This window comes from Garra rufa, chromosome 1 (genome assembly GCF_049309525.1).
Source record: "Garra rufa chromosome 1, GarRuf1.0, whole genome shotgun sequence".
Classification (NCBI taxonomy): Eukaryota; Metazoa; Chordata; class Actinopteri; order Cypriniformes; family Cyprinidae; genus Garra; species Garra rufa.
Window position 1 is genome coordinate 46,383,375 of NC_133361.1, and position 110,068 is coordinate 46,493,442.

At 36.0% G+C, this 110,068-nt stretch overlaps 3 protein-coding genes across 3 annotated transcripts; 2 read left to right on the top strand and 1 right to left on the bottom strand.

Moving 5' to 3' along the window:
* The first annotated feature begins 2,677 nt into the window (after window positions 1-2,677).
* Window positions 2,678-18,156, top strand: eftud2 (elongation factor Tu GTP binding domain containing 2). Its single transcript, XM_073833305.1, has 28 exons — window positions 2,678-2,934; window positions 3,440-3,552; window positions 4,947-5,118; window positions 5,551-5,629; window positions 5,720-5,795; window positions 5,935-6,000; window positions 6,096-6,131; window positions 6,220-6,310; window positions 6,474-6,556; window positions 6,713-6,879; window positions 7,086-7,210; window positions 7,305-7,368; window positions 7,467-7,557; window positions 7,642-7,777; window positions 7,870-7,997; window positions 9,406-9,599; window positions 10,385-10,496; window positions 10,589-10,729; window positions 10,938-11,039; window positions 11,131-11,213; window positions 11,350-11,436; window positions 11,718-11,844; window positions 12,225-12,312; window positions 14,143-14,261; window positions 14,503-14,597; window positions 14,775-14,928; window positions 17,512-17,619; window positions 17,726-18,156. The coding sequence occupies exons 2-28, from the start codon at window positions 3,451-3,453 to the stop codon at window positions 17,819-17,821; spliced, it is 2,922 nt and encodes a 973-aa protein (XP_073689406.1). The 5' UTR covers window positions 2,678-2,934; window positions 3,440-3,450; the 3' UTR covers window positions 17,822-18,156.
* Window positions 18,157-29,428: 11,272 nt separating this feature from the next.
* Window positions 29,429-72,439, top strand: gjc1 (gap junction protein gamma 1). Its single transcript, XM_073841571.1, has 2 exons — window positions 29,429-29,918; window positions 67,154-72,439. The coding sequence occupies exon 2, from the start codon at window positions 67,208-67,210 to the stop codon at window positions 68,642-68,644; it is 1,437 nt and encodes a 478-aa protein (XP_073697672.1). The 5' UTR covers window positions 29,429-29,918; window positions 67,154-67,207; the 3' UTR covers window positions 68,645-72,439.
* Window positions 72,440-77,285: 4,846 nt separating this feature from the next.
* st8sia6 (ST8 alpha-N-acetyl-neuraminide alpha-2,8-sialyltransferase 6) lies at window positions 77,286-90,634 on the bottom strand. Its single transcript, XM_073841579.1, has 7 exons — window positions 89,935-90,634; window positions 85,492-85,563; window positions 84,801-84,881; window positions 84,345-84,489; window positions 84,148-84,260; window positions 83,909-84,001; window positions 77,286-78,472 (listed from the first exon to the last, which is right to left on the bottom strand). The coding sequence occupies exons 1-7, from the start codon at window positions 90,027-90,029 to the stop codon at window positions 77,995-77,997; spliced, it is 1,077 nt and encodes a 358-aa protein (XP_073697680.1). The 5' UTR covers window positions 90,030-90,634; the 3' UTR covers window positions 77,286-77,994.
* Window positions 90,635-110,068: the final 19,434 nt, after the last annotated feature.

The following is a 110,068-nucleotide window of genomic DNA, read 5'->3' on the forward strand; positions in this document are numbered from 1 at the left end:
ATCAACTTTTCAATAGCAAAAAGCTGCACACAATGCAATATAAAGCATTACACAGCTACTTTGTCTTATCAGATTTGATACGTCACGTTTACTGTTATGTTCGATGACAAAAAGCGGAACAGTTTTAACATGATTTTATTGTAAATGTACATGTCTTGAATATTTAACATAACACTACCAGTCAAACATGATTTAAAGAAGTCTCTTCTGCTCACCAAGTCTGCATTTATTTGATCCAAGGACAGCAAAAACACAATTTGCTAATATTTTTAAATAAAATGTTTTAGAATATTTATTTACTATTTAAAATAAGTGTTTTCTATATGAACGTATTTTAAACTGTTCTAATATGCTGATTTGCTGTTCAAAAAAACATTTCTTATTATTGAAATGAGCTGAGTGGAATTTTTTCATGTTTCTTTGATGAATAGAAAGTTCAGAAGAACAGCATTTATCTGAAAAAGAAACCTTTTGTTATAATATGAATGTCTTTATCGTCACTTTTAATCAATTTAAAGCATCCTTGCTAAATAAAAGTATTCATTTCTAGAATTAAATCTCTAAAATCAGAAATAAACCTTTGATTACAGAAATAAATTTCTTTTTAAAATATTTTCAAAATAGAAAGCAGTTATTTTAAATAGTACAAATATTTCACAATATTACTGCTTTTGCTGTATTTTGGATCAATTCTTTAAAAAGAAACCGTTTATTTTAAATGAAATGTATTCCTGTGATGCAAAGCTTTTTTTTTTTTTTTTTGAACATTTATTATTAATATGTTTACAGCCTGGTTAAGAACCTAATACTTTTGTGAAAACTGTTAGATTTTTCCAAGAATCATTGATGAATAAAACATTTAAAAGAACAGCATTTATTTAAAATCTTTAGTGACATTATAAATGAAAATCTTTTATAAACTGAAAATCATTATGAATGTCTTTACTGTATGTTTTGGTCAATTTATTGCATCTGTGCTGAATAAAAGTGTAAGTTTCTTTTGGGAAAAAATATCCTCCTATGCCCAAATTTTAAAATGCAATAAATTTTATATGGTATATAATTGTGTATATTTTAATTTATGTAATAATTCATACATTTTGCTGTCCATATGTAATTTTACAGAAAAAGTTCTATGCATTGTCATTAAATCTGTTCTTATATTTTCTGAAAAGTAGGGCTTAACTGTTCACTAGTATTTATGGTAAGATTTTAATGAAATGAAAAAATGAAAATTCTGTCATTAATTGCTCACCCTCATGTCGCTCCAAACCTCATAAGACCTTTGTTCATCTTCAGAACACAAATTAAGATATTTTTTGATAAAATCTGAGTGCTCAAAATCATTGAATAAAGTTTCTTTGCACATAAAAAGTATTCTCGTAGCTTCATAAAATTATGATTGATCCACTGGCGTCACATGGACTATTTTATTGATGTCCTTACTACCTTTCTGGGACTTGAACGTGTCAGTTGTGTTGCTGTCTATGCAGAGTCAGAAGGCTCTTTGATTTAATCAAAAACATCTTAATTTGTGTTACAAAGATGAATAAAGGTCTTACGGTTTTGGAACAACATAAAGGTGAGTAATTAATGACAGAATTTAAATTTTTAGTTGACTAACCCTTTTAAAATTCTCTCATTCCTCTTCTTAATTGTCTTATTAATTAATTAAATTATACTCTGTTGATACACTGTTTCTCTCAGCAATCGTTTCCCTCACAGCATCATGTTTGACTTCCCTTATGTTCTTTTTTCCACTATGTTCTACTTGGTTTTATTATACACACATAAGATCACAATCAATTTTCTTTTAAGGTAAGAGTGTCCTTAGCGTCTGTTGATATTACATTTGGACTGATAAATAAAATCCCTTCTTCAAAGCGTTTTTGAGACAACCTTTCTCAAAGCACAGGAAATTGTGTATGTTATGTAAGCTGCAGGCTATGTAAATGTTTGTGTCAGTGTGCAAATTGTACATATGCATTCCTCGTCATCTTGTCAGAGCTTTGAATACAATGTTAGCAGTGTGAATATAACATTATTGTACATTTCAGTTGGGCATTAACGTGTACCTGTATTTAAAACCCTGGTTTGTTTTTTACAGTTGGAAAGTCACAGTGGATGTTGACCTCTGCAGCCGTGCCAATGTTAAAGTGCCATATGAGATCCCTGTATCAACAAATGGAGCATGAGTCATACGTGGACATTGTAAACTATGTAGGACTGAAAATATTAGAGATGCCCAATGAGTGAAACCTTAAGAGGAACTAGAAATTCTGTTCATACATGACCACATAAGTGTTATGGTGCCATCTTCTGTCAGGACATTTTATTATTTGACCTGTTGAATAATCTTGAGAGGATATATCTGATTAATTGTGGAAAGAAGTATGCGTCACAAAAACTACATTACAAATATTTTACGTATTGATGGCTGTATTTACTCTAATGGCGTACTGTACAGTTCGGGTTTCTATTAGTAAGCCTATTTTAGCAAACATGTGAAGTGTTTAATGTTTAGCCAAAAATTTAATGCAATTATTAATTAAAATGTATTAATAATATTCCTTAATAATAATGATGAAGATCATCTGAATTCTATAAGTAAATTTTGCGGTGAATATTGAACACTAAATGTTCTCGTTAATTGCTCTATTTTACGCCAGTATGTAACAACAGCGAACGTAATGCTAAAATAAATGTATAGATTTAAAGCCGTTTCAGATTTTACTTACAACTTATTCAAAATCCTTTTGTACCCTGAATTTGTTTTTCAGACGGGCAATGTGCGTGGCGACTGGTGATGACGTCACCAACGTACGACATACGTTGCTCTGAGTGAGGACCTCGCGCTGCATGGTTTGGAAACATTACGCGGAATAACTTTAAAACAACAATAAAATCACCTCAGGCATAAAGGGTCGCATACAGGTATCCCACTATTATACACGGTGCATTTGCATGCGATAAACAGAAATGAAAGATTATTTAAATGAGTCGTTCATTCATTCATTTATATTCTGTCTTACGTTTGTTGAGCGCACAGATGTGTTTACCGCTTGAAGCTTTTCTAAATTTCCACTTTAGTATGTATTGTAATTGACAGTGAATTAATAAATTGTTTATAATCTAGCATATCCATATTCTCTGTGTGTAGTATTAGTGTTTACTGGGCTCTTAAAGATTAACTCATGGAGCTGCTTAACGTTACATAGATAGCATTGTGCAAAATAAACTTAAAGGAGTAACAGTAACATTATCATATGAAACAGCTTGAATCATGAGAATGAAAATAAAACTGTGTTGCACTTAAACTTTTTTTTTTAAGTAGTCAGCTTTGCACATTCTTCATGAGCTGCATTGAACTAAATCGCATGCATGTTAGATACTTTTTGTAGTAGGAAAAATGTCATTCCAGTCTGTTTGGTCCCATCAGAGCTCATCAGCATGGAGACGGATCTTTATGATGAGTTTGGAAACTATATTGGACCGGAGCTAGACTCTGATGAAGATGAGGAAGTAGATGCAGATGACCGGGACGCTGATGAGGTGCGTCTTTATGACCTTAGTTCATTTGTGTATATTACAGTAGAAACCTGTAAATTACAAAAATGGCATTGAAACTGCTCAAAAACTATGTTTTTGTGCAAGTTGCAGTGTATGGGCCATTGTACAGAATTGGTGCAAACTGGTGTCCCACAACCAAAAAACACATTTAAAAAGTATCTTCGATGTTTATTAAGATAATTGTATTATCTATTGAAACCCACAATGAAATTTTAAAATATTAGTAAGCTAAATATATATATATATATATATATATATATATATATATAATCATCATTTATTAGGTACTTTCAATTGCAAGGTAATTATTTTGAAATAATTTTAGCATTTTATTTCATTGCTGTTTTTAAAAATATCTTTTAGATTTAAAAAAAAAAAAAAGTTAAAGTTAAAAAAAATAATTGTAAATTATGAAACTAAAAAAACAAATGTGTCCCACATTTTCATGTCACTACTGAAACAGTGTATGTTTTATTTCACTGGCTGAGACTGATTTTAACTACACCCCTACATTTATGATCAGGAAATATTTATTCATCGCTCTCTCTCATAGCATCATAGTGAATAGATAGGCCCCATCATTTTGATGTAAATGTGTTAAAAATCTGAAAAATGTGGTTGTAGCTTTACAGAATGTCACTACCGAACAGCATTTTTCTATAATTATACACACTTTTTTGGGAGTTATTCCAAAACATTTAGTTTTTATATGTGTACAACTGTTCAGAACAGTTGTTGATTGATTAGCATCTTTGAGCTAGGTTTAAAAGTATCTGATGTGGTCGCTACCAAAACATTACTGTCACTACCAAAAATGTGCTGTCACTACTGAAACATGGCACGTTTTGTCCAAAATAAAGTTATCTATTTAGTTAAATTATCAACCAAGATGTTATGGTAATGATTGGTTCAATGCATCTTCAAACTAAAGAATCATTAAGTTTGAAATCAGTGTCAACTGATATCAACTTTATCTTTTATAAAGAAAAAGTGGATATAAAATACAGCAAATCCCATAAATCACACTTAAAATATTGTTTATTATAATTGTTATTGACTTACCTTTGAAAACTTTAATAAAATAAAAACATATATTTACAGTGTAGCTGTAAGCAAAATCTTAATTCAGTAGTCAATATAACCCTTCTTATTAAATTGTATATTACTGTGTTTCGGTAGTGACAAAAATTCCTGAAAATACAATATGAAAATTTACTGCACAATTACTAGAAATGTGTACCTTGGATATTATACAATTTGCAGACATACAAAATTTGTGGAAAAAGACACGTTTTCTGCAAGACTCTGATTTTGAACCAATTCTGTAGAATGGCCCATATATGAGTGGAAAATGAGTGCAGTTCTACTTATTACAGGCGGATGAGGAGGAGGAGGATGATGACCAGGCTGAGGCTGATGAGGAGGAGGGTGGTGGTGGTATGGAGGTGGTTCTGCATGAGGATAAAAAGTATTATCCCACAGCTGAGGAAGTTTATGGTCCTGAAGTGGAGACTATCGTCCAAGAAGAAGATACACAACCATTGACAGGTAACAGACATGTTGGTGGAACACTAGTTTATGCGCTACATGCACACCCAGTGCAAAATCAAATGTGACCCTGGACCAAAAAGAAACTTTATTTTTTAACATTGACATTTATAAATAAGCTGAATAAATAATCTTTCAGATAGGATAGGATAAAACAACATTTGGCTGTGATACAACTATTTGAAAATCTGAGGTTTAAAAAAAAATCAAAATATTGAAAAAATGTTAAAGAGTTCCAAATGTTCTTTGCAATGCATATTACTAATGAAAAATTAAGTTTTGATATACTTACTGTAAGAAATTAGGAAAACATGATTTTTACTTAATATCCTAATTTTGACCCATACAATGTATTTTTGGCTACAAATATACCCATCCTGCTTAAGTTGTGGTCCAGGGTCACTAATGTATCTCACTTTATTTCCTCCTCAGAGCCCATCATAAAACCTGTAAAGATGAAGCGGTTTACTCTGATGGAGCAAGAGCTTCCCGCCACAGTCTATGACATGGAGTGAGTTCACTGTTGTGTTGTTTCTCTCTCTCTCTCTCTCTCTCCATGTTTGTTTGAATTGCATATTGTTACATGCATGTCTGTGTGCAGGTTTCTTGCCGATCTGATGGACAGCTCAGAGCTGATCAGAAATGTCACCTTGTGTGGACACTTACACCACGGCAAGGTAAATGACATGGTCGTGCTTGTTCAATTTTTCAGCATTGTCTGATAAATGAAGATGTGTTATATGGTGGTTTACTGTTATTCGTTGAGTTTAATTTAATTGATTTTTGAAATGAATATGCATTTATTCATCCCCACAGACATGCTTTGTGGATTGCCTCATTGAACAGACACATCCTGAAATCCGCAAGAGAGATGACATGGATGTAAGTATATATCTGTTTTGTTTATATTCAGAATATTAATCAAATATACACTTTATGTATATTTGTTACAATATTGATCTTTTACTTTTTCACAGCTGCGATACACAGATATCCTCTTCACAGAGCAAGAGGTAAGAAAGTACCTAAATTGTCAGATCACAAGCGAGGCTGTGTATTCCATGCATTTTTTTGTCATGTATGTTTTGTGTTTTCTTGCAGAGGGGAGTTGGCATCAAAAGTACACCTGTGACCATGGTGCTGCCTGACTCCCGGGGGAAATCCTACCTCTTCAACATCATGGACACACCAGGTACTTCCTGCTCTCTTTCCCTCTTCCCTGTGCTCTTCTAACACATTAAAAAGTACCTGACATGTCAGTTTAAAATATCACTTAGAAAAATACTATCCAAGTACACACTGATAGCTCACTGCGGTGCAAAAGTGGGAAATTTATCTCTTGAACTCTTCCTCAGGTCATGTGAATTTCTCTGATGAGGTGACATCAGCAGTCAGACTGTCTGACGGCATAGTGCTTTTTATCGATGCTGCTGAGGGGGTGAGTTCACACATCCACAGTCTACTGCTAATGTCAGGCTTTGGGCTGTTGTTGTCATAATACACTGTTTTATATTTTTTTTTTTCTAAGCTTATGTTGTATTTGTCAAATTAAATTCGCTATGTAATGAAGGTATAAACTTTTGAATGTGTTCAGGTGATGCTAAACACTGAGCGACTGATCAAGCATGCAGTGCAGGAGAAGTTGGCCATCACTATCTGTATTAATAAAGTGGATCGTCTCATTGTGGAGCTCAAGCTGCCTCCTACTGATGCCTACTACAAACTGCGCCACATTGTGGATGAAGTCAACGGCTTGTTGAGGTACCCCACATGTTTAAAGGAAAAAGTTTTAGTAGAGTAATAGATGCAACATGCTATTGTCTTTCACTTGCTCATATTTTAGCTTATTGATAAATGTTACTTCATAAATGTAATTGTTTTTAGTGAACAGTTTTGTCTGAAATTTTACAGAATAAATCTCTTTTTTTTTTTTTTTTTTTTTTTTTTTTTCCCCCCCCCTCTTGTAGCACATACTCAACCGATGAGTCTTTGATTGTCTCTCCACTCTTGGGAAACGTGTGTTTCGCTTCCTCACAATACAGCATCTGCTTCACTCTTGGCTCCTTTGCCAAAATCTATTCAGACACCTACGGTGAGACATACACACACAAAAATACCATTCAAATGCATCCTCAGTGCTTTTGTCTAAAAAAAAATCTATCTTGTTTTGCTCACTTGTTTTTCAGGTGACATCCACTACATGGAGTTTGCTAAAAGACTGTGGGGAGACATTTACTTCAACCCTAAAACGTGAGAATCTCAAGCTAATTTTATTTCACTGACAATTTGCAGACTGGCAGCGTGTTTTTGGTTTTTGACTGTAACTGGTCATGATCTGTGCCTGTCAGGAGGAAATTCACAAAGAAAGCCCCCAACAGCAATTCTCAGCGCAGCTTTGTTGAGTTCGTACTGGAGCCGCTGTACAAGATTCTCTCACAGGTGAGAAATACACTCACATTCCTTTTGTTTGGGTAAAGTTTATTCACATTTAGGCAGATGCACACTAATGTACATTTTGTGTAGGTGGTAGGGGATGTGGATACGTCTCTGCCTCGTGTCTTGGATGAGCTGGGCATTCATCTGACTAAAGAGGAGTTGAAGCTTAACATCAGACCTCTGCTGCGCCTTGTCTGTAACCGCTTTTTTGGAGAGTTTACAGGTGAGTGTTATTTCTTTTGTGCTGATGTGCTGTAATAATTCTTACTTACATGTAGGGTTTGTTTGGTCTAATAATATGTGCTAATTCAACAGGCTTTGTGGACATGTGCGTGCAACACATACCATCTCCTCAGGGGGGTGCCAAAGCCAAGATAGAGCACAGCTACACAGGTGGACTGGACTCAGACCTCGGAGAAACAATGTCTGAATGTGACCCTGATGTAAGTGTGGGATCTGCAGAGAATGATTTCAGTGACATTCAGGTTGTGTGAGCTTCCCTCCATTCAAAAGTACAAAACTATCCCTTTATACACTGCTGTACAAAAGTTTGGGGTTGTAAGATTTTAAAATTCCAGAAGGAAAATTTCTTGTTTTTTTTTTTTTTCACTCCCATGTTATCCAAGATGTTTTTGTGTTTTTCTTTCTTCAGTCGAAAAGAAATTAGGTTTTTGGAGGAAAACATTCCAGAATTTTTCTACATATAGTAGAGTCCAAATTGAAGTTTCAGTGCAGCTTCAAAGGGTGATATCCCAGACAAATGTGAATGAATTTTTCGGCCTACCCTACCTTTTTTAACCAAAGTACACAGACGAAAAACTAACCACGCGTGACCTTTCTAACGTGATTACACAGTGCATGAAGACGCACAATGCTCACCACAGAGCTAGGGCAAGACGAGCATTTTTTTTTTTATTATTATTTAAAAAGTATAGAAATTTTTATTTTTATTTTTTAAGAAAATGACTGATTGTTTCGCTAGATAAGACTCTTATTTCTTGGCTGGGATCGTGTAGAGCCCTTGACAGCTGTGTTGAAACTGCAATTTAGACCTTTAAACTGTTGATCTCCATTGAAGTCTGCTATATGAAAAAAAAATCCTGGAATGTTTTCCTCCAAAAAATGGAATGTTTTTAATGTCTTTCACATCTTGGATTACATGCGGGTAAGTAAATTATAAGGAAATTTTAGTTGTGGAGGTGAACTTCTCCTTTAATATTCATTCATTCACTCTAGAAGTTTAAATGGTAGTGTAAATGTGATTATAGTCATGGCACAAAATAAAAATGGAGGTTGTTGCCTTTGGGGAAGTCACTGTTTTAGATGTAACGATTCATTGAACTTACATACTGATTTCACAACACGGTTTTCTCAAAAAATAAGATTTAAGACAAATTATAAATTAAAAGGTGTCCTTTTATTATTTCTCAGACAAAATGCTGCATGTGAAATTGAAATATATATATATTAAAAATACTTTTTTTATTAGATAAATAATAAAAATTTGCAATGAAGAGCAAACAGACAAAACGCTGTGGCAGATGCTTTATGTCTGGGAGTGACAGTGTGTCAGACAGTTATGTGAGTAGCCAGTTATTTTGATGACAGGCTCTGACTTCAGCATTTCAGAATGACCAAAGCAAAATCTTATATTAGTGAATTGTTGCATCATATGACTTTAGGCAAAGTAACTTAACTGTTTGTTTGGAGTGGGTTTTAGAACTCAACTACTAAATCTAGTTTACCAAAGAAAAATGTTTCCATCTCTTACAAGCCTAAAAGTTAAAATATCTCAATGATGCATAATCAAGCTCTTTTTTCTTTTTCCACAACATTTTTTTGCTTTCTAAGGGTCCACTGATGTGCCACACTACTAAGATGTACAGCACAGATGACGGCGTGCAGTTCCACGCATTCGGTCGAGTTCTGAGCGGAACCCTGCAGGCGGGACAGCCGGTGAAGGTTCTGGGAGAGAACTACAGCCTGGAGGATGAGGAGGACTCACAGATCTGCACTATCGGACGTCTGTGGATTTCTGTTGCTAGGTGACCGTCACACTCTGTCATTCTGATTGGCTTTTATTTTGCTAGCTTTATTAATCTATGGTCCCCATGTTTTTCTAGATGTTAAGGATTCAGGAAAAGGGATCTTTAACCCCATGAAAAAATGTAGAGCTTGGCATAACTAGCAAAAAATTATATTCATTGTGAAAGTGCCAATGTTAGTAATATGATTTTATTAATTTGGTTCTAGAAGTCACACTTTAAAAATGAATGTTTGTCAAGACTGTTACTATTATTATTATTTTAATGCTCATTTTGTTTTATTCTATATCGTTTTTTTGGCAGATTATTGGTGTAAACATTAGGGCTGTCAGTTGATTAAAATAAGCACGTTAACTGTTTTAAAATATTTTTTCATAACTAATTAATTAACACGTTAAACTGACAGCCCTAGTAAAAAAGGGTTTTTGTGAGATCATTTTTTTAATGCTTGTTTTATTTAAAATAATGCTATCAATGTTATGCTATCATTAGGCCTAAAGTTTAAAAAAATTGGTTAAGTGGAGTAAAACATATTAATAAAGTTAAAATGTAAAAAAAAATACTTATTTTATTTCTAATGCTATCTTAAGGCCCAAAGATAAAAATAAAACAGATTATTAGAGTATGTTTTACAAGAAAATACTATTTTAGTCAAAGACAATGTTATGTTTTGTAAAAATGTACTATTTCTGAGTGAAACTTTTTTTTTTAAGTAAATCAATCATCAGTAGTATTTTTTTTCACTGTAGTGTTTGTAAATGTTATGTTTAATGTGTTTATTCAAGGTATCAGATTGAAGTGAATCGCGTTCCTGCTGGTAACTGGGTGTTGATCGAAGGATGCGACCAGCCTATTGTTAAAACGGCCACAATCACAGAGCCTCGTGGAAATGAAGAGGTGGGAAAGAGAGACATCTATCTATTTGAAACAAAGCTGTGTTAATTTATGAGACTTCAGAAGTTGAATGTGATTTGTATTGGTGTGAATAGGCGCAGATCTTCAGACCATTGAAGTTTAACACAGCGTCAGTGATAAAAATCGCTGTGGAGCCGGTCAATCCCTCAGAACTGCCCAAGATGTTGGATGGACTAAGAAAAGTCAACAAGAGTTATCCATCACTCACAACAAAGGTAAGACTCAGGAACAACCCATGCTCTCTATATGGATTTAAAACTGCATTTCTGTCATGTTTTAAGCCTCTGAACCAAACTAGATACTGCATATATTTGCAGTGGCAATCACTTTATGAAAAGTTTTTTTAGTGTTTCATAACTGATGTATTGCAGTCTTTTTGTTGACTTGTTTCTGATTAATCTGTGTTGGTTTATGTGTGTTCAGGTGGAGGAGTCAGGTGAACACGTGATTCTTGGTACAGGTGAGCTGTACCTGGACTGTGTAATGCACGACCTGCGGAAGATGTACTCTGAGATCGATATCAAGGTGCTCTTTTGCTGTCATACTAATTTCTTTCCTCACTTTTTGCTCTATGCTTTTTATTTTAATGTGATTTCTCTCTGATCTCATTCAATAGGTAGCTGATCCAGTGGTGACTTTCTGTGAGACTGTAGTAGAGACATCCTCCCTTAAGTGTTTTGCTGAAACGCCCAATAAAAAGTAAGGAACAAACTTTCTGTGTCTTAACACCAGCATTTAGAACTCTAGTTAAAGTCTTGACAGGATCAGCCTTGACATGCGTCAGTGTTTGTATATGTATGTGTGATTTGTAACTCTCTGTGTGTTTGATTGGCAGGAATAAGATTACAATGATTGCCGAGCCGTTGGAGAAGGGTCTAGCTGAAGACATTGAGAACGAGGTGGTGCAGATCACATGGAACAGGTAAAATAACGTGTCAGAACCGTAAAGATCATATGGGTTATTTGTAGCACAAAGATGTATTTTCTTAATGTTAAATATTAAGATGCATAACTGTTTTCAACACTGTTAATAATACATGTTACCTAAGCATCAAAACTAAAATATTTTACAGACAACCTTTAAGTGGTATTCTATGTGGTGCAGTGCAACTGACAAGATCTACTGTTTCACCTATAATCTGTAAACTAAATAGCAACATGTTATATTTACTTTAATAAATGTATCTCTTTTCCTTTCTATAGAAAAAAATTGGGAGAATTTTTCCAGACAAAGTATGACTGGGATTTGCTAGCAGCTCGTTCCATTTGGGCTTTTGGACCTGACACAACTGGGCCCAACATTTTGGTAGACGACACTTTGCCCTCTGAGGTAATTTACATATCAGCTGGCATTAATCATGCTCTGCAAGGTTCATTTATATTCATTGTAATTTTTTTCCCCTTAATATAATTCAGCTGTAATTTGGTAGCAAATGAATAAAATGTATTACTTCATTCATCTGACTGTATTAACATAAAAATAGAAATAGTGCCATTGTGAATGTAGAAATGTGTGTTAAAATCTTTTTGCATGGATGAAATGGTGTGTCATTGTTTGGTGTGTTTTGCCAGGCAATCAGAGGTGTGAAAAATATTGCATGTGACACGGTCTGTCTGTTTTTGTGAGAGTTTGTGCACTGGGGTACTTAACTTGTTGACAGCCAAGTGACTCAATAAATGATCTGTTTTCTTTCTCTGTGTGTGTTGTAGGTAGACAAAGCTCTTCTCGGCTCAGTGAAGGACAGCATTGTACAGGGCTTCCAGTGGGGCACACGCGAGGGTCCTTTGTGTGATGAACGTAAGACATTGCATTACATTTCAATAATACAATGTTTTTAGGGTAACTATACTTATTTAAATTTGGATTGCTCTATGTATACACTGCCACTCAAAAGTTTGGGATTAGTAAGATTTTTAATGTTTTTTTTTTTTTTAAGTGTCTAAAGTTCTGTTTATTTGATCAAAAATACAAGAAAAAAACTTACTATGAAATATTTTTTTTTATCTTAATATACTTTAAAAAATTATTTATTTATGTGACGCAAAGCTGAATTTTCATCAGCCATTACTCCAGTCTTCAGTGTCACATGATCCTTCAGAAATCATTCTAATATGCTGATTTATTACTTTTATTATCGATGTTGGAAACAGTTGTGCTGCTTAATATTTTTTTGGAACCTGTGAGAGTTTTTTAGGATTCTTTAATGAATAAAAGGTTAAAAAGATATTTTCTAACAAAAGTCTTTTCTATCACCTTTTGTCAATTTAACACATCCTTGCTGAATAGAAGTATTAAAGAAAAAACAAATGTACTGACCCCAAACTTTGAACAAAGTGTTTGTTACAAAAAAATATATATTTTAAATAAAAGCTGTTCTTTTTAATGTTTTACTTATCAAAGAATCCTGAAAAAAGTATCACAGGTTCCAAAAAATATATTAAGCAGCACAACTGTTTCCAACACTGATAATAAATCGTATTAGAATGATTTCTGTAGGATCATGTGACACTGAATACTGGAGTAATGATGCTGAAAATTCAGCTTTGTATTACAGGAATAAATCAGCCTCGATGAGCAGAAAAGTCTCCTTTTAAAAAGCATTAACTGCATGATTTAGTCTATTAAAATACATTTAGAATTCCCCCCAAAATTCAAGATAAGGAGGCATATGAGTTTCCCCGTATGAGTTTTATATGTTTTTTTATATTTATATCATCTGATTTAGTTCATATTACAAGATTACAGTTTGTTTGTTTTTTTTTCTCCAAAAAATTCAGTTTTTGCTCTCTTTTGTCAACGAAAATAGTTTCAAACAAAGCCACAGCAGAACTGTTTAGCGTCTCTGAGCAAAACAAGATAATGTTTCTTTAATAAATCATTCAGCTCTTTGAACAAATCGGTTAAATGAATTACTCAATGACTCGTGGTGATTTTTTCCCCCTTTTTTCCCCCCAAATCATTCTACCATTCTAGTATTCAACCTTTTTTTTTTTAAACATTCATGTTCTGCATTAAACAGTTGGTGTGAATGCATCTATTCTGTGCCACCTCTGCATTGCAATCACTCATTTTGTTGATGCTGATTTCATTTGATTGGTAACAGCCATAAAATGTCCTACTATTTAAATGTATTGATTAAATTTAAGAGTTTGGCACAAAAGATAATACATACATGCCTTATAAAGGTAAAAATGCCCATAAAAAAGTTTTGTTACTCCTGCATACTAACCACTGTACAGAATATGAAGAATATTATAAGCTTTGGGAGTCAGCTGTCCACAGCAATCCTAAACCTGGCAAACACAATAACAACCTCAGCAAAATGTCATCTAATTATCGTTATCAACAACATTCCAGAAAATATCGAGATATCGTTTTTTTTTTTTTTTTTTTTTTTTTTTTTCATTTAAATGTCATGGATCTCAATTCTTTTTGAACACTCACATTGTTGCAGCATTCAATTTTCGTACCCTTTTTATCTTTCATTTCTGTTTTCCATCCTCATTTTGACCCTTGCTACTTGTACCTTTAAGTTTTCACAATGTAAACAACCCCTTTGTAAATGGCTACAATTAGGTGTTTCTGTTTGTACTAAACAACAAATGTATCTCCTTTCCCTGCATTCAGCAATCCGCAACGTGAAGTTTAAGATCCTAGATGCGGTGATCGCACAGGAGCCGCTGCATAGAGGAGGAGGACAGGTCATCCCTACAGCTCGCAGAGTCGTCTACTCTGCCTTCCTGATGGTAATCTATCCTTCAATAGGTCTATTTAGCCACCTCTCTTCTTTCCCCCAGCTTCCTCGGTTTCCTTTCTCTGCCTAATCATTGTTTCCATTAGTCTTATTAGACTGTTTCATTCAATTACGTGATCCATTAACTCAGTTCAGTAGATTAAGTTGATTATCGTAATTGGTTTCTTACTCATTCCTTGCTCACCCTCTCTTTTTTTTTGTTCCCTCGCTTTGTGATTGGTTGATTTCTGTAGGCCACGCCCAGGCTGATGGAGCCCTATTACTTTGTGGAGGTTCAGGCCCCTGCTGACTGTGTTTCTGCTGTGTACACAGTGCTGGCACGCAGGAGGTACAACACACACTAACAGAATGAGGACACTGCTGACTCCTCTTCTATTAGCACACATACACACACTCACATTAAGCAGATTGTTGCTCAAGGCAGCGAAAGTCAGCAAGTGTCTAATAAAGACAGTCTCCTTTTAGAACGAGCCTCTGACTGATCCCTTGTCTCTGTGTCCCGTAGAGGTCATGTGACGCAGGATGCGCCAATCCCTGGCTCTCCTCTCTACACCATCAAGGCTTTCATTCCCGCTATCGACTCCTTTGGCTTTGAAACTGATCTTCGCACACACACACAGGGCCAGGCCTTCGCGCTCAGTGTGTTCCACCACTGGCAGGTACAAACACTTTTTTTTTTTTTTTATTCCTTTCTTATGTGTGTATGTGTTTAAATGAGTGTAAAGAGTATTAAGTGTAAGTGAATTTCACAAAACCTGTGGAAAAACACACCAGGTCACATTTCTTTTGGAAAAATATGATTTCTAAATTTTTTACATTGTTTTTGTTACATATGACATTAATAACAGCAGTGTGAGGATTTATATATGAGGAAATTAAGTTAACATTATTATTATTATTATTATTATTATTATTATTATTATTACAATTATATAATTAAATAAAATTATTATTAATTCATATAATAATTTTATTAATATTATAAAATTATTACTGTTTGCTGATATAAAAAAAATGTACTCCAGTATTTATATTGTGAAACAATGAGATTCACATTTAGAAATTAAACATTACATTGAAGCCTATTAATTCATATTATATTAATTTTATTATATTGTAAATTATTAATATAATTATTACTACCTTAATTTAGGAATTTTATTACAGTATTTTTACTCTAAGAAACTGAGATTTGACATTTCAACATTAATAATAGAAAATAAAAAAGGACTGAGTTAATCAGTGTAATACAAGATAGTATTCATATAATTTATAAATTAGTTGTATTAATATTATAACATTTTTACTGTTTGCTGATAGCCTGGCTATCACCAGACCACGTTATGACTTCATGATTCGTGGTCTGGGAACCAGATGTTCATTTTCTCGTATTTGAGGCGTGGTTTACGAATGCCCAGAGCCGTTTATTGGGCGATACGAATGTCTATCAAATGCGCCTGTGCGTAGCTCATAGCCAATCGTTTCAATTATACCGGATGATGTATGTAGAGCGAACGCCAAAAGTTGCTCTTTTTTCAAAATAAACTTGCGTTCTAATGTCATTTGTCGCGTCGGGTCGCGCCGCTCGCGTCCAGTGTAGACACGAAAGATAACTTTGCGTCTGCTGCCATGCTGGATCCTTCGGTGAGTCGCATAGAAGGCGTCAACGTCTTGCTGCTCCCTCCCCGTTCTGTGATTGGTTCCCTATCTTAGGTGAAAATTAGGTCCATGGTTTCCAGACTGACTAGAAGCGTGAATAAAATCGCGCTGCGCAAGGCAGTATGGGGACACCCAGGCTAGTTTGCTGATAAAATATTTCAGTATTTATAAGGCTATTAATTATGGAATAATTAATTATATCATATTAATTTAATTTGTTCATATTTCAACATTAATAATAGAAAATGACAAAAAAAGGTCTGAGTTGATCAATTTACCATAATATATTAATTTATATAGTTAATGAATTGGTTTTATTAATATTCTAAAAAAGTTTACTGTTTGCTGATTTAAAATATGTACTCCAGTATTTACAAGGCTATTAATTATTAAAACATTAATTAATTATATAATATTATTAATTTCTTAATTTGTTAACATTTCAACATTAATATTAGAAAATGACAAAAAAGGTCTGAGTTGATCAATTTAATATAATATATTAATTCATATAATTTATAAATTGGTTTTATTATTATTATAAAATGTTTACTGTATGCTAATTTTTAAAAAATGTACTCCAGTATTTACAAGGCTATTAATTATTAAATGATTAATTAATTATATAATATTATTAATTTGTTAATTTGTTAACATTTCAACATTAATAATAGACAATGACAAAAAAAGGTTATTTTTAGAGTTAATTAATATAATATAATAATTCACATAATTTGTAAATTATTTTTATTAATATTATAACATTTTTACTGTTTGCTGATTTAAAAATTAATATAATTTATTGCTATTATTACAAATTTAATTGAGGAATTATTGAATTAAAACCTTTAATTACGGTATTTTTTTAATTTATTATTAATTATATCACAGTATATAAATGTTATTAATTTGTAAATTATTAATAAAATGAATTGCTATTATTACTAATTTAATTTATTACAGTATTTTTACTTTAAGAAGCTAATGATATTTAACATATCGACATTAATAATAGAACATGACAAAAAAGTCTGAATTGATCAATTCATATCATTTATAAGTTAGTTTTATTAATATTATACAACTATTACTCGTTGACGATTTTTTTTTATTATTATTATTATTGTACTCCAGTATTTATATTGTAAAATAAAAAATAATTTATATATATATATATATATATATATATATATATATATATATATATATATATATATATATATATATATATATATATACTTTTAAGCGTCTTGAAAAATTGCTAATGAGAATTTTCACAGAGATAATGTAAAAATGCAAGTAATATTAATTAAAAATAGGCTTTGTTTAATTTATACAAAATATATTCTGTCTTTTTAGTTTTGGGGAAAATGTGACTTGCGTAAGATTCACCCGTGTGTGTGCGTGCGTGCGGATTTGTTCTGATGTGTTTGATGTTGAGTAGCAGAAAATTGAGTCAGCAGCAGCTTATCTTAGACTCCCTTGCCTTTAACACTGTTTTTGTGTGTGTGTATGTTTGTGTCAGATGGTATTAGATTTTCGCCTCTGTCCTGAGTAATTATTGTCTCTGCCCCTCACTCTAGATCGTTCCCGGTGATCCTCTGGATAAGAGCATTGTGATTCGTCCTCTAGAGCCTCAGCCGGCCCCTCATCTGGCCAGAGAGTTTATGATCAAAACCCGCAGGCGCAAAGTAAGACACGTTTGACGTCTCTGAAGTGTCAATCAACTTTATTAGTTTGAATAAGCATCATATCTCATCATATATCATCATCATAATCATCTCTCTCCTCCTCCAGGGCTTGAGCGAGGACGTCAGTATCAGCAAGTTCTTCGATGACCCTATGTTGTTGGAGCTGGCCAAACAAGACGTGGTGCTCAACTACCCGATGTGATGCGACAAATGAATTTAACTCGTCCCAGCATTCCCCTTCAGCTTCACCAGGCTTGCCCTCTACTACAAATCAATTCAGTTTTGTATGATGGAATTAAAAAAAGGACTTTTTTTTATATGTAAAGTGCTAGAAACATCGACACATCCACAGACTTTCCTAAATTAACATGTGACCTGCTCCCTTATCATTGTGTTCTTTTGTTTATTTTTATATCTGACAAGTGTTTTGTAGTATATGATGATGTGAATGACAGGCAAGTCTTTTTGAAACATGTCTAAAATCTCTTTAAAATCTTACATCATTTTGTAAGTGTGATTAAAAGGATTTGGCCTGTGGATCTGTTTGAGGTCATTTTGGATCTATTCTTTATGATATTCCTGAAGGTGATAGCCATTGTACTTGTCAAGGCTTGAGGACTCTTTGATTTGATGGAAAAGGTGGTTTTGATATGCAGCATGAAAGTATTGTCAAAAGTTTGGAAGAGAATATTCAACACCGTGGAAACTTCGAGAACGTTCGCTGAATACAGAATAAAACTGAAGTACATGCAAAGGGCAGGAAGCGCGCATCTGCATACGTTCAGGTAAAAGCAGATCCGTCTAATAAACTAGAACTAAGGAAGGTTGACATGAGTGAAGGCCATTCAGCAGACACAGGTCTGACATTTAAGTGAATGTCACAGATGTCTGTCTTTGTTGCTGTGCCCTTTTCTTAAAAAATCTCTCTCTCTCTCTCTCTCTCTCTATATATATATATATATATATGTATGTATATTATAGCAAATGGCAATACTAAAATAAAAAGAGTACTGGAATAATTTAAAATTTATTAAAAATATTAATAGGTTAGTTCACCCAAACAAACATAGTCATTAATTACTCACCCTCATGTAGTTCTGAACTCGTAAGATGTTTGCAAAGAAAACTAAAAATATAGCTACAAGCAGTGATTATTGGGGTTCAAGTGCTTTAAGGCATTTAAGCATGTAGGAAAAAATACATTATTTAGCAAGCCTGTAACCACCTAAATCAATGACTTAAAGCTTTTTTTTTTTTTTTTGCAAATCCAGGTAATTTACCATAGAAATATTATGTTTTTTAATGTTATAGTGGTCCAATCTCTTTAAATCTTTGCATGCTTGTTTAGAATCACTTGTTGCATGTGCTCAGCAGGTTTCGTGAAATTGAGTTTTCCATTAGGGTTTATAGGCTATATGGGTATAATTGGACAGGCCCCTTTTCTAAACGACCCTGTTACAGCTTCCCAAAGGGTACATTTCAACATTTTTTTAATAATTATTGGGTTGTTTTTACCATATTTGAGGGAAAAACCAAGGACAGGTTTGCAAAATAGGCAAATAAGCTCAATTTGCTGGCTTTAGCTAGCTTGTAGTCTCAATATGTGTATGTGTATATATATATATCACATTGAGTAAAGATTTACCAGATTTACCTCTTCACTCACTTTCTTCCAAGCAAGATCCTTTTTATTCCTGTTCGTATAAAAGTACGAAGATGTGTCATACAGCTCCGAGTATCCACATACAGCGATAATGATTTTGTCCTCCATTGTTGTTTTGGATTTCTGCCTCCGTCACTACTAGAGCAAGCTACTGATTGGTTAACGTGGCGCGAATATTCGCCAAAGTTCAGATTTTTTTAACTTGCGCGATTCGTGCGAATCACGCGCCGCCTTATTCACACGAATCGCACCGCAGGGAGCTCTATCGTGTCTTTGCATTGACTTAACATGTAAATCACTCACGCGTCATTAAAGGACCTGCTGAGATCATTTCAGTAATCGTCTTGTTAACTCAGGTGAGAATGTTGACCAGCACAAGGCTGGAGATCATTATGTCAGGCTGATTGGGTTAGAATGGCAGACTTGACATGTTAAAAGGAGGGTGATGCTTGAAATCATTGTTCTTCCATTGTTAACCATGGTGACCTGCAAAGAAATGCGTGCAGCCATCATTGCATTGCATAAAAATGGCTTCACAGGCAAGGATATTGTGGCTACTAAGATTGCACCTAAATCAACAATTTATAGGATCATCAAGAACTTCAAGGAAAGAGGTTCAATTCTTGTTAAGAAGGCTTCAGGGCGTCCAAGAAAGTCCAGCAAGCGCCAGGATCGTCTCCTAAAGAGGATTCAGTTGCGGGATCGGAGTGCCACCAGTGCAGAGCTTGCACAGGAATGGCAGCAGGCAGGTGGAGCGCATCTGCACGCACAGTGAGGCCAAGACTTTTGGAAGATGGCCTGGTGTCAAGAAGGGCAGCAAAGAAGACACTTCTCTCCAAAAAAAACATCAGGGACAGATTGATCTTCTGCAAAAAAGTATGGCGAATGGACTGCTGAGGACTGGGGCAAAGTCATATTCTCCGATGAAGCCTCTTTCCGATTGTTTGGGGCATCTGGAAAAAGGCTTGTCCGGAGAAGAAAAGATGAGCGCTACCATCAGTCCTGTGTCATGCCAACAGTAAAGCATCCTGAGACCATTCATGTGTGGGGTTGCTTCTCATCCAAGGGAGTGGGCTCACTCACAATTTTGCCCAAAAACACAGCCATGAATAAAGAATGGTACCAAAACACCCTCCAACAGCAACTTCTTCCAACAATCCAACAACAGTTTGGTGAAGAACAATGCATTTTCCAGCACGATGGAGCACCGTGCCATAAGGCAAAAGTGATAACTAAGTGGCTCGGGGACCAAAACGTTGAAATTTTGGGTCCATGGCCTGGAAACTCCCCAGATCTTAATCCCATTGAGAACTTGTGGTCAATCCTCAAGAGGCGGGTGGACAAACAAAACCCCACTAATTCTGACAAACTCCATGAAGTGATTATGAAAGAATGGGTTGCTATCAGTCAGGATTTGGCCCAGAAGTTGATTGAGAGCATGCCCAGTCGAATTGCAGAGGTCCTGAAAAAGAAGGGGCAACACTGCAAATACTGACTCTTTGCATAAATGTCATGTAATTGTCGATAAAAGCCTTGTCGATAAACGTATGAAATGTTTTCTAATTATATTTCAGTACATCACAGAAACAACTGAAACAAAGATCTAAAAGCAGTTTAGCAGCAAACTTTGTGAAAACTAATATTTCTGTCATTCTCAAAACTTTAGGCCACAACTGTAGATGTTGTAAGTACTACCATCCCTCTAAATTTCAAGTCTCTACAACTTACGGTTTGGTCTGCCTTATAAGTTTTTATGTGGAGATTGCTGATCCTTGGCCATTCTAACAATTACATTAGGGTTTCAGTGCTACCCCAGATAGCACACATACATCTACAAGATGTCTGCCGTGTAGAAACATCTGACAGACGTCTGTAAGATGTCAGTTTTATATACAATCTAAATCATAAACATCTTAAAGACATCTTATAGACGTCTTTTTGACATCTCATAAGAAACGTCCTATAGACGTATTGCAGATAACCAAACACTCTGAAAAAGTCTTCCACATTTAAACACAGTTGTCAAACAGACACCTCCGAGATGTACATGTGCTATCAAGGACGTGCTTGAACCCCTAATAGCGACTTCTGCATCAGCAGCATCACACATATGTCATAGTACTCTTGTCGAAGATTGTTGAATCAAATCATTATTTTAGTTTTCTTTGTGCACAAAAAGTGTTCTTATAGCTTCATAACATTACGGTTGAACCACTGATGTCAAATGGACTATTTTAACGATGTCCTTACTACCAACTTTCTGGGCCTTGAACGTGTCAGTTGTGTTGCTGTCTATGCAGGGTCAAAAGCTCTTGTTTTTCATCAAAAATATCTGTGTTCTAAAGATAAACGAAGGTCTTACGGGCTTGGAACAACATGAGAGTGAGTAATAATGATAGAACGTTAATTTTTGAGGTAAAAGTTTAAAGTAGGTAAACCATGCAAAATATGTTTGTATAATTCTGAACTTGACATTGATTATATTTTCTGACATTTATCTAAGCAAAGTCTGACTGAAGTTTGTGTGTGTCATAGGGAATCATAATTTTAATGCAGAGACGGGGTGTTTGTACGCATGTGTCTGTGGGTAAAATGGTGATGAATAATCAGTTCGGACTACAACTGCATTCCCTGCATGAATGATGTGTGTGTTTGTGTGTGTGTGATGTAAATATGTGAGATGGTTGTGGCAGCATGAGTGACAGGCTTTTTAAGTGGTGCTCTCATGCCCAGCACATACCACTTGCATAATACAATATATCTGTCAACACTTAAAGCCTTATAGTTGCTAGAAACGTGTTTGAAAACACAGTGTCTTCTTTTTAAGCAAGTTTTTCTTAAAGCGATAGTTCACCTAAAAATGAAAATTCTGTCATTAATTACTCACCCTCGTGTTGTTCCAAACCCACAAGACCTTCCTTCAAGGGCAATAGAGGTAGTAAGGACATCGATAAATCGATCAGTGGTTCAACTGTAATGTTACGAAGCTACGAGAATACTTTTTGTGCGCAAAAAACAACACAAAAGTAACTTTATTGAACAATTTCTTAATTCATGAAAGATGAACCAGTACTGTCACATGGACTATTTTAACAATGTCTTTACTACCTTTCTGGGTTTTGAACATGTCAGTTGCGTTGCTATCTGTGCAGGGTCAGAAAGCTTCGTTTTTCATCAAAAATATCTTAATTTGTGTTCTGAAGATGAATGAAGGTCTTTTGGGTTTGGAACAACATGAGGGTGAGAAATTAATGACAGAATTTTTATTTTTGGGTGAACTATTCCTTTAATCTCACCACACAGAACTACATAATGCTCCCGTGGAAAGTACTTTGCTACTCAGCTGAGATCAGGCAGCTCCAATCTCTGAGGTGGTCTCATTATTGAAAACCTAACCTGCCTGTCAAGGGAGAAAAGATAATGAGAGAAAGGGGAGGAAGGATTGAACACCAGGGTCACTATCTAGCAGGATGAATGGTGAAATGATATTCTGAGTGAAAGTCTTCTCCCAAGGTCTTGGCTTACTGGTGTGTTTTTTCTATATTTAGTAGCGATTTTCAAATTGTGCTCAGAGGTTGTGTGAAAGTGTGTGTTAGTGTGTGCTTCGGCGTGTTTCACATTCGCTGCCATCAGACCAGATGCCGTGGGCTTCACAGAGTCACACTGCATCTACATACATATCCTGCCTCAGAGTCAGAAAACTGTCATAATACAATCGCATTATAAGTCAGAAATCTTGTAATACACACTCCGTGATGCATGCAGCTTATTTCCAAGTTCTAAGCCAACTATTTTATAGACATTAACCTTGATACCATAATAAGATTTTGCATTTGAGCATGTTTTACTAGCCAGCCACATTTATCTCTGGCAACTTGCCTCGGATCTCTAGATGTTTTCTTTCATCCAATGAAATGTCATTTGGCTGTTGTCTTGTACAGTTATTGGCTACTCAAATGTCACCTCTGCTCTATCCCAACGAATCAAAAATGACCTCTTTTGAGCATGTTGTTGGCCAGCTGGTATAGTTTCGGTCTACTGCTTAGACAAGGCTTTGGTTCAAATGTTCATGAATGAACATTTCTAGGTATTAGACTTTCATAGTATCTTCCTAAAGGAACACTTAAACTAAAAGTAACAATTATGTCATTGTTCACTCTGGTTCTAAACCTGTATGACTTGCTGCAGAATAGTGATGTGCCACTGTTATATAGCTACATTGATTTGATTTTTGTAATTTTTGGAGCTTGATGACAACTGGTTTGAATTCAGCTTTATTGAATTGGGGAAAAGCTGTATTATGCAGGCCAGACCAGAAGTTAACATCAGCCTGGTTCCCTCAGCAAAAACCCAATACGATTTCCCATTGGCTTTTGGAATATTGCAGAAAATCAGTCAAGGTTTATGATTCTGACACATTTTGTTCATCATGATCAAATTTATAAATGAACACAATTTCAAAGCCTAAATAAATAATCTTACCAGAAGTAAAAAGCTAAACATAGGTTATGTAAGGGATAATGTACAGGCAGCCGGTAGTTATCGCAGAAATAAGCCCCGACAGTGTGATCAGGACCCGACGCAAAGCGGAGGGTCTTGTATCACACTGAAGGGGCTTATTTCTGCGATAACTACCGGCTGCCTGTACATTATCCCGCTTATTACACGGCTACTTGCCACATAAGGAAAAAACTGGACATGAATATGAATTTGAAACCTTTTATTGGCATATTTGTTTTAAATTAACATTTTCATCCTTCCGCGAAACGATATAGTACCACGTGACTAACCTTCAAACTATGTACGTTAGTAAGACAATTTAAATAGATTAATGTCTAAATTTTCCATTGTTAATTGTGGTTGTTCAGTGTTTGTCACAAGATGGCGCCAAACGGTAATCTTTGTTGGCACGGAGGGATTTTAAACATACAAGTAGTACCGGCTATGCGTTATTACTTTGGAGCGGTGATTATTTGAAAAGAAGGAACCTGCAAATGTCTCAACTGACCAATCAGAATCAAGCATTCTAAAGAGCCGTGTAATAAATGATTATATGATATACGTTATATGATTCATGTGAACATAGAGGCATTTAGGTAGATCGCCGGGCACATTCCCTTCAAAAACGAAAGTAATCCTCTGCGTTTTCAGCGGCTCAGATGTCCAGTCGTAAATGACAACTGCTATGTTTATTATTACACCCAAAAACAGAACACCTCAATCGCTTAGGAGGCATTTTGTCTACTCCACTGTAGCGTCGAAACAATGGTGAACAGCTTACAACTCACTCGGGGTGGGTCTACGCTAAAGCTCCAGTGTCCTCGTTGGGCCTGTGCCAAGACAAAAATCTAAGAATTGGCTTGATCTGAGAAAGGGGTTATGATTTATAGGGATTTAAAAAAAAAAAAAAAGAACACTGGTTGGACTTTTATCATTATAGGGTGGATTTATGCACACACTGCCAACACACATTTATGTTCAAGCAACATTTAAATTTTGCATCCGATGAACCCTTAAGGAAAAAAAAATCCCTGTAATTTTGAGTTGCGATATTTTAAGCAATAGTAAAAAGCTGACTATGTGTAGATGAGTTTACCTGTTTGGTGTTTAATGGATCCCGAAGTGCTAAAATGTTAACTCATTTACATGTTTTGGCCCAGAGAAATACATCATACTCTTTTCCCCTATATATTCTGCACTCAAACTATAACCTCCTCATGACCCTCTGTCATAAGAACAGCAAAGAACCAGGTCATGACACCACATGAGGGCAGCGTTTCTCACAGCAGTAAGACACCTAAACAACATGGGCTTTGTTTGGAATGCGACATATTGTTTACTGCATGCTGCACTGTATACACTATATGGGACCCTGGACCACAAAACCAGTCTTAAGTAGCATGGGTATTTTTGTAGCAATAGCCAAAAATACATTGTATGGGTCAAAATTATAGATTTTTATATTATGCCAAAAATCATTAGGATATTAAGTAAAGATCACATTTCTTTGAAGATATTTTGTACATATCCTACGGTAAATATATCAAAACTTAATTTTTGATTAGTAAAAATGCATTGCTAAGAACTGCGATTTTCTGAATGTTTGAGTTTTCTTGCACTCTCAGATTCTAGGCTTAGAAGTAGTTGTATCTTGGGCCAAATATTGTCCTATCCTAATAAACCATACATCAATGGAAATCTTATTTAACTTTCAGATGATGTATAAATCTCAGTTTTGTAGTCCAGGGTCACATGTACTGCCTACTATTTTAAAAATACAGAATGCAGCAATAAATGCTTAAACTAGTAGCTTGTTGTACTTATGAAACCTTATAATGTTGCATGTTCAATTCATCATATCAATAACAAAAAAATGTTAATAAAATATTCTAGTAGCTTCATAAAATTTCGGTTGAACCACTGATGTCATGGACTATTTTAACAATGTTCTTACTATCTTTCTGGAATGTGCTAGTTGTGTTGCTGTCTATGTAGGGTCAGAAAGCACTCAGATATAATAAAAAAAATCTTAATTTGTGTTCAGAAGATGAACAAAGGTCTTAAAGGTTTGGAACGACACGGGGGGTGAGTAATTAATGACAGAATTTTCATTTTTTGAGTGGACCAGCCCTTTAAGTTTGCTCATTTGTGACTCTGGACCACAAAAGCAGTCTTAAGTCGCTGGGGTATATTTGTAGCAATAGCCAAAAATACATAGTATGGGTCAAAATTATTGATTTTTCTTTTATGCCAAAAATCATTAGGAAATTAAGTAAAGATTATGTTCCATGAAGATTTTTTGTAAAATTCCTACTATAAATATATCAATATGTAATTTTTGATTAGTAATATGCATTGTTAAGAACTTAATTTGGACAACTTTAAAGGTGATTTTCTCAATATTTTGATTTTTTTGCAACCTCAGATTTCAAATTTTCAAATAGTTGTATCTCGGCCAAATATTGTCCTATCCTAACAAACCATACATCAATAGAAAGCTTATTTATTGAGCTTTCATATGATGTATATATCTCAGTTTTGTAAAAGTTAACCTTATGACTGGTTTTGTGGTCCAGGGTCACATTTGTCCAAAAAAAGGCCAGTAATCCAATTAAAAAAGCCTCTTGAAGTCAGACCAGCTTTTCTTGGCCAGTAGCAGTCAATGTAAGAGACACTAGTGTGTAACAGAGGTGATGGAAAAAGTGGAAAGGAAGTGCTTTGTACATTTTTGTGACACTCTTTTAGGTATTAAAAGAAAAAGGTTCTAGGTCTTAACTCTGGCATTTTGCATCCACAATGGTAAAAAAGTTTCTTCTAATGAGTTGTGGCTGTCCAATGATTTGTTCAGTCACACTGGCTGACTGATTAATGGACTGATTTGATGTGGCATTGTCACCATCTCGATCCGACAGCTCAGTGTTGCCTTTCTACTTATTACTCTTCTCCTTTCCCACAAGTTGGAGCGAGAGATTCGGGTTAAGCAGAACACCAGGGATTTTCTGGCAGACACCACGAGATGATTTGACAAAGTATTGGAGCACTTTGTGTCACTTCAGGCTGTTTTTGAGCACCATATGCCGAAAACCCTGCTCTACAACAAAACCACCCAGAGTGTGCAAACTTTGGGAGCCTGATTTCACTTTACCTCCCAGTCACAACTCATGCCCATGCCATCCATAGCAAGCATAATTATTTCATGCTTCTGGACTCTAACCAATGCCATCATTTGACAAGGGAGAAAGACAGAACAAAGAAAGCAGAGGGAGAGAGAGAGATGCCTCTGGTTAGGAGGAAACCCCATTTCCAATGTCACTGTCTGTGTAAGATGTCAGCCTGTGCACCTGAACCAGTCAGCCTGTCAAACTTCCTGTCAGAGTGCCTGAATGTCAGAGTTGAAAGCAGATGGAGAGGTTACAATGGCTCGTTCAGACTTTAGACTGATGGAACACGGTTTCAGGGTAAGAACGATCAACTCACATTTTGGATGAGGGTATAGGGCTGAGCAGGTATTAGAAGTCTTGCTTAATTATGTTGAATGGGCGATGTGAATAAGACCTCAGCTTTAATAAACAGCAGGTTCTCTAATACCTGAGTGTAGGAAGCTATGATAAAACAAAACTGAGGGTTTTTTCTGTTTAAAAGTGAATTCCAGTGGTCCATGCTTTGCTTTATTTTTTCTTTAAAGAAGTTCAAAAAATATTAAAATGGTCTATTTCTTGACATATGTGACCCTGGACCACAAAACCTAAGGGTCATGGGTCAATTTTTTAAATTGAGATTTTAACATTCAGCTGAAAGCTTAATAAATAGGCTTTCCATTGATGTATGGTTTGTTAGGATATGAGTATACTTGGCTGAGATACAACTATTTGAAAATCTGGAATCTGAGGGTACAAAAAAATCTAAATATTGAGAAAATCACCTTTAAAGTTGTCCAAAAGAAGTTCTTAGCAATGCATATTACTAATCAAAAGTTTTGATATATTCTAGGAAATTTAGGAATTATCTTCATGGAACATGATCTTAATATCCTAATCATTTTTGGCATGTAAGTCGGTAATTTTGACCCATACAATGCTACTTGCTACAACGTGCCACTTATGACTGGTTTTGTGGTCCAGTGTTACATATCCTCCAGAAAAAAAAACGTTTAGTATTTTTCATCATTACATTGTCTTGAGCATAAAATTGAAACATCAAATTTTTTGAAAAATTATATTGTATTCATATCTTATGATATGTCCTCGGTAGAGGACACTAGGACTTTAAAAAATCCTGTTTTTAAAAAATAAAGAAATAAAAAGACGAGAATAGACATGAAAAGGCAAAAATGTGGGATTTTTTTTAATCGCCAATCAATTTTAATTTTTCAAACCAAACTTGATGATGGCTAAAAGATATAACAGAATGATTTGATATACCATTTTCTCAATGCAAAATGTGTTTAAAATGGCAATAAACAGGACAGGTTTTCCCTTTATATACAATGTATCAATACTGCATATTAATGTGTTTTTGGGACAACATGTATTGAAAAAGAAGTGTAATAATGGGAGTAATAATTAGTAAGATTTTTATAATAATATCTAATATTTCATAGGAATAATGATATATAATTTATTTCCCTATTTACTTGTTGCGTCCCAAAATGTGTAACTAAATTAATGTCAGCCATTTTTAAAGACTATAAGGAGAGGGTCAGGGATGAAACTTCCGAACATTTGGTATCTCTGAAAAGCCTTGAATATACTCTTTACAGGACATTCAGACTTAAAATTGTGAAATATGTGACCCTGGACCACAAAACCAGTTATAAGTAGCACGGGTATATTTGTAGCAATAGCCAACAATACATTGTATGGGTCAAAATTATTTCTTTTTCTTTTATGTCAAAAATCATTAGGAAATTGAGTAAAGATCATGCTCCATGAAGATATTTTGTAAATTTATTACTGTAAATATATCAAAACTTTTTTTATTAGTAACATGCATTGTTCAGAACTTCATTTGGACAACTTTAAAGGAGATTTTCCCAATATTTAGATTTTATTGCACCCTCAGATTCCAGATTTTCAAACAGTTGTATCTCAACCAAATATTGTCCTATCCTAACAAACCATACATCAGTGTAAAGCATATTTAGTCCGTTTTTTGGTGATAAATCTCAATTTAAAAAAATAATAATGTACAATTTAAATAAATAATGTACCCCTATGACTGGTTTTTGGGTCCAGGGTCACATAAGGAGAAAATCGCTAAAAAACAGTGTCCTCTAAAGAGGACAAAACTCCATGGCTGATAGTCATTCATTTTATATCTAAAATAAGTTTTAAGATATCGAAATGCCTAAAATAGCTTAACATTAGGTTAGAACAACGGCTTTTATGTCCAAAGAAAACCATGCATGAGTGAGCTCGCGCGCGCATCGTGCTCGCGCCCAAGTCAATCATCCTTCGCCTTTTGTGAACGTCAGAAATTCCTCTCGTCAGTGTGCAGCCATCCGTCAGGCTTCCCCTTCAGTGTTAATACGCTGTAGCATCCCTCAGACAAGGTCGTGCACTTTCGCCTTTCCCCCACGATAAACAAGCAAAAAAGTCGCTTGGGTGAGCCGTGGAAGCAGTCATTGTGTCCCAACCTCCCCACGAGGAAGGAGACGAGACCCGGGCTCAGCTTGAAATCGAAGTCATTTATTGTTGACATTTTGTAAGATGGCTAGTCCGCACGTGTTCACTGTAATGGGTGACTTTAGGCGCGCGATTGAAAGTGACACTGGAAGCGCGCGAGAATATTTCGCCAGGTAAATACGGGCACGAGGCGAGCTCGCGCCAGACGCGCGAAAATGAATTCAACGGCGAGCGAGTAACGGCAGTGGTTTCTTCGTAATGACTGAATTTACCCAGCTGAGAGCGACAGATTGCAAGCCAACATTAACAACACTCGCAATAAAATAGCATTTGTTACCAAACATTATGTTGAAATTGGACAATTTCGGTTGTGAAGTCTTCCACGGTGACAAGACAGCAGCGGAGGTGAGTCCGACAACAGAGGACTTGGGAAGCGATTAAAATTCTGGGACCTTCCGTCATTTGACCGGTTATCCTTCTCCTTAAAATAATCATCACAGACTCGCAGAGCGGTAAGAGTCATTTTTGTGTTTTACTAACTAAATATTTACTGTGGAGAAACAGCACTGAATGACACAACTGGAGCGCCTTACCATATTTCGGCGAGGTTGTGATTAGTATCAATCAATGATGTACTTGCTACTTAAATAAAAGACAATTACATGTAGTTTTGTGTAAAAAGCCGCACATTGATAGCGTGGATATAAGTGTAAAACGTTAGCGCGCTCAGGAGCGCAAGTAATGACACTTTTATCCAGGCGTTTGGTTCAGCGTTTTTTTGCTGACAGAAACAAAATGTCATTACAGACTGGACATTTTCTGCTTGCATTGCTTTTGCACGGTCTTAACAAGGCAAAGCTGAAATTGAGGTTTAGATTAGATTTTAGATTTTAGCTTTTTTTGGTTCCGTTGTGGAAGCGAAGACTTCGCGTTTCGGACGCGTTTCGGACGCGTTTCTTGCTCTTGCTCTTCACTTTGTGTTGCATTCACGTTTTATGTATTGATCACTAATCTCAAAGTAGTCGAGCTCTTTTACTCAGTAGTTAATAAGACACTTTTCCTCATACTTTTCTCTTTTTTCTCGTCCTTTCTCTTCTTCGTTCTTTCTGTTCCGTATTATTCCTATAATGGATAAGCATAAACACAGCTGAAAAAAGTTATGATTGAGAGCAGAAGATACTTGTTAAAGTCGCCCTCAATAAAGCAGAGGTCTTCAGGAAAGTCCCTCCCTCACTATTGTCAGATTTCTACACAGGGATCAGATAATGTCCATGAAAGCATCTTTGTTTTAGAGAATTGTTCTTGCAGTTGTTTTGGGGATGGCAATTAAATTTATTTTTTCTTTTTCCATTTTTTTCATACTGTTGGTGTCCTGCTAGTTTTGTTCAGTGTTTGGTCTGGTCTGTTTAATGTCCGCCAAGCGGACGCAGTGTTTTCCAGTTTAATGTACACTGTACTACTGCTGTTCCGCTCATTGCTCCACAGCAACAAGCCTTGCAGGTATTTTTCACAGCTATGCACCAAAACATCTGATTAAAGCAATTAGCTGATATTAGAGCGTAAAGTATTTCATTAGCAGAGGTGTGGTGGTGCGTAAAGGCACACAATACCTCTTGTGTGTTTTTACTATTATTTTCTAGCATTTGTGTAGTATTTTCTGCACTGTAATTTTTAATTGTTAACAGCATTTAGTTCAACTGTTTGTCAATTTTAATGAAAATTAATATCAGGCAGATCGTAAAGTGTCATAGACAGTCAAGAAAACGGCAACCCAATCAGTCATCTTAAAAACATCAAAAACATTCCCAGAACAATCCAGGTGTTTTGACATGTCTTTAAGCTGGAGAGTGATACTGAAGTAGTCCAATGTAAGCCGTAGATGGTTTTTCATTTTTCAATCATACATGCACTCCAACATTGCCTATGCCTTCATTCTGCGTTCTCTCTCTCTCCCTTTTCGAACTTGCTATGTAGGTGCCATATATGTCTTGATTTTTCAAGATTCTCATCTTATTTGAAATTGCAATGATATATATATATATATATATATATATATATATGAAATAATCATGAAAACCTAGACAGGTTGATTTGCCCAGTGATGGATTTATAGCTTTGTTGGGCTTGCAAACTTTAATAACACCACACTCTAAAAAAATCTGAGTTAAAAACAACCCAGCGCTAGGTGAAATATAAACAACCCCAGTGATTGGTAGGATATGGGTAGTTTTATTTAACTCAACTATTTTTTAAAAATGACTATATGGCTGGGGAAAAATTAACCCAAAATTAAAAATCAGACACATTATAACGGCGTCAGCAATAATCAAAAGGTGAAGTTTTATTAATAAGCAATTAAAAAAATGTTTATTATTTAATTATTATTTATTCAACTTATTAATAAATGATCATTTATTGAACATATTAATATATGTTAATTTCCAACCTGTTTTGAGTTAATTTTAAACAAATAAAAATAGTAATTTTAAGCAATAGTTGAGTTAATAAAACTACCCAGAAGACTGGGTTAAACATTAACATTTAACCCAACCGCTAGGTCAACCCAATTGCTGGGTTTGTCCATATTTCACCCAGCGCTAGGTTATTTTTAACCTAGCATTTTTTGGAGTGAATGTTAAACGTGTCAGTGAGTTAAAAAAATATAATATCCAAAAATAATTTATTAGTGTAATAGTATTTTTATAAAGTTTTTTATGTACATACAGAAATGTATGTGTGTGTGTGTGTGTATATATATATATATATATATTATTCATATAAAAGGATTATTTTTAGGGCATGCCATAATAATTTATTTTCAAATATCCTTTGTTATAACCATTTTGTTTTAACCTTGTACCTGACCAGTAAAAAGATTGCAAATTGCAATCTTAATTGCAGGTTTAAAAGTGATGAAACAAACAAAAAAATACAATAAATAATATATGTAGGGTATGTGAATATTTACTACTGTGTGAAAAACTAACTGTTAAATGTGTAAAAGAAACTTTTTTTAAAGAAACACCTGTTTATTCAATTTATTTTGGATTATCATTAATATATTAATCATATTTAAGATTAGCATTTAAAGAATTTTACTCAATCTAGTATGAATATAAATAATTATATATAATGTAAAATATAAGTATTTATATTTTATAGTATATACTGTCAAACCAAAAATTATTCAGAAAACAGATATAATTTTTGATATTTTTTTACTACTGGATGCAGGACACTATAGTTCATTTATGTACGTGAGGATAACAAAATAAAGTCAAATGTGACATACCAGAAATTATTCAGACACTTTGACCTGTGTTTTTTCTTTAATTGCTAATGCGACCTTTTTACACCTCAGACTGAACTAAATTAAGCATTGCTTGGTAACTGGTCAACAAAGTATAGATAGTTGTGTAAATATTGTCATACTAACAGTTGTCTGAATTTTTGGTTGATCCATTACAGATCTTTCTACCAAAATGATTTGACATTATCAAGATGAATTTGTTCTGACACAATTAAACTGTGAGTTCTTGTCATATTTTAGTACCATTTTCTAAACTATAGTGAATAAACTGTGACAGTGTGAGAAATGTTGAAGGTGTCTGAATACATTTTGGTTTGACTGTATATGTTATATGCATACACAGCAAAAAAATATTTTTGTGTTGTTTCTAGTCTAAAAATTCTTAAATTAAAATGCATTAACTAGACTCATTTACTAGGGGGAAAAAGCTAAATTAAGTGGATTTTGCTTAAAATAAGTAAAAATATCTGCCAGTGAAGGTCAGAAAAATCTTGTTTTAAGAGTATTATTTCCCCCCCAGTATTACATTTCCCCCCCAGGAAACAAGACTAAATATCTTACATCAATTTGCTTATCTAGTAAATGCATCTTGATTTAAGAATTTTTTTGATATTTTGACTAAAAACAAGACAAAAATACTAAGCAAGATAAGCCTCTTTTTTTGCCGTGTACAGACACAATAGCATGTCAGGACACCGTCTTTCACGCACAAACCCATCCTATTTTCTCTTCTTCGTTTTCTATTAGAACTTTAATCTCAAGGCAGATCTGTGTGTGATACGACAATGTTTCTAAGTGACTTATTACATGCATACTCACAGTAGAAATTGGGACTTTACGGCAGAAAGCAAATAGTAAAGAAAGGGATGGAAATTGCGCTTCGCCTGGGTGAAAGAGCGATGAGGAGCACATTCTGTCTGGCATGCAATTACACACACGCTCATGCACTCTAAAGTCCAGGAGCCTGATCTGAGGAACCTGGCCTGTGTACAGCTTTCTAATGTGAACATACACACACACACACACACGTACACACATAAAGAGACAAAACAGACTGCTTCGTTCCGGCTGGTCAAGGCCAGTTTTGACCACCCAGATCGAGGCAGCATCAGATAAGTGGGGAGGCTCTGAAGCCTCTCGGTAAGTCTGTTAGAAAGTCTGTCAGTCTGTTATCCATATGGAGATTCAGATGAATGGTGGCAAACATTGAATGATAGATTTTTAACATTTGGCAACCACAGTCTGCAATGATGTGTTATGGGAGTTTTTGTGTGTGTGCTTGTGTGTTTTCTACAAAGGAGTGCTGTCCTTATCATCATGATGATTCATAATGACTCCATCATTCTGTGTGATGCACACACACCATAGACACAGCGTGTTTGTATGTGTGTGTGTAGTTATAGATCCTCAGTGACATTCCCAGTGGGAAGGAGTCTCATGTAATTCTTTTCTTCCACACAGCTCCAGTGCTGAAGTGAACCTTTGCCATCCAAACGCACACAGACACACACACACACACACACACACACACACACACACACACACACACACGTGAGTGTGCATTCTCAGCTTCTGTGGCTGAGTGAGTAAATCTGCAGTCAGTATTAATGCTTTGTGACAGCGAGGGATGACTGCAAAGACAGGTCACACTGAGACAACAGAGGCCACATAAAACACACACACAAACACAAGCCATCCTGATTTACAGCCTTCCCTCCCATGGCCTGCCCAACATCATCTTTTTCAAAACTTTCTCTTTCTCGTGCACAAGTCTCTGTGTTGACACATAACCTGTGTCAAAGACAAGTACATGGGGCTCTGTTGACCCAGCCAGGTCTGGGTCCTGTCAGAGACAGACAGAGGAAAACAGGCTAAGAAATACTGAGGAAATCTATTAGGTTGCAGACTCTGGTCTCTATTTCTTCCTTGCTGGCTGTCTTGCTTGGGAGTGTAGAGCAGAGACGTAGATCTCATGCCCAGTTGGAGGCACAACAAACAGGACATTTTGCAATACTGATAGTTAAAGTGACAATTTGTTTTTCCCTAGTATCTGCAGGCCTGGCTGTGAGTAACTTAAACAGACTCCATCTGAAGTGTCTGCAGCGCTGCACAATCTAAGTGCTATAATCGGGTCCCCAGTGCATCTACCAATCCAGAAAATGTGAAAAAGGACAACCCAGTAACTTTGTTTTGGCAAGCCTTTTTCTGCAAGTGTATAAAAAAACAAGCTGATCTGATTTCACTCCCCCCTTGATGTAGACAGGGGATCTTATTATAATACTACCACCCCGTAATCTGCACGTTTCCACCCATGGCGCCGTCATTTTGTTTTCGCAAGTGACAATGGTGTACCAGTTCTAACACCATGGCAAAAGTTAGGGCAAAGCATGCTAACTGTTCAGTCGCAGCCTCAGAGGAGACAAGAGAGCAGTGGATTTATTGCTTTATTTACTGTTTATTATGCTTTTGCCACACAGATCTAATGTTTAAGATTCATTTTTGCCTTTATTGTGATAGGACAGATCAGATATGACAGAAAGCAAAGTGGGAAAGAGATAGGGGGCGGGATCGGGAAAGGTCCTCGAGTCAGGATTCGAACGCAGGATGCCCAGAGTGCAATGGCACTGTATGTCGGCGCGCTGCCCACAAGGCTATCGGCGCAGACTCACAGTTCTAATATAAATGTGATTTTCTTTCCCAGCTGTTTACCTTCACAGACATAACTGACTGTTTTTGCAACTGCTTTATGGTTTTAACTAGGGCTGGGACACGATTAATCGCGATTAATCGCATCCAAAATAAAAGTTTATGTTAACATACTAAATGTGTGTTTACTGTGTATATTTATTATGTATATATAAATACACACACAAACATGTATATTAAAGAAAACTGAAAATAAAAATTAAATTAAAATAAATAAAATATTTATAATTCTATATATAATCTAAATTAAATACAAATATAACTATCCACACATATAAGTATTTGTGTGTATTTATATATACATAATAAATATACACAGTAAACACACATTTAGTATGTTAACATAAACTTTTATTTTGGATGCGATTAATCGCGATTAATCGTGTCCCAGCCCTAGTTTTAACATAAAATTGTGTGTTTCTAACAGTTTAAGCACAATAAGACATGATAGAGAACTTTTGTTTAGTATTCACATGCTGTGTGACAACTGTTTTCTGTACACATGCTTCAAATGTGTGCACTCAAAAAACCCTGCAGGGGTATATTTCTAACAATAGCCAAAATACATTGTATGGGTCAAAATTATAGATTTTTCTTTTATGCCAAAAATCATTCGGATATTAAGTAAAGATCATGTTCCATGAACATATTTTGTCAATTTCCTACTGTAAATATATCAAAACTTAATTTTTGATTTGTAATATGCTTTGCTAGGAACTTCATTTGGTCAATTCAATGCAAAGCTTATTTACTAAGCTTTCAGATGATGTATCTCAATTTCAGAAAATTTGTGACTGGTTTTGTGGTCCAGGGTCACATATTAGAATTTTAAAGTAATATGGCTTAAAATGCATGATTTCAGTGCGACAGACAGGATAATCAAAACCAAACAGATGTTTTTTAGCAGAGTATCTGAGATATAGTATGAGCTGGAAAAAGGGGCAGGGAGCAGCAACTCATTTGCTTTTAAAGAGACATGCAAGAAAACAGCGTGTTTCTGCTTCCACTCAAAATGGGCATTTTCAAAATGATATATAAATGTGTTTTAAGCTGAAACTTCACATACACATTCTGGTGACAAATGTTAAAATAAAACTATAAATGCTAAATAAAATGTTGCATTCTTATCTTAAATTTGACATTTAAATTGATAAATATGTATATTTCTTTATACTGAGGCCAGTGGAAAGATGTCTGGGCAATTGTAAATCTGAATTACTGGTCGTAGAAGAAAATCCAGTTTTTTTTCTATTTTAAAAAATCCATAAAATACTGTTATGCTCTGAAAAAGACAGTAAATAGACATTAAATGTCTTTTTGTTGAGTTGTCTTTGTTAACTGCAAGCCAAAAAAAAAAAAGTTAACATGACCAAATGTAGACCAATGTCATAAATAAATGACTTTATTGCTTTAGTCTTGTTGCTCAGATAAGAAGTCTCAGACAGTCATCGATTTGAATCAGATCATTAACAGATTACTTATTGAATCTGTCATTCATTTAATTAACATATGAGTGGATATTTATGACAACATGTTAAAGTGAACATCGGATGCCTATTTTCCCCAAGTTGGTATGATTCCTTATGAAATGTCTGCAAAACACTTTGGTTCAAATTCCTCAGTGGTCATGTAAAACAAAACATTTTTTACCTTGTCAAAACAGCTCTGTTCACAACGAGCCATTTCTGTGCATGTCTCTTTAAATGATAATGAGCTTCTGATCACCCCACCCTCTCTTCCATTTTTGGGTATTTGATGGTGCGTTACCATCAAAAAAAACCAAAACCAAACTCAGTGGTTTTGGTGTCAGGAGAAAATAAGGACACTTACGTTCACTTTTAGATCCAACTACAAAACACCTGCATTGCTTACGAGACGTTGTTGATACAGCTGCTCGAGTGGTGAAAATGGCGGGGCTGAGGGCAGAAATATGCAAATATGGGACAGTCCGTCAGCAGTTGTGGGTGGGACCTGAGCAGTATGACATCATATTGTTTAGAATATGCTTGATAATTGAGACTGTGTAGTTTTTTTGGGGATTAAAAAAATGGATTTTTGAGGGGGAATGGATTTTTATCATTGTAGGGAGTTTGTGTCCACCCACTGCTAGAACACGTTTATAACACGCCATGTAAAAGTGAATTTTGCATCTGATATCCCCTTTAAAGATAAACATTTATTTTAATTTTATAAAATAATCAAAAACAAAACATTATGTCTAAAAGAAAAGTATTGTTTTGTTTAGTGTGTGCCTCACTGGGGCAGTTTCTTCTAGCTCAGCATTTCCTTTGACAATAGAGGTAGTTATGCTTTTAATTTACAGCAAGAGTAAATAAACAAAAAGCACAAGAAAGAAGTCAGAGAAACAAGCTGTTCTTGCACTTTTTCATTTCCGTGTGATCTGTTTCTCCTTTCCGTTCACCTCTAACTCTCCCTCAGTGATCCTGCCATGAGCGCAGTGACAGACCCCTTGGTTACATCATCAACACGAAACATGAGTCCTCCAACACAGGTCAGAAAGTGTTAGACTGAATGTGTGAGTGTGAGAGAGAGGGAGATGTCCTTGTTTCCTGTCTTTTCCCCAAGTCATGTTCAGAGGGGGTATCGTTCACCCATGGCTGGGTTTCCATGGCCACAAGGACCGAGCCAATCAGAGCGCAGGGCCACCATGTGCTCCAGACGAGGAAAAAGCCCAGCGGCGACACATATGCTAGCGTGCTAGCGCTAACCCAGCATCTTTGCGTCTGCTCCGCGGCTCTTCCTCTCTGGCCTTCTCTCTCATTTCGATCCCCTCCGTCCTTGAACCTTAAATCTCTCTTTAGTTTTCTCCCCCTTATGTTGTCACTTTTTTTTCTTCTTGGTTTCTTCCTAAGGCAAGACATGAATAATGAGGGAAAAGGAAAGATGGACAGAAGTAGAGGAAGCAGGACAAGTGCCCCTCAGACAAACAACCTTTAACTCAGCCTTTAAAAATAGAAAATGAGGTGAGAGGTATGCCGTGGAGTTTCTCCTTCTTACAAACATTGTTGATATATATTGTCTGACAGAATGTTTATACCGTCAGAGTGTGTACGGTAAAGAGGAAGGAGAGAAAAAAGAAAGAGAGAAATCATTTGCCAGAGGATTTTAGAGCAATTCCTGTAAATATTCTGCTTCAGGCCAACAACTGAGTTTTCCTGTGGTTTAATGCGCTCTAAACTGTAATGGAATTGCATTGTTTCCCTTTAGGAATGATTGTGTCCGTGGAAATGGAATTCCATTGTTCGAGTCTAATCTTGGTTTTTATTCAGACATGGTTTTCATTTACGGTGGAATCATCTGCAGGTATGGCATTGTGAGTCGGCAGTGGAGGAACACACAGCTGCTGCGCTTGCTCTCTCAAAAGCGCACACAGACACACTTTCTCGCACATACCTTGATCAAAGGCTTAAAGCTCAGATTTTGGAGAAATCCCTTCTTTGGCAAGTCATCGTTTCCATGGAGACTAAAATATTTCTTCTATACTCATTCTAAGCTGTTTCTCACCTCATGGTACTATTATGTGTTTCTTCTTTTCTCTTCCTCCTTTTACTGCAAAAATTATTTTCTTATTCAGCAATTTTGTCTTGTTTTGTAGTACAAATATCTAAATTAAGTATCTTAAATGCACTTACGTTCACTTGAGATGTGAACCTTAAGAAAAGTCTTCTTAAATTAACTGACACTATGCTAAGAAACAATGATTTGTGCCATATGAGGTGCAGGAAAAAGAAAAAAGCTTATTTGCCATCAAATAAGTATTTTTCTTACCTCACTGGCAGATTTTTTTTTCTTATTTTAAAAGGATAGTTCACCCAAAAATGAATATTACCCTCAAGCCATTCTAAGTGTATATGATTTCCTTTATTCAAACAAATACAGTCAGCGTTATATTAAAAAATGTCCTGGCTCTTCCAAGGTTGTTGAGATTTTGAAGCAAAATAAAGTGCAGATACAGATTATTACAGATCAAGTAGACCGATAACTGATATTTGAACCAATATATGTCATGTCAAAAATAAGAATAACAAGGGCTCTGACAAAAACCTTCTTCATTTGAATTATTTTATCGGCAAATCGATTTTGAAACTGACCGATACCGACCATAAAAATGCTTAATATCAGCGCCGATTTATAATGGCAGTGAATGGCTGTTGAGATTTTGAGGCAAAAAAAAGTGCTCCAAATGGCTCCGGGGTAGGGGTCAACCGATATGTGTTTTTCAGGGCCGATGCCGATACAGATAATTACAGGGGAAGTAAACTGATAACTGATATTTTGAACCGATATATGCCAGGTGTAAAATTGAAAATTCATGTCAAAATTAAGAAAAACAAAGGCTCTGACAAAAAATTTCTGTAAATGCTTTTAAATGATTTTATCGGCCAATCGATTTTGAAAATGACTGCTTCCGATAACCATAAAAATGCTTAATATCGGTGCTGATAATCGGTCGGCCCCTACTCCAGTGGGTTAATAAAGGCCTTCTGAAGTGAATTGATGCGTTCATGTAAGAAAAAAATCCATATTTAAAACTTTATGAACCGCAATCTCTAGTTTCCGCTAACTGTTGTACATGCATTCATGAGAGAGAGTGTCTTTCCTGGGGATAATGTAGGACATAGGCATCAGGGTTGGCAGGCTTTCACAACAAAACCTGCCCAATTGTTACTCAAAACATGCCCACACTGTTAGACATTTCAAAGGGTTTTACAGTAACTTACTGGAAACACTGTTACCAGTAAGTTACTATAATTAAGATTAACAGTATCCAACTGTATTCAGTTTTACAGTAACTATATGGTACTGTAATCATGTGATACAGTACAATTACTGTAAAAATCTGATTAATCAGTAAACTACTGTAATTCATTTATTTGAATAAAAGAGTGTTTGTTTGTTTTTTGGTATGTTTTATCATAAAGGCTAGATGGTATACACATGTACTGTACAATAATTACTGTTTTGAAGATACATTCACTTGAATACATTAACACGTGAAATGACTTAAGAAAAAAAGTCTTGTTTTCTGAAAAAAAAAAATTCAATGACACTATGCTAAGAAACAATGAGTTGTGCCATATGAGATACTGGAAAAAAGTTTGGTTTTTGCCTTTGAATTAAGTCAATTTTCCTTACCTCACTGGTAGATGTCGTTTCTTCTTTTAAAGGAATAGTTTACCCAAAATTGAAAATTACCCCAAGATTAACTTGTCCTCAAGCCATCTTAGATTTATATTTGTACAGTGGAGTGAAAAAAATTTTGTCCCCCTTCCTGATTTTTTATTTTTTTGCATGTTTGTCACACTTTAATGTTTCAGATCATCAAACAAATTTAAATATAAATCAAAAATAACACAAGTAAACAAAACATGCAGTTTTTGAATTAAGTTTTTTATTATGAAGGGAAAACAAAATCTGAACCCACATGGCCCTGTGTGAAAAAGTGTAACTGGATAGGCCACCCTTAGCAGCAACAACTGCAATCAAGCGTTTGCGATAAATTGCAGTGAGTCTGTTACAGCGCTGTGCAGGAATTTTGGCCACTCATCTTGGCAAAATTGTTGTAATTCAGCCACATTGGAGGGTTTTTCGAGCATGAACCACCTTTTTAAGGTCATGCCACATCATCTCAATAGGATTCAGGTCAGGACTTTGACTAGGCCACTCCAAAGTCTTCATTTTGTTTTTCTTCAGCCATTCAGAGGTGGATTTGCTGGTGTGTTTTGGATCATTGTCCTGCTGCAGAACCCAGGTTCGCTTCAGCTTGAGGTCACGAATAGATGGCCGGACATTGTCCTTCAGGATTTTTTGGTAGACAGCAGAATTCATGGTTCCATTGATCACAGCAAGTCTTCCAGGTCCAGAAGCAGCAAAACAGCCCCAGACCATCACACTACCACCACCATATTTAACTGTTGGGATGATTTTTCTGAAATGCTGTGTTACTTTTACACCAGATGTAATGGGACACACACCTTCCAAAAAGTTAAACTTTTGTCTCGTCAGTCCACAGAGTATTTTCCCAAAAGTCTTGGGGATCATCATTATGTTCTTTTTGCTCAGCAGCAGTTTTCGTCTTGAAACTCTGCCATGCAGGCCATTTCTGCCCAGTCTCTTTCTTATGGTGCAAAAACACTTTTTTTACACCACTGTATATGACTTCAGTATATGAAGTATATGACTTGAGACGAATACTGTCGGAGTCCGGGGTAGGGGTATGTATTTTTCAGGGCCAATGCCGGTACAGATTATTACAGATCAAGTAGGCTGATATTTTTACCCAATATATATGTCTGGTGTAAAAATGAAAAACCAGTCTTCTCTTGGGTTGTATCAAAATCCTCCAATATTTTTCTTTACAAATCCTTGATTTGTACTTCTAATTCGTGACCAGTGTTTCGTTTTGCTCTCTCCTCTGCGCTCCCATGTTCGTCACTTCTCACCAGAGCTTACCGGTAAACTATACCTTTAAGTATGAAGTATAAAGTCATTTTTTTGGGGGGGATTTACTTCGAAACAATTTAACATTTTTTTAAATAGATTGAAATAGTAATAGTCAAATAGTAGGTTTGTGTTTTTATTTACAACTTTGAAAAATCATTTTTACAGTGTATGATTAATTATTTTTTAAGTTTGTACTCGAAAATGCTCAGAAAATCTTTTTTTGCAGTGTTCTTGGAACCTTTTCACCTTAAAAGATTTTACAATGTTTGCATTCATTTAACAAAGCATAAAAATGGATTCATGCAAGCTGAATATCAAACACCTGTGCCAGATATTTTAGCATAAGAAGCTTTAGCGCAACCATCAGCTTTAAGACACAGTTATGGAGGTTGAGAGGAAGATACGGTAGAGCACGTGCAGAAGCGTTAATATGTCGCATAACAAGCAGACGCTGCACTCTAATATATGCTTCAGCTGTGGATTAGCTTTAGCAGTCAAGGTGCAGGATGGCACACTAAGTTTATACATAATTCATGTTATTAAGTGTTAAATCTGTGGAGTCTACGGATTTGGGATTTTATATGCTCCATATCATTTACCTCACAAAAACTGTTAGAGACCTGACTTGTAGGTGCTATTTTAGGTGGAAAGTATCTGTAAATATTATTGTCCTACTTCAGCGGCTCTCATTAAGTGTTCATGGCTTTGTGTTGAGGGGCTTTCCTGCAGTACCTACAAGAAGATGATGTCACCAATAATGTTTTAGAGCAGTGACTACAGCTTGTGGTCAATGCAACAGCCATGTGTAGCTCTACTGTTTACATCTGTGTGAAAGATGTTTTAGAGCCAAGCTGTGTATATATTAGTGTTGACATGCAAGGGCAAATATTTCCAACAATGTGTTTGGAATATCAGGGTTTTTGGCCACAATTATGCACGAAGTCCATTGGAGAATTGTGTTTTTTTTTTCAATCTGCAGGGCAGAATATATTGTCAAACATCGTGCGGTCTTGCTGAATTTGCCTTCAAAGCAAACTCCATCGTGACATGGCGAACACAACCCTGTTTAAAGCTTTAGTGCCACCTCCAGCATAGCATGCAATGTAATCATTGCTCAGAAACATAGGCATTTTTAAGCGTAAATCAAATCGGTTTTAGCTGACCACTTGTGACAGGTATAGAAAGACTGGAATGAAGAAAATGAATACGAAGGCCAAATAACAAAAGCACTGGTGATATGTAGAAGAGAGAGAGTCCATGAGTATGAAAAAGAGAGATAATGATGTGAGCTAAGGTAATATTCACAGTTCCCCTGAGTCAATTCATTCCCTCTGTGTGTTGATTAATTATGTGTGTGTATACAGCATCGTTTCCGGCATCGCTGTTCAGCGACTGTGCTGCTCCACGACAAAGGGAAAAACATATTACCCAGTTTGTGTGCTTGCAGTCTAAGTAAAATGTGATAGGATTTTTTTTATTTTAAGAATAGCTCAAGAAAATAATATGAAGATGATAAGAAACACGTCTTTTCTGGCAGCATGCAAAAATGCTCAAACACAGTCTGATTCATAAACATATGACTGAATCAGTACTGAATCAGTACAAAAAGAGCTATAGTTATTGGTTTGAATCTGTCTGATGAATTACTCATTGGATTTGTTCAAATGTTTAGATCAGTAATATTTTTAAATGTTTTTTTAAGTCTCTTATGCTGACCAAAGCTGAATTGATTTGATAAAAAATACAGTAAAACAGTAATATTGTGAAATAATATTGCAATTTATAAAATAACTCTTTTCTAGTTTAATTTATTTTAAAACATAATTTATTTATTTGATGGCAAAGCTGAATTTCAGCATCCTTACTCCAGTCTTTAGAGTCACGTGATCCTTCATAAATCATTCTAACATGCCGATTTGCTGCTCAAAAAAACATTTAATATTAGCAGTGTTGAAAAGTTGTGCTGTTTTAGATTTTTATGGAAATGTGATTCATGTTTTTAGAATTCTTAGATGATTAGAAAAATAAAAAAAGAACAGCATTTATTTTGTCACTTTTACTGTCACTGTCCTTGCTGAAGAAAACCTTTATTTTTACTGACCCCAAATTTTTTAATAGAGAAAGTGTAGTTAAAGATAGACGTTCACAAAGAATATTTGTTGTATTTTAAAATTAAAATTGAGCTAGATCATACTGCTGTTCGTGCATGTTTTTATTGCCACATTTTATAGCTTGTTGATTGACTACAGCAACCATTTTTTCTCCGTTCTGTCTCATCAGACTCGTTGGTCAAACATTCATGGGGTGACAGAAATGGCTTCTCAGGTCAGTAGCCATTGTACAGTGTAGTTCATAATCATCTCATTAACCCTCGCAAATTAAAAGCTCAATTAGTTTTTATGGATCATTTAAATAATGTCTGTTTACGTCATTCTGTATGCATAATATAAAGCCATGATGTTGCATTCAGAAAAAAATGATATCATTTGGACAGAACGCTCAGCTGTAGGTGTTTAATCCTGTGGGCTCTGAACCCAGATACATGGGCAGTATTGTAAGCAATTTAAACTAAATCTGTAATTAGGAGATGATGGATCATAAACCTCATGTCAAATGCTTGCATGTGTATCATTACAAGAGGATTATATTGTATTAATTATTATATTTACTATATTAATACTTTCAAACATTGTGGGCTTTCCAAATTCGAGTCACCAGCCTGCGTAGCAGTGTGTGTATTGAAGTGCGGTAACGATTATCGCTTTGATTCTCCTCAATTTACCAGCAGTCTAATAAAGACAAAAGCTTCAGAAATGACAGCAATCAATACCATAATCTCTGTAAGTGTTTGTGTGTGTAGTTCTTGATCCTTGCATCATGAGCTGCTGTGTTTGTGTATATGCAGTATACTGTACATACATGTATTAAAATTATTATTAGATCCTACCCACAATTAACCCACACTATGTATGAGGCTCCAAGACACACACAAATGCTCTATATATTCATGAACTGTTTTTCCTGGTATGTCTAAAGTGGCTGAATAATGATCAGAGAGGCAGAATGGAGGTCAGGGGGGAGCAGCAGATGATAATGGACGTCTAGGGTGAGATAGAATGATGAAGGTAAAGGACGTGAGCAGGGTCCGAAATGAACACATCCTAAGTGCCAAATGCAAGTAAAAACTGTCTTTGGCAAGGACAAACAACAGAGTGACTTTTCACTTTTTTGAAAAAATATTAAGCAGCCACCTGGTTTTAATTTTGGTCATACTAATGAATGTTTCCTGAGCAGCAAATCAGCATATTAGAATGATTGCTAAAGAATCATGTGACACTGAAGACTGGATAAATGCTAAAAATTCAGCTTTCCATGCCATCACAGGAAAATATATTATAATAGAAAATTGGTGTTTAAAAACAGTTGAGGTCAAAAGTTTACACCCCTCCTTTTAGAATCTGCTAAATGTTATTTTACCAAAATAAGATTGATCATACAAAAGATATTTCACAAATGTTTACATACAGTCCACAAGTGAAATAATAGTTTAATTTATAAAAATGACCCTGTTCAAAAGTTTACACCCCCTTGATTCTTAATACTGTGTTATTACCTGAATGATCCACAGTTTTTCTTTTTAGTGATAGTTGTTCTTGAGTCCCTTGTTTGTCCTGAACAGTTAAACTGCCTGCTGTTCTTCAGAAAAATCCTTCAGGTCCCACAAAAATTTGATTTTCCAGCATTTTTGTGTATTTAAACCTTTTCCAGCAATGACTGTTTGATTTTGAGATCCATCTTTTCACACTGAGGACAACTGAGGGACTCATATGCAACTATTACAGAAGGTTCAAACACTCACTGATGCTCCAGTAGGAAAAACGATGCATTAAGAGCCGGGGGTGAAAACTTTTGAACAGAATGGAGAATGTACATTTTTCTAATTTTGCCTAAATATCATATTTTTTCATTTAGCACTGCCCTATAATTAACATTTTGCAGATTCTGAAAGGGGGATGTAAAATTTTGACTTCAACTGTATTATATTTTACAATCATACTGTCTTTACTGTATTTTTATCAAATAAAATGCAGAGAGACCTCTTTTAAAAACATTAAAATATCCCAAGATCTAGGGCCCTATGATTTCCGTGATGTGGAAAACACAGACGGAATCTGAGAATCCATTCAAAAATTAAATTTACTGTATAACGTGAAATTAATAATCACAGAATTTGCCTAATTTTGGATGAATAAATCAAAAGTAGGTCACTACACTTAAAAAAAAAAAACAATATGGACTAGTGTCTGTGAATATTAAGACAATTTAAATATTAATCCTGCATGTTCTGGGTGTCTCTGTGTTTATAAATGGTGCAGATGCGCGGTTTTGTTTACTACACATACTGTGCACGTGACTTTTGCAGTGTTTTCAGTCTCTGCTGCCTCAATATATGAGTACATGAACACAAACATAATCTCTAGAACTGATCTACTACTACTGAGTCACTTCTTGAGCACTTTTTTTTTTTTTTGAGAAAAACTGTTGACATATCATATACACGCACAGAATCTTCACAGAAACCCATCAAAATACAAGTCTGTTGTAATGATAGTACTACTACTATTAATACAATTATTATTAAAACATAATTTTTAAGAAATATTTACCAGGAAAAATATTTACCAGAATATATTAACCAGAAAAATGTAAATACACAATGAAGTATTTCTGAAAAAATAAGAAATAAATTATATATATATATATATATATATATATATATATATATATATATATTTTAATAAAAAAATACTTAGAGATGCTTTTGATTATTAAATTGTAATAAAACCCAACAAAATAGAATTAAAAAAATTAATGGAAAACACAGAATTAGGTAAATATAAAAACTGAATTTGATAAGAAATAAAACATTTCGTAGGGTCCTAAAAAAATATTTTTTTTTTACTTTTAATAAATTGCTGATAAATTGTGTTTCATGATTTCAAATGATTTTGTCTTTTGATTAATAAAACTTAATTTAACTATTAGACTATGTAAGAGATATAATTTTGAGTGGCTTTTATCTGAGCTTTTATTTTGTTGCAAACTTTTTTCTTACTCATTTCATTCATCAGTTCATATTTTTTGCTGAACTGCACACTTTTGAGATTGCTTACACTGGTCATTCACTGTATCATCAATAGATGCCTGTCATGAAGCAGTAGGAAACTGGACTTGAAAAGTGGGTGACGGGCTCATAATCGCAGGGTTTTGGAGAAAGTGTAGTGTCTATAATTTGATTTACACAGTTCAGTTGAGAAGCTAGCAATCCAGCAAACATGCTTTGCATAACCCCCAAAAATCCTGTTTGATGGAAAAGATGGTGAAGGCGGGAGGAAGAGGATGGATGAAGTTAACAGTGACACACAGGCGCAGATGAACAGATGAATAAGGGAAGGGGAAGAGGGAGAGCCGAGAGAAAGAAGGGATTGGGGGAAGGGCTGCTGGGGAGATTAATCCCGTTCACCCTTTTACATGGACACATACGTACTCAGCCTGTGATCCATTTCTCAACAGTTTTCTGTTTTAAGATCTGTATGTGTTTGAGGATTGTAGATGTGAAATACTGGTCTTTTGTGTGTGCTGTGCATGAATGTGAGCAGTATTGTGTATGTAAATGTCTGTGTAGCGTGTGTGTATTCAGAGCAGTCTGTCTCTCTTCCCTCAAGTCATTTACAATTTCTGCACGGTTTGATGAATATGCTCCAGTATTTGTGTGTATGTGTGTGTTTATATAGATACATGAGAGAGCGAGAGCGAGGTTTGCTTTGACCTCCCTGTTTTAAATATACACTGCTATCTTTGCCCATGCTCTGTCCTCTCCGTGTTTAAAAATGACATCTCTGCAGGCCGCTTGCTTTTTTTTCATCAGAGTACATTACCATTCATAGAAATGCTGGGCAACATTATTATTGCATTCATTTATAAAAATGCTCCTCTGGAGTGCCTGTGCTGGCATTCTCCTCTTGCCTCTGGATTGCCTCTGTCACCTCACTGCTGTCTTACAAATGGACTAAGCAGCTGTATGACAGAGTTTTAAAAAACTGCCTGCATGCATGGTGTGTGTGTGTGTGTGTGTGTGTGTGTGTGTGTGTGTGTGTGTGTGTGTGTGTGTGTGTGTGTGTGTGTGTGTGTGTGTGTGTGTGTGTGTGTGTGTGTGTGTGTGTGTGTGTGTGTGTGTGTGTGTTTTGTGTTAAATAATGTGAATTATGCCATTTAAATTTTCTGCCTGAAGGAGCACACTGCCTTAGCTGGGTTTTCCAAAAACATGTACACACACTTCCAAGTGTAAAGATTGTGAAGCTAGTTATTTTGAAACACAAGTGCACTAATGCTCTTGCAGATTTTTCGTAACAATTTATGCATTTTTTTACTGTCACGGTTTAAATTTAATGAATCCTTCCTGAAACTTTTGAATAGTGGTGCACATTAAATCAAAGAAATGCTTTGAATTACTAAACAATAAAATATATATTTTTTGCAAATAATAGTATTGGTTAAATTAAAGTTGATTAACACAGAAAGAAGAGAATACAGATTTTTAATTACTTTTTGAAAGAAATATTAATAGTCGTTGACTCATTTTAAGTCAGAAATAATATCATGTGCGCTAAATTAGTTGTTAAAGAGTTAGTTCAACAAAAAAATGAAAATTCTCTCATTAATTACTCACCCTCATGTCGTTTTAAACCTGTAAGCCCTTCGTTCATCCTCAGAACACACATTAAGATACAGTTGAAGTCAAAAGTTTACATACACCTGGCAGAATCTGCAAAATGTTAATTATTTTACCAAAATAAGAGGGATCATACAAAATGCATGTTATTTTTTGTTTAGTACTGACCTGAATAAGAAATTTTACATAAAATACGTTTACTTAAAGTCCACAAGAGAAAATAATAGTTGAATTTATAAAATGACCCTGTTCAATAGTCTTGATTCTTAAATACTGTGTTGTTACCTAAATGATCCACAGCTGTGCTTTTTTGCTTTATTTATTTTTTTTTTTATTTTTTTTTGTGATAGTTGTTTTTGAGTCCTTTGTTTGTCCTGAAGAGTTAAACTGCCTGCTGTTTTTCAGACGAATCCTTCAGGTCCCACAAATTCTCTGGTTTTTCAGCATTTTTGTGTATTTGAACCCTTTCAAACAATGACTGTATGATTTTGAGATCCATCTTTTCACACTGAGGACAACTGAGGGACTCATATGCAACTATTACAGAAGTTTCAAACGCTCACTGATGCTTCAGAAGGAAACACGATTATGCACTATGAACTGGGGCGTGTAAACTTTTGAACAAAATGAATATGTGTACATTTTTCTTAATTAATAATTAATTATTTTGCCTAAATATCATATTTTTTTTCAATTAGTTCTTCCCTTCAGAAGCTACAGAAAATACTTACATGTTTCCTAAAAGACAAAATAAGTTAAATTTACCCTGATCTTCAATAAAAAAAAAAATCATAGTTCAAATACACAAGAATGCAAAAAAAAAAAAAAAACAGCGGGCAGATTAACTGTTCAGGACAAACAATGGACCAACTATCACTAAAAAAAGCCAAAAAACAAACAAACAAAAAAACAGCTGTGGATTATTCAGGTAACAACAAGAATCAAGTGTATGTAAACTTTTGAACGGGGTCATATATTTGTGGACTATTTGTAAACATCTTTTATGTGAAATATCACAAAACAAACAAAAATACAAAAATAACCACTTTATTCAATATTCAGTTCTGACATCGAATGTCTATCTCTCTTAGTATATCGTCTGTATATTCTGGTTCAAATAAATAAGGCTGATTAAAAAATTGCTAGTCATCCTCTCTGTTGAAATTTTCAAACATGTTTATGAAGACTGTTTTATGCACAGCATATGTCCAGCTCCTGTGTCAGCAGCACCACACAAATGCATCGTGGTACACTCGCAAACACGCGGCAGCAAGAAATTGTTGAATAAGATAGTTATTTTTGTTTTCTTTGCACCCAAAAAGTAGTCTTGTAGCTTCATAAAATTACGGTTGAACCACTGATGTCAAATGGATGATGTCTATTTTAACAAACCTTTCTGGGCCTTGAATGTGTCAGTTGTGTTGCTGTCTATGCAGGGTCAGAAAGCTCTCGGATTTCATCAAAAATATCCTAATTTGTCTTCTGAAGATGAACAAAGGTCATACAGGTTTGGAACGACAGATTAATGACAGAATTTTCATTTTTTGGTGAACTATCCCTTTAACTGACTGAGCTGATTCAGTCTGACTGACCAGGGAAACTCATGAGTTTAAATCAGACAGATTTGTGAACCAAGTTCATTAAAAAGAACTGGCCTCAGAATCATGTTTGTTTGTCATACACTTAGCCAGAACATTGTGAAAGACAGTTGTGTTGATTTCTTTTTATTACTTTGCGACGCCGTCTTTCTCTGATGGCACAAACAGTCTCTGCGAGTTCTCAACACAGTTTTATGCCCTGCGTGTGATTTGCATCCAGCAGCTCTTTCCAGGTAACGCCACTCCATTCACATAGTTGTGCAATGATACATTGTACACTTGCAGCTTCCCCCAGAGCTTCAGCAGGACATGCCAGTCTGTCTGTTTAATTAACAGTGTCTCTTAGGGGATTCAGCATATTAGACATACAGCAGTGGAACACAAAAAGCACCAGACATGTTTAAACGCTGGTGTGTGTGTGTGTGTGTGTGTGTGTGTGTGTGTGTGTGTGTGTGTGTGACTTTGCAAAACTCCCGTAGGGGATTACTAATCACTTTACCCCAACATTAGGCAGATGTTCCAACACAAAAAGATCTTGAATTATCCTTAATGAGAACTTCCACTGCAACACCTCTCACTTCTTATCTGCGGCCCTCACTTAACCCTAGTGCTATACTGAGAAACCTATAGCTAATTTGGTGTTCCTGGTCAAAAATGACTGGCCTTTTAAAATTCACCCAGTCTTGGATTCAGTCCAATTTTGTCAGCTTGTTTTCTTAAACACAGTTTTTTTTTCATGGCCCTATGATTTCCGTAATGCAGGAAAACGCAGACTGAATCGCAGAATCCAGTCATAAAAATGGAATTTACTATATAATGTGAAATGTCACAGAATTTGCCAAATTTTGGATAAATAAATCAAAAGTAGGTCAGTACACCTAAACCAAAACGCGATATAGACTAGTGTCTGTGAATATTAAGCCGCAAAAATACTATTTAAATATGAATTCTGCATGTTCTGTATGTCTCTGTGTGAATGAATGCCGCAGACACATGGTTTCATTTACTACACACACACTGAAGTGCGTGTGATGTTTTGCCTTTTAAGAAATATTTACTAGAAAATATTCACCAGAATATATTTACCAGAGAAATGTAAGTACAAAACACAATATTTCCAGGGGGGAAATAAATAAAATTAATAGTTCATTCACTTTTTTAATAAAATCGGTTAATCAGAGAAAACATTCAAATGGAATCCAGAAAATTAATGGAAAACACAGAATTTGGAAAAAATAAAACTGAATTTGACAAGAAATAAAACATTGAATAAAGCCTTAAAAATTAAATTTATGTTAAACTTTTACAAAATTGGTGTTTAATTTTACAAGTTTCATGATTTCAATTAATTAGACATGCTTTTTGAGTATAATATTTTTTTAATTTAACCAATAAAACAGAGTCTGGAAAAATTTAAACAGGGAAAAATGGAATCCAGAAAAGTTTACAAACAGAATTTGGAGGAAAAAAAATGATTTCATAGTGCCCTAGTTTTGTATTGCTTTTTTGGAACTGATTGATCATAGACTTATGTACCTTAGTTTTTGAGTGAAAAAACATTATTTGTGGATAATTTCACTCAAAAACTAAGGTGCATAGGCTCAGATCAATAAGGCCTATGATCAGTCAGTTCCAATATTTGGGAATAATATTGCATAATATTCTGGTACTAAAACAAGCTTCCATAGACAAGTCACTAAATTTCAAGGTATATTTGCTAAAAGTGGGACTCTAAATGTGGACCACACAGCTTCAAGCATCAGAGAATTTCTATCCTCTTTAACACATGTTCTTCTCTTCATCTTTGTTCTTTTCGTTTTGTGCTTTGTACCCTCCTGCCAGTCTTTCCAGCATGCCTACCCCTCCCTTTCACACTTGTGCGCAATATATCTCTTCTTTCATTCTCTCACTCCTTCTCCCTTTAACACGTTTATAATTTCATCTCCTATATGTATATTTTTTGCCTAAAAGCCTCTGTAATCAAGGCTGTCAGGCTGTCAGTATGAAAAACAGTCTTTCTTGAAGAAAAATGCATTTAGCTGACTCAAGCATTGCCATTTATAAGGTATTTTCATGATGCAATCAACAGCTATGTTTCCCCTGAAGGTGTTTTGATTAATCTTCTAGTTTGAGTGCGGAGGTGCCTGCTATACTCAACATGTTCCTAATATCTCACCTCATTTTATAGTGTTGAAGTATAAAGAATGTCTTCTGTGCAGGGTTACTATTTCGTTTTTTTTTTTTTTTTTTTTTTAAGTCATCAATAAAAGTTGAGATGACATCTTTGGCTTTCTAAACGTCATTTTTTGATGTATTTCTAAAAGTTTGAAACTGACTGTGGTATATGACAAAAATTATTGTTCGCACACATCTGTGAGTTAGAGAAAAAGGAGAGAGAGACAGCGTGTGTGATTATAAAGCCCTCAATATACTTAAGGCGAAATCCATTAATGAAAGCGTTGATGTCATTTGGAAATAAATCTGGCCAAAAAGCTAATTTGGTGTTTTTGAGCAAATCTTTAGGACAAATTAATGCATAATGCAGTGCTTTTGGGTAGAATTTGCATTGGGTGGGACACTTAAAGGGATAACTTAAACTCACCCTCATCCAAACATCTTCAGTTCTACTTAAGAAATAGAAGTTACCTACATCTTTATTTATTTTGTTTATAATAGAATTTGCCTCTTACATAAAGATCAATTCTGTGTTTGCAAACAGTGTTGATTTTTTTGGTGGGTGGTGTCTGAAAATGACATTTTTCAAGTAGCATTCTATGAAAGCCATGGACTAAAAGAATAAAAAAGGCAAATTTGAATTATGACTTTATTCTTGCAAATTCCGAGATTATATCTCACAATTTTGATAAGAAAAATCAACTAGTCATTCTTTCTTTTCCCTCAGGTCAGAATCAGAGTTTATATCCCACACTCAAATCAAGTTATAAAGTCCGAACTAGGAGATATGAACATGGGTATATTTGTAGCAGTAGCCAACAATACATTGTATGGGTCAAAATTGTTGATTTTTCTTTTATGCCAAAAATCATTAGGATATTAAGTAAAGATCATGTTCCATGAAGATATTTTGTAAATTTCCTACTGTAATTATATGAAAACGTAAATTTTGATTAGTAGTATGCATTGCTAATGGTGCGTTCACACCGCACACTTTGTCTGCGTCAGGCAACGCACCTAACGCATCTAGTTTGACGCATGTACGTTGAAGCTGGCAACGCTTGCTTTTTGGTGCGTTCACACCGCACACGTCAGGCAACGCTCCCAACGTATCTAGTTTTCTGCACACTTCCCCTGAATAAACCATGGCAAACTATTGGGACTGGACATTTTGGAATCCTCTCATGAACATGTTTCGCTAGCTAACGAAATGGGAAATAATTACGTTGAGAAAAGATTTGACAACCCGATCTCTTCAGCGATCTTCATCCAAGCAAGTTCCTTTAGATTCCTGTCTTTATACAACAACGAGAACGGATCATACAATTCTCTGCGATTGCAGACGGCTAGAATAAGTTTGTAGCCGTCTTCAATCGCAGAGAATTGTATGTTGTTGTTTTTTCTGCTCCCGCTTCATTCAAAATACGTGTGGTGACGTCGCTACAGTGAGACGCTCTGATTGGTTGACGCACTGCGTCAAGTGCGTTAAGTCCGTCAAAAGTTCAACTAGCTGAACTTCTGCGTTGCTTACGTTGGCTGCGTTGACGCTTGAAACGCAGGTAACGCTTGAAAAGTTGACGGATCCAACGGACACAACGCAACGCAGAGCCTCTGACGGACCTCTGACGGACTCAACCATTGACTTTACATGTAATCTTGCCGCAACTGACGCATGACGGTTTGGGCGGTGTGAACGCAGCATAAGAACTTCATTTGGACAACTTTAAAGGCGATTTTCTCAATATTTAGATTTTTTTGCCCCCTCAGATTTCAGATTTTCAAATAGTTGTATCTCTGCCAAATATTGTCCTATCCTAACAAACCATACATAAACGGAAAGCTCACGAGAGAGTGGCATTTCAATGCATTTCTGATGATCCTAGTCTGGTTTTCGCGAGACTAGGATCATCAGAGATTATGCTACGGCTACATTCTACATCATTTGCTGGAATCTGCATACAACAATTAGTGGAAGCTAGAGACTGCAGTTTCAATTCACTTCAGAAGGTCTTTTTTAACACCGGAGCTGTGTGGAGCACTTTTTATGATGGATGGATGCATTTTTATTGGAAGGAAAAATCTTAAACCCCATTCACTATTATTATAAAGCTTGGAAGAGCCAGGACATTTTTATTTTTTAATATAACTCCAATTGTATTCGTCTGAAAAAAGAAAATCATATGCACCCAGGATAAGGATAAGTAAATCATTGGGTAATGTTAATTTTTGGGTGAACTAACCCTTTAATGTTTTAATTTATCATTAAATTAATATCTGATAATTGAATACCCTGATGATCTATAATTAGACACCGAAGTTTTAACATCCTGCCTCTAATTTAGCTGCAAGACGCTTTATATGATTAACCGCTGTTTGCTGTGGGTTTTATCAGGGATTATAGACATAATAGGTGGTGCATGGTAATGAGCTCTAGCAGTAAACTCCAGCTGTTTTTTTATGTGTTTAATAAGCACACCATGCTAGTGAGCAACCACACCAAATGCTGGTAAATATGCTTGTTTTGTTTGCAATTCCCCCCCAAACATATAGAAATAATCTGTGTGCATGGGTTTGCTTCTTTAGGTTAGATGAGTTTTACATTAAAGATATGACAATTTTGTTGAGCCTCTGTAGGAAGAATATAAGATTAATTTCATGATACAACCGCAAAATAGATGCCGCATTTATCTCATATCGTAACAGCAAACATTTTAATCCTACACACCTCCCAATTTGTTCTTCACAGCACTGTCAGCCTTCTTAACACTAATTAAATATCTGCCCTCCCACCACTAATTAAAAAGTGTTAGGTACACAGGCGGGTGCTGGGACGCCTGGGGAGTTAGAGGTATGACAACCTTTTTCTCTCTCTCTCTTAGTTATGTATTTAGCAGGGTTTGCGTGTGAGTAACTGCGTATTCATGACACTTACAAATGCCTCAAGCTGTGCTCCAACACATTATGTTTCCAGTCCAGTGCACCTCCCTATACATACATAATTGTATGTAATGTATTTCACTCTGATAAGCATGCATTATATATTCAAGACTAATCTAAACCACAACGGTCGTCATCTATCAAAATAACATATATGCTAAAGGTTCACCTTGGACGATTGAACACAAAATGAAGGCTTTTACATTGTTCTCAAGTGCATAGTAGGCTGTAGAATTAAATTTACAGCTGACTCAAACTGCTGCACATCAGATACATATTTCTAGGCAATTGGTCTCAACTGCCTGCATACAAATGCACTATAGTACCTTACTTGCAGTGTGAAGAAATAAAGTCTGTGTATTGCTATATGTTACAAAGACTGTGATCTATGTAGTACTGAATTGTGGAGTTAGACTCTTAAAGAGTTTTTCACCATTTTTGTGTTGAGGATTTTTCGGGGCAGCTTGAAATCATGTCTTGATGGTGCACTGAAGCCACTGAGCTTGGGCCCGTCCCCTAACACTATAATAACTAGAGCGCATTAGTATCAGTGGTTCACCCGCTCAGTCCTGAGTTACTGTCATTACCGTTATTTACAACAGCATACAGTTTGCTAGCTAGCTATGCCTTCGTCAAGTAAATGGATAGTACCTGGTTTTGACAATTTACAAAACAGCTCAGTCTCTTATTTCAATTTACTTGTATTTGACAGTTGAGAGAAGTGAAGGGTAAACTCCTGGAAATGAGAATAGTGACTTACTGTATATCCAAATGCCAGTAAATGATTCTTTTCAGCGATTGAATCATGATCATAATTCAGGATTTTTTTCTGTCATTATTTCATATTACTTTGGTTGTCTGACAACAGAAACAAATTGAATCGATTGACAGCCCTAGTAAAAACATTTGGATTTTATATTTAAAAATTACCTCAAGTTAGCATCAGGTAGCTAGTTAGCTAACATCATCTAATAAATGTTTCAAATAGGCTATAACCAACACGTCTCACTCCCAAGTCGTCACATATTGACGTTTGGTCAGGACCCTTTGGCGTCACATTTTGACACACAGGGTACCCCTTCAGCGTAGTTTTTGGACGGGCAGGGTCCTCCACTGCTTTAAATAAGAAACCCTTGGCGTCAATAAGCTGACGCGAAAGGCACTGTGAATTTTATCGTCATGATTAAATGATATATTGGGTAATAATATTGCCATTATTGCATATGTATTGGGGTGTGATTTTTCAATGCAAACAGTCACAACAGTTTTATTTATATTACACTATTTACACATTTACGAGCACGTAACCCAACCCCTGCCCCTAAACCTAACCATTTGTCAATAAAACACAGATATAACAGGCAGATACAACTACAGTCACAATTTATTTTAAAAATATGAATATTCCAAGTCTTCCGAGGCAAAACGATTGATTTGTGAGAGGAACAGACGCGATCGCCGTCTCCGTCCGCTGTAAAGCTCATCCTGTTTTGCCGCAGTCCGTGCGCGAATTCAAAAAATGCCGCCAGACAGCAGAAGCATTACGTCAGCCTTGGTTGTGAAATTCTATTGGCTCTTGTGTGTCTTGTGACCGATTACGTGGACTTTCGCTCCGCCTCCCTCACATCCCTGCACCAGTAGGAAAGTCCACAACACCAACCCCCTGACACTGATTGGTTGGAACACTGTTTGTTTTTCTGTGGAAAGGTTGGTAGCACCGATTGGTTTTTTGGCATATCTCGGACCCTAGGCTGACCAGAGAGACGCGTTTTTTTTACAGTTGATTTATGGGGCAGGCAGCGAGCGGATCGTGAAGAAAGGTCAGCTGAATTTGACACTTTATGTTTCAGGCTTGAAATCGCTGATACAACCTTTAAGCGTCAAAATGCGACGCCAAGGGCTCCTGACCAAATGTCAATATGTGATGACTTGGGAGTGAGACCGTGTTGCTATAACGCCCCCCTTGGTACCAGGGTTGGGGTCAATTCAGGAATGAACTCAACAATTCCAATTCAAAGAAGGAAATGGAATTGGAATTGGAATTCAACAACAATTACAGGAAACAGAGTTGGAATTGAATTGGAATTACAGGAAGTGGAATTCAATTCAGGGAAATTCCACTGAATTCCGTTTATTGCTGTTTCTGAGCATTTATTTGTGATTACATTTAGAGACATAAATTTTAACTTTATTTATGATGCTTTACAAATACCATGTATTAAATAGAGTTGATCATATGCAAGTAAATAAAAATGAGAACTGTACATTATGAATTAATAATTGAATGACAGTGGTGATAAGTTTGTGGATGTACTATACATTCAATATATGATTACCACATATATTATGTCTCAACTCACAAAAAAAATGAGTCATGTTCATTCATGTATTTCATTCACTTTTTATTGCATCGAATTATCATCATTTCCTGAAATGTGGCATGTGAAATGATCACGCTTAACATACTAAACATACAGTACTTTGTATTTCTTTTATATGTTTGTTTATGTGATTTACAATATTTAATGTACTATAAACTATTAAGCAAATCAAGTCAAATTATTTTATTTAGCAACTCAAGTGGAATTTAGTGGAATTTATTTGAATTCAATTCTGTTTCCTGGCATTCCAATTCAATTCCAATTCCATTTCCTGTCAGCTGCATGCAATTCCAATTCCAATTCCATTCCAGGAAGTGAATTGGAATTTACCATTCATTCTCAATTCAATTCATGAATGGCCCCAACCCTGCTTGGTACAAATTTCATTTTTGTTAAAAATCTAATAACATGAAAACTCTGGGCATTTTTCATACTTTGTTTATAATTTATGTCATTGTCACTAAAACTATGATAACTTTTCTGAACACATATAACTTTTTTTCACAGAAAAAAAATTGCACAGTCCTTAAAGGATTAGTTCACTTTCATAACAACAATTTACAGATAATGTACTCGCCCCCTTGTCGTCCAAGATGTTCATGTCTTTCTTTCCCCAGTCCTAAAGAAATTATGTTCTTAAATGCTCGTCTTATCTCGTCTCTGCAATGCGCAAAGTCGAAAAACTCCCATCTCGTTTTCTTCCCTAACTTCAAAATCGCCCTACATCGCTGCAAAAGTACAGACACAGTGCTTACAAAGTAAAAATACAAAGAAGCTCAAATGCCCTTTACAAAAAAAGGTAAAACAGCATTGTAGGATGATTTTGATGTTGAAGACATAAACGAAATGGGAGTTTTTCGACATCCCCTAACTGTATTGACCCGGATCACAGACTACGCCTGCGCATCGCAGACACGAGACAAGACGAGCATTTGCGGTTAAAAAGTATATAAATTGTCAATTTGTTTTGAAATTAACTGATCGTTTCACTAGATAAGATGCTTCTTCCTCGGCTGGGATCGTTTAGAGCCTTTTGAAGCTGCATTTAAACTGCATTTTGTAAGTTCAAACTTCGGGGCGCCATACATATCCATTATAAAGAGAGAAATCCTGAAATGTTTTCCTCAAAAAAAAAAAAAACAATTTATTTACGACTGAGGAAAGAAAGACATGAACATCTTGGATGACAAGGGGGTGAGTACATTGTCTGTAAATTGTTGTTATGAAAATGAACAGTAATTCAGTGGCGCCACAATACTGCTATTTAATCTACAGTGCAACTAGTGTGGTAGTTCGGTTACAGAATGAATGACTTGTTATCGAATCAAAAACTTGTGTAGTGTAGTGAAGTTTCTGGCACAAATGATACTACTGAGTCTTTTTTTTTGTAATGAATTGGACACAGACTGTGGCAAATGCATTCTAATTACAGAGTTTGACAATAATTTTTTTTTTGGTAACACTTTACAATAAGATTCATTATTCAACATTAGTTCACTACTTAGTTAAGATGAACTAAGATACTTCTACAGCAGTTATTAATCTTAGTTCTTTCACAGTTGTGTACTGTTCCTCATAGTTGTCATGGACTTTTAGTTTGTTTTCCCTGACCTGGTTTCTGTCTCCTCTTGTTTGTGTTATTTGATTCACCTGTGTCTTATTAATTATACTCATTTGCCCTTGTATTTAAGTTCTAGTCTGTTCACTGTTTCTTGGTCTGGTATTATACGTCCATTGTTTACATGTCACCAGCGTGTCAGCCTGGGGAAATACCTTTATGTAGTCTAATTAAAGACTGTTTGACCACATCATCTTCTTTGTGTGTGTTTGCTAGACACCATTACGTGACAAGTTCATGTTAATTTACTAATGCATTATTAAAATCAAAATTTGTGCGTTATGATTTTGTTAATTATAAAACAATGTGTAGTTCAGATGTATTTTATTTTTTGTCAGTAGTATTTGTGACCCTGAACCGCAAAAGACAGTCATAAGGGTAAATTTTTAAAAATTGAGATTTATACATCAAAGCTGAATAAATTATACATTATACAAGCTATAATAAGCTTTCCATTGATGCATGGTTTGTTAGGATAGGACAATATTTGGTTGAGATACAACTATTTCAAAATCTGGAATCTGAGGGTGCAAAAAATCTAAATTTTGAGACAAAAGTTTTTAGCAATGCATTAATCAAAAATTAAGTTTTCATATATTTATGGTAGGAAATTTACTAAATGTTATCATGGAACATCTTTACTTAATGGATCTTTACTTAATATCCTTATGATTTTTGGCATAAAAGAAAATTTTGACCCATACAATGTATTGTTGGCTATTGCTAAAAATATACCCGTGCTACTCAAGACTGGTTTTGTGGTCACATTTTATAAATACAAATGAATTAAATGTTACCATATTTTAGTTTTCTATTTATTTTTATTTATTTTTGGACTAAATTGGTTGTGTTCTATCTACTTGTCTGTCTGTGCAAGAGTTGTTGTAAGTTAACTTTAATTTTTAACTCTTTTAATTTTCAAATTTAAAGTCTTTTTGCATTGGCTTATTTTCTGAGCTTCCGATTTAAGAGATAGTTCACCCAAAGAGTTACAAAGGGACTGTGATAGAGCAAAACCTAAGATCTTTATTGTGCATGATAAAATGAAGATGCGGCAGGCCATTATCAGATTCTGTCACAAATTAATTAATCACATTTCACGTTGACTTAACTGAGAAATCTTTCGCATCGATTCCCGAGCCATAATCTACAACAAACGTCTTCCGTAACAACTCATAATTATTGGGAAAATGTTTTCTTTGCACATTCCAGCATAGGAACGCCCCCCTCTCTTTCACTCTACAAACTAATGTAGTCACATTAAACGATTGTTTCCTTATCGCAGTTGGGGAATGTGTGTCGAATTCTAATGAGATTTTTCCCACTAACTGTCTGTGGAAGTAGCTGTGAAATCCTGCGATCGTAATCTGGCCTCACTCTTTACTGTGAGAGAAGCACATAAAGACAGAGTGGGGAGAGATAAGAACGAGGGGGAAAACAGGGTATGGATAAGAATGTGAGCGCTGGAGATCGCTGGAAGCTCTCATTTAAGCCATGACCAAAGATGGGCAGATGAATACAAGAGCAAGCATTAAGAAGTTCCCTTCCTTCCAGCAGTGTGCCGTGAAAGTGCTGGAGAGAGAGAGGCTTTAGAGAGGAAGTGGAGGGGGTAGGCGATAAGGTTATGGGAGAGATATTGTTTACTCACTTATCTGTGACAAGTGTGCATGTCTTTGTGTTTGAGCAAGTGTGTGTGTGTGTGTGTAGAGGAAGGAGGATGTGGAAATCTTCTGGTTTCTTGTTACAGGCTGAACATCACCCGTGATTTTTGGCTTTGCTCTCTTGTTCTCCCCTCATCATTGTCTGTTCCCCTGCCGTCAGGGATATTAACCCACCCAGCCTCCCACATCAAAACCATAACACTCCCCCCCTCAAACCACAACCCTCTCTGACCCAGTTTTTTGGGGTAAAAGGCTATTGTGCGCTTTTCCGAGAGTCTCCCCCTCGCGCATTCTTCATGGCGACACACGCGTTACAGTATGTGTGTGTAGGTCTCTGCTGTTGCCGTAAGGTCAGTGGTCTCTGATCTCTTCAAAAGAGAAGAAAGGAGGAGGATGCAGAAATGAGAAGAGGGAAAGCAGACAGGGAAAGACAGAATGTCGAGTATGTGTGAGTACAACTTTCACGGCATGTGCTTGTGTGACTTAGCAGGCGTTTACGTCAGTGCTGTTTGACCTGACTTGACTTCAAGTATGTCTGTGAACTGATGGGACTTTTGCCTTATGTGTCTCAGTATATATGGCATGTTATGTTATGTGACACTGTTTACTGTAAACCAGTGAATCACAGGCAGGGGATTCATTTAGCTTTTCCAAAGCTATAAAACAGTATTATTGAAATTAGTGTTTGAAAAATATTAGGGCTGTCAAAGGATACATATATACTTTTCTCTCTCTCTTTTTTTTGTTTACTTGTTTGTAAAACACTACTACTAATGAAAACTGAATAAAAAATGTATTTATTTATTTTGTATAAGACTTTTTTTTTTAATAAAATTTTTTTTATTAGTTTGTTTGTTTGTGAACTATTCATATAATAATAATGAAAATGCTAAATGATATCCACTATAATATGAGGTGAAGGAGCACCTTTCTAGTTTAATATTTGGGATTTATTTTGCTTTTTCAAACCTGTAAAACAATATTATTAAAATTAGAGTTTCATTAATATTATGGCCGTCAAAGGATATATTTTCATATACTTTTTTCTTTTTCTTTCTTTCTTTCTTTCTTTCTTTCTTTCTTTCTTTCTTTCTTTCTTTCTTTCTTTCTTTCTTTCCTTCTTTTTTGTTTACTTGTTTGTAAACTGTTCCTGTGATAATACTGAAAACGCTTTATAAATGTATTTATTTGTTTGTTTGTTGTTTTGTAAAATTAGTTTGATTAATATTAGGGCTGTCAAATGATATATTTTTCTTTCATTTTCTTTTTTCTTTCTTTCTTTGTTTACTTGTTTGTAAACTATTCCTGTAATAATACGATAACGCTTTAAAAAAAACAATTAATTTATTTAAGTTGTTTAATTAGTTTGTTATTTTGTAAAATTTGAATTTTAATAATATTAGGGCTATCAAAGGATATATTTTCTTTTTTTATTCCTTTTTTATTTTATTCCTTTCTTTCCTTTTCTTTTTTCTTTCTTTGTTTACTTGTTTGATAATTGATAATACTACTTAAAACACTTTTAAAAATGATTTATTTATTTGTTTGTTTGTTTGTTGCTTTGTAAAATTTGAGTTTAATAATATTAGGGACATCAAAGGACATATTTTCATATACTTCTCTCTCTCTCTCTCTTTCTTTCTTTCTTTCTTTGTTTACTTGTTTGTAAACTATATAACTAAAACACTTTTAAAAATGATTTATTTATTTATTTATTTATTTATTTGTTAGTTTGTTTGTTGTTTTGTAAAATTAGAGTTTATTAATATTAGGGCCGTCAAAGGATACATTTTCATGTACTTCTTTTCTTTCTTTCTTTCTTTCTTTCTTTCTTTCTTTACTTGTTTGTAAACTAGTCCTGTGATAATACTACCAATAACACTTAAAAAAAAAATGTTTATTTATTTAAATTGTTTAATTTTTTGCTGGTTGTTTTGTAAAATTGGAGTTTTAATAATATTCGGGCTATCAATAGATATATTTTTCTTTCCTTCCTTCTTTCTTTCTTTTTCTTTTTTCTTTCTTTCTTTACTTGTTTAAAAAACGATTTGTTTGTTTGTTGTTTTGTACAATTAGTTTTTAATAATATTAGGGCTGTCAAAATGTTTTCTTTCTTTCTTTCTTTACTTGTTTGTAAACTATTCTTGTGATAATACTAATGAAAATGCTTAAAAAACTGTTTGTGAACTATTCATATAATAATAGTAATAATAATGAAAATGCTAAAAAAAAATATCATTACATTATTAGGTAGAAGGAGCCCATTTCTGGTTTAATGTTTGAGATTTATTTTGCTTTTCCAAACCTGTAAAACAATATTATTAAAATTAGAGTTTTAATAACTTCTCTGTAATACTTCTTTCTTTCTTTCTTTCTTTCTTTCTTTCTTTCTTTCTTTCTTTCTTTCTTTCTTTACTTGTTTGTAAACTATTTCTGTGATCATTGTAATGAAAACGGCAAAAAAGTGTTTTTATATAACTATTTATGTTTATTTATTTATTTATTTTTAAAGTTTGTTTGTGAACTATTCATATAATAAAAATCATAAAAATGCTAAATGATATCCGCTATATTATGAGGTAGAAGGAACACTTTTCTGATTTAATTTTTGGGCTTCATCGAACATTAAACCAGAATCAACAGACAAACCTTTATATTATTATAAAATGTACAGTTTTAATAATATTGGGGCAGTCAAAGTATATATGAATTTGTTTTCGTTTGTTTGTTTGAAGTAATCCTGTAATAATACTAATGAAACACTAAATGATATTCACTGTATTATGTAATGAATTGAGCACATTTCTGGTTGATTATTTGTGAAGGGGCTTACTAATGGGGCTCTTGGAAACATAAACCAAAAAGGTTGCGACACACTGCTGTAAACAAATGAGATGGCAGACTGAGAGAGTGGGAGTGTGGATGGATGGATGGATGGATGGATGAAGGGTATAGATTGGCTTTGACATGGTCACAGGGGCATTTTGCTGAATCTGTACACTGTCTGTCCCTGCCAGTGGGCAGGGCATGAGAACTGAGCCTGTGTGTGTGGATGCAATAGGGGACTCAAGCTTTAATCAGTGAATAGGATCAACAATTATAGCAGGAATGCCTTAATGTATTCAAGACTAAATGTTTTGGTTTGTGCTGCACGAGTTTGTTCTCTGTGTTAAGAAAAAAAAAACAGTTTAAAAGCTTGGAGTCTGGAACAGTTTTGAAAGAAGCCACAAGCATGCATTTATTTGCTTAAAAATGCAGTATAAATGCTGATAATAATTTATAATATTTCTATTTAAAGTAGCAATTTTCCATTTTTATATATTTAATAACATGTAATTTATTCCTAAGATGCAAAGCTGAATTTTTAGCATCATTACTCCAGTCTTTAGTGTCACATGATCCTTCAGAAATCAATTTAATATGCTGATTTGCTGCTTAAGAAACGTTATTTTCAATGTTGAAAATAGTTGTGCTGTTTATTATTTTTGTGGAAACTGAAAAATGATTTGTTGTTTATAACATTGCAAATGTCTTTGCTGACACTTTTGATCAATTATATGCATCACTGTTTAGTAAAAGTTTTAAAAAGCGTACTGACCCCAAACATTTGAAATAAAATAGATTTAATTATATCTGGTGATGATGATGATGATTATTAATAATTATGTAGAATCTAAAGTAGTTTGTGTTGCGTATTTAATTGTTTAATAATCTGTCTTTTATGATGTTGTCAGCAGTTTTGTTTTTACATCAAATAATTCTTATCTCTTGTTAAGCAATGTTATGAATTAATTAAACCATAACAGATTTATTTTTTAACTTGGCATGAAACCAAAAGGGAAGTCTTGCCCCAGAGAGTCCTTTGACATATCGTAAAAGTGACAGAATACTAATGCCGAGGCACAATTTGTTTTGTTTCGAGCATGTCTAATACACACAAGGGAACATTTTGATATTATTTTATGGCTGTTAGTTGACTCCCTGTGGCCAAAGCCTGTGTGTGAGTGAGCGTGTTCAACAGTCACAGATACAAAACAAAGTCCTTTATTCCCTTTGGGAGTGAGTGCTATTTCAACCTTGAGAGAGAAAGAGAAAGAGAAATAAATGAGTGATGGTGAGATGATGGGGGCATATCAGCAACAGCAGTCTATCAAGGACAGATCCTTCAGAGTGACCAGTGGATCCGTCTCGTTTTCTGTTCGTACTTTGTTTGTGTGCCTACATATGAGTCACGTTCTAAGTCTATGTTCCTCACCCCTAGTGCCTCTACCAGCATAGTGAGACGCAGATTAAAGGTGAAGGGCTAGTGCACATGAGCGCATGCTCACTACTGAGGTCCTCTTCTGGGCAGGAGGAACAGGAAAGCCCTAAACCCTCTGGTCCTGTTGAGCTGGATAACAGTGACCTTTGAGAGAAAATAAATTAGTCTATTCTCTTCTTTCAAACAGGCATACTTTATTTTTGTATTTTTGAACACATATTATGAGATATGATTATACGTCTCTCTTGTCTTTGCTCAGATGTGGCCTAATACGGTTATAAAAATCAATGCCTGCTTTATTGGAAGAAGAAATACAAAACATTCATTTTAAAAAAAGCAAAACAAGAACAAGCAGAGACAAACCAGAGAGGTCACACACACACCCGTTCAACACAGCTGTTCTCCCTCAGGGAAGATTTGTGTGGTTCAGGCTCACTGCTCAAGGTAATTGTGTCTGCGTATGTTTGTGAAAGCGAGACTTACGTTCATTGAGTCTATTAACACTGGCTTGACCTTTCATCGAGCAATATATCTGGCAGAATACACAATGAACTATATATAGATGAATATTAGTATATGTTGGTACCATTTTGGTTATTAATCATGTTTTTTTTCATTTTGGATATAGAATTATTGGATATTATAGTAGTGCTAATTTTGTCTGTTTCTTTTATTTAGACTACTTTTGCTATCTATCGTTCATTAAGTTACGCTATTCTACTTTGAAACATTTTTTTTTAATTTAACACTTCTTTTTTGGCTTTAAGTTATATTTGGTTCTCTGATTTAAAGTATTGTATTTCTAATCATGCTTATACTGATATCTACTTCAAAAAACATAGGCCTGAATATTCAAGACAAAATTGTTTCAGTAACTGTCAAGTCATCACTAAAATGACAATGAGAATCAGTAAATGACAACGGCTGTATCATACATTTTTCTTTCGTAGCTTAGAGGACTAGTTTACTTTCAGAATGTACAAATCCTGATAATTTACTCACCCCCTTGTCATCCAAGATGTTCATGTCTTTCTTTCTTCAGTCGAAAAGAAATTAAGGTTTTTGAGGAAAACATTCCAGGATTTTTCTCCATATAGTGGACTTCAATGGGGATCAACGGTTGAAGGTCCAAATTGCAGTTTTCAGTCATTTTCTTAAAATACTTTTTAAACACAAATATTTGTCTTGCACTAGCTCTGCCTCCATGCATTACATAGTCACGTTGGAAAGGTCATGCATGGCGTAAGCGAAAGTACTGACCCAGTGTTTACAAGTGAACATGCAAAGTCAAACGGCCAATTTTGAAGTTGGAGTAGAAAATGAGAGTTTTTCAGCCTTCCCCTACCTTTTTGAACTGAAGTACACAAACAAAGAACTAACCGTGCATGAAGTAGTGGATGCACATCGCAGAGCTGGGGCAAGATGAGCATTTGTGGTTAAAAAGTATATATATATATATATATTTTTTTTTATGACCGATTGTTTCACTAGATAAGACCCTTAATCCTCGACTGGGATCGTGTAGAGCCTTTTGAAGCTGCACTAAAACTACAATTTGGATTTTGGATCCCCACTTAAGTCCACTATATGGAGAAAAATCCTGGAATGGTTTCCTCAAAAACCTTGATTTCTTTTCAACTGAAGAAAGCAAGATATGAACATCTTGGATGACAGGTGAATTATCAGGAACCATTCATTCTGGAAGTGAACTAATCTTTTAACAGCTAAAAGATCTTAATAACTGAAAAAAGGGACTTTCATTCCTGAGATCTCCTTCTCCTTACACTATTCTTATACTATCTTTTAATAAATATCAATGCACATCAAAAACTGCACTGAAAATATTCTAATTATGCTTTAAGGTATGAACTTTGAATTAATTTTGAAACTGTTTGTCCACAGAGTCTGTGAGCTGTGCAGTGTGGGACGCTGTCTGCCCCGTTGTCATCAGACGTCATGAGCTGGAGCTTCCTGACGCGTCTGCTGGAGGAGATCCAGCACCACTCCACGTCGGTGGGGAAACTCTGGCTCACTGCGCTAGTTGTCTTCCGCATCGTTTTGACTGCAGTGGGAGGCGAGTCCATATACTATGATGAGCAGAGCAAGTTCGTCTGCAACTCGGGTCAGCCGGGATGCGAGAACGTCTGCTACGATGCCTTCGCGCCACTCTCGCACGTGCGATTCTGGGTCTTTCAGATCATCCTCTCCGCCATGCCCTCTCTGCTCTATATGGGCTACGCTGCCAATAGGATTTCACACAATGAGAACTTGCGGGGTGGTGCGGGGGCCGGAGCTCCAGCCGCAAATGACTCGGCGGGGGGCGGATACACCCAGCGTAGACCGAGAAAGATGTACTTTGGTGCACGGCAGCATAGGCCAGGACATGAAGATGGGGAAGAGGAACGCGAGGACGACCCTATGATTTACGAAGTGCCTGAGATAGACAACACACGGCGTGAATTGGTGCCACCGCGTCCTAAACCCAAAGTGCGCCATGATGGGCGCCGGCGTATACGAGATGATGGTCTGATGCGAGTGTATGTCCTACAGCTGCTGACGCGCTCCGCACTGGAGACGGGCTTTCTGGCGGGACAGTACTTGTTGTATGGCTTTCGCGTGGAGCCGATCTTCGTGTGCTCGGATAAACCCTGCCCGCACAATGTAGACTGCTTCATCTCACGCCCTACCGAAAAAACCATCTTCCTTCGAATCATGTATGGTGTCAGCTGCCTATGCCTGCTGCTAAACTTTTGGGAAATGATTCACCTCGGAGTGGGAACTATTCGTGATGCACTACGCAAACGAAACGAATCTGCCACCGATGACGAGTACCAGCTCGGCTTGCTTGCGGCAGGAGGCGTGTCTGTTGGAGTAGGCGGGCCTTCGCTCAGCGAGGGGGAACCAGGAGGTGGAGTTGGGGGCGGGGTACGAGAAGCAGACTATGTTGGTTATCCCTTCTCCTGGAACACCCCTTCTGCACCACCAGGTTACAACATCGTGGTGAAGCCCGAGACGATGCCGTACACCGACCTGAGCAACGCCAAGATGGCGTGCAAGCAGAACCGTGCCAACATTGCCCAGGAGGAGCAGCAGCAGTACGGCTCCAATGAGGACAACTTCCCGTCTGCCGGTGAGGCGAGACCGCCTCCCATAAACAAAGATGTGATACAGTTAGAGGCAGCGATTCAAGCCTATACCTTGCAGCACCATGCTAGCAATAATCACGATGAGATGAACGAAACCAATGACATTGATGAGAAGCCTCAGAGCAACATTACCACAGCACCACAGAAGGACCGAAAGCAACGGTCCAAGCACGGAAAATCTGGGAGCGCCGGGAGCAGCAGCAGCAGCAGCAAATCGGGAGAAGGCAAACCATCTGTCTGGATCTGACATTTGCACACACACCTGAACATTACACTCAAGTGGTGCACACTATCCAAATCTGCAAGTTTTTTTAGACACAGAATATCGCGTGTATCCCACCGATTACAAAGACTGGGAAAATATGCTGTATATCTCTTTGAAGTGCTTTCAGTGCCTTAAAGTATGATGGTGTTTTAGTGCCAGGTTAAAAAAAAAAAAATCTAAAATTATGAGAAAGTCAAAATATTTCAAGAAAAAAATTGAAATTGCGAGAATAAAGTTGAAATATTTCAGGAATAAAGGCGAATATTTTCAAAAATAAAGTTGAAATTCTGAAAATAAAGTCGAAATGTTTTGAGAATAAAGTTGGAGTGTTTCGAAAATAAAATTTAAATTACGAAAATAAAGTTGAAAGTTTTCGACAATAAAGTCTAAATGTATCAACAATAATTAAAAATATTTTTTGAGAATAAAGTTGAAATTACGAAAATAAAGTCGAAAGTTTTCGACAATAAAGTCTAAATGTTTCGAGAATAAATCAAAATGTTTCGAGAATAAAGTTGAAATTACGGAAATAAAGTCGAAATGTTTCAAGAATAATATATAGAAATAATAAATAAAATTGGAAATAATATTTAACGTCTTCCATTCATTATTTGTAGCGTGCCAGCCACCCAGTATCCGCAATAATGTTGTGCTTTGTTGCTTTTATATATATAACAGATTTTCAAATTTTGTCAGTTTTATTACAAAATACAAATTATTAATGTGTTTTTCCTTTTTATTTCAAGTTTATAGCACGTAGGAACATCAGAAGGAATGAAAAAACAGTATAGCCTAATTTAATTAAACAAATTTCTCATTTTAATCGGAAAGATGAATGATTCACATGCAAATACAGCCACATTAAAGAGTGTAAAAACACATTATTGTAATAAACACATTGTTTATATTTCGCTATAAAACTGACAGAATTTGAAAGCTGAGACTTTGGTATATCTCCCGGTGCTCCCAATCCAGGCCATTTGCATGCGCAATAGACTAGAATATACTTGCAAAATATTAAACTTTAATCTCATAATTGCTACGAATTAATTCTCGTAATTTTGACTTTATTCTCAAAACATTTTGGCTTTATTCTCGAAACACTTTGACTTTATTCTTGTAATTTTTTACTTTATTTTTGGAACATTTCAACTTCATTCTCGAAATATTACGACTTTAATCTCATAGTGGTTTTCTTTTTGTAACATGGCACTAAAATGCTGTCATATTAAAGAAACTCCAAGAATGAGACAGATTTTTTTTTCTTACTGTTTCTTGATCTTCCTAAAATAATCTTGGTCACTCAAGATTATTTCAAACTCTGAGAACATTCCCTCATAATCCAGAAAAACCCATCAAAAAGTTTGGAACTATTCGGTGAGTTGAGAAAGTCTTCCTATCGGATTCTTTCGGGAGAGCGATGACACTACAATCCGATTCCAAACCAGCTGTCTTCCTTTTTTCCAGTGTTAAACAATAACTTTTGCATCACAATGCCAAGCTATAACAATGCAATGATACGCCAATGCTGTGGTGGTACACTGTGGTCTTCAAGACCCAACAAACAGTCCTGTGAAATAAGCTGTAAATCTACATTGACAAACAAACAGTGCAGATGTTTTCATATCTATGGGTGTTTGAGGAAGCAGTGCCATGTCTTCCAGTTCTAGAGATTCTCTAAGTTTTGAGATCTCTGTAGCATTTCTAGTCACCAAGACTTGGGATATTCAGTTGATGGATCCACATCCTACTATGTTCTTGTACTATCCCCTACTGGTGAAGAAAGCAGTTGCAGTCTAGACTTATCAGCCATAGAAATATATACAGGGTCCCAAGGTCTTGGAAATAACATGGAATTTTAAGTGTGATTTCCAAACCTGAACAAGTTTTGAAAAATTAAAAAGGAAAGTACATTAAAATGAAATTCAATTAAGTGCTTTACAGTTTCTTCCGATTTTTAAAAAAACAAAAAATCATGGAAATCCATTGCTCATAAAGTGTGGAAATCCTATACTTTTATGTGCATATGAAATTAATCATGACCCTGGACCACAAAACCAGTCTTAAGTAGCATGGGTATATTTGTAGAAATAGCCAAAAATACATTGTATGGGTCAAAATTATAGATTTTTCTTTTATGCCAAAAATCATCAGGATGTTAAAAGATGATAAAGATCATGTTCCATTAAGATATTTTGTTTATTTTCTATCATAAATAAGTCAAAACTTAATTTTTGATGAGTAATATGCATTGCTAAGAACTTCATTTGGACAACTTTAAAGGTGATTTTCTCAATATTTTGCACCCTCAGATTCCAGATATTCAAATAGTTGTATCTCGGCCAAACCATACATCAATGGATAAATCTAAAAAGAAATTTAAAAAAAATTGACCCTTATGACTGGTTTTGTGGGACTAATCCAAGTAGCAGGTCTAACTTGGTTCAAATAGAGGCTGAAAGTTTAATAGTGACACTCGTCAGATCATGCAATGTAGATATCTAAGGTTCACACACACTGTCTCATATACAATGTGAGGAGTCTTCCATTTTCTCTTACTGCCACATTCCAGCTTGTGAGACTTTTGCCTTTATGTAGGATGTTTCAATTTGTGACAATTGCCATGGGAGACCAAATACTGTTTGTCACAAAGACATCGAGCTACTATGCAGTCATGCGGACTGAGGAAAACACGCCATAGAACACCATTGTGTGTGCCTGCGTGTGTGCGCTTGCGTGTAGCGGAGGACAAGGCGGCGGGGAGTGATTGCATGAGTGCATGTGACTAATAGTTGATTCATGAATTTAAAAAAAAAGAGAAAAAACCCTTTACATATCAGCATTTCAGCAGTATTTATTGATGCTGAAGATTGTGGCATTAGATTTGTGGTTTCTAAGCGAGACTTGACTTGTTTGTATTTTTAAACATCGATTTGTTTTTTTTTATACATTACAAAATAGGTTACAAAATAGGTTTTGTAGGATTTTTTTATGATTTTGTTGCCTTATGGCAAAACAAAGTATGTGTTGTAATCAACCAGTGCAAATACGTGTCCCAGTGTGCTCAGTGACTCCTTTTTTCATAGTCATGATTGAATATGGTTTTGCATGGGAGGGAAAATAGGAATGTTTTTAGGGGGTTTTCCTAATGGAAAACTCTAAACAAAAAGGATTCTCCGGTGCAACTCCTCTGACCTTTTTTTGTGTGGATGTATGTTGGACTTTTAAACAGCTGTATATTGAAGTGCTCCAGATGGATCGAGTCTGAGAGACCCCTCTGCCCCACATCTGAGCACCACTGCGCGTGTTTACGTTTAATGTGTGAGTCGGGGTTAGCCGAGGCGATCCTCAAGAAAAGCCTCTCTCGTACTTTTGTCAGCTGTCTGAGAAAGAAACCCAAGTAGTAAGCTACTTTACTTCAGAGTTTGACACATCGCTTTGAAAGCAAGCCTTCTCAGCAGGTCACAATGAAGTCTGATGGCATTCTTACTGACGAGCGAGTGTGAATGTGGAAGCATGCGTTTCTATTTATTGCCCTTTCCTGGTTATCAGCAGGCCACTTTAAAGCCCTAATGTGTTTGATAAGACCTTTGTTTGTCCTGACTGGTATGTGTTTCTATAAATGTTGTCACTGTGTTTGAAAATGAGGGAGAAAAAAACACTTTTAATGCGCCAAGCTGGATTGTCCAGCGATGTACAATTATTTCCAATTTTGGAAAACCCTCTCTTTGGATTTGAAAATGCATGTTCAGAGCTATTTTGTTAATAAAAATTGAAATAAATGGCAATGCTTTGTGTCTCGAGATAATATGTGCATTCGGTATTTGTGACCCTCGACCACAAAACCAGTCATAAGTGTCAATTTTCTGAAAGGAAGGTTTATACATTATGAAAAATGTATTTGAAAATCCAGAATCTAAGGGTGCAAAAAATCAAAACACTGAGAAAATCGCCTTTAAAGTTGTGCAAATGAAGTTCTTAGCATTGCATATTACTAATCAAAAATTATATTTTGATTTATTTACGGTAGGAAATTTATAAAATATTTTCATGAAGCATGATCTTTACTTAATATCCTAATGATTTTTGGCATAAAAGAAAAATCAATAATTTTGACCCATACAATGTCTTTTTGGCTATTGCTACAAATATACCCCAGCGACTTAAGACTGGTTTTGTGGTCTAGGGTCCCATTTAAAGGGTTGATTGTCTCTTTGTTCATCAAAGGAGTGATTCCCTAAAAAAAGTAACTAATTACGTTACTTAGTTACTTTTTATGGAAATTAATGCATTATGTTACTTTTGGGTTACTTTTGCATTACTTTTTAAATCTAGGTAGGGCTTGACTGTTTGGTTTTAATATAAAAAGTTATATTTTAAGTAAATGTAAAAGCCCTTTCACACCAAAAAGTGAACTGAATAAGCCTCAGGCTGAAGGAAAAGTAAATTCATGGAGAAGAAAGTTCAACACTCTTCAGCAATAAAAAAATGAAGCACAAATGTCAGTCATCTAAAGAAATTTTTGCTTAATAGTATGGTTAAACTGGATCATCAAAGGTCAGCAGCAAAGACATTGGTTAATAAAATACATAAAGGATTTATGTCATTTAACATTTAAATATTGCAGGTTTGTGTCATATTCTGAGTTTGCATTTCACTGTTTTAGTCTATTTGGTGAATAATGAATCTGTTTTTTGCAAGTGAGATGAATTAATGCATGTTCACATTTAGTCTAGAACTACAGTAAAATCATGTTCACACAACGCACACAACGCCTATTTAAAAAAGTAACTCCGATATTTTCTTGTAAATTAAAAAATAATGCATTACTTTACTAGTTACTTGAAAAAAAGCAATCTGATTACGTAACTCACGTTACTTGTAATGCATTACCCCCAACACTGATTATTCATCCCTATTTTTGACATGTGACGTGTGTGAGAAAATGGTTCGGCGAGCCACGTTTGTCCCTAACTCATGTCCATAACAGTTTCTTGGAATTAGTCTGAGCAAGTTTACTCTCAGAATGCATTCCATAAGGCATCAGATTGGCTTGTGAACCATAAACAGATCATGGGAGAAAAAAAGCAGTAGTGTCAAATGTGGTTCCCAATGGGAATGTCTTTCCCTTAAAAGGGTGTAACACAGATGCAGAAAAACCGGGTCGCTGGGCCAATACGAATGGAATCCCCCGAGTGTGTGCAGAGCAGCTTGCAGAATGTTTCAAAAACATAAAGTGTATGCCATGCATCTATTCTCCAAACCGCTTATCCTCAATAGGGTCACAGAATTGACAGCAAATTGAAAACACAGACAACAGAGTACAAGGGTCAGGATGAAAGATAATTTTGGAATGGAGGAGGCAGAAGGTGTCTGACCTTCGGCCTGTTGATAACATTAACACACCAGATTAACAAATATATGTTTTCCATAGTTGTACAGCGAATATCTGCTTGGGTCGGCCAAAGCATTGTTTATAACACAGATACATCAATTTGTTGCTTAGTGAAATTTTCACACAAGAATTAATTCAAGGGTATTATTTTGGCACTTTTAGCAACACTGCCCATTCAGTAAGCTGACCCAAAGTCCATGTAAAGCAATATTATATATCTGACCCTAGACCACAAAACAAGTCATAAGTAGCACGGGCATATTTGTAGCAAATTGGGTCAAAATTATCTATTTTTCTTTTATATCAAAAATCATTAGGTTATTAAGTAAAAATCCTATTCCATATTCATATTCCATGTAACCACGGTTCACTGAAAGGGAACGAGACACTAGAGGATGCAGTGCAAGCTATATGTTTTCCATAGTTGTAGACAGCTTAGGTGCTTATCTGCTTGGGTCATTCAAAGAATTTTCGACACAGATACATAGATTTTTTGTTTACTTTAGTAAAATTTTCAATATATAATTCAAATTTTTTTTGGGGCACTTTTAGCAACAATCCATGCAGTGAGCTGACCTGAAGTCCATGTAAAGCAATTTTAAATATGTGACCCTAGACAACAAAACCAGATTTAAGTAGCACAGGTATATTTGTAGCAATAGCAAACAATACATTGTATAGGTCAAAATTTTACATTATTCTTTTAATGCCAAAAATCATTAGGATATTAAGTAAAGACTATATTCTATGAAGATATTTTATACATTTTCTACCCTAATATATCAAAACTTAATTTTTGATTAGTATTATGCATTGCTAAGAACTTCATTTGGACAACTTTAAAGGTGATTTTCTCACTTTTCTCAGATTCCAGATTCTCAGGTTACACATGTAACCACAGTTAACTGAGAAGGGAACGAGACACTATGGTCAGTGGAGAACACTGCGTCCTCTAATTGTTACTATGGGGACAGAGTGAGAATTTCCTTTGGAAGGGAACAGCTCCTCTTTTGTATTCCGTAAAACAGCTCAGACAAGATCAAATCCTATCTAAATGAATGGGGGAATCCTAAAATCTCAAAAACCGCTTGCTGAACTCACAATTAAATTACGATATTTTAAAGCAGCAACCAAATCTGAAATTAACTGCTCCATGAATGTTGTTTCTTATGCTCAAATAGTGTTCAAACAGCTTATTTTTCAGGCTTACACATTGGCTGGTTTAGCCTCAGGTTACTATGGAAATCGAAGCTTCTAATGGCTACTGCCGTGATGCAATGAATTTACCAAGTTTTGGCCATATAATAATGGTCAATGGGGTGCAATGTTGTGTCGACCCCATTGAATTTCATTATATGGACAACGTCTCAGATTATGCATATAACCACTGTTAAACACTGTGTCCACAAAACAACCACTAGAAGACACAGTATGGGTTTCCTTGAAAGAAAATGTCTCATGGTTCTCTGAGAGGGAATGAGACACTGCATCCTCTAGTGGCCGCTATGGGCACACAGTGTGAGTTCCCTTGATAGGGAACAGCTCTTCTTTTGTGTTTTACAAAATAAAGAAATTCAAACAGGTTTGGAAAAACAGGGGTATTGTAATTTTTCAGATAAACTATCCCTTTAAACAGTTAGTGTAAACTGTTTTGGCCATATATTTAAGGTCAATGGGGTCCAATGTTGTGCTGACCCCATAGAATTTCATAATATGGACAATGAGATACTGCATCCCCATAGTGACCCCATAGTGACCACTGGAGGAAAGTTCCCTTGAAAGGAAATGTCTCAGGTTGCGCATGTAACCATGCGAGATGGAGCGAGACACTGTGTCCTCCAGCGGTCACTATTGTACAGTGCGAGTTTCCTTGAAATACAACTCATTTGTATTTCACACAATAAATTCACACAGGTTTTGAAAATGAGGGTGAGTACTACAGAATGTTAATTTTCAGATAAGCTATCCCTTTAAATAGTCAATTAGTGCAAATTATTTTGGCCATATAACAAATTCAGTGGGGTCCAATGTTGTGTTGACCCCATTGAATTACATTATATGAACAACATCTCAGGTTACAATATGTAACCACAATTCCCTGAGAGGAAGCAAGACACTTCGTCCCATAGAAACCACTAGAGGACGCAGTGTTAGATTCCTTGAAAGGGAACATCTCAGGTTACGCATGTAACCATGGTTCCCTGGCAGAGAACGAGACACTGCGTCCTCTAGCAGCCGCTTGAAAGGGAACAACTCTTCTTTTGTGTTCCACAGAATAATGAAATTCATACAAGTTAGGAAAAATGAGGGTGAGTATTACAGAATTAAAATTTTTCAGATAAACTGTCTCTTTAAATAGTTAATTAGTGATCATTTGTGTTCGTTTTGTGCATTTACGTGTTTTTGTTTAACAAATGGTGAAAAGTCAATTTATAAGCAGCAAACAGTAATAACAAAACTGCTTGCTTTCATGAAAATGTACATCTTATTGTCTTTTAAGTAAGTTACACATTGAATTAAACCATGACCATCTCATTTTTTTTAAACAGATGTATATTCTGTCTCCCAGTATTTATTAGTTGACAGTTGTTTTGCAAAGGCAGCTCATCAATGACTTTGTTATCTAGATAACTGTACAAACTTGTCCAAAGAAAGACCTTCCACTCGCTTCTTGTCCGTTGTAGTTCGATGGTCCAGTTTTATATAATAGGGGCTCATCCGTCAACACCTACTTTTATTCACACGCTGAGGAATTTCAGAAGGCACAAATTGCCAAGCTGTTCTATCGTAACAAGCTCCAGTGAGAACATCTGACCGCAAAAAGCCCTTCGACTGGCCAACTCACTGTCATCAGTCTATCCCTGAATGCCTCAGTGTTTATTCCCCTTCAAATGGAAAGAATCAGCAGGAGTTTACTTTGTACAGTATCTTGATAGAAGCAAATTAAGACGGGAACAAATGGGTCAATAATTCTGCTTTTGAAAGATTTATGTGCTGATGATTTCAAAGAATATTTCACAGAAAAATTGAACATTTCCTATGATTTCCTCATGTTTTGATACACATTTTTTCTTTTAATAATGTGCCGTTGGATATGTCCACCTTTGTCACAATGCATGGAGGAGTAGATTAGAAGTAAAAGGCAACCAAAACATTTACAGGATTTCCTTTTTGGTGAAATCCCTTTAAGGTTTAAAGGTAAAGGAGAGAAAACTGCACAAACTGATATTTAATAATTCATAGCAAGTTTTATTTACTTTACAGTGATTGCTGTAAGAGTCACATCGTACTCAGACAGGGCATTCAAAATTGGCACATTTGAAATTTGTCAGCTTTTACACTTCTCGTCTTCATTCATGCTTCCTATTGTTTCTCATTGTGAATGTAGTGTCGTGCTTCCAATCATGCAGACATTTTAGCGATCTCCTAGCTGAGATCTGAGTCCTAGAGTTATAATCCAGTGCTGCTACAGCTATTTCCGCACACCTGAGATCAAATTCACATTCACTGTTAATAACTGCTAAAGAGGACAGACTGGCACTTGTGATGAATGCAACAGAGCTGGAGGAGCACCAAAAGCGAGCACGCTAATGGCTGACTAAGGCAAGTCTGCTTAGGGAGTGTTTTAGGGTGCTGCTCTAGGAGTCATTTTCCTAATTAAATTCATTCACAGTATACCAAGGCTAAAATACTTACATTCATCTTCAGCTATTTTTGTGTGCAAGATTATCTCAAAATAACTAGATTTTGTTGTGCATGGTCATGGCTGCTTCTTGGAGCAAATGTGCACAGTAATATAGGCAATACAAATTCAGTGCGCATTCACATTCACAGCTGTGTCTTTCCAGACACCCATCCAGGTGGCCTGTTGTAGTCCTTAATCAAACTGTGAGGTATTCTGTAGGCATGTACAGTACATTACAGTCAAGGCCTATGTCTATGAGTGGGGTTGACACTCGCCCAGGTGTATGCGAATCACACCTTGCTTGTGAAGTTTCAATAAATGTTCGAACTCGGTCGGCATAGAATGCACGTTCTTCTTGCTCTCCCGATCATCGTAGTAATGGTTGGTGATCGGACGACTGTCGTTTGGATGTTTACTGAAAGGCCAAAAACCATACAAATGGACATTCGAGCAGATTTCTAGTGCTAAGCTAGCCATGATGAGTCCTGTGCTGGGACGAACCGAGTTAAGGCCGCGCTCACGCCAAAACTTTGACAATTTCCTCAAGTATTCTGGATTCAGGAAAATGGGCAGCGGGGTGTTGCTGCCAAAGTCCTCCAGTGTGTAAAAGGCACGCAGGGATACAGGCGTGTTGTGACCGTAGGAGAAGGCTGGCAACAGCAATAAGGCTTGTCCATAAGGACGAAGGCTTTCCACAAATGGACGACGGCGCTCCATCAGCCCACTGTACCTGTAACAGAAGATAAGGAGAAAGAAAAGCCTGAATATTTCTCTTCATGATTCCAGTACTGTTAACAATGTGTTTAGTACTTACACTCTGGGTTATTTTTTTACCCAAATGCTGGGTTCAGCTTGTTGGGTCATTTTAATGGGTTGTTTTCAATATTTTTACCCAGGTGCTGGGTAGTTTTTCTGTAACTAAGCTGCTGCTGGGTCATTTTTAATGCTGGGTTATTCTACCCAACCTCTGAACTGAGCCTGTCTCCGACGAAACAATCCAGCTGTTGAGTTACAGTCAGAGTGTGGACTTTTTGTGTTCTCTATACAGTCTTTAAAATAAAGGGGCTTTAACACAATGCCATAGAAGAACCAATCAGTCTAAGGTTCTTTAGAGTACTAAAGGTTCTTCAGATGTTAAAGGTTCTTTATGGAACCAGTTAGACTTTAAAGACTCTTCCATGAAACACCTTTATTTTTAAGAGAGTACAGAAGAGAGCAGTTCTCAGCATTGCTGTGCACTTCTTCAGCAAAATAAAGATTTGTATATATTTTATTTCATTTATAAAGTCTTTACTGTGCTATAAATGATATTATTTTTATGCGACACAACAAACAAGGACAAGATCTCAGTCAGCTGTGTTCATCTTTTGATTATTATACTGCCTCTATAATTCTGTGTGTGATTTTAAATTTCCAGCCCATTTTAAGGCAGCAATACAATAATTTTTAAACAATAGTTGACTTAAATAAAAACATTTAACCCAACCAGCTGGTTCAAAGTAACCCAGCATGTGTTCTGTCTAATATTTACCCAGCACTTGGTTGCCAAATAACCCAAGTTGGGTTGTTTTTAACCCAGCATTTTTTAGAGTGTAGGTTTAGTAAGGAATAAATATCTCTGAAAAAAACAAATGCAATTTCATTGCTAATGATCAAATCAATAATAGATAGCCTACATTAAAAAACAATTCTTGCAAGATGTGTTTACAGAAGCTTTTTAAAGACTTTCTCTGACTTTTTAGAAGTGGTATAAATGCAACCTAATTGGCCTTGACTGTATAATACACAACACTGTGTTCATAATTCTATAAGCTATATTTAGGCTATAATATATTTAATTTTTTGCAATTAATTTGATACTAAAGGTACCAGGTATGATTGTAGATTGTAGAAAGAAACATTTTCAGTCAGTTTATTAAATTTATTAACCGTAATACATTTTATGATAAATTAATAACTTTACATATAAGATTAATCCATGACCCTGAAACTGTAGGACGTTTCAAACATTCTTTTGTAACTTTATATATCTTTCTTTTCTAAAAAACAGACTTATACGCCAAATGTATCTGATAGTAGCCTAGTAAAAACACTTGAAATCATATTTCTCATGACTGGCGCGCATGCCTGCCTGCCTTCTCGTTTTTTACAGGGGTAGATTTAGGGTGGATGGAGGGGATGTGTCCCCACCAATATCCTCCGACCATTGAAATGTCCCCACCAATAATTTAATCCACTTAAAAAAATCGCGCTGTCAACATTAACCTAGACACGCAGAAAGGGATAAATCACGAGTCCTCCCACCCCCAAAACACATATGAACATTTTGATTGGCTGTGCCTTTCCCTGCTATCATGTGAGAGGCTATGGCTGCGTTCAGATACAAGCAGCGCCAAATGCAGTGGATTATTTTTTCCGTGCACAAATAGTTTTTAAAATGCATTCACTGACTTGGCAAACATTAATGATTTGATTCAAGATTTGCACACTAAGGCTCAGAAAAAGTTAAATAAAATGATTGCTGTTTAAATGGCATGTGTTTATCTTTTTGTCAGTTACTAAACATTCCTTTAACATTACACTATTCCTTAATTTAACTTAATGAATTGCATTTCGAGTGGATTAATATCAGGCCCGGCTCCACGGGGGGCCAGGGTGGGCCTGGCCCACCCAATCAGAAGCCTGGCCCACCCTAGCCCCACACTACATAGCCAATCACAAAAATGGTACAATATTCAGTTGAGCTCCATATTTTTTCCTTACCACCCGCACCCGCAAACATTCTAATATTGTATATAATTTTCGCACTTTCAATATGCAGGGTATTGAAATCGCTTTTAAATGAGTGCTGGCGCTGTTTACTTTTACTTTCGGTTTTGCGATAACGCACACTCTGTGCAGGCCCGGTTCTACGGGGGTGCTTGAGGGTGCTAAGCACCCTCAAACGAAATCAATAGCACCCTCACTTAAAGCTGTGATAATGTTATTTTATTGCAGATTTAGATAACAATCCAGTGCACAATCGTTAAAAAAAAAAAAAACGATTTATTTTTCGGCTGTAAGCATTAACAATGCCCTACCATATTGTAACGCATCAAAGCAGTCAATTAGAGCGTTGCATTTCAGCCCCGGTCGACTGGCCGACTTTTCTACACCTCTAGTTGCTGGGCTTCAAGGCCAATTTTCACGTCAAAGTTCAAAGGCGGGCGGGCACCGGTTTATCTGTTTTTGGTTTCTCCTTATTTTAATATTTTAGACATCCATAAATTATGGCGAAGAAAAAAAATGCCGCGCTGGTGGAAACAACAGGAGACTCACTTTTGCTTTCACTTTCGAGACCGTTACAGACGGCAGCGCAGCTGGAACAGATCCGCGCTCAAGCACACAATATGCTGAAAATTGCCACAAAGATAAATAAATAACACTGAATGTGTCGGGCCGGAAAGAGTAAAGCTTATTTAAATTATATATTAATAAACTAGTGTATTCTGAGTCAGCGTAACAAAAATCCTTTTTGGATGCGCCTTTAGAGAGAAATTTATCTTTACAGATTACATAATGAGAGAGTTTTTGTTTTCTATTTGTTTTATTTCGTTAAGTAATAATGTAAAACTATTTTATACGTTTTGTTAAGTGCACACAAATAAAAGTACGCTACACCCTTTACAGTACCAAATGATGTATTACTCTTACCTTTGTGAACAAAAATGACAGATCATTTTAAATTGCTTCCACTGAAAAAAATGCACTGGCGCCCATGTCCTGCGTCTTTAGCTTCCACTCTCTGCATAAACTATTGGATATGCGCCTAATACCGCACATTTATATAGGTTTAACGTTTAAACTAACATTGTTTTATACTTGAACTATTTTATATCTATAGATTTTAGGCAAATCATGATGATTTGAGTAGGCAAACTGATCAAACAGACAGTCTACCGCTGGGCGCTGTTCGTTAAAAATAATAAAAATACAATAAAAAAACAACTTATATTTACGAACAAATATGCTCCAAACGTTTTTTCTATATTAACCTAATTAAAAATAAAACGAAACTAATTATAATCAATTTGCCATTACATACCAAACTTAAGTATTTTGATTTTAAAATCTGGCTCAGCACGCGCGACATCAGCGGTAGACCGGCTCCAGAATTAAATCCCTGAGGCTGCTTTCACATTTATATTTTTGCCCCGTATATTACTTTGATATCACTGTGTTAGTCACTGCTATTTCGAGAATGAATCCAGCATAAATATTCAGATGTAATTCCCTAAACATGGCAGCGTGTATGTGTCCGAAAAAAGACAGTTTCATACAAATTCTGAATGGACTGTAGTCTGGAAAGTGTAGGCTACAATACGCGGTCCCTTTATTATCATCATCACTAAAAGCACTGAATTTATAGAGATCTCACAAAATTCCGTTATAATAATCAATAAAGCTTTCTAAACTACACAATGAGTCTTGTATTTATCGCGCCATCCCCCCTCCTACCCCCTAATGTCGCCTGTGGGTATAAGTTTAGAGCACCCTCATTAATTTAGGAAGCACCCTCAGTGATTAAGTTCTGGAACCGGGCCTGACTCTGTGTAAGCAGCGCATCTTTAGATATTTGTCAGTGAACACAAGATTGAGCAGCAAATCCTCCAGCATGGTCTTTTTTTAGTCATCTCTCCTTATTTTCGACCCGTGATCAGTCAAATCTAAAGGTCATTGCACACTGAGTCCGATTTTTGTATGCGTTTTTTCTCATATTCGCCATCCTTTCCTATGAAAATGCTTATTATGGATGCAAAATGCAGAAAATCGAACCTGATCTGAATTTTTGAACGAAAGTTTCAGAGGCAGTGTGTAAACTCGATTAACATAACCTGAGGTCGTATTTATTTTTTAACGTGCGAAAATTTCATATTCATGTGTGCAATGACATAACTCCTGCAGCTCGTGTTGGATGCAGGGTTGCCAAGTCCGCGTTTTTTCCCCACGGAATTGGTCTACTTTTAAACTGTTGCCATGGGTTGATTTTCCCCAGTGGTTTAAAGGTTTGAAATATTGCAGAAATTAAATTTCAATAAAATGCCTGTATTTAAAAATGTTGCATTATACCTATGATAAAACGGTGCTGGATGTTAGGTTTTGTGAAGGCTATGGGTAGAAAGCCTTTGAGCTGTGCATTTGATCATTGTGCACAACTGTAAAATGTGTATTTTAGATATGGAAATGACATAAATAAGTTTTGATATTTGGGATATGGTCAGTGCACTATTTTGGGTTGTTCTTGGCTGGCCATTGGGCTAGTTATGTCATATAGACTTAGTAACTCTGTTGTCAGATGCTTTCAGTTTAGAATTGTAGCTTACATTTTCCAACTGCAGTAAATTATTTTTATTTCTATAAAAATGCAAAATGACAGTGAAGGTGCTGCAGCGGTGGTCAATTAATGTAATCAGCGTAGAACCAAACACAGTGTAACACCAACTACGCCAAATGGAAAAAATGTGCACTTCTATAATGCACTTAAATAATACTTGCTCTGTTTTCAAACACAAATAGATGGGGGGGGGGGGGGGGGGGGGGTTTGAGTCATAGGTCCCCACCAATGTCCAGAGCAAATCTACGCCTTTGCCGCCGCCTCACAGTTTTGGGTTTCTTTGCAGTTTCGAATGCACTGTAATTTAAAACAGCGACTATAATGGGGGAGGTCTCCCTCGCTTCGATCGGCCCACTACTCCATCGGCCCACCGGGAATGTCCCGGTGCTCCCGATGGCCAGTACATCCCTGTAAGGAAATCGCGGATTTAGCAACACTGGCTATAGGTTTTGTTTCACCGTAAAGAACAGCTCATTCGGTGTTGATGCGGTGTTGAGTATGAGATTAGAGGAAGTACGTTGTCTGTCTACATCGGAGAAAAACACACATGCAACAGACCGTATCTGATATATTGCCCAGCCTCAATCGCAGTAATTCATCTGTCTACATAACAAATTACATAGAAAAATGACGCGTGGAAAACCCTTCATTGAGTGAGTTTAAATCACGGATTGATAATCGTTCATCCTGTACATGATGTATTAGACACTGCTGCGTTTAAGAAAACTGATTCTTTGTCATAATAGACATCTTATTTATCATTACAGCCAAAACCCACAATCACAGACTCACTTCTCATGGAGGATGCTGGGATTTGCAGTCACCAGGTTGGTTTTGTTGCCCACATCTTTTTCATATCTGTTATCCAGTGGAGGAAGGTTGCATCTAAAAGGCAGGGGTGGACAGAGATTAGAGAAAGTGTTGCATTTAAGAGTATAATTATTAGGAATTATATTAATGTGGATCGAGATTCTTATCCTTTTGATATTAATCTATTCAATATGGGTAACATGGGTTGTTGTGAAACAGACCTAATGATAAACTGGGCTGAATTAATTTCTTCTCCACAGCTGCTATTGGCCAAAATACCTCCATTCCCCACCACAGCACATGACTCCCATGTTGCATTTCCAAACGGGTGCTCCTACAAACACACACACAATGTAACTCCAAAATCATTAGAGAAACCATACAGTATTCACTCTATGTTTTAATGCTTGTACACTACCTTAGCCAAGATGTTGAACAGGGCTTGTGTCACCTGTAGTGGCTTTCTCCTCTCTCCATCATAAATAACGTTTGACCCCAGTGGGGTGTTATTCTGTGTGACCACAGCCTTTGACAAAGCATGGCATTTGCTATTTAGTAATGACCTGGAAGGAAAACAGAAGCTCAGTCTAATGTGTTGCAGTTATGTGAACATCTAATAAAAAGAAGCCTATAGGCCAGAAAACCCCAATGTTTTTTGCTACAGACATAAAATCTACCCTCAAAGGAACAGACCCTTTGATAATCATTTTCATTTTTGGATGAACTTTGCCTTTAAGTAAGCATTTCTGTAGCGTATTTGTCTGGTTTATAGGATCCATAATCAACAGAACAGTACTTTGACTCTTTTCTTTGCAATAGATGTCTTTAACCTTTATGAGAACATCTCATGGTCCGTTCTGGGCTACTGTTTTACCTGAATCTTTTAAAGTTTGCCTCGTGTTTTTTCCATTTTTGTGAGTAGTTCTCCAGTGCCTTGGTAATTAATACACTGTCTCTGAAAGAATTGAACACACACAAACAGAAATGACATACTGTGGTAATTCACAAACCTGTGCTTTATGAGATACAGATTCATACAATTATTTTATTTTTATTTAAAATTTGATAAAAAAGAATAATCTCAAAATGTGTCAGGTTTAATTTCTATCCACCTTTTTCCTCAATGTGAAAGTAAGCGCATGGGTGAGATTTCCAGTTAATTATCCGCTATTATGAAATAACGAGAATAATAACAATGTTTTTGCACTACAAACCAGTGTGTTTGAATTAAGGATAAGACATTCAAATAATATGGTAGGACACAGTGATTTTCAATATCAAGCAGAAAAAAAACAGCTAAAAATAGCTGGACACTGATGAAAACTGGAAGCCAGACCCATAAAATGCACAAATGGCCATGCCCACTCTTACAGTAAGAAAAATGTGGATAAGTTAAATGAAAGAAATGTAAACATAAACTAATTTAAATTCTTAAATTAAAGTGAATTCAAATGTATAAAACCTTAAAGATCTTAAGGTGTTTACATTTGGTGTCTACTATATAAGAATAGACATTACATGCTGTGAAGTGTAATATAATGAAGTTTGCAACTTTGTATACTTACTTGCATCCCTTGCAAGATGGTGTTTCTACGTTTTTTTGAGGAATCCTAGATGAAGGCCGAGGGATTACATTACTGACAAAACAAAAATGATCACTCATAAATAAGGGTTCAAATGTTGTTGCATAAGCAAAATCTCATTATTAGTAGACAACTAATATTCAAGTGGGAATTCAAAGTATTGTTGCAGAAGAATAAACACTACAAATGTCACTCATAATTAGGATCACAGGAATACATTTACTTGTAGGCATGCTTGGAGCGCACATAACAGCAGATAAAACGTCAGTAATTTAGCTTTTTTGGGAGAGCATTAACAACAGTTAGTTCCTGTGTTCTTGAATTTGACCAGCAAATATTTTGTGTGCTCCAGACAACCTGTCTCTGTCGCTCACAATATATTTCTCCCTCTGTCTCCCTATCTTAGTTTTCACTTTCTGTCCGTCCCTTACTTTCTGTTACACCATATCATACATATCACTTTCCGCCTCCCTTGCACGCTGTTTGCAAAATAGAGCCAGGCGTGTTGGACTTGAATGGCTAAATAGAGCTGAGAGTGATCCTGTGGTGTAAAGGTACTATTATGTTAATTTGTTTTAACTATTCAATTTTGCAATATAAGACAGATGTTATAAGACATTTCCTCTGAGTAGTTCACATCTAAACTTATGTGAGGGTATTAAATTTTCATGTTTCAATAAGTGCTCAAGCTCAAAACAGATTAAAGTGCAAAATAATTATAAAGAATAGGTCACAGTTTACAGTAAAGTCTCATTAGTTAACCTTAGTTAATGCATTAACATTAACAATGAGCAAAAGTTATCAAAAATGTTAGCTCGTGTTTATTAAATAATACAGTTATAACTTTTGATTTTAACAGCGTGCTATTAAATGTTGAAATTAACTAGGATTAAGGAATGTTTAAAGAAATTAAATAAAAAATGTTATGGCTTTTAGTATGAATATGTTATCTGTAAGCTAGTGTGTTTCAAAACAATGACAACATTTAGAAGATATAAGCATTCAAAACTTATACTTAAAACAGTCTCTAACTTCCACCAATATGGATCAGCTTTTTCAAAAACATCACTCTCCACTTGAGCTTCTCATCAAACTTTCTGTCCAATCAAATGCTCTCTAGAATCCAAAGCGTCCTGCCGCCGAATTAACTAATGTTAACTAATAGAGCCTTAATGTAAAGTGTGACCGAACAATAAATAATCATGGTATTTGCAAACATGTTGTACTCCAGATTAAAATGTAAAAACGTCTGAAAATAATTTGCCTATTAAGTATATAAGTATTTAGCGCTGTGATGAACACTGTAGCGAATACAAAAATCTGAATGGCTGTTTAAAACATTTCAATCCTGTTTGGAGACAGAAAGTAACTGCAACTGCTTTGTTTCCAGGCTTTTTGTTTTACATGTTTGCATTTCTTCTGTTCCATCGCCATCTGCCATCATGCACTTTTATTCAGCGCGCCATGTTGGGCTTGTTTTACATCGGAGTGCGTATGCGGCTGGGACACAGCATACAGCGGTGTTGTGCATTTCAATCAGCTGATGGGAAAGGTATTCTTAAAATACGTTCAAAAATCTGAAATTTGTAATAAAGAATTATTCTCTGTATTTTGAAGTGCCTACGGTAATAATATCGTGCATATTCGAATATACCAAATACTGGCACATGTCTACGTCCTTGTTAAAAAGAATATTAAAAATTACCTTCATACTACTTAGAAAGTACTGTGAGATGTTGGGTGCCATAGGTGACCTTTGACCATCTATCTCAGGTTATAATAGAGTCTATTTATAGGTTTACTCTATGAAGCCTAGCAATTTAGCATCATAAAGTTACAGATGTAATTCTCCATAATACACTTTTATTATACTTTCTTCTGGTAAAAATGAAAGACTTAAGTTTTTTCCTGTAATTTGGCATCTAAATAACAAGCCTAATTCACATTACCTATGGTGGAGCACCCAGTGATCCTGTGCCGCATTGAAGTTCTCAGGGAGTTTAATCTCCCACATGCCTTGTTGTGATTAAAGGCTGCTGTTGCCAGTGTAACAGCACATAATAAGGGAAAGGTCACAGCCATGACAGAAAAAAACCAACATTACACATTTCCTCTAGTAATGTAAAGCAAGTGTTAAATAACTGGCTATGAACTATTTACTAATACAAATAAGTACACACAGTGTAATACTAACCTAGAATCCACATTTCAAAATGTAATGTCAGTTTGACTGACTAAACACTGTATGAGTTATACGCACAACGAAGATGAATAAAGGTAGCGGTCTTAAATAATCCACAACAGAGCAACAGTCCAAACACAACGCTAACAATTATGACACCAGAAAACCAAACACAAACAGGACTAAACTAACATAAATATGACAGTTAGACACACACCTGAACATCAAATGAATAACCCACACTCAGGGGCGTGTTTACGCTAGGGGGGGGCCCCAAGCAAACCTCTGAGAGGCGGCCCGTGATCGCGCTCCAGGGGGGGTCTCCCGCGGGACAATTTCGCAATCGCGTTCCTGTAGAACGAAATTATGATCGCGGGAGAAATCGGTCGCGTTCCGGGGGGGGGGGTCCCCCTTGGGAAAAATCGCGGCGGCCCCCCCAGCTCGCGGGGCCCCACGCAATTGCGTGGTTTGCGTGGTGGGTAAACACGCTACTGCCATACTAACCCACACCAATAATCCAAACTGCGCTAATCGGCTGGTCAACGCATTTATTATGTTCCAGCTGACTTGAGAGCGAGAATGTAAACATAACCGCGTCTGTCTGAAGGAGGCATGCTTACAACCACATGGGTGATACATTTGCAATAATGAAATTCATTAAAGAATTTGATAAGCGATTATGACAACTGTATAAATACCCAATATGTTAATCAAGAACGATCATCTTGGCAAGTTTGAATTTCTGCATTATCATGCTGAAGTTCATTTTTCTTTCTCATTCAGTTGCATTATATTATGCATATACAGGAATATTTAGAGAGAATACACTGTTTATTATGTGTTATGTAAGAGGTGATTTGCAATCAGCCAGTTATAATCGCAAAATAAACCTAGACACGATGCAACAATACACTGAAGTGTTCTGCTATCAATCCAATCAATCAATAAAACGCGAGGTTATTTTTACAGCATTGCTATGGGCGAATAAATGACTAATAAATACTGACCAATCATAATTATGGTTTATAGAGAACTATGTAATAAATGCCATTTAGCTGTTAATTTAAGAGTCTTGTTATTCATTATAAAAATTATTGTGTTTCAGGCAGTTAATGTTCTGTCACGTGAAATGCAAAACTATATCACAGCCTACAGTCTATAAATCATAATTTATATGTGGATCATTTTTTTAATGTACTTTTACTTTCTTAAATCATAAACATTTTTTAAAGCTGGTGTTTAAAAAGGCAACTAAATCAACCTTCAAACTAAAGTTTGTAATTACAGTTTTTTGTAATGTAGCACAATGATTCAACACATCCCTATAAAATACAGTCAAACCAAAATTTATTCAGACATCTTTAACATTTCTCACATTATCACAGTTTATTCGCTATAGTTTTTGGTAATAAAATATGACAAGAACTCGAAAGTTTAACTGTGTCAGAATAAATTTGTCTTGATAATGTCAGATAACTTTAATAGAAAGGTACGTAACAAAACATGATCGGGTCAAAGTGTCAAATCAAATTTTTGGTCCCAAATATGTATCAATTTTACTGGTAGTCCACTGTATGAAGTATTTTGGGGTATAATATGTCACAGTTTACTTTATTTTGCTATCCTCACTTACATAAATAAACCCACTAGTTAGAAATATCAAATCTTTTTTGGTTTGACTGTATATGCTAAAATATTATTAATACATTGTATATGCAATATCTGGGTGAACATGAAAGAATATTTTAAGCTTTTGTTCTAACTAAAGTGAATGTTCAAGTTTAATGACTTTATACATATTTGAATTTAAGAAATTCAGACATGCAAAAGAAACTTTCAATAATTTACTAATGTGAAATGTGATACGAAACTTTACTTAGAGTAAACAACGAACATCTAAAGTCCAACTTTTAGACCTTTCCAGCATTCTAAAACATTGAACTGTCTGCCCAAAAGTATTAGTTTCTTGCTTTGTTCTCATTAAAATCCCTTTGTAACAATGTAATGTCATTTTTATTACTAATCTAATTACTAAATGTCTGTGTGTATCTGTCAGCACAAAGATTAAACAGGCCTTTGTTTACTAAAACAATATTGGCAACTAACTTGACAGAAAAAAAAAAATCAGTCTGAGCGGCCAGCAGACCGTATCGATATTCTTTAACACTCAGGTCTTTTAAAGTTCACTCTCCAAATAGAAGGATAGAAAAGATACACACGCCGGCTGAAATTGATATACTCACTTGTTAGAGAGGAAGATCCAAAAGGCCACACTGCAGAAGGAACATAGAAGGATGACAGGAAGGAGCCAGCGCATAAGAGTCCTCATAACGCGCATCCACTCTCACGCACGAGCTTTGGCGCACACATAGCCGCTGACATGCATGTGCTCTCGTAAACTCTCATTTAAATGCGGATGTTGCCATTGCAAACGACTTCCTCTTCTGCTCTGCCGTCCTCTTTTTATTTTTATCGCTGGGTCCGTTTCTTGACGACTGCACCCTTTTCTTTACTCTCTCTCTCTCTCTCTTTTTCTCTCAGACTGTTAATCTCCTTACTCTCCCTCCCTCCTCTTAATTTAACTGCTACTTGGTCTCTTTTTCTTTGTCTTTCTCTTCTTTTCTCTACTAACAGGCCTGGCTTTTTATCACTTCTCTGCTGCTTTGCTTTTCCCCTAATCTATCAGTCCACTTTCTTCTCATGTCTTGCACAAGAACAAATTCCTCCGCTCCTTTCTTGCCTGCTATGTTCCTTTAAGGCACGTTATTTTTCCATGCTCCTCCACCTCATCCTTCCCTCTGTACTTCCTTGTCTTATAGGAGCTGCTCAGACTTTCCTTCCGTCCCAGTTCCCTAGAAATCTCAAGCTGTTGCTTCTTCTGCATTCTCAACCCCCTCCCCCTCTCGCTCACCCTGGGTACAACTTGCTTGCCCCTCCCTCTATATCTCACTCTCACAGACACACACAGTCACACTCTTTTTCGTTTTCTCTCAGGGTAATACGAGTGCAGAGTACAGAATTAGCCCATGGCAGCACCTCATGACTGGGAGGAAGGCTTATGTGTGGTAGAGAAGGGTTTTTCCCCTTCATTTCAGCCAATGATGGTCAAAGAATGCAAAGGGCAGCAGCCAATCAAATGCTTGTCTGATGTGACCCCCCCCCCCCCCCCCCCCCCCCCAGCTACCCCACTTTCTACTGATAGTTTGAGAAAGAGAACATTCTGTGGTGCTCGTAGTGAATGAAACTGAGCACACTAGAGATGTTAAAGTGATAGTTTACCCATTCATTTACTCACCTTTGTCATTCCAAACCTTTGTGACTCGCTGTCTTCTATGAAACACAAAAGATACTTTGAAGAACTGTTTTTGTCAATAGTTTACATACACTTTATTCTTAATACTGTGTTCTTGTTCCTGAGTCCCTTGTTTGTCCTGGACAGTTAAACTGCCTGCTGTTCTTCAGAAATATCCTTCAAGTCCCACAAATTCTTTGGTTTTTCAGCATATTTGTGTATTTGAACCCTTTCCGACAATGACTGTATAGTTTTGAGATCCATCTTTTCACACTGAGGACAACTAAGGGACTCATATGCAACTATTACAGAAGGTTCAAATGCTCACTGATGCTTCAGAAGGAAAAACGATGCATTAAGAGCCGGGGGTGAAAACTTTTGAACAGAATAAAGATGTGTACGTTTTTCTTATTTTGCCTAAATATCATATTTTTTTATTTAGTACTGCCCTCCAGAAGATACTTACAAGTTCCCCAAGTATAACAAAAGGAAACATATTAAGACCTGAAACATTTTAAATAAAGATAATTGTTTTACCAAGTTTTAGATTAAGTTTGACGATGATTCTCACAAAACTAGATTTTCTGCAAGTATTTTTCAAGATAAATAAAAAAAAAATAATAATAATTCACAACGTATGTATAGAGTGCATAAACTGTGAGGAAAACTTTTGTTTAGAGCATTTTTATAACTACAAGCTGCAATACCAAACAGGATCACATGGAGATGCCAACAGGCCAGTCACCTTAACCTGACTGTGTAAATATATGTGGATCCATTCAGAATTATTAAATTAAAAAAACATTCTGAATTTGTCGAATGTAACCAGTGAAGCTCCTCTGTCAGAGTGATTGTTGATGCCCATATGTATATAAACACCACTGATCACTGCAAACTCCTATAAAAACACGCTTCTTCTGCGAGTGTCCATCGCGAAACACTTGCGACCAGGGTTTAAATTTAACTTTTTCACACGCCAGACTAAATTTTTATTTACCTACCATTCATACCTTCTACTAGCTAAAAACAATTTTAGTGAAATAAACCAGCAGCTTGACACTGTGTACACACCAAATGCGACAGTTTCGCACTGCAACAGCTAAACTCTGTCTACACTGGACGAGACACAGTGACCGTTGCAAAGCATTTTAACTTTGTTTCAGTAATCAGTAATCAGAAATAGAACAAAGCATCAATTTAGTTTCAGAGATTTGTTGTGTCGCACCGCTTCTAGTGTAGACACCATCACTGATCATAATGGGTTGTATTGTATTTTGTCGTGCTGCTCACTAAAACTCTGCTAATACTCTGCTAAAAACATCTGTTTGGTTTTGATTATCATGTCTATCGGCTGAAATCATGTGTCTTTAACAAACAGTCAGTCTTGAACAGTGACAGCTAGTGTAACAATGTGGTTGAATGTGGCAGAAAAAAAAACTTTCTTTCACACTTTGGTGGTGCTTCGCCCTATCACCGCCCCTGATGGTAAGTGAATTATGATGACAAATGAGTAAAATTTACAATTTTTTATATTACTTGGATCACTGTTCTTATACACAAAAGCACATGACCTTATGGAACTTAACATTGTAGCCAAGCTGACATATCTGTTGATTTCTGGAATGCAGTGGCCAATCAGAGGTGTTTCAGTTAGTCAGAATTCACTCAGTTTTCAGTCCTGAGTCCTGTGAATCCTCTCATTACAACAAACAAAGTGTTGACACAATGTAAATAAGTGATTAATTGTGCAGTGTAGAGAGATTAATTGATTATATCAGAATTTTCTGAGATTACGATAAACTGAAGTAAGAACATTTTGAAAACCACTGCTCTGAGCCAATGTCTTCTTTCCACCATCACTCTATCCTTGAGCTGTATGCGTGAGCTGGAGGAAAAGCTTATGACACACTGTGAGACTTTTCCTGTGTAGTCTTCATGTGATTACTGTACAGCACAACCATTGTACTTCACCATTTTACTGATGTTGAGTAGCTGATATTTTAAGTTGTGTGACATGGCAAACCTCATCTAAGAGTGTCTAAAAACTGATTTCCTGAGGTCTGAATGTGGTAAACAGTAACAGTAACTGTTTACCACATTCAGACCTCAGGAAATTCTGTCACTTTAAAACAGTCACTGATAAATAGCCTGGTAAAAGCCAACTGTTGCATTGCTCATTCAAATATCGAGCAATCCTAGTTGTGATTCCAAATGATGTTCCTATTATGTGAAACATCAGTAAATATTTTATGTGCTTTGAATTTTTTATCTGCTTGACCACACACATAATAGTCTTTCCAAGCTGTTTGCTGCTGACATGCTCTTGATCTTGGCTAGAGTACATATAGAGTAGCAGTGAATTAAACTAAAATAAAAGTGTATATTTGGTTGCATAAAGATGCATTATGATTAAACAGAATTTATGATTATGATTATGCAGATGATTTTACAGGTTTTATGCAGATCTGTAGTTAGCGCTTCTTTAACCTTGATGCCTCAAGGACGTTTATCAGATGCAGAGACATGAGAAAAGCTGAGAGCTAAAGAGAATGTACAGTACAAGCAGTTTACATAAATTGCTTTTTATTTTTGGCAGAAATAAAATATTTGTTCATAATCTGAACATACTTATAACGGACTGTGTGACAACGGAGTAGGGGATCTGACTTGACTTAAACCACCAAAGCGCACTGTCCAATCTGATGAATCAGGTCCAGGTCAGTCGTACATATCTCTAATAATCTGTTGTTTTAGAAGTTTTACTCAATTTAAAAGGGGGAAAAATAGGAATTTGCTCATATAAAGTTTTGTCTATTTGTGAGCATTTGCATTTAAGGCATTTGGCAGAAAACCACATTTATCACACTGAAAAGCCTTTGATAACTCTTTCTCGCTGATCATGTTTCATAATTGTGTATCTTGCAGATACTGAACAGCTCTGCATGCTCTCTGCAACAGGATCTGCTCACTTGTGTGTGTCAGTTAGGGGGTGCCTTTTGCCTGATATTCACTGGCCTCTACAAAACAGCACTGATTATAACATGGTCAGAACATACTTGTTATTTTACGAGTATGTGTGTCTGAATCTCTTTCTGGTGAAACCCAAAGAGCTTCAGACTTGGATTATGCTGTTTGTCAGCCAATTTGTGCATGGTAAATAAATATACACATTTCAGTGCCAAAATCTCAGGGCCAGCAGCTCATCTTCACTACAAGAAATATGGTCTTTCCAAAAATGTTGCTGTTGTAATATGAGGAAGTGAGAATTCAAAGTTGTTCTTACTAATACAAAAATAGTCATAAACGTTTAAATTTAATTTAAAAATAAATTATTTTGTTTATGTCTGAATACTTAATTCTGATTGGCTCAATCTGCTCTGGTTAATGCACAGATAATTTCAAGTAAGTTTCATGGAAAAATAGTGAAACATAGTGAAACTACCAGCATAAGGGAATACCATGGCCTGCAGATTATGAATGTGAATCCATTTAAGGAAACTTTCCACAGAAAATAAAAAAGAGACTGTATATATTTTACAATGATAATTCCTCATATTATTAATAAAATTAACTGCTGAAACTTTAGAATAATTTATTAACATTATACAGTACAACTTGTGTATTATTGACATACTGATATTGACAAAGGCTGATGTGCAAACGTCCATGCTGAAAAGCCACCGTCGAGTCATGTTTTCTCTTTTAAAATGCAAAACTATAAATTTAATCACAGGATGTAAGTCCTAAAAAAGAAATAAAATGTATTCAGTGTGTTATTTAAATCCAAACATTACTGCTGGTCACAGGCTTTCCAAAATATTTAGTTTATACATTTGTTTACAAGTTTAAAGGTGCAACGATCAAATATAACATGCTTGGGTTTATTCTATTTGGTGCAGTCGGCCTATTGATGCTTTTTCAGGCACTGAAAGATCAACGTTTATGTTTCCAGCTAAAGTTAAGCTCTTACTAACAGGGGTGCTTGTGTTCAATATGGAGTTTTATTTACTCTGCTCATGAAGGCCAATGGAAAATGCATTTCACCATGTCAAAGATTCCAAACAGAAAATGTTGCATGACAAATATATGTTCATTCTATGCCATGTTCTTCTTTATCTTCTAAGAAGCGTGTGTGCAAAATAATACTGGTTGTAGTGTCCACTTTCCAATAGGTCAGTAATCTTAGAAAATCTTTTGGGGGTTTTGTTTTGTTTGATTTAAAATGAAAAAAGTTATATCCAGGCGCATTTGAATTTAAATCATTTAACAGAACGGTATGAGGCAAGGACTCAATGATGCAGGAACAATGGGTATTTATTAATAGTAAAAATAATACAAGAACTACCCCAAGGGGGGAAGCAGGCAGGCCAGGACAGAGCACAACACGGCAAGGTGGGACAGGTTCAGACAAGGCAAGGCAGGACAAGACTGGAAACAACAAGGGTACATTCAAGCAGTGGTTTTCAATCCTGGTCCTGGGGACCCACTGCTCTGAATAATTTGTATGTATCTCTTATCTGACACACTCAGTTAAGTACATGGATCTCTCTTCTAACAAGCTGATAATCTGAATCAGATGTGTTAAATAAGGGAGACACAAAATGTGCAAAACAATGGGTCCCTATGAACCAGGATTGAAAACCACTGCATTAGACCAGGGATAGGCAACGTCATTACTGGAGTGTTGATGTCCTGGAGAGTTTATCTCCAACCCTAAGAAAAGCACCTCACCTGTCTGTAGCCCTAGTAATTCTAATGACCTTAATTAGCTTGATAAGTTCAGTGTTTGATTAGGGTTGGAGCTAAACTTTAAAGGACAGTGGCACTACGTTGAATATCCCTGCATTAGACAATGTACTGTGTATAAGGAATTTTATTATTCAATATTATTCATATTTACTCCAGTATTTACTCTATATTTACACTACAATATACTTTTGATATTATAAACAACTATATGAGTGTTTGAGCACAGGGCCTATGAGGCCTGCTTCGGCCTGTATATGAGAAGATGTCACTATGACCTGCTTGTTCTTGCTTGCTTAGGGAAAACAGGATATCTTAAGAATTTTGCGAAGATGCTACGTGCGAAATGAGACGTATCAAGTGTTTACCACGCTTTCTTAACTATAAATGGCAGTAGAAGAGAGTGAGAGATTTGAAAACAATGGGCTAAGGGTATAAAAACAGAGAAGCACACTCACGTATTTTTGTCACACCTATGGTGGAGCTCACTGCTGTATGGTCTGACCTTCTTGCAAGAATAAAATCTCAAAAGACTCTGTCTCTGACCGTGTTTTTATTTTACAAGGGAAAAACTTGACAACAACTGGCACAGGGCTGCAGCGTTGAAACTGGGCTCACTGCTACCCGGTGGCTTCAGGAACACAGCAAACAGTGAGCAGTATGCATATAAAGTGGGAAATACAAGAGAGCAGTATGCATATAAAGTGGGAAATACAAGAGGAATATGTCAAAATAATTTATATGCGCCAAACGTCCTGCTGCCAGCTGGTGGCGCTATGCCTATAACTGAATATTGGCATGTAGATGTCTTCAGGCCAGTACTTTTATCAAATATGTTTCACCCTTTAATGGAAAATCAAGGTCTTTGCCAGGGGTTTTCAAACCTGTCCTGGAGGCCCCCCTGCCCTGCTCATTTTGTTTGTCTCCCTTATTAGACACCCAAATCAGGTCTTGCAGTCTCTACTAATGAGCTGAGGGTTTGAATCAGGTGTGAGACATGCAAAATGTGCAGGGCAGGGGGGCCTCCAGGATAGGTTTGGAAAAACCTGGATTAGACTGAGCAAATATAATGTTGTTGTCATTAAATCAGTTTGTTACAGCGTAAAACATGTCACTTCCTGTTGCCAGCCTTATGGCTATAACTAAATATGGGCATGTGTTCAGAACCAGACTCTTATCAAGCATGTGAATTTTGGGGCAGATCAGACATTGCATACCTGAGTTATAACCTGAGTTATAACTTCCAGTTTCATGGCTAAACATCAAAGTTTGTCAGGCTGCCATGGACACTCCCTTCAATGAAGATCTTTTCATCCGGAAGGGCTGGCAGGGCAAGGCAACTGGGCAGAGTCAGCAAGGCGTTCTTCAAGGGTGAAGCCGGCATGGCAGGAAGCAAGCGTGGCGCCACCAGGGCAAGGAGCTTGGGTCGGCTTTGGGATGGTCTCTGGGCTGGCAGCGGGCTCTGGGACGGCCTCCGGGCATTGTGGGACAGAGAAAGACTTCTTCCTCGTCTGTTTATGAGAATGAAGTCCTGCAGGATCTTTGGGCTCCTCTGGGGGCACTGCAACATCTACCTCAGCAGAAGTGGCTGATGAGGCAGGCCCGATATTCTTCCTCCTTCTCTGTTTATGGGTCATCGGAGTGCTGGGGCTTCCACTGACTGCAGGTGAAAAGGGGGAACAGTCAGTGGGTTGGGACTCCACTTGGAGAGGAGGTTCTTCCACGATGGAAGACGTGGTAAACGAATTTCCAAAGGCACGCATAGTATTCTAAGCAGTGATAAAGGCGTTGCATTATTATATACTGTATTTTAAGGAAAATTATAATAAGAAGAACTCAGATAAACCATACACTGCCGTAGTCGTGTTTATAAGTCACGATGAATCATTGGCTACATTTACATGTGCATGAATAATGCGATTATTTCCAATAATCAGAGTAAGGACTTAATCGCATTATGATGTTTACATGTCAAGAGCAAAGCTCTTCACTCCAGTTTACATGAAATTTCCATTATTCCTATTATTCGCTAAGAATTGTGGGGGTTTTTTCTACCACCATTATTATTATTGTCCGCATCTTTTTCTTTGATTGCAAATCTGACGTCCAACCCATTGTCGCTTGCTGTGGCTAGAGGTCTGTGACTTAGAATTTCGATTAAAATATTATAATACGGAAGAGTGGCTGTGTTAGATTCACTGGTCGCGTTGTGCTTTTTGTTTTTAAAATATGCAGCCTTTAGGCTCTTCCAGCGAACGTGAATTTGTTCTCCGGTTCTTGTGTATCCGGCCTCGGACATTTTTGTTGTAACGTGCCTAAAAATGTCCGCGTTTTGTGTTTTTGTCAATGTCGACAACATAAACTCAGTTTCCTGTGCTCCCCAAAAGTGTGTCACCTTCTTCTTCTTCTTTGGACTTAATGGCGGTTGGCAAACCAGCTTTGGTGCATTTCCGCCACCTACTGGGGTGGAGTGTGAGGCAGTGATATAGAAGGAAATAAATAAACCAAAACACAGAGAGAAAACAAAACGAAAGAGAAAAAAAAATATTCCAAAAATTTTTTTTCTTAATAAGATTGTTTCCTACATTTCTTAAAATTACTTCATCAATTAAAGTCGTCTAATTAAATTGGTCTTTTTTAAATACTCTAATAATGCTTTAGTTATTGTTAAATTACCATCTAGTAAGCTCTTTAATGTTAACTTTTTAATTCCTGCTTTCTTCATTTCCTCCATAAGCTGAGATCTTTCTTCATTATAACCATAACAGTTGAGAAGAACATGTTCGACTGTTTCTGGATTTCCACATATACTGCACAAACCAGTATCGTGTTTGCCAATTTTAAAAAGTGATTGATTCAACGCAGTGTGCCCAATACGGAGGCGTGAGATTATTGTGTCATCCCTTCTTTTGCCACAAACCTTTCTCATACTTCCTACCTCGTTATTTATTTCATACAAATGTCTTCCCTTTTCTTCCTGAGTCCATGTCATTTGCCATCTTTCCTTTGCTATCTTTTTAATTAACCCCTTCATTTCAGATTTCCCCAGTGGGACATTAACATTTATTTTAGAACACTTAAGAGCTTTCTTTGCCAACTCATCAGCCATTTCATTTCCCACAACCCCCACATCTGCAGGAATCCATAAAAAGAATACTTTAACTCCCAAGAGATGAATTCTGTACAGAGTTTGGAATATTTCTATTAGAATGTCCTGTCTTGAGTAAGATTTTCCATTTTTTAAACTAACAAGGCTCGATAAAGAATCAGAACAGATAACAACTTGATTTAAACGAACCTCTTCTACCCACTGAAGAGCCAGATGAATTGCAATCAATTCAGAGGAATAAACAGATAAAAAGTTAGATGTTCTTTTACTTATTTTAAAATTCAATTCTGGAATAACTACAGCTGCAGCTGTATTCCCAGATTCCGGATCTTTTGATCCATCAGTATATATTTGTGTACAGTTCTGATACTCTTGATGTAAATACTGGTTCACCAACAAATCTTTAGATATCCTTCTTTGATGATTATTAATTTCTTCCAGTAATTGCAAATTAACTGAAGGCATCTGGAATAACCAGGGAGATATAGCTGATATGGCTACTGTTGGACTAATTTCATAATCATTGATTCCACTCTTCTTTGCTTCATCATTAGCCTCCCACCCAAAACTGGCTACATGTGAATATTCATACTCCCAACAATTCTTAAGGACTTCTTTTACAGGGTGACTACTCTTCTGTCCTTTTACTGATACCCAGTAAGCCATTTTAAGTTGTTGCCACCTGATTACCAAAGGCATCTCTCCCATCTCCACCTGTAACGCTGCTATTGGAGAAGATCTGAAAGCTCCACAGCAGATTTTTAATGCCTGTGACTGTATTCTTTCAATCTTTTTTATCTGCGATGCTGCCGCAGAAGAATAAACAATGCTTCCATAATCAATTGTAGATCTTATTAGAGCACTATATATTCTTCTTAATGTAATCCGGTTTGCTCCCCAATCTGTCCCATCCAAGCATCGAAGTATGTTAATTCCCTTCTTACATTTATTTACTATATTTTGTATATATAATCCGAATGTTATCTTAGAATCCATTATTATTCCTAAGAACTTGATTTCTGAAACTTGTTCTAACACCTGTTTATACAATCTTAATTTTACTTCTGGTTTCTTTTTCTTTCTAGAGAAAAGTGTGTCACCTTCTTCGCTGCCATTATTTCTAATCTGCAGGTGCGTTTCACGTCATTCGTGTACGTCACGAGCACATGCGCACTCTGGTCAAAGCAGCAATACTATGATTAAGGTGTTTACATGCCTGTTTATTTCGTTTATTAAAATCAGCGTGCGCCACCTATGTTAATATGATTATGCTTGCTGCGATTATGGGCTTAATCACATTATTATAATCGAAGTATTGCGTTTACATGAGGTAAAGTTTAATCACAATATTGCCAAAATCTCCAGAGGGTCCACTCAGTGAAAGCGAGAAGGGTCTGGCTGCAGACCGTGGATGCGAGTGGAGCTCCACTCAAGAGCGGAAATACGTCACCTCCACTTCCGACGCATATTACGCCATATTGGTCCGGGCAAAATTTTAAGACATTGCATATTTAAAACTTATTGTTTAATCTTTCATTTTGTATTATTTATAGTTACATATACATGCACGTAATATTTACATTTTCTGTACATTTTATCGTTAAAACGTTTACCGTGGCAAATTATATATGTATATAATTATATATTTTAGAAAGTAGATCTATAATATCACTGGACATTAAATGAGAAGTTAATTTATTAAACATCTTAATCACAATTTGTATTTTAAACAAAATAACAACATGTACATATCACAGTAAAATAATGTTTTCCACATTGTTTAATTTAATTCCTTTATTTCAGACTCTTAGGTCCATATCAACAAAAGTAACAAAATATAGATAATACATAAGATAATACAAACATAAAATACACATACATCAAAACCTTTGAAAAACACACCAACATTCATGTCAACACTTTCGATACCAGAAGTACTTAGGATCACTTAATTTAAGGGTTACTTAGAAAAAATTTAATTTAATTTCTAGAATTATTAAATAGACACATACAATTGCAAATATTTTATTCCTTAACAAAGCGTGAATATTATTTATTTTGATCATATGCATACATGAACCATGCTTATACTTTTATAAGTTTATTTACAGATTAATTCATTTATACCTTGTGTAAGTAAAATTAAAATTATATTTGTTTATTTCTTATGGTTTTCGTAGCACAAATTGAATTATTTTATGAAACTGTGTAAAAATCGCTTGGACATCTGGGACGCGAAAGCAACTTTTTCCACCTTTGACCGCAAGATGTCATTAGTGTGCAACGTGTTGAAAAGCTTCGAGTAATGTACCTTTTTACTAGCCTGGCTAACGCCAGACCACGTTATGACTTCGTCATGATTCGTGGTCTGGGAACCACATGTTCATTTTCTCGTATTTGAGGCGTGGTTTACGAATGCCCAGAGCCGTTTATTGGGTGCCACGAATGTCTATCAAATGCGCCTGTGCGTAGCTCATAGCCAATCGTTTCAATCATACCGGATGACGTATACAGAGCGATGGTTTAATGCCAAAAGTTGCTCTTTTTTCAAAATAAACTTGCGTTCTAAACTACTTAGAACACTATCTAAGGGGCCGTTCACATGTCGCGTCTTTTGCGCACTAAAGTTCGTTATTTCAAATGTAGACGCGCGGTATGCGCGCGCATAATGGAAGCGACGCGGTTGCGACGCGCTCGCATTTTCCATGCGCAAGCTACAGAGCGGTTTGGAAAGGAGAAAGTGACGCGCCTAGCGTTTTCCACGTGTTTTTAGGCGCGACATGTGAATGGCTGCATCGAATGATAACTTGCTGCCATGCTGGATCCATAGTTATAAACAAACTGCTTCGGTGAGTCGCGACGCATAGAAGGCGTCATCGTCTTGCTGCTCCCTCCCCGTTCTGTGATTGGTTCCCTATCTGAGGTGAAAATTTGGTCCATGGTTTCCATGCTGCCTTCCAGCGTGAATAAAATCGCGCTGCGCGGAAGGCAGCATGGGGACACCCAGGCTACCTTTTTACGATACACTTAAGGGGAAAGCCTCAGTGCTTCGAAAAGCTTCATTTTCCCATCACTACTAAATTAATAGGCTACAATAAAAAATAAAATTACCTAAATTAAAGTGCGCGACGCCATTTTGATTTTAGTGGAGATGACGTCTTTCCGGTTTGAGGGTGGAGGTGACGTATTTCCGGTGGAGCTCCACTCGCTGTATGTCTGCAGCCAGGTCCTCTTGGTGAAAGCGGTTAAATCTTCTGTTTATTTAGTCGGCGCCACCAGCCTTGTGGGCAGTGCGCTGACATACAGCGCTGTCGCGCTCCAAGCATCTCGAGGACCTTTCCCGATCCCGCCCCTATCTCTCTCCCACTTCGCTGCGTTCTGATCTGTCCTATCAAAATAAAGGCAAAAATAAATCTTTAAAAATATATATATTCTGTTTATTTAGCTGCAGCGATAGGCATTTCCTGGGTTTCTTCTGTCACAAAGGTGTTCTGTCCACAAATAATCTAGACAGAAATGACAGAACCCTGACAGTATGTTTCTGTCTCACAACATCATTGATTTACTTGACATAAACCCACAAGCCCAGTTATTTATTAACTGCTCTCTGAAGCTCTTCTTTTAAAAACAACTGTATGAGTACACTGAACTATAATCAGTCTAGCATCAAGAATCACTAATAAAGGAAGTTTCATCTGGGGAGTTTTAAAAAAGTTTATTTTATTACACACTGACAACTATGTTTATGGACATTTACAACATTGCTATTGATTTTCTCTTAAATTAATTGTGTGAGTGTCTGCATTCTGGTAAACAACACGGTCTGCCCCATTTCCTATTTTCACAGCAAATGTGGACAATCAGTCTAAACACAGGTCCTTGTAGCTGGAAAGCAAGCTTTTATATCTGCCTCGGTAGTGATCCAAAAATAACATGGAAAGGGCTTGGCTGAAAACTATTTTTACTTTTCAAAACCCATTGAAAAGGAACAACTAATTTGATATACACAGAAAAGCTCTTTTATACGCCCATCTCTGGGAAATAAAGCAGACATCAATATGTTTGTTTTTAAGTGTCTACAATTATAATGGAAGTGCAAGATGATGGACAATCCGAGAATACTAACTGAACAGCAATATGATGCTCATGCAAAATCACAGACAGATATAAGTAAGTACTGTTTAATATTTGAGGAAGTTCACTCATTTAATGTATAACTTTCTCCTACTCATAAGTTATGCAATTTCCAAAATTTTTAGACTCACTTTAACACGAGGTTCTATCAAATTAATTAACCTATTCTGCCCACTTTTACTCATTTTTATGAGGTATCAGTCAAACTACAGTAGGTGGAATTTACATTTTACAAGATGTAATTTAGGTCTCAGGTAGGGTGACCACCTGGCAATAGATCTGTTGTGGGACAATGCGGGACACATGTGAGACAGATACATTTACTAATGTTATGCTATGTAAATACTGATTTACATCCATTGTCATAAACACCCGATTTATGTTTCTGAGCATGCGAATATAAGTAAGCGCGTCTGAATGTGTGAGAGTGAAGAAAATCCACCGCATTTTGATGCGCCCTCATCAATAAAATAACACCATTGAGACTGCCTCAAACGAATTATTAAAATAAGAAGAAAGTTGTGTCTGAAAGCTGCATTGATTTTTTAAAACTGGTTTAAATGAACAGAGAATATCATGTTTTTCCACATGCCCTCAACCATTTCCGTGGGTGGTGCTAAATCACATCCTTTGCGCAGAAACTGTGCCGCAAAAACAATAAATAAAAAAGCTTTTTTATAAAGGCAAAAGAACATATGTATGTTTTCTTAATATGAAAAAGCCAACATACTGATGAAAATGCGGGACAAGGGACAAGGGGTAAAAAATGCTGTGTGGTACAACGCAAAGCGGGACGGGTGGCCACCCTAGTCTCAGGTGTCACCAAAAGTCTCAAAATACCCCACAGATCATTTATTATATTATTCTGAAAATGCACATTTTGAGTGGAAGCAAAAACATGCTGTTTTTGTGCATGTCTCTTTAAATGCAAATGAAATGCTGCTCCCCGCCCCCGTTTCCACAATAGGGCTATGCCTTAACAGCTTGTTCCTTAGATACTCTGCTAAAAACATCTGTTTGGTTTTGATCATCATGTCTATTATGCTGAAATCATGAGATTTAAAGCCATATTAGTTTAAACTTTCGGATACAGGGTTTTCTGAGCGCACACATCCAAAGCACGCACACAGAAAGCTCTCTTTCATGTCTTATTATGCTTAAACGGTCAAATACACACACGTTTATGTTAAAAACAGACGAGTTACAAAAACAGTCGGTTATGTCTTTGAAGGTAAACAGCTGGGACAGAAAAGTGCATGTTTATATTAGATCTGTGTTGCAGCAGTGTAATATACAGTAAATAAATCAATAAATCCACTGCTCTCTTGTCTCTTCTGAGGCTGGGACTCTAAATAGTGTTCTGTGCTCGTCTGCACAGCCAACGACAGTACAGAATTGCCTTTCTACCTCATATGAAGAGCGAATTTTGAGTGGCTAGTTTTTTCACATGCTTGCAGAAGAAGGCTTACCAAAACAAAGTTAGGGGGTTGTACTTTTTCACGTTTCTGGGTTGGTAGATGCACCGAGGACCTGATTATAGCATTTAAAAAAAAGTCTGATTTTTATTATATGTCCCCTTTAAAGAGAAAAAATATATACATTTTGAAGGTTGTCCATTTGAAGTTCAATCTTTTTGTGAGCATGTGCATTTAAAGTATTTAGCACAAACATGTTTCAAACTCCAGCATTACTGATTTCTTGTGGTATGTACCAGATACAAATAAAGCCCAGATATTTATTAACTGGTGTCTGCAGCTCTTCCCTCAAAAACACATGCATAAGTAGATCTCCAGCAGACACTGTATAGCATCAGGAAGCGCTGAATGTGGGGAGATCAAGATTTAGTACAAAATCTCATAATACCATTCTCTGAAAACACACAGCATGACGTTACCAGCTGTTCAGCATGAGACATGGCTGGTTTTGCTCTTTGTTTTACAGCTGTGGATTGGATCAAGTAATGGGTTGCTCCTTCCAGGAAGTGAGATCAAACAGTTGTTCAACGAAGAAACCGTAATTGACAAAGTAGTTATGAAGTTTCAGCTGCATCTTTCTGTTTTGATGTTTTAACTTTTTTATGCAGGTGACTACGACTTTAATTTGCGACTGGAAAAGAGCTTTATTACTGCAGCGGCAGGATGTGCCCAGATCCCCTGTGCATTTACTACTCCAGTGAGAGTGTATCCTGTCCAAAAGATATGGTTCAGAACTTCAGAGGCAGCCCTGAGTTCCCCCTCAGCCCACCAGCGGTGGAGGAACAGGCCAATCTTATGTGGCCACTGGTTTCCTCTGAACATGAATGCAGCATTATTTTGTGGGATTTCAATGGGCACGAAAGAATCGAAGAGTACGGCCTCATGTTAAAATGGGGAACAAATGAAACACATTTATGACGAGAGGGTTAAAGTGTCTTATTCTGCTAGTATGTATGTTTTGACTTGTTTTGCATTAGATTTATTCATCCTAACAGTTTTGACATATGTGAACGTGGACCACAAAACCAGGCTTAAGTAGCACGGATATATTTGTAGCAATAGCCAAAAATACATTGTATGGGTCAAAATTATCGACAACAATCATTAGGATATTAAGTGAAGATCATTTTTCATGAAGCTATTTTGCACATTTCCTACTGTAAATGTATCAAAATATAATTTTTGATTAGTAATATGCATTTCTAAGAACTTATATTTATATAGAAACTAAATATTTATATATTTTTTCACACTCAGATTCCTGATTTTCAAATAGTTATATCTCAACCAAATATTGTCCTAACAGACCATACATCAATGGATTTATTCATCTTTCGGATGATGTTTAAATAAAAAATAAATAAATAAATAAATTACCTTTATGACTGGTTTTGTGGTCCAGGGTCACATATGTGATCAGGTCTGTTGCTGGTTACATAAACTGCTTAGATTTTTTCAAGACCGGTTATAACTTTCCATGTGACTGCCGTCAGTATCAGCAACACTCAAATAATTTTGATGCGCTAATTCTGCATTCAGGAAAATGAGTTTCCTCTTTTTACTTTCTCAGCAAAACTAAACATCAGTCTGAACGCTGAGGCCATTGTAGCTGGAGAGCAGACTTTTATATATTGCAAATTTCCAGATCTCTGCCTCGGTGGTTTTCCGAATGTAACCTGGAAGGGACTCAGCTCAAAGAAGCATTTAGATATTGGATTTCCCAGGAAAATAAAGAATTATTTGATTTACAGCCAACAGCTTTTGTATACGGCTGCCCCTAAGGATCACCAAGCAGAGATCACATGTGAAGCTACGTTTGGGAAAAATCAGAGTGCCAACGGTACCATGACTTTGACGGTTCACTGTGAGTGCAGTTACATTTCACATTTTCATTCATTTATCACACTGAAAAGTTTTTGATAATTCTCTCTCTGATAATGTTTTATGATTGTGTATCTTGCAGCTCATCCTCGGATACTGAACAGCTCTGCATGCTCTCTGCACTTGTGTGTGTGTCAGTCAGGGTATGCCTTTGCCTGATATTCACTGGCCTCAACAAAGCAACACCGATTCTAACATCATCAGAACATCAGACAGTCACATCACTGTAAGAAGCACCTTTACAATGACTGTTGAGGACCCTACCAGCATCACTTCTCCAGTCTGTGTCAGCAAAAATAAACTTGGTCAGACAAAGATGACTGTCCCAGTAGGCTAAATATGAATTAAGGTAAGCCAACAGATAAACACTTTTAAAAATATAGATTCTTTATTGGCATCAATGGTTCAATGAAGAACCTTGAACATCTATGGAACCTTTCAAATGCAGAAAAGGTTCTTTATAGTTGAAAAAAGATTATTTAGAATTTTAAAATGTTCTTCAAAATGCTTTTTTTTTTAGAAATTGTTTACTGAAAGGTTCATCAGGGAACCAGAAATGGTTCTTCTATTGAATCACTGCAAAAACACCCTTTTTAAGAGTGTGTTATATTTTTAGTGTTGGTTATGAGGCATATTTTAGTGTTCCAGCATGACGTTTGTGTATCTGTGCATTTACAGTAAAAGAGGAAGCGTAAGACGGGAAATCTAAGAATGCAGAGCTGAACAGCAACATGATGCTCATGCAAACACAGACACTTATGATGTTTTGATGTGTTGAAATGTTACTGCCTGCATGCACGGTCTCTTAAAACATGTTTGCAACATCAGTAAAAATTTGTCACATTCTGCCCACGTGTTCTCATTTTTTCACGAAATCTCAGTCAAATCTCAGGAGAAATACTGTAAAAATGTAACTAAAAGAAATCGTATTGAAACTCCATGTTTTAATGTGTCAAGTTGTTAGAAAACGCGGTGTTTATGTAGCAATAAAAAGAGCCACAAGATGGAGACAAACACCAAACATTGTCCAAACAAAATTACATTGACCATAGAATCATCGTCAAGACCACATCTGCCTCCTGTTTTTGCAGGTTTGCAAAAATAAAAAAAGTATTTGATTTCACGAAAGTTATAGTTCGCTCAGAGTTGACATATTAGACACAAATGACCATTTTTAGAGGTGCATGCAAAATAAGTAGCCTATCAATGGCAAAAAATAATCACATCACTCACTGTAAAAAGAGTGAATGCTATCGATTTGAGATTGTGACTGTGCGCATTTAGTAAACTTTTCACATAAAATGCTAGCCAAAGACTACTTTGACCGCTATTATCAATTGACAAGCATAGTTAAAGTTTAAAATAAAGCTCAATTTGTTAAAGTCTGTGTAAAGCAATATTAAATATGTGACCCTGGACAACAAAAAAACTCTTAGTCTTAAGTAGCTCGGGTATATTTGTAGCATTAGCCAAAAATGTATGGGTCAAAATGATCTATTTTTTAAATGGCAGAAATCATTAGGATATTAATTACAGATGTTCCATGGATATATTTTGTTAATTTCCTACCGTAAATACATACTTAACTTAATTTTTGATTAGTAAAATGCATTGCTAAGAACTTAATTTGGATAACTTTCAAGGCATTTTTTTCAATATCAACACTCAACACTGGTTGTTTTTAAATGTGCTATATAAATAAACTTGGATTGTATGGTTATATTACAATTCAATACAATACAACACATCAATGTAAAGCTTATTTATTCAGCTTTTTTCTTTTTCTTTTTTTTTTTAAATGACCATTATGACTGGTTCTGTGGTCCAGGGTCACATATGGTATTAATTAATGCATTATGGTATCATGAACAGTGAGGATACCTTTACAGCATTCATGAATCTCGAGGTTATTGTTGTATGTAACATTTTATCAACACTGAAAATTGTGTAAAAAAAAAACGAACGTCAAAAAGGTTTACAAAAAGGTTTACAAAAAGGTTCATTAGTTAACATTAGTTAACTACATTAGTTAAAGGAGTAGTTCACTTTCAGAACAAAAATGTACAGATAATGTACAGTACTCACCCCCTTGTCATCCTAGATGTTCATGTCTTTCTTTCTTCAGTTGTAAGGAAATTATGTTTTTTGAGGAAAACATTTCAGGATTTCTCTCCATATAATGGACTTCTATGGTGCCCCTGAGTTTGAACTTCCAAAATGCAGCTTCAAAGGGCTCTAAACCATCACAGCCGAGGAAAGAAGGGCCTTATCTAGCAAAACGATTGGTTATTTTCTAAATATATATATATATATATATACTTTTTAACCCCAAATGCTGGTCTTGTCTAGCTCTGTGTGTACTCTGTGTAGAGATTAAAAAGTATATAAATTGTAAATGTTTTTAGAAAACAACTAATCGTTTCGCTAGATAAGACTCTTCTTCCTCGGCTGGGATCGTTTAGAGCCCTTTGAAGCTGCATTTAAACTGCATTTTGGAAGTTCAAACTCGGGGGCACCATAGAAGTCCATTATATGGAGGGAAATCCTGAAATGTTTTCCTCAAAAATCATAATTTCTTTACGACTGAAGAAAGAAAGACACGAACATCTAGGATGACAAGGGGGTGAGTACATTATCTGTACATTTTTGTTCTGAAAGTGAACTACTCCTTTAACATGAACTAAGAATGAACAATACTTCTACAGCATTTATTAATCTTAGTTAATGTTAATTTCAGCATTTACTAATGCATTATTAAATTCACAAGTTGTGTTTGTTAACATGAACCAACATGTATTGAACTAACATGAACAAACAATGAACGACTGTATTTTCATTAACTAACATTAACAAAGATTATTAAAAATTGTAATAAATGTATTGTTAATTATTTGCTCATGTTAGTTATGTTAGATACATTAACTAATGGTAACAAATGACACTTTATTGTAAAGTGTTACCATAAATGCTATAAAATGGTGTATTGTTATGATGTGTTATCAGTGGACTTAAAGTACATGTAAATCATAAATAGTTGAGAGATGTCTCTTATTCACCCTTTTCTTTTACCCTTTCACTTTCCCCTTTGCATTTCTCATTCTTTACCCTCTACCATATTCACAACAAGCTTTATGGTTTTATCCCTACTTCCTTGATTGCTTGTTTGTCCCTATTATCTGATGACTGACCAGCACCAAAATTTGTGACTGACTGTAGTTTGTAAACTGCTGCTGTTACTTGAAAACAAATTCCCATCCCTCCATGGAAACAGCAGACACAGAGATGGGGATAGCTGTGGATAGATTGCTCTCTCTTATCTCTTCCTTTTGATAGATTTTTCCCCTATCAAAGTAAGCTCAACTGTACAGTAGAGATATCAGTTAAAGTTAACGCAGAAGTAAGTCTATGGATGAAACTCCCGGTTCAATAGCCTATATGGAAATAAGGAGATGAATAACAATGTGCAGTAAACAGTAAAACGGTTTGCATTACAAATCAATTTGCAATATCAAGCTGCAAAATGAGCCGTTTTGTACAGCTAAAAATAGCTGGAAGCCAAACCCATAACATTTACAAATGGCTGCGCCCACTCTTACAGGAAGAAAAAGGTGGATACATGCACAAAAATACCTGCTACCCATTGTCCACTCCCATGTTTCCAGTATGTAAATGAGCAATATTTACGCTTAGAGAGTCCAGTAGATGGCACTGTGTTTATATTTTATATAATATGCTTTTAG

What these genes read in the sequence shown, in the direction of transcription:
- eftud2 (XM_073833305.1), top strand. Translation starts at nt 3,451, where the DNA reads ATGGAGACGGATCTTTATGATGAGTTTGGAAACTATATTGGACCGGAG. An exon ending in ATCCATCACTCACAACAAAG is followed by an intron (nt 10,730 to 10,937) that starts GTAAGACTCAGG and finishes ATGTGTGTTCAG; the next exon opens with GTGGAGGAGTCAGGTGAACA. An exon ending in ACGACACTTTGCCCTCTGAG is followed by an intron (nt 11,845 to 12,224) that starts GTAATTTACATA and finishes TGTGTGTTGTAG; the next exon opens with GTAGACAAAGCTCTTCTCGG.
- gjc1 (XM_073841571.1), top strand. Translation starts at nt 67,208, where the DNA reads ATGAGCTGGAGCTTCCTGACGCGTCTGCTGGAGGAGATCCAGCACCAC.
- st8sia6 (XM_073841579.1), bottom strand. Translation starts at nt 90,029, where the DNA reads ATGCGCGTTATGAGGACTCTTATGCGCTGGCTCCTTCCTGTCATCCTT. An exon ending in TCAGCCCAGTTTATCATTAG is followed by an intron (nt 84,002 to 84,147) that starts GTCTGTTTCACA and finishes CCTGCCTTTTAG; the next exon opens with ATGCAACCTTCCTCCACTGG. An exon ending in CCCAGCATCCTCCATGAGAA is followed by an intron (nt 78,473 to 83,908) that starts GTGAGTCTGTGA and finishes CTTCTGTTACAG; the next exon opens with GTACAGTGGGCTGATGGAGC.